Source organism: Maniola hyperantus, chromosome 13 (assembly GCF_902806685.2).
Source record: "Maniola hyperantus chromosome 13, iAphHyp1.2, whole genome shotgun sequence".
NCBI lineage: Eukaryota > Metazoa > Arthropoda > Insecta > Lepidoptera > Nymphalidae > Maniola > Maniola hyperantus.
This window is the reverse complement of record NC_048548.1, coordinates 13,506,394-13,642,940: the sequence shown is the minus strand read 5'-3', so window position 1 is coordinate 13,642,940 and position 136,547 is coordinate 13,506,394. Positions and strand designations below refer to the sequence as shown.

Sequence of the window (136,547 nt, the reverse complement as noted above, 5' to 3'; positions counted from 1 at the left end):
TCAAAGACCCAGGAGCATAAGAGTTTGAAGAAGGTAAATTATAAATGTAATAAGCCTTTTACCTGTTCATTTCACAATTTTGTTTAGCGCAACCTATAAATCAGTGATATTAACAAAAGCCGTCGCGACAGGACAAAAGCTCGCGACTGCGACACGACAGCGCGACGGGGACAGATGGTGTGACGTCACGGAGTGCGCCCGACGACCGATCAATCACTCTCCGAATTAGGGCCAGACGTCGGCTGAAATTGGACGGTTTATTAGATTATTCCTCCGTAAAGATCGGCATTGTCGGACATTTGATCCGAAGCAACATATTATAGGAACTGTTGAATCGGAAGAATTGGTACAAATCTAGTTTACTTTCACGTGAGTTTTGTTTCGAATGTTTTATTACAACTAAGTATTAGAAAGTAAAATAATTATAAATTACATTAAGTTTAGATCCCTTTTTTAATTATTGAAAGCTTTATACGTCATTTATTTACAGAAGAGCCTTTTAACAGTCGTCACAATAATTACATTTAGTTTTTAGGGTTCCGTACCTCAAAAGGAAAAACGGAACCCTTATAGGATCACTTTGTTGTCTGTCTGTCTGTCGGTCTGGTCAAGAAACCCATAGGGTACTTCCCGTTGCCCTAGAATCATGAAATTTGGCAGGTAGGTAGGTCTTATAGCAGAGAATTGGGACAAAATCTGGAAACCGTGATTTTGTGGTTACATCACACAAAAAAACAATTAGTATTTTCAATTTTCGGAGTAAGATAACTATATCAAGTGGGGCATCATATGAAAGGTCTTCACCTGTGCATTCTAAAACAGATTTTTATTTATTTTTATGCATATTCTATAGTTTTACAATTTTCGTGCAAAATGACGAAAAAATACGACTGTAGTACGGAACCCTCGTTGACTCTGACTCGCACTTGGCCGGTTTTTTCTTTACGGAGCTGCCTTTTTGCCTTTGCTTTACTGATTTTCTTTTAAATATATAAAAGGAAAAAGGTGACTGACCGACATTGATCTATCAACGTATAGCTTAAACTACTGGAATAATCGGGCTGAAATTTGGCATGCACGACGTACCTTCCTAAACAGCCACTAAGAAAGGATTTTTGAAAAGTCAGGGGGTAAAATAAGGGTTTGAGATTTCTGTAGTCTACGCAAATAGTATCGTGGGCACAAGCTAGTGAATAATAAGTTATTTTATAAAATAAATGTTTGTCAGTGCACGTAACACAGAAAATGAAAGTTAAAATTGGATATTTTGGTTATAAGAAACTTTTGGTTATTAAACTAAAATTTATTTCATGATGAAAAATCTTCGTCATTTATTAACAAAGAACCCTTTTTTATTCTTTATTAAACTTTTAGTGTTGAATAATAAGCTGTTTGGTGGCTTGACTTTCGTCGGTGTTCTCAGCAAATGATAAAAGATAGACCTTGTAGCTCGTTCATTATCTAGACAGAACTAAATGTTTCATGTCTTGGTCTGGACTGAAAAATAACGACTTAATGGCTTTGCACTGAAATGTACAAGAAACAGCGATAAAAATGATCCGCTAGATGTGGCTCTTCATAGTAACAACATGTTCTAATGAATACCTATCAGTGTCAGCACACCTGTCAATAGTAACCCAATTCAGACATGGATTACGTCTGAACGATATTATGTAAACATAGATAAGTAAGAACAGACTATAGGCATTAAGCTGTGATAGCCTAGTGGTTGTGACATCCGCCTCCTGATTGGAGCTCGGGGATTCAATCTCGGGCACGCACCTCTAACTTTTCAGAGTTATGTATCAGTGGCGAAGGGTGAAAATCTGATAAAGGGAAGCCGGAAACGTACTTACCTAAAAGAATATCAGCTGTTCGATTTTTGTTTTCAAAACTTAATTTAGAAAAATTACTATCGTTACGTAACAAGAAATCTGTTAAACAACAATCTATGTGAATTAAGGCCATTTCTGATTTTGGCTTACCAAACTGAATCAAAATTACCGTGAACTTACCACTTATAAGTTATTAATCACATCCCCAATTTATTATATCAAAATAAAACACCACTAACAACTTAAACAAACAAGCATGGCCGCTTTACAAAAACAAATGTATCAATATCAAATCACCCTTCAAAATACAAAATACTCAAAATAGTAGCATGTACCTGTTAAAACAATAGTATTAATATAATTTTTAATTTGGAGGTATTATAGGGTAACTCGGATCCAACCGAGTTATTTACGTCAAATTTGTCTGACCTGTCAGAGTTCCAAATTCGTATTCGCTACTGGGCCAGACTAAATTGGTGTGCTCTTTATTAGTCGACCGTAGAGCGAGACAGACCTAGTTCGTTCCTTTCGCTTTCGCTAGGGAAATGAAAGAGATAAATACTAAGCAAAAATCTAACTAGGGAATCCGATATTTTACGGCTTGTACGGTGTAGGACTGTAGGTGTATGTTACTTACATTAGCTGTTATGTTTTTAACTTAAATTAGTACTTAATAAAAAAAAAAAATTAGCATTTGTGACGATCGAACCTTTGTATTTACGAATGTATTACGGAATTTATGTGAATAGTACCTACTTACGCTATATTATGCCAATTCTTAAAGGGAAGCCGATAGGAATCGTGTTATATTGACTCTTCGCCGCTGTTATGTATGTATTTATGTATGTATATACTTTATTGCACCACAGAAACACAAATGACAGGTTACAAATGAAATCTTAATAAGTAGGTACAAAAAGGCGGTCTTATCGCTAAATAGCGATCTCTTCCAGACAACCTTAACGCTAGGGAAAAAACGAACAAATGGACAATGGGAGGTGGTGTAAAATAAACCTAAATACCAATAGCTAAATAAACTAAACCATATAATAAGAATATAAAATACATATTATTAAGTTATATTTGTTTTAAGTAATTAAATATCACTTGTTTTGTCGATGAAGGAAAATATCGACTAAGACCAAAACCCTTCTCATTCTAAGAGGAGACCCGTGCACTGTAGTGAGCCGACGATGGTTTGATCATGATGATGATAGGCACTAAAGTTACGCTTATACGCAAATATGAAATTAATTTAATTTTTACAAACGGACTGCGTTTACAGTGGATTTCGATTGACAGTACACCGATGATCGTTGGAACGTGTTGTTTGATGAAGTGCCGCATCTAGTGGAACATTTGTATCACTGACAAGAAATAATGTAGCAAGAAGAATGCTGAGTAAAGTTTTGAGAAAACGAAGCTGTATTACGCGACAGAATTTGTAATTTGTTTTGCTTGTTTTAAGAGCATGTTTTGTTTTAATCTGAATGTCTGAATGCCGTAGCGGTAGGTGAGCTACGTAGAATTGCATAGCGAGAATGAATAAAAGGTTCTAGATTCAGTAGCTCAACGGGTAAAGGAGTGGACTGAAAACTGAAAGGTCGACGGTTCAAACCCAGCCCGCTGCACTATTGTTGTACCTACTCCTAGCACAAGCTTGACGCTTAGTTGGAGAGGAAAGGGGAATTATATTAGTCATTTAACATGGCTAATAAATACTCTTTAAAAAAAATTGGTAAGATTAGTCCAATGTATAAGGCTGCCACTATGTCGTAACGGCTTATTTATCGTTGAACGACTATCGTATCTAGCTGTGCCCATTTGATTTGCTATTACAATCAGCCCGTTAATCGTGCCGTCTTTGTGAACACCTCCATTCAAATAATATTATATGAGCCATGACGCTTTACACTGCAGTACCCACTATCTGTCGTCACGTCAGAGTGGGGACGCGGACTGTCCGTCTATCTACCTATTTAGATTAGTTGTAATTTAGACAAAATTTGATACAAAGATGGCTTGGCTTGCATTCTCGGGCCGGACATAGGCATATTTTTTATCCCGAAAAACTGGAGAGTTCCCCAGGGATTTTAAAAAACCTACATCTATGTGGATGAAATTACGGTCATCATCTAGTATTGAATAAGAATAATCCTTTCATAATAAATAGTATCTAGGTTTTTCACATTGGTCTTTTATGTTTTTTTTAATAAATATAATTTAACCATTCATTAACCAGCTCGTTGAAATACTGGCTCCAGGCGCTTGGAAGTGAATCCCACAGAAACATTGCGTCGCTGGAACACCAACTCATTGAACTGTTGATAACAAATAAACGTTCCGCGAAATGAACACCACGTCTGTAGTCTTAGTACCACTTTACATATCTCGACATCGTTTAACGAATTATAACAATACGAGTAAAACAATATCATTATCCTTTCATAATAACTAGTATCTAGGTTTTTTAACTTGGTCTTTTGTGTTTTAAATAAAATAATAGTAGATTGTACAACAACGGCATCACCCACACCAAATACAGCGACCGTGACCTGTGGGTGAGCTCACTTACGTACTTCACCTCTTCAGATTACCGATCCGCTAACTCAGTGTCTAACACTGAACGATAGACACAGAGCTCAATTGATCCATTGAAGGTTTTCTATGAAAAATAAATTTATTATCACTCAGTGAAGCATGAATGTAGAACCAACCGACGTTAAATGACCTCAGTGACTATCATTCAGTGTTAGACACTGAGTTAGCGAATCACCCTGTAGTACATATGAGTCATTAGTACATATGATCTGGCCGTACATCGATAAATCACCCACTGCGCAGAATTTATAACTAAAGTTCTTTACTTTGAGGCAATCAATGTAAAGAGAAAAATAAAGATTTTTCATCGTTTGGTCTATTTAGCTTTGAAATTACCGTGTTTTGATACTCGAAATACATCAACGTTTGCGAGACATGAAAACTTGTACCAAGCCTCCTGTACAGTCGAGTGGTCAATTCCGTTAAACAGGTTGCCCGGGAAGCGGGTGTTTTGCACAAATAATCGCAATAAGCATTTTATACAGTTTCATTGGTACTGAATGCACTCGACTGTACATTGCAGTACCTATCGTGATATTAGATACTTAAAAGTATCTGCGATAAAAGTAACGAGTTTTTTTATAAATTTATATTAGACTAGCTGAACCCCGCGACTTTGCCCGCGTGGATTTAGGTTTTTAAATATCCCGTAAGAATTCTTTCATTTTCCGAGATAAAAAGCCTTTGTCCTTTCCCGGGCTGCAAGCAATCTCTGTACTAAATTTGATGAAAATCAGTTGAAAGGTTGGGCCGTGAGAAGACAGACAGACACACTTTCGCATTTATAATATTATAATTATAGTAATAGTATATCGTAAATATATAGTATGGATTTATCAAACCACTATAATTACTATTACTTTATTATCTCTACCTTTCAAAACAAACTACCGATTTATATTATTTTGAACCAAAAAGGCTTTCAAAGTTCATAAAACACAAATTTCAATTCACCGAACATTTTCGTTTTCACTTTAACGAAGAGCCAGTTAAAAAAGGCAAAAAAAGCTATTTTGTAAATAAATGACGCGGAAAAAGCGTATTAGGAAAAGGGATTTAAATTTTTATGCGAGGACTGATAGTAGGTACTTTTGTATGAACGGAATGTGCATGGTTCGGAACTTCGGAGTACAAAGTAAGCGCTTTTTTTCTTCTCTCTTTTTCGTATACTTATGCTTATGTAATGAAATGACATTTCATAAAATAGGCTACTTGACTCATATCTAATTTCGTCCAATAAATGATTATTTATTATAGTATTTTGCTTAAGACAACGAAATATATCAATAACAATTATTAAAAACGCAGGATGGATATATAAATCCAATTTAAAAAAATACAATTTTTATTTTTATTTGAAACGCAGAAAACGCTGTCAGCCATGATGTGACGTCATTAAATATGTAAACAAAGAAATGTCATCCCTATGTCACGCGTGGACTAACGTAGTATCCATATATATAAAATTTAAAGTCCGTAAAAGTTTGTCAGGACTTTAAATTATCTACTTATTATATCAACGCACAGCCTAAACATCTAAACAGCTGGTCCTAGATACATGAAATTTGGTGGGTGTGTTCTTTGTAGGTAAAGAAAAGGTATCCACTAGGAAAGGATTTTTTGAAATTCCACCCCTGAGTGGGTTAAATGGGGGTTTGAAATTTATGAAGTCCACGCGGGCGAAGTCACGTGCATAAGCTAGTTTTTATATATTTCTAAAAACTCATAGTAAACGTAAAAAATTATCGTTTTCTCTTTATAAATTGAATAAGTTATTAAGTAAGACTTACAACAAAGTGATCTTTGCAAAAATAAATTTGGGTTGCAGTCGTTAGTCATATAGGATCCCTTTAAGCAAGTCTTCGCGTGTTACGTATATTTATTTCACTGGGCACTCTAATCCACAACTTTCCTGTGGTCTTTATCGATGCGTTTTTACATTCTCGGATGATACAATAACGATAATTACTATATTTTTCATGTAAACTAGTATAGAAGTCATGTTTATTAAACTTTGGGAGGTTATGCTGTTGTTTACAAATGCATGACGTCAGAGCACAGATAATCTATCGGCCAAACATGGCCGACAGTGTTTTCACCTGTCTAAGAAAAATATATATTTAAATTAAAGTTTTACGGTTTTTAGGGCGCAAAAAAATATAGTGTTAATTTTTTTGATCTAATCGGACAAATATTAACCATTTAAGACCTACTTAAAAAAAGTGTCAACTAGCCTATTGAGTTTGCCGCGCTTCGCGCGTGTATCAACTTGTCTGTGGTGGAGTGAGTGACGCATTGTGTGCAATGGCGTAATTACGTTGTTTTGATTTGCAAAAAGATAATTTAACGGATAGAGTTGAGGAGGCGATATTAGTGAACTTTAATGTCGTTTCTTTGTTTTTCAGATGAGAACTCATAGTTTGTTGTATGTACCTAATATTGTAAAAGTAAACGGGTGTTAAAATAAAACTTTGTTTTTCAGAGAAACCATTTATGTTTAATTGCAAAAATCCTCAACAATATAATCTTATACTTATTTAAAAACTCATAGAAAATTCAAATTTTTTATTTTAAAGTAAGTAATAAGCTAGCCTAAGCCTAGTGGTTAGGACGTCCGCCTTCTAATCGGAGGTCGGGGGTTCGATCCCGGGCACGCACCTCTAACTTTTCGGAGTTATGTCCGTTTTAAGTAATTAAAAATCACTTGCTGTAACGGTGAAGGAAAACATCGTGAGGAAACCTGCATGCCTAAGAGTTCTCCATAATGTACTCAAAGGTGTGTGAAGTCTACCAATCCGCACATGGCCAGCGTGGTAGACTATGGCCATAACCCTTCTCAGTCTGAGAGGAGACCCGTGCTCTGTAGTGAGCCGGCGATGGGTTGATCATGATGATGATTATAGACTCTAGAGTCTAGTCTCGTAGGCCCAAAGTAGAAATTAGTAGGGCACTAAACAATCTAGGTTTAAATGCAATTCGGGGGTCATTGGAGCCTGACAGTCCCATTGCAGCCGTATTCAGAGATAGCGGTGCACCGAGGGCCGTATTATACGGTCATCGCACTTTATATATCTAATCCTAGTAAGTATATGTATCTAAATATATAAAAGGAAAAGGTGACTGACTGACTGACTGACTGATCTATCAACGCACAGCTTGGGCAGCAACGGACGGATCGGGCTGAAATTCGGCATGCAGATAGCTATTATGACGTAGGCATCCGCTAAGAAAGGATTTTTGAAAATTCAACCCCCAAGGGGGTAAAATAGGGCTTTGAAATTTGTGTAGTCCACGCGGACGAAGTCGCGAGCATAAGCTAGTTATTATAATATACTAGCTGCCCCGGCGAACTTCGTACGAACTAACAGTCGATTCTTTTTCAGGATTTTTTTTAAATTTTTCTCTCAAAATCGGTTCAGCTGTTCTTGAGATTTGCGATCAGCAACACATTTAGTGATGTAATTTATTTCTAGGTAGAAAATTATAAGTACATTTATATCTAACAAAATATTTCTTATTTTAATGTAGATTAATTTGGCGTTTTTATTTGTCGATTTTTCAACCCAATTCGGGTCGTGGTCACGACGGGACTGCGGCGCTGCGAGAGATGAACTTCGAGCTGTCAAGGGCAGTAGCGAACTACCCTCTTTCTTGTTCTTTTCGCTGGAACTTCACGAGCTGTCCGGCAAAATACACTCACAATGTCAATTATTTATGATGTCATACGATGCCATAACTATAGCACAGAGTTTTTAATGTCAATGTCAACCACATGTCAACTGTCAATAATTTTATTTTTTTAATATTACAATAAAACTTAAAGCTAGCCTTATCTAATTACTATATAAATCATGACCGCGTGGAATGGTGCCAAGAATACTGGCTGCATTTCCGCGCTGGACAGCCAGGCTGAACCGTTGCGCAAAAAATGAGCCAGCCCTTCTGTCACCAGATGAGGCTATTAATCGCGGTGAAATGTCTCGTAAAAAAATTTTAGCACTAAGACTCCATGGCCCCAGGGTAAAAAACAGAGTAAAAATATGATATCATAATATACAGAAGTTCGACGTGGGTTCGACGAAGCAATCGTGCGGTAAGTTTGGGACAAGGGAGCGATCAAAAGACCAGACCTATATTGAAAGGTCGTCGTTGTCGTCATTTATCACAAAATCAAAGGTGTCGGACTACTGTATCTCTCTTTATACTGTACTAGGTGAAGCCTGCGACTTCGTCCGTGTGGAATCAGGTTTTTAAAAAATCCCGATGTCACTCTCCAGGTCTTTATCAATACCCAAGCAAAAAATCACGTCAATCCGTTGCACCGTTGCGACGTGATTAAAGGACAAACCAACAAACCAATAAACCAACAAACAAACACATTTTCGCATTAATAATAAGGGTACTGAAAGGTACTGATTTATTTATTTTACTTTATGCCATATTTATTTAATATGCTATATTAATATGTATTTGCTCGTCATATTGGCCGGGTAAGTCAGCAAACACAGTGTTTGTGTATCGAGGAGCAGAGTCTTCATTTCCGTCTGTCTGTCCCGCGCGCTGACAGCCCGATATTAATATTATCTTATGAGATTTTATTTCCTCTATTTGCCTTCTGATCTACGACAGGTTAGCGGAGATGCTTCTTAGATGGGATCTTAAACTTTATATAGTGCATAAGTTTTGAGAAAATACCCATATTTGCTACTAGATGATGCCCGCGACTTCGTCCGCGTGGATTTCGGTTTTTAAAAATCCTGTGGGAACTCTTTAATTTTCCGGGATAAAAAGTTTTCTATGTCCTTCCCCGGGATGTAAGCTATCTCTGTACCAAATTTCGTCCAAATCGGTTGAACAGTTGAGCCGCGAAAAGCTAGCAGACAGACAGATAGACACACTTTCGCATTTATAATATTAGTATGGATAAACTTCATCAACTAACTGTCATGTCAAAAGGTATGTAATGTAAGGTAAAGATATGCCTCTCTTATCGAGAGTTACATTTTTGTCCCGTTTGCCGTGGAGACCCTGGGGCCATAGAGTCTTTCACCGCGATTAAGAGCCTCATCTGGTGACAGAAGGGCTGGCTCATTTTTTGCGCAACGGATCAGCCTGGCTGTCCAGCTCGGAAATGAAACCAATATTCTTGGCACCATTCTACGCGGGCATGATTTGTATAGTAAAATATGGCTAGCTTTAAGTTTTATTGTAATTATTAAAAAATATAACAACTTAAACTAAACTTTATTACTTTTTTTTTTATTCGTTATAGGCGCACGCTTGAACACGATCACACCAGTACCCGTAGTACAAGATTTTACGTCTCACCAAACCAAACCAAATTCGAGAGTAGAAATACTTCCGCGTTACAGTAAACTGGATCTTAAATGCCTTGTTTTAAAGCTCAAGTTTGTCTACACTTCTACAGCCAGCGCTCCAAGCGGAAACATTGCGAAATTAAAATCAGTGGCATTGAATATTTGACTTCAATTCAAGGCTGTTTAGGTCCATTTGACTGTAACGCGGAAGTATTTCGACTCTCGAATTTGGTTTCGTTTGGTGAGACGTAAAATCTTGTACTACGGGTACTGATGATGTGGCCTAAGATGTAACGCGTTTGCCTAGAAGGTGCCTATTCACTCTTGTTTTAAAGATACCCGGATTATAATTGACAGGAAACACTGATCTCGGAAGAGTATTCCAGACCCTAGCCATGTGTATAAGGAATGATGACGCAAAGCGTTTCGTACGCGAAGATGGAATGTTGACGACATAGGGGTGAAAACTCGCCCGGTGTCTTGCGGTACGGTGGTAGAAAGGTGAGGGAGGGACAAGATCGAACAGCTCCTGAGCACACTCTCCGAAATATATCCTGTAGAACACCGATAGGCACTTTTACATAATGCCGGTGATGCGGTGCCTGCCTAGGCGTTGTCATTAAAATACTTACCTCTATTTCTATATGTATGTATTATATATTCTATGTATATGTAGCTCAACAGGTAAAGGAGTGGACTGAAAACCGAAAGGTCGACGGTTCAAACCCCGCCCGTTGCACTATTGTCGTACCTACTCCTAGCACAAGCTTTACGCTTAGTTGGAGGGGAAAGGGGATAATTAGTCATTTAACATGGCTAATATTCTTTTGTATAAAAAAAATAAAAAAAAAAAAAATGTATGCATTGGCCCTTACTCAGGGCTCAGGTGAGTTTGCAGTCAAGCGTAAACTTGACATAAAAAAAGGTTCGCGATCTACAAAACATTTCCCCCATTTCCCCATTTCTCGCATAGTATTTTCATTAATCAGATCCATGAAATAATTTATCATGTAACTAAATCACAGAACACAGGCTTAACAAGGAGATGTCAGTTTTCATAAATATATAATCCAATTTATTGCCCCCTGAAGTGGTTTTTTATGATAATACCCATCGCTGCGCGAGATAATTTCTCATTCATGGTCCAAATCGAGATTTAGCCGAGAAACTACATTGATATAAAACATCAAAGATATCCCTAAAAGAAAAGGTAGGCAACTCAAAAGAACGATAGACGGTTCTAAGTTAGTTAGTTCTAATTTTTTTACTCGATGTGTTTATAGCCCTTGACTGCGAGCCGGCTAGCGCTGAAGGAATACGGCAGATTAATTAATAGTACATTACTGCACGAGACCGGGAAGTAAGCGTTTTCTGGTCGAGTGTGAGTTAGACGGCCGAGCCTTGGCGAGGACGTCTATAACACGAGGCCAGAAAGGCACTCCTGGTCGAGGCATGCATGTATAGTGCTTTTCTAAAAAATTAAGCTAGTAATTTATTTAAAAAAATATATATACTTACTATGTATTTTGCTAATTCACCCTCCTCTCTCAAATTAGGTGTGCAATTAAATTCCATACTATCCTCACTTGAACTCATTTTATCTAGTTGGTAACTCGTTTTTAATAAATAATTTAAAACGAACAGTCGATTTGCGCCTTTTAATATGAAACCAAAAAATTCTAACTTTTGAAACTTTTCCTCCGAATGACGCTTGCAGCGCTCGCAGCGCTATAAAAAATCCGATACGGATAACCGTGCCGTGTTCTGAGCGCTGAAAACGCAATTCGGTAGAGTTCCGAATTCAAACTATTTAAGCTAAAAAAAATAAATATTAAAAATATACAAGATATTCAGGAAGAAAGATTATTCCAAATTCAAACTTATCATACTTAGTAACTTTTCTGAATAGTTGTGAGGAACAAACACTATTCCAAATTGAAACTTACTTTCCTGGACAGTTGTAGTAATACATACTGTCCAGAAATGGGGGGGGGGGGGGGGACAGTAGGAATACTGTCCGCGAAGTAGGTAAAACTTTCAAACCAATCTACAGGGTATGAATTGGTTTCTACGCTGCATTGTAGTAGAAAAAAAAATTGGCGGCACTTCGGTAGTTGTGTGGTGGTAGCCAGGGCCTAAGCCCCCTCCTAGCAGACCAGCCTCAAGACATTTTAGAAATAGTAAAAAAGAATACCCCTTATGCTAGAAACCAAATCCGGACCTCATACTTATAAGTGCAAAAAATTAGTCAAATAGCCTATTACGACAAATAAACGAAAATTTATTTGACTTTTCAGCGAGACAGAATACATTTTTTCACATTTTTGCATTCAGGCGCTTATTTTTGGATGTCTTTTATTAAATGTATATCAATGGGATAATCTAATAAATCTGTACATTATATTATCTCTTTACTTTATTTTGTTGTTCTTTCGGCCCTTACAACTTTTTGGATTCTGTGCCAAAAATATAATTATTTTTATCCTTTTTCATAAGGTCGTTACAAACTCCTAACCTTCCAGTGTTACTAAATTAGAGATTATTTTTATATTTATATAAAACATTATATTGATATTATCTTCTTATATATTTATATAAAACACAAAAATGTTTCTGCCTGTGTCCGTTATAGACTTTGAAACCATCCAACATGTGCCCCAAACTAGTTTTGTTAGAATGGCAATAATGCGAAGATGATTTAAGAATTTTTGTGGCGTGGCACGCGCCGGGTATCCGCTAGTATAAAATAGAACAAGTAATCAAAAATGTATAATTTTGAAATTACTAAAATCAACGCGCAATTGCACCAAAAATATCAATTTTACACAACAATCTCTTTTGATTTACAACCCACTGTATTATTTGGAGGCAAAATATAACCTAGTTTCGTTCATTGTCCCATAAAATGGAGAATTGTGTCGAAATTCTGACTAAAATAGCCATAATTCGAGGCATGGAATTCATAATCGAATTCTATCCCAATATCGGAGAGAACTGTGCATGATCATAAATATGACGCTTCTAAAAATAAAGTACTTATCGTCCTTTTGCAAGTTATGGTATCCTGGTATAAAAGGACCACTAAGCTTCCAATTAACCCAATCCAATCCATCAGCCTGTATGCGTTCACTGCTGGATATAATATCGAACTTTTCTAGAACGCACCGCCACATACGGTCCTCCGCCTTGCCTCCTTGCTTTTTCATCCACTTGCTTCCCGCCAACTTCTTCAATTCATCGTTCCAAAGGGCTGGTCATCATCATCATCATCAACAGATAGACGTCCACAGCTAGACATAGGTCTCTTGTAGGGTCTTCCACACGCCATGGTCTTGCGCTGCATGAATCCAGCGGCTCCCTGAGACTCGTTTGATTTTTTTAATTTTATATCTTAGTAGAACGGCAGTGCCACTTACACTAACTAGATAATTAATAATAAATTTAAATACAAATAAAGGTACAAGAAAAAAGACATAAAATACAAAACGATAAAAAATCAGAGGATTTGTCGTCTCTACTAGTTCTCTTACGGATCTCCTCATAGCTGATTTGATCACGTAGGGAAACTCCGAGCATAGACCTCTCCATCGGCCGCAGAGTGACTCTGAGCTTTCTTATGAGGCCCATAGTTAGCGATCATGTCTCGAATCCATATGTCATCACTGGCAACACGCACTGTTCGAATACTTTTAAGACAAAATTCCTCAGTGCTTGCAGATCAAGCACTGATTCGGCGGCTGACCTCTTTCTCGAAATTGGACCTACCTAACTAGATTGTGTGTCCTAGGTATACTCGTCTACAATTTTGAGTGCAGAGCTCTCTACGATTAGTGGGTGGGGCGGGACCATCAAATTCTCTGTGGGAGGGACATAAGCATTAGACAAGATTTTCGTCTTACTCATGTTCATTTTTAGACCCACCTCCTAAGAAGCTCTGCTAAAGTCGTTGAGTAATAATAGTTAAGGTTAATTTTCCTTAGCCAAATATACCTATCGCATCGCATGGTGCCATTAAATATAGTGGTAGGCGACCGTCGCATGACAGAAGTTCCCGCTTCGTAGCGACTTTGGTCGCGCAAGCTTGGATGACGCTGTAACACTAAGCCTCATAGCATATGCTAGGCATGCACTGTTCTCCACACAATGGCTCCTCTAACAATTGCCTTTGATTACGCATTGACTGATCCAATCGAGCACGGGCCATGCATTTGAAACTATTTGAATGAAGACGTGTCAAATATTTAAAACAGTCAACTTTATGTTTTATCGCTGGCTCATTACTGAGCACGGGTTTTCTCTCAGAGTGTGAAGGGTTTGGTACTAGTCTACCATCCCGATGGAATAACATTTAAAGAAAACTAAAGCTGCGTTCACACAAGTAAGTACAGTACGTGGCCGAAAGTAATGTACATTGACCTTTAGAAGGAGATAGCAGATTTGTAGAGCGTTGTCCTTGTCGTTGAGACCGACAAAACGTCATATACGAGTGACAGAGACGCTCTCCAAATCCGAAATTTTATTCTAAAGCCCGATGTACATTACTTTCGGCTGCGTACTGTAAAAATTTACGTTGAGGTATCAGAACCACTTCAAAAGAGTTATTTCACACAGGCGATTTTATCAAAAATCTTCGCAATACAAAGTAAGAAACAAAGTAACACGTGGAACATCGGGCGCACTTTAATTGCGGCGTATCGAGCCCCCTGTATAATGAATGGCGGCAGATAGCAGGAGTTGGCGTGAAATATGAAATATGGGTATTTCACGTGCATGTGCGAAAGCCCAGTAACAATGTGGCATCTAGTTATAGTATCTATCTACTTCGTCCGCGTGAGTTTTGGTTTTAAAAATCCCGTGGGAACTCTTTAATTTTCCGGAATAAAAAGTAGTCTATGTCCTTCCCCGGCATGTCTAGCTCTGTACCAAATTTCGTCAAAATCGGTTAAACGGATGGACAAGGGTTTTGGCTAGGCGTTGATGAGTTACAGTACGCGGCAGAAAATAATGTACATCGGCCTTTAGAATGACACTCAGGCTTTGTAGAGCGTTGTCTTTGTCACTCATACGTATGCATAGATCATATAGATATAGATATTATTTTTCATCTTTAGTGGTGGTAGTATTTAGCGCCATCTATGAAATTTTCTCGAACGTTGCCTGGAAACCTCTTCATTGGAGGGGAAAGGGGAACATTACTCAGAAATTAACTTGGTTAATATTCTTTAAAAAAATAAGTTTGTTTGGAGCCCGCTACGAATAAGTTCGTTCCCCTTTAAAGGAACCACATCCAAATTTTTCTCTTCCATCAGAACAGATTGGTATGAACACAATGAAGTGGGCATTGTATCCAGTTATCACTTTTGGCATCCTATTTGAGTTGAGCTTTTTTTAGACTGAAAAAAACAAATGGCTTATACAGTTACTGTTGTGCTGTTTTAAAATATTATTTACTCAGCTTTCAGGTATATCACTACCCATATTATATATGTCATTCGTGTGTGTTTGTTTATTGGTTTGTCCTTCACGTGATTTTTTGCATGGATATAGTAAAAGACTACTTGTAGACTTACAAGTGCTGTTTTTTGCCCCAGAAAAACGAAGGATTTCCATGGGATTTTTAAAAACCTAAATCCAAGCGGACAAAGTCGCGACATTCAGCTAGTACTTACGTCTTTAAAAAAGAAAGAAAGTTAACTACATCCAATTTTTTTCTTTTCTATCAAAACAGATTTGTATGAATACAACTAGCATATACTCGCGACTTCGTCCGCCTGGATTACACAAATTAACCTTTTTTTACCACCTTAGGAGTTGAATTTTCAAAAATCCTTTCTTACCGGATATCTCTGGCACACCTAATTGCTATTTGGCAACCCTATGTGATTTGAGGTTTTTTAGACTGAAAACAAAACAAAATATGGCTTATACAGTTATGCTGTTTTAAAATATTATCGACTCTGCTTTCAGGTAAAATACCCAAATTTATTGCTACAATTTATACAATTTCAACAAATCAGTTGGCCGGCTAAAGCTGTTTTTATTGCGAAAGCGAATAATTTAAAATTGTGTTTAGTCAGATAACGGAATTTAAAATACGAGTGGATACAATGTTTTGAAATAAACGAGTTACACGGTGCACTTTGCAAAGGATATCTTCAATAAAAACCGGCCAAGTGCGGGTCAGACTCGTGCACCGAAGGTTCCGCAATACAGTAGTATTTTTTGAAATTTTGCACGATAAATCAAAAACTATTTCTTATGCAAAAAAAAATTAAAATCTGTTTAGAATGTACAGGTAAAGTTCTTCATATGATACCACTCTTGGTATAGTAATCTTACTTTGAAATGAACCATGAACAAATTTTAATTTTTTTTGGGATGTAACCACAAATTCACGGTTTTCGGATTTTCCCCTTGACGTGTGCTCTAAGATCTACCTATATGCCAAATTTCATGATTCTGGGTCTACGGGAAGTACCATATAGGTTTCTTGACAGACGCGATAGGCAGACGGACAGACAGACTTTTCTTTTTTTCTTTTGTGGTAAGAAAACTAAAAAGCTTGGAAAGGAACAGGTCAAGTGCGAGTCGGACACGAAGAGTTCCGTACCATCGTACAAAAAATAATAATTTTAATTTTTTTCGTTATGTTACCACAAATTCATGGTCTTCGGATTTTTCCTTTTACTTGTGCTATAAGACATTGCTACCTGCTAAATTTCATGATTCTAGCTCAACGGGAAGGTTATAGGTAGAAAGCCTATAGGTTTTGATTCCTTTGACAGACAGACAGACAACGAAGTAATTCTATAAGGGTTCCTTTTTTTCTATTGAGTTACGGAACCCTAAAAATTAATTTGTAAGGACATTTTCTTAGAAGGCGCGATTCGAAACCTTGTTGAAAGGTTTAGTAAGTATAATTAAAATTTCTTTCCAAAATAATGTTTGCCTCTACGGCGTAGCATTGGCGTAGCTCATAAAACCAATCTTCAAATCCCACCACATTTCTTCGTAATTCGTATTTCTTGAGTATTTACTCTAGGGGTGCACTTGGGATATTTCTCAGAATTATCCCTTAGGATAATTCTGAGAAATATCCCAAAATCCTATTAGATCGGAATTTTAAAAATTAGGTTTTTTTATTCAAGATAGGCTAAATGCTCTTTACTATAGCTAATTATATGCCTGATGAAGTATGAATTAGGTCTAGATAGCAATGTGCTTGCTTAGAAGATGCCTCTTCTTGAGTCCTCGAGCAATACGTGGCAGAAAACACGGATGCTGGAATGGTTTGATGGAAAAAAGAGTAGAATCCTAAATACAACTTCACCTGAACAAAACTTGGTTGAAAAGCTGTTAAAATAAAACAATTAAGTACAAAACAAAAACAACCCTATTAAAAATGGCGGAAAACACAGCATCCTGAAAACAAGAGATAATCTCGTAAACCTCCCAGTTCCACCGATATTTTTCTTTCCGGGCACCTAACACGCACTCGGGGGTCGATTATACCCCGCACGGGGTAAATAAACAGTCACAAATGACTCCTCTACGGTCTATTACGACGAACGAAAACTCCGTGGAAAAGCAAAAAAACACAGACAACAGCAATGACATTTATCTAATTACGGGATCGTGATAAGGGGTGGAAAGGGGATAGAGGAAAGGGAGGGGGTAAGGATGCTGTCCCGCAGTCGGGTAGCAGCATCTGCGCGAGACAGACGTGTGTGTCCCTCGTGCTGAAAACGATTTTTTTCGAAACTTCGTACAGGATTTCCGTTGATGTAGATGGCTTAGTGTATGAATGGAGTTTTTTGGTGAATCAAACAAGTGATAGATGGCGATCTATGAATTAATGATGTGAAATGATAAGTGAACGTTGTCTAGTGTTTGAGATAATTTAGTTCCTTCCAAGATGACTGTTCTTCTGGTTTTCGGACTCTTTATCGGTGAGTTTTTTTTGGTGTACTAATGACGCAAAAAAACTATAGGCTGGGTTGTTTTACTTCAGTTTTGTTTAATCTTTGTTTCTCGTAATATTATGAACTACTAGCTGATGCTTGCGGCTTCGTCCTGGTGGAATTAGGTTTTGAAAAATTCCCTTGGGAACTCTTTGATTTTCCGGGATAAAAAGTAGCCTATGTCACTCTCCAGGTCTTTGTCTATACCAATACAAAATATCACATCAATCCGTTGCACCGTTGTGACGTGATAGAAGGACAAACCAACAAACAAACACACTTTCGCATTTATAATACGGGTACTGATTTCTTAATATTTTTTGTGTATCTACCTACATTTTTATGATACAAAAATTGACATACCTGTTTATCTTTTATGTTATCCTGGTACTAATAATATCGACACTGTCGTAGAACATTGTCAGATATGACAATATGACGAAATCGTGATTTTGACACGAATCGCTTTTATAAACAATTTCCTTTCACACAGGAAAAAATTAGAAAAAAATATTCAGTAGTTTTGGAAATATTCAATAGAACAAAGCAGTATTTGAATATCATTCCGAAGAAAAAGATTACTTGTAAAGAAGCGCCGTTATCGCTTGCTTGTCAAATCACGCTCGCGCCGGCGGATCGTCAGTTGCGATGTTGTTAGATGGAAAACAATCGCGTTACAAAGGTTTTTTAGAAATAGCTAATTCTTGTATTGTTAAGCTAATTTTGATATAATAATGATTTAACATCGAAATAATAAAAAACTACGTCGTATAATGTGAACCGACATTGTTCTACAGAATTCAAAAAAATCAAATTTACGCATTTTAAAACTTTATTATGACGATTACTACATACTATGCTTTATACCTGGAAGTTTTGAAGCTTTTTATTTTTGTATATTTTTTGTGTCGTATGTTATCGTAGCGTTGTTTTTGTTCGAAATTTAATTCATTTATTTAGATCGGTTGAGCATATATGACATTGTACTTCGGAACGGTGACAATTTTTTTTTGTCGTGTATTTTGAACTGACTGTATTCTTGGACATATTTCCACATACGCTTTTGTTCGGAATTTTGAAATGTTAATAACACCCTTTTTAATTGATATTTTTTTTAAATTTGTTGTTTTTATATTTTTATGACTCAGCTTTATAATCTACCACTAAATTTGTTATGATATTGTAGATTCTAAAGTAGATGGATCTAAATCATTTCTACTACCAGATGCGAAAAACCTCGCATTTAACTGAAGGATTATAATACAAACACATAGGAACACATAGGAAGGAGGATTTAAAACAAGAGTGAATAGGCACCTTCTAGACAAACGCGTCCCATCTTAGGCCACATCATCACTTCCCATCAGGTGTGCTCGTGGTCAAGCGTGCGCCTATAATAAATAAATAAAAAGGGATGTGTGGCAAGAAGTTTTGGAAGATAACACTGTAGATTTGAACCCCATTCATGTCAACCCCGTGGAATATAGCTGATGCTAACACCAGTTTTGAAAATTCTCTACCCGTCGATCGTTGTCAAAGATTTTGGAAACACTGTTGTGGCCACACCTGAATCTCTATTAACTATTCCAACCCTTATGCCTTCACTAACTAATAGTCACAGCAGCTGTAATCACTTGTTTTGTGCAGATCACGATCACTAGCTTGATGCAATATCATCTTCTCCTAATACTGTAAGCAATACTTGTAGATCTTTGTCTGGATTATATACTACCTGTGCTCCGTCTCCAGGGCGAAAAGAACGTAAGAAATCTAAGGAATCCTAGTCGGAGGTTAAGGAAAAGTTTTACAAATTTCAAAAAGGGGCAAGGTTGTCGCTGAAAAAGTCATGGGTGCACCTTGCAAATGTTACAAATGTGTGGATAGAATTACTTATGAAAAAAGATTAGACTGTTTTACAAGATTTTGGAGTCTAGTCGAGAAAAACATTGGGGGGTTTGTTGTATTTACCCGTAAGCTTGTAAAGAATTAATGATGTCTCAATAAAGACCAATCAAATTTGCGTAAATTCACCTACACATACTATTTACTACACCTCCTCGACCTCCTACGTCTGATTCTAGTATGTTGCTGTATGTCAAACAATGTTCTTGAACTAATTGATTGTCAAGACAGCTCAGTTGAATAACTTTTATAGTCTCGTATTGTTTTTTATAGTAATAATAGATACATTTTTAAATATTAAGTAAATTTGATTACTGACCGTATAATATTTTTTATAAGACTGTTCACTTAACCGATTCCTAACATATAGATAGTGGTTCCTAACTTAGATGGGCAGGTAACAAAATATGGTTAAGGTTTTTAAAATTTTAATCATAATTAGTATTCTTGGCCTATCCCATTTATGATTGATGAATCATTATTAACATTTTATCATTATTTCCATTCCATTTTTATTACCATGATATTTAATTAGTAATAACGTTTTAAATAATCTCATTTTTTGTGATTCTGATTTGTTTTATGAACCCATAGCGGTATCTATTATAGATTTATATATATATTTTAAACCTTTAATTATAATAATATATAAAACAGGTTATAAAAGTTGGTTTTGGTTTTTTATTCCAGTATTAAATGCTAAAGAAATTTACATTATTTATTTTTAATTTGAGCTAACCATGTGTTAAAATAATGAAATAAAACCTATCCTCCATTCATAAAAACACTATTCTAGCCAGAGATAAATAAAACAATTGCTAATATTAAAATAATAGTACAGCTTTTTTGAAAAGGTGCCAGTTTTTTTTATCAAAGGGGTGTATCAAAATTTAACATACATCATCATCTTCTTATGTTATTCCGTAGAAAACTGTGGCATGTTTACATAAGTGAACGCATTTTCCGTAGAAAAACATCGTATTGTAACACAAAGCGTCCTATCTATCGCAGAACAACGTCGGATATCAACATAAATGAACTATTTCTTTAAAAAATAGATATAATTTACTGGTAATTGTCTATAAACAAGCCCTAATATGATGACAAAGGCTATTTGTAAGTTATTATTCATTAATGTAATTAGGAAATGAAATATGCAGAAAAATCCGAGTTCAAAACTTTAAACTGCTCTCCTGTAAAACTAACATTTCGTAGAAGTGACTTTGTTCTATGACAGTGTCGATATTACTGGTAAGGTAAGAAACTGAAAAATGCTTCAACTTTGCGCAAGTTAAGCAACTTTAACTTTAGTCAGTAAATGGATGGGTGATGACGATTTGCTGATCTTTGTCATACAAAAGAGGACTTGATGAGCACCACGCTTTCAGTGGGTGGGTTGCAATTTACAGTTTACCAGAAATAGTTTCAGGAGATTAAGACATCTTAAGGCCCCCAAGACACGGGTCTGCCCGCGAAATTCAAATTTAATTTGGTTTCTCACAATTTGTAAACTAATGCGACAAAGTAGACTTATGGCATTCAAATTTCGCCCCTAGCAATATCATCTTCGCAGATTTATATAAAAATCTTTACTTGAAAGTGTCCCTGTTTAAGAAATTAGTCAAAATAATGACTAATTTGTGAGTAGCTCACGTCAAACTCATTATTTTGACTAATTTCTTAAACTGGACACTTTCAAGTAAAGATTTTTATCTAAGCCTGTGAAGATGATACTGCTAGTAGGGGCTCAATTTGAATGTCATAAGCTTACTTTGTCGTATTAGTTTACAAATTGCGAAAAACCAAATTAAATTTGAATTTCGCAGTCAAACTGTGTCTTCCACCTTCAAGGCTCATGGGACCAACATACTTACTCAAATAGTTCTATAAAATGTATATTTTCAAAAACTTAATGGCTAGACTTGCATTTCGTATTAATTGCAAATTCTTTGTTCATAGTAGGTACAAAGGAACTGCAATATTACAATTCTAACAAGAGCAAAAGTTTTTAGAATTGTCTGTTAAATACCGGTCAAGTGCGAGTCAGACTTACACAAGAAGGGTTCCGTAACATCGTAGAAGCAATAACACTTTCTAATTTTATTTTAAAAATTCACAGCTTCCGATTTTGTTTATTTATTTGTCATCATCATCATCGTCCCATAGCCGGCTCACTACAGAGCACAGTCTCCACTCAGTATAAGAAGGATTTTTCTATAGTCCACCACGCTGGTCAAGTGCGGATTGGCAGACTTCACACACCTTTGAAAACATTATGCAGAACTCTCAGGTATGCAGGTTTCGTTCACAATTAAAGCGAGTGATATTTAATTTCTTAAAACGCACATAACTCCGAAAAGTTAGAGGTGCGAGCCTGGGACTGAACCCCCGACCTCACGAATAGGAGGAGGACTTCGTAACCACTAGGCTATCATAGCGGCTCATTTTACATGTGCTACCTGCCAAATTTCATGATTCTAGATCAACGGGAAGAACCATATAGGTTTTGATCCCCGTGACGTGTCTTTACAGACACGATAGACAGACAGACTATGAAGTGATTCTTTCCTGTTTTTGTGTTTGTCTTGTTTTTTGAAGATACGGAACCCGAAAATTGCTTGAATCTTTTGCTGTACAGATCCTCGAAAGTTCAAGAGTAGAAGAGGGTGACTGAATTGGTCGAAGATTCGAACTTCGTCCATTAGACTACCTATTCGAACTCAACTTGCACAAGTTTACCGGTTAGTTTGAGAGGAAGCGCGTGTAGTTATTAGTTAAACATTCTTTTAGCTTTTCATAATAGGAATAATAAATAAATAATAAATAAATAAAAAGCCTTTATTGTCTAATACGTTAATTCCAATTATATCTCCTATTACAATAATTTATTTATTTTAACATGATTTTTGATCATAGATTCATCGTATTCGAAACAATATCAATTCATAAAAATATATCAGTTCATTCATCGTCATAATAAAATTAGTTTTTAATGTTAAAATTTATGTTTATATGTTATATTTAAGTTTATAATAGGAATACCTACGTACAAAGAAGTGGTTATATTATACCTACTTATATTTTATTTATTTATTTTATTGAAACCACAACAGAATTATACAAAAAAACATTATTCAAATCCAGCATAAATCATCTCTAACGATCGCTGGTACGTCACAGATCACGGGTTTCCTTTCAGAGACAAAATGGTTTAGGCCATAATCCTTAGCCAAGTGCAAATTCACCGATTTCACACACCTTTGAGAACATTATGGAGAACTTACAGGTATGTAGGTTTCCTAGCGTTGTTTCTTTCAACATTAAAGCAAGTTATATATTTTAATTGATACCTACCTAATTCCGAAAAATCGATCAAAACCCAGACAAAAGAAGTATAAAGTGACAGCCTTAACCATAAGGCTAAGGCTATGAAAAAATGAAAAATGAAAATGAAAATGAAAATCTTTTTTATTCGTATAAACTTCTATCACTTCATACTAATTAATTCTTATGCTTATACCTACTTAACAGAAAAAAACTGACTGACATTTACATCTTAAACGCGACAAGTGTAGCTAGTAGTCTACTGTAGAATATTTTCAATGTCTATCTGTTCGTCTCTTACTTACAGATCTTGTCAAAATTTGACATAGCTTACATCCTAAATGCAGATATACTTAGGATACTTCGTATACCGAGAAAACAATTTCCCAATAGATTTGTAAAAACCCAAACCTAGGCAGATGAAGTCGCGGGTCTCAGCTATCAGGCCCAAGGATAACATAATATTATTCCTGACTAGCTGATGCCCGCGACTTCATCCGCGTGGAATTAGGTGTTTTAAAAATCCCGTGGGAACTCTTTGATTTTCCGGGATAAAAAGTAGCCTTTGTCACTCTCCAGTGGCCCTACCGCGGTTGTTTGACAGCTACAATGTCACGATCGCAATCATCTCCGATTGGTTAATGCTCGCTCACTATTGGCCACAATGCATTGTTGCAACAAGATTCGCACAAATTCAGCCAATCAGAACAATTGAGATTGTAATAATGATTGATGCAGGTTTTAGACAATCGCCCTACAGGTCTTTATCTATACCCATGCAAAAAATCACGTCAATCCGTTGTACTGTTGCGACGTGATTGAAGGACAAACCAACAAACAAACACACTTTCGCATTAATAATATGGGTACTGATTAAAAAAAACGTCGTGGGCTAGTATTGATATAAATCAGTAAAGAATTTCTTATTTAACGAGACGCCACGCGATATATTCGTTCAGCAAACGCCTGATGAACTGTAAACATTAATTAACTCTGTAACTGATGAATACGTAAAATGTCTTTTTCAATATTTATTTAAGGAAAATCTGACTGATATCATTGATATCATCATCATCATGATCAACCCATCGCCGCGCCGGCTCACTACAGAGTAGGTACGGGTCTTCTATCAGAGTGAGAAAGGTTTTGGTCATAATATACCATGCTAGCTGGCCATGTACGGATTGGCAGACTTCACCCACCTTTGAGAACGTTATGGAGAACTCTCAGGCATGTAGGTTTCCTTACGATGTTTTCCTTCACCGTTAAAGCAAGTGATATTTAATTACATAAAACGCACATAAATCCGAAAAGTTAAAGGTGCGTGCCCGGGATCGAACCCCCGAGCTCCGATTAGAAGGCGGATGTCCTAACCACTAGGCTATCACAGACTGACTGATTGATATATGAACGTAAAACCAACCGTTGCGTTGGGCCAAAAATTTAATTTTTAGGGTCCTAATTAAAGGCTCTATATTTTTGCAAACAACTAACGAACAAAGTCGAAAATTCAAGCGGAGTTTTCCGAAAATTTTCAGTGTTCCCACAAAAAGGCCTTCGCTTATCGGTAAACGAGCCAACCATTGCTCGGTATTTTATGCTTTTTGCAAACCAGGCATTCTTATCTAAAGTATGGAGGCGAAAAATTCTAGAGGGTTCAGACAGAATTTTTGAAAGATTTGAAATAAATAAAATAAAATAAAAATCTTTTTTATTCGTATAAACTTTTACAAGTACTTACGAATAGTCGGATGCATCTACCACTGGTTCGGAATGCCTTTCCTACCGAGAAGAACCAGCAAGAAACTCGGCGGTTGCTCGTTTCAAATATTTGATATAGGTACAAGATTATGCCATGTATAAAATAGTATTTGCAGTCTTGTGCGTTGCTGGAACGAGCTGCAGGTCAAATCCACGCTCTTTTATCATTTAGATAATCTTCAATTGTGTAATATGCTTTTTTCAGGAGCATATTTTTAATAGATTTTTTAAACTTGTGCAAAGGTAAGTCCAAAATAGTTTGCGGGATTTTATTATAAAAGGTAATACCCATACCCACAAATGACTTTTGGACTTTCCTGAGGCGGAAGGTAGGAGCTGCAAAGCTGAAAGAGATATATATTGAGGTAACTAACCAATGAGTATATTAATATTAGGTACTAGCGGATGCCCGCGATTTCATTCGCATGGATTTAGTTTTTTGAAAATCCCAATAGTTATAACATGTAATGTGTGGCACAAGTTTAGAAATTAAAGTTTTTTTTACTTTCTTTCTTTCAATGTGAGCTGTTTTTAGGGTTCCGTACCTCAAAAGGAAAACGGAACCCTTATAGGACCACTTTGTTGTCTGTCTGTCTGTCGGTCTGTCAAGAAACCTATAGAGTACCTACTTAACGTAAAATTAATTAAAAAATTAAATTGTGGTCATGAACTAAAAATTTGTATTTTCAATTTTCGAAGTAAGATAACTATATCAAGTGGGGTATCATATGAAAGGGCTTCAGCTATGCATTCTAAAACAGATTTTTGTTTATTTTTATGCCTCATAGTTTTTGAATTATCATGCAAAATGTCGAAAAAATACTACTGTAGTACGGAATCCTCGTTGCGCGAGCCTGACTCGCAATTGGCCGGTTTTTATTTGTTATTTCAGTGCATTGTATGTGGTTTGGTTTAAGTGTTTTATGTGGTTTATGTATTTGCGAATTTCTAGTCTACAAACACCCTACGAACTAAAAAAAAAATTAAGAATCGCTGCGAATCCAAGCGAGATTTGGTAGACAATTGGAGCGCTCAGTCGGAAATCAATCGTCAATGTCAAAGCGGAGCCTTTGTTCCAGGAAACTGTTGGAACTTTCGTCTTTGTAGAAGTTTTTGCGTCTAGGAGTTTTGCTGACGGTATTGTCTAAACGTCGAAAGGGATAATTGCTTTTTTTGTTGTCCGTGAAATTTGCGGGCGCTTTGATAGGCTTAATAAATAACTTCTCAAGAACGATTTATTGTATTTTGATTGAATTAGAACCCCTGAAATCAATGACCGAAGTCTTCAACCACTAAGCTATTACTGCAGTTCCAAATAAGTCTAATGCACTAGATGATGCCCGCGACTACGTCGGCGTGGAGGTTTACTAGGTTTTTTGAAAATCCCATGGGAACTCTTTAACTTTTCGGGATTAAAAGTAGGCTAAGTCACCTTCCAGGTCTTTGACATTACCCAAGCAAAAAATCACTTTGATCCGTTGTTCTGTTGCGACGTTATTGAAGGACAAACTATTAAGTAGAACTCTCAGACATGCAGGTTTCCTCAGGATATTTTCCTTCATCGTTAAAATAAGTAATATTTAATTGCCTAAAACGCACATGACGCCGAACAGTTAGAGATGCATGCCTAAGATTTCACTCCGGACCTCCAGAGTGGGAGACTGATATCTTAACCACAAAGCTATCACGGCTCTACAGTTCCATATATAAAGCACTAGCTGATACCCGCGACATCGTACGCGTGGAATTAGGTTTTTTAAAATCCCGTGGGAACTCCTTGATTTTCCGGGATAAAAATTGAGTGTATGTGTTTATATATACCTATATGTATTTATATATATATTATATTTATAGCTACATTGCGACTCCCCGTCTTCCAGTTCTATAAGTTCTTAAGTATGGGTTGCCTGGAAGAGATTTTTGAGATGAGATGTTTTTTAAGTATATCCTGTATTCTTACTCTCTGTAAATCAATTAACAATAAAGTTATTTTAAAATTAAATTAAAATTAAAAATTATCCTATGTCACTCTCCAGCTGCTAGACTATACCCATCCAAAAAATAATGTCAAACCGTTGCTCCGTTACGACGTGATTGAAAGACAAACCAACAAACCAATAAACTAACAAACAAACACACTTTCGCATTAAAGCCAATTTCCTTAAGAACATTTGCCAATACATGAACACTGTAATAGCCAGTTTCCCTCACCCAATATTATTTATTTCGGTGTCAATTTCCCGGTAAAATTAGAAACGGCAACCTGTGCACGTCCGTGCCACGAATACCGGTAAATTATGGCGTGTGTGCCACCATTACATGTACGTGAGATAATATATCCCTGGCTTTGGTTGAGCCACTCCCAGTCTCGTACTACAGAGACACATTAACTCGCCGCAATGTATCTTCATTGCTTGGTGGAATTTCCTCGAATTACTTATTCAGATAGCATTCAAAACAGCTTCCGTAATGATATGATCCATACTTATGTCACGAATGTGAAAGGGTCTGTCTATCTATCTGTTACCTTTCACGAATCAGCTGTTTAACTGATTTGGACAAAATTAGGTACAGAGATATAGCTTGCGTGTCGCGCAAGGACAGGTTCCTTTTTATTCCGAAAAATAAGGAGACAGATCTAATCTGTATGTTTAATCTATACCAATACTATTTGCGAAAGTGTGTTTATCTATGTCTGATACCTATACAAGGCCATCCGCTTAATCTATTGTTTTTTTTTAAATTTTTAACTCGAAAAATCAAAAAGTTACAATTTTGTGGCAACTTTTTGATTCCATAAATTCAAAGGAACAACCCAACTAGTATTTTTAAATATATAAAACGAAAAACTGACTGAGTGACTGACTGATCTGTCAACGTAGTCCATGTGGACGAAGGCGCGAGCATAAGCTAGTAAATCTAGTTACATATTAAAGAGGAGCCACCGGCGCAACGTCCGTACCATGAATACCGGTAAATTATGGCGTGTGTGCCACCATTACACGTACCTACGTGAGATAATATATCCCTGGCTTTGGTTGAGTCACTCCCAGTCTCTTACTACAGGTACATATACACATAACATACAGCTACAGGTACATTAACTCGCCGCTATGTATCTTCATTGCTTGCTGGAATTTCCTTGAACAGATAAGGTTTAAAACATCTTCCATTATAGATCTAATTCATACTAATATTTAAAAAAAAACACGACCTATCCGTTTAACCAATTTGGACAAAATTTGGTACGGAGGTAGCTTGCGTCTTGCGCAAAGACATAGGTTACTTTTCATTCCAAAGCCGAGCCGCTAAGCTATTTAGCGTTCTGGTACGATGCCGTGTAGAACCCAAAGTCAAAGTCAAAGTCAAAGTCAAATGATTTATTCAAAATAGGTAATAAATTACTCTTATTGATTGTCTGGTATAGTGTTAGATTTGTAAGATAATATAGTGGTGATAATTATAACGCAAACTTAAAACTAAAGCTACGAGGGTTCCAAACGCGCCCAGGTCTGAGAAGAGCCCACAACAAACTCAGCCGGGTATTCTTTTTATTATCACCACTTTACAAATTTATTGAAACTTATTAGAACTATCACAAAGTCGTTAAGCAACTCATTCCCAAGCTTGCTTATCATTTAAATAATCCTTTACATTGTAATAGGATTTTTCAATTAGTTTACGTTTTATGAAAACTTTGAACTTGTTGAGAGACATCTCCAATATGTCTTCTGGAAGCTTATTATAGAAACGTATGGAATTACGAGCAAATGAATTGCTAACTTTACTGAGCCTAGAGGCGGGAATTACAAGTTTATTTTTATTTCTAGTATTTATATTATGACAGTCACTTTTTTTTTTAAATTTATTTATGTTTTTATGTACGTACAGTAAATTTTCAAAAATATATTGATTATGCACTGTCATAATTTTAACTTCCCTAAATTTAGTTCTCAGCGACTCTCGTGGCCCCATACTGTATATGGCTCGAACAGCCCTTTTCTGCAGCACAAAAATAGAATTAATATCAGCAGCATTACCCCATAATAATATACCATATGACATAATGCTGTGAAAGTAACTAAAATATACTAGTCTCGCAGTTTCTATGTCTGTCAACTGGCGAATCTTTTTTACCGCATATGCGGCAGAACTAAGTCTGTTCGATAAGTTATTTATATGAGAGCCCCATTGAAGTTTTGCATCTAACGTTATTCCAAGAAAAATAGCGGTATCCACTAAATCTAATTCAAAAGCAAAGGGGCATGGGTTTAATAAAAACTGCCATACCCCTTCCAGGTTAGCCTGCTTCCATCTTAGACTGCTTTATCACTTACCAACAGGTGAAATCGCCGTCGAGGGCTAACTTGTATCTGAATAAAAAATAAAATTAAAGAGTTGTCTAGTATTACATATAAAAGAGAGACTGACGTACGTCCGTGCCACAGTTACCGGTAAGTTATGGCGTCTGTGCCACCATTACACGTAGGTACGTGAGATAATTTATCCCTGGCTTTCGTACTACAGGGGTACATTATATCGCCGCAATGTATCTTCATTGCTTGGTGGAATTTCCTTGAATTACTTACTCAGATAGCATTCAAAACAGCTTCCGTAAAGATATGATCCATACTAATATCATAGATGTGAAAGTCTGTCTGTCAATCTGCTACCTTTCACGAATCAGCCGTTATAACCACAAATTCATGGTTTTCGGATTCTTCCCTTCACGTAGTACCCTTACGGGAAGTACCTTTTAGGTTTCTTGACAGACAGACAAGTGTTACTATAAGGGTCCCTTTTTTCCTTTTGAGATACGGAACCCTAAAAATCTCAAACAAATAAATTATATTTGCCTAATCCCGAATCTCATTAATATAGATTCAATAGTAGTAATCAAATAGATACGTGTTCAACCCAGTTTCTGGCAAGCCCATCGAAGCCATACCAATTTCCAAGATGGCTCCATCTCTCAGTACGCTTAGTACGAGATTTTATGTCTCACCAACGTTGATAGTATTCGAGTGTCCAAAACCTTCCACATTATAGTAAACTGGATCTTAACAACCGTGTTTTAAAGCTCAAGTTTGTCTACACATCTACAGCCAGCGCTCCAAGCGGAAACGTCGCAAAATTACAATCAGTGGCATTTAATTTTTTACTTCAATTGAAGGCTCTCAAGGTCCGTTTTACTTTGACGGTATTGTGTTTCGACTCTCGAATTCTAGCAACGTTTGGTGAGACGTAAAATCTTATACCAAGCGTACTGGCTCAGATTCAAGGAAAATTTTCTTACATAATTTATTTAACAAGAAAATGATTAAATGGCGTATTCCGATCGAGATATCAAATATCAGCACTACTACAGTATTATTAAACTTTTCTCCTCGTAATGCTTGGAATATTTTGACTTATTAAACGCAAAGCTAGAGCCTCAATAGCTCAACGGGTAAAGGAGTGGACTGAAAACCACTATCTACTCGTGTCGAAGTGGTCGACGGTTCAAACCCCGCCCGATGCACTATTGTCGTACCTACTCCTAGCACAAGCTTGACGCTTAGTTGGAGAGGAAAGGGGAATATTTGTCATTTAACATGGCTCTATATAAAGGGGTTTGTGACTTATCTATGACTAGTTTTTACCCTCAATTTCGCTTAGTAACTTCATACGCGTGGATTTAGGTTTTTAAAAATCACGTGGGAACTATTGATTAGTTAATGGCAATTACAGTCTATTTTAAAAATGGCTGTCACAGACAGACTTAAAGGCTGGACGAAATTATAAGGGCTCCTGGTTTTTCTTCGAACTCAAAAAACTCAACTTCATATTATAAAGTTGATAAGTAATACTTGCAATTCTACAAGAAAACCATTGAACAGTTTACATGCAGTTTACCTACGATTTATATTATGAATCCACTAGAGCTATACCTATTTATGAATTGGTAAGGCAAAAGTACCCAATTTACTCTGTATAGAGGAACGAAATTTCACAATACAAAGTGAGATTGCTTCTTAACCGTGCAGCCGGAATGCATTCCTAATACTTTGCGGTTGAATTCGGCAAGACGTTGGAAGCCGGCCAGGTGCTTTTCTCATCGACTCCTGAACAACTTATTGTGTCAACGCTTGTCATTTCTTCGTAAATGGGAGCGATAATAATTGCTATCTTCTTCTTGGTAATACTCTGGCAGAGCGATCGTGGTCATCACGTAATGACGTCTTTGAGGCAGATGTTATGTGCCTCAGTGACATTTGCCATTTCCATCTGCCGGTTGACAGGGCAGTACAGCAGCTGCTGACGCCCTGGTATACTCGTGCAAAGGACCGTATACTTCTGTGGTCAGTTCATCGCATTTGCAACCTCCTTGCTTTTTGGCCTTCCTCGACAAGGCACTCGATAGATATATTCTCACGCCCAACTTTGCCGTGTTCAACTTCAAACAAATTTATAATGCGTAAAAATTTACTTCTCAAGCGCCATTTTAACTTTATGTGTCAAATGTCATATCGAAAGTACGATTTTAGTCTCATAATAACAAATACCTGACTTTTTTATTATTCATGTACCAAAACTTTAGTCCTTATTCTAAAGGTGAACCGTACTTTAGATCTGACAGTTGACCCATAGAGTTAGAAGTCGAAGTCGCGTGAGAAGTCATTTTGTACGGACTATAGTAGGTACACGACTCTGTATTCACACCTAAAGACGTAGGCCTATGGTCTGGGTATCATATGGATTCGAGATATTTAGTCGCTATGGGCCTCATAAGAAAGCTCAGAGTCATTCAGCGGGTGATGGAGAGAGCTATGCTTGGAGTTTCTTTACGTGATCAAATCAGAAATGAGGAGATCCGTAGGAGAACTAGAGTAACCGACATAGCTCAACGGGTTGCGAAGCTGAAGTGGCGATAGATGTTGGGGTTCCAGGGTGACCTGACATCAAACGAGTCGCAGAGCCACTGGATTCAGGCGGCGCAACACCGTGGCGTGGGGAAGTCCCTACAAGAGACCTATGTCCAGCAGTGGACGTCTACGTCGTTGATGATCAACTTTCGTGACGTATTCCCATCATTTAATTAGTTCGAGTGTACCAGGGCAGCATAACTAATGAGGTACATTAACCACAACACTCCACTATCGTTACAAACAAACCGCTGTTATACTTGACTTGCTCGGCGTTAATCAAACGGTCGCCGCTAATCCGGGCTTATTCCAGATGTATTCTAAGAGCACGCCCCCGCCTTAAGCGGGCTTTGCATAACAAATATACCTGCAAGTTTAAGTAATAAGACACGCTTGATACTGTTTTAAGATGTTTGGAATTAAGTTTTGCTGCAAGACGTTTAAATGAAAAGTGCTCAGCGCTTTAGGCAAGTAGATCTCTACATATAATATAAAAATGAATCGCTGAATGTGTTGCTGATCGCAAATCTCGAGAACAGCTGAACCAATTCCGCTAATTCTTTTTTCCTTGAAGTACGGGGATGGTTCTTACGGAGAGAAAAATTTAAAAAATTTCCTGAAAAAGAATCGACTGTTAGGCGGTACGAAGTTCACCGGGTCAGCTAGTTGTATATAAAAAATGCTTTTGCTCTAAATGTTGCGAAGAAATAAAGATCTGCGAATTCTCGAGAGACATTACACGTACTAGCTCTTAGTTATGGGTGTAAATTAAAACATCGTGAGGAAACCTGCATGCCTGAGAGTTCTCCATAATGTTCTCAAATGGGTGTGAAATCCGCCGATCCGCACTTGGCTTGAACATTCTTTTATTACCGATTTTTAATTAGTAAAGTGTGCTTATAATATAAAAAATCGGTCAAGTGCTAGTCGAAATCACACACAAAGGGTTCCGTACCATATTTTATGTAGACTGCGCCGTATGTGATTTAGTAGGTAAATTAACTTTTTCGTGAACACATTTCAAGTTTTTGTTATGATGTAACCACAAATTCGCGGTTTTCGGATTTTTTCCTTTATTTGTAGATACTATAAGACCTACCTACCTGCCGAATTTCATGATTCTAGGGCAACGGAAAGTACCCTATAAGTTTTCTTGACATACTCGACAGACAGACAGACAGTTCCTTTTTTTTGAGGTACCGAACCCTAATACCAAGGACTTGACGTACACTAGACATTGAATCTAGTTTTTGAAAAAAAAACTCATACAATCAGCTAGGAGTTCAGTTTAATTATGTTTATGATTAGCGAAAAAAAAAAAACTCATACAATTAGCTAGGAGTTCAGTTTAATTATGTTTATGATTAGCGAAAAAAAAAAACTCATACAATTAGCTAGGAGTTCAGTTTAATTATGTTTATGATTAGCGAAAAAAAAAAACTCATACAATTAGCTAGGAGTTCAGTTTAATTATGTTTATGATTAGCGAAAAAAAAACTCATACAATTAGCTAGGAGTTCAGTTTAATTATGTTTATGATTAGCGAAAAAAAAAACTCATACAATTAGCTAGGAGTTCAGTTTAATTATGTTTATGATTAGCGAAAAAAAAAACTCATACAATTAGCTAGGAGTTCAGTTTAATTATGTTTACGATTAGCGTAAATCCAAAGAAAATCGTTTAGGAAATTCGCTTTGAAGATGGCGAATTAATTTGGAGTTTTGTGTTCTCGTGGGCTAAAATAATGTTTTCCTTTTATTTTTCTCGGACTTCTAAACTTTAGCTTTCATCTTGAGAATACGAAGCGTTTTGCAGAAATATGATTTATATTTCGCGGGGAATTATTTACCCTTATAATTAAAACTTTACATTACTCCGACAAAAACGCGAGTTCTGTCTTATACAGGGTGTGACCAGAACGCTCGCAAAAATGAAGACAGGTGAGTAGTACTGATGATTACTGATAAGATACCACAAAGAAAAACGTGAAAAAAACTATAAAAGTTTACGATAAATTGCAAATAAACCAACTGACTAACGCTAGAGGTCAACGAACTAACTAACGGTAAAATAAATTAATTAATCAGAGCGCGATTGCTATCGCAACATCCAATTATCAAGTTCAACAAAAATATTCAATAATCGCCCCGAATCTCGGAAGGAGACTAAAATAAAAAACCTTCAAAACACCCGTATTCATGCGAATTCCGTCCAGAAACTCTCTCAGCAACAGATCTCAAGAATTTAAAATAATTTTTAAAAGCTGTAAGGTTATTACAGCTGTTATCAGTCCAAATTTCAGCTCAATCGGTTGAGAGGACTAGTTTGAATTACTAGGTGGTACTGATGTCTGAAACACGACTCTGTATAGCCGTCGATAAACGAAAAAACTGGGAAATCGCTTTAATATAAGGCCATAGCAAAATACTCAGGTTCGGTTCAGGAATCCGATACGAGTGACCTTTCACAGAAATTGGCTTTTAGCTCCGCTCGTGAGAGGAATATTAAGGTATCTGCTTTTAATGATACTTGTTCGTACTTCTTAGCGAACATTGCTATTTTGACCTTGTTTTATTTCTTCTAATGCTTTTGTTTGATTTAGTATCTGTCTGCATCGTACCTATTTCTCGTTGAGTGTCATGACCTCTTCCAATAATGGTAGGAATTTTCTTGGGATAGTAAATCTCCATTTTATACTTGTTCGTACTTTTTGCGAACATTGCTATTTTTTCCTTGTTTAATTTCTTGTAACGCTCTTATTGATTTAGTATCTGCATATATTATGTCTGCATCGTACCTATTTCTCGTTGAGTGTCATGATCTCTTTCAATAATGGTAGATAATAAATCTCCATTTAATGATACTTGTTTTTACTTCTTAGCGTAGTAAGAATCAATTAAAAGCTTGTCCTGACCAACTGACTGATCTATTAATGCGCAGCTTAAGCATTTGAGGTTTTGACAAAACTTTATATTTTGACAGTATGTGCCTTTTATAATGTAGGCACTACATAAACTAATCGACATCAGTGGTAGCACGGTAATACTATACATATAATATTACCGTGGTGGTAGGCACCATATAAGAGGAATCTACGTAACATACAGGGTGTAATCAGAACCCTGGCAAAAGCGAAGACAGGTGATAGTACTGATGAATTCTGATATTATGATACCACAAAAAAACGCAAAAAATATATATTAAAAATCCGAAATTTTTGTAAAAGTTAACGATATATTGCAAATAAAACATCTGACCCAAGCTGGAGGTCAACGAACGTTGCGTAAGTAGGCCACTCGCCCGCCTACGACGCGGCATTGACCCCAGTTTTGTACGCTATATATTGCGGGTTTGAAAAATACTAAATTACTAAAACTACTAAATGAGGCAAATGGTTATTGGTATTGGATTGTGTTTAGGTAGTATAATAATAACGCTAAGTTTTTGCGAGCGTTCTGGTTACATCCTGTATAATAGGATTCTACGTAGGCACTTTTACCCCTTTTTTGGAAGTTCTACCCCTGTGTTAAATAGGCGATGGAAGTCTATGTGACAGACCTTTTTAAAATTAATTTCCATTTCTCCATTTTTGATTTTTAGAATTGATGAAGATGATTTTTCTCGTATTGAGAGATTGTGATGGGAATTTCCAAAACTGCAATACGACGCCAAAACGACTCGCAAAAACAACTCAAACGTTTTAAACAAAAAAATATTTTAAACTAGCTTATGCTCGCGACTTCGTCCGCGTGGACTACACAAATTTCAAACACCTATTTCACCCCCTTAGGGGTTGAATTTTCAAAAATCCTTTCTTAGCGGAGGCCTACGTCATAATAGCTATCTGCATGCCAAATTTCAGCCCGATCCGTCCAGTAGTTTGAGCTGTGCGTTGATAGATCAGTCAGTCAGTCAGTCAGTCAGTCAGTCAGTCAGTCACCCTTTCCTTTTATATATTTAGATTAAAAGAATGTTATAGAGTTTCTATAGTTTTCAGTTTTTCCACCTACCCTCGTTACCGCGGCGGGCGCGAACCGAACGAACCGTAACAAATTCGCTGTCAGACAAAAAGAGCTAAAAAACTACGTTAAAACAAATCCACTGCAGTAGGTTTCAAATGGGTTTAAGAATGAGCCTCAATAGTTCAACGGGTACAGGAGTGGACTGAAAACCGAAAGGTCGACGGTTCGAACCCCGCCCGTTGCACTATTGTCGTACCTACTCCTAGCACAAGCTTGACGCTTAGTTGGAGAGGAAAGGGGAATATTAGTCATTTAACATGGCTAATATTCTTTAAAATAAATAATAATAATAATATTTTATTCTACTGAAAATGCAGACTTAGGGTCAGTGCATACAGACGGAGTATATTATAGTCAAGTCTTTTTAATGATAACTTAAACTCAGTTTTGACCATTGACTTATATATTACTTTGTATGGACAGGGTTATTGAACAAACAAAATGGCAGCGACTCATTAGTGCTTATGCACCAATGCAACCTCAGTGACGTCTGGATTTCAAACGGGTCGTTCATCAATATCTAAGAGGTGGCGCTGATTTATTTGGTTTCTAAACCGTGAAAAATTTTGTTCGCTCTATCTATCTATTCCTTTGAAGACTCAACTACCTAACTATAGAAAGTTAGGCAGTTAAGTCTACAGAGAAATATAATTATTAAAAATCACGTAACATAGTAGGTATGGTGCATTCAATATTAACTGGCGTGCTTCCACTTGAGACCGTCATTAGCAATAATAATAGGATTATATTCGATATGCCACGTAAACAATAGGGGTAATAAACCAAACACTCATTCATTTTTAAAGGAGCCGCTTCAACCTTATATATTTTGTTGCAAACCAACCAGTCTTGATAGTTTTGAATTCACCCGCCATGATTTAATCCTATTGTTATTGCTAATGACGGTCTCAAGTGGAAACACGCCAGTTAATATTGAATGCACTATAACATAATTAAGTAACTTGTATAACTTATTCATAATCATATTATTTCGAATCTAACTTGACCGGATTTTATTATTAAAATGAGTTCCTAATTATTCCCCATTTAATTAATAATTTTCTCTTTAATTACCATGCCGATGAATAGGCCTGATTTATGTCAAAGTTACAACAATGAGGCCATTTTGTCGGGAAAAGTTGAGACATCTCGAGCAAAAACTGCGCGACGGTCGATCTGAGGATAAAGTTATTTGGATCATCTATATTCTTGTTAAGATTTTCGCACATTCTAGTCAAAACAGCTAAAAGTCATATTATATTACTAGCTGATGCCCACGACTTCGTCCGCGTGGAATTAGGTTTTTGAAAAATCCCGTAGGAACTCTTTGATTTTCCGGGATAAAAAGTAGCCTATGTCACTCTCCAGGTCTTTATCTATACCCATGCGAAAAATCACGTCAATCCGTTGCACCGCTGCGACGTGATTGAAGGACAAACCAACAAACTAACAAACAAACACACTTTCGCATTTATAATAAGGGTACTGATGTAGGTAAGTATGTAAGACACGATGTTCCCTGCGTCAGAATCGAATCTATAGGATATCCCATTTATAAGTGGCATATCCCAAGTTCGATTCCCGGCAAACGCAATTTGATCACAATCACAAATTACCTACTTAACATTTTTTACAGCCCCACTCAGAGTCCCTAATTGTTACTTAAGATTAAGTTAAAACGAGACAGATTTATATGAGAGATATAGCTCTGTCTCGTTTTAACTCAATCTTAAGTAACGATTAGCGACTCTGAGTGCGGCTGTAAGTGTCACTCATCACCTTCCCCCTAACCTTTTACCAAACAAATGAATAAAATTAAATTTCATTTTGATTGACAAGTTAGTTGTTAAATTTCCCGCTTAAAAAATCTATTTTCCTTAATAGTTAAAAATCAGAATTAAGTATTTTTTTATTTTTTATGATAGTGTTTTTACCTACACTTACACAGGAAATTACTAAATAATTTTAAATACATATCAAAAAATGCGTAACCGACAGGAATCGAACCTGCATCTTCTGGGTTCGCGCCCGATGCCTTGACCACTCGGCCACGGTTTCGCTTACTGCCAGTGACGAAACTTGTGATATGTATGTTCAAACAGTACTGAAGCGACTGTTTAATGCCATCTAGTAGCGACACTTTGCAGTTATCGAAACTACTACTATAATAATAATTATTATTATTACTAGTTAAGTTTTTAGTAATTTCCCAGAATTAAGTATTTGTCTAGGATGTGCGCAGAGATTTAAGTCAGCGATAAAAATAAATTGAAGAATCAAAACCTCTGTAAGGGTCGAAAGAAATATATTGTAACCAACGACCCTGCGAATGGAGTCCTTGACTTTATATCAATATTATTATATTCTGAGGACTACATTTTCAGTAAAAATATGTTAGAATACTTACTAGATCTTCTTCTTCCTTACCTTATTCCACGCTACGTGGGGTCGGCACAACATGTCCTTTTCTTCCACTCACTTCTGTCATCCGTCAACATATTATCCACCCCTTTTATTACACGCATATACAATTCACGCAATCTTTTCTTTGGTCGACCTCTCCTCTTTTTTCCGTCCACATGCATATTTATCATTATTCTAGATGACATGGCTTTCTTCCCTCCGCATTATTTGCCCATACCATGCCAGCCTATTACCCCCTACTTTCAAACTTCCCCTTATATATTCATTCCTTATCTTAGTATCAAGTGGGGTATCACATGAAAGGGTATAACCTGTACATTCTGAAACAGTTCCTCCCTATGTTGAGGGCAATACGCAGAGAATCTTCCAGCTTTTATAAATTAACGAAGGTCTGGCACGCGCTGGCTCTTAGTCCATTAAAGCCTTTTAAGCGTCCATTAGACAGATCTCTGCAGAATATGGGTTTTTGATAGGTCAGTATTGAAAAATCTTTCATATCAAATCGCAATTTGGGAAGCCTCGCAAATTGTTGACCTTCCATTGCAAAAAAGTTGAGGCGGGAATTTTAGACCCAAGCCGAAGGTAGGCGTGTAACATATTTTATTATTAATTACTTTAATTATTCCCCGGGATGTAAGCTAGCTGTACATAATTTCATCAAAATTGGTTAAACTGTTGGGCCTTGAAAGTAAGCAGACAGACAGACCGACAGACAAACACACTTTCGCATTTATAATATTAGTATGGATATTTGTTATACGTAAGATAATTTAATGGGTCAATAAAAGCTAAGTGAAAGATAAAGATGGCAAATATTTTATTCACGTTAAATATACGAAAAATACTGAAAAAGAAAGCATAATACATGAATTCTTTATTAAGAATGCAGGATACGTAGGAGTGAAACATCAAATAGTACGGGAAAAGCAAGGCGGAATAACGGCCCGGACAAAATGCGATATGAGAAAGCAAAATCATTTTGCATTTTCCTCACGAATTTGAATGGTACGAGTAAATATTTTACAGAGATAGTCTATTGTTATTTGTTAATAAAATAATAAAATAAAAAAGCCTTTATTCTAATACGTTACAAATAATAAAAAACTTGTTAAATGTTTAAACGAGCAGGCGGGTCTGAATGTTAAGTGATTACCGCCGCCCATGAACATTTGCAGCACAATGACTGCGTGAAGTCTGTCAATTCGCATTGGGTTAACATGGCAGACTATGGCCTAAAACTTCCCATTTTGAGAGGAGGGTTGATCATGATGATGGTGATGAAAATTAAGATACTCTTTGATGATAATATTTTTGTATTGCGATATTTCTTGTTTTTTAAACATAAATAATATTTTCTCAAGAAATTTTCTTGATGTACACGCTTTATTTTAGGTAAAATGGAATATTTAGGCGGTTTTACTTGCGCAGGCTTTTAACGTATTTTGTGCGTAAAGAATTCATAAAGCATCATAGGCACTCATTTCTCTTGAAATTGGGATATTATGGACGAGTTATGAAATTTGTTCGCTAGCTGAAATGCTGAAAGTGAATTTTGTAAAAATAAAGTAGGAATACGTCTTGATTTAGGAGTTTTTCCACTTTTTTTCATATAATAAATAGGGCTTAGTAGCAATCAATCCTGCTATCAAGTGACGAATTACTACTATATTTGTCGTTTATGCACTGTGACGTCATTATTCGCTTTCCGTACAGAGCGTGACGTTAATAATTAATTATGTTAAAAATAAATAAAAATCATAATTTTTAAATTATTCTCAGTATACAGTCTATACAGTTCAAGATCTTATTGTAATGTGTAAATTTTCTTTTGTAATTTTGAATAAAAAAAATCAAAAAAACCCTGCACGACCACTACTGACACCTGCACGTAAAAAATTCGCATCGTGGGTGCTCCCGCATTCCGCGTTCATGACGCGCAGGTGTGGCCGTAGCTTTACATTGTATAATCCTCACCTCCTCGCCATCTGTCCGTACGTTTAACCGTCATTCACTGCTGCGCGACCAAAGCGACAACGAAGAGGGAACATCAGCCACTCGGCGGCGGTCACCTCACGTGGTTTAAGCTGGAGCCAACAATGTGTTCTTTTGTAATCTTCTATATCTATATCTATATCTATATATATATATATATATATATATATATATATATATATAAAAGGAAAAGGTGACTGACTGACTGACTGACTGATCTATCAACGCACAGCTCAAACTACTGGACGGATCGGGCTGAAATTTGGCATGCAGATAGCTATTATGACGTAGGCATCCGCTAAGAAAGGATTTTTGAAAATTCAACTCCTAAGGGGGTGAAATAGGGTTTTGAAATTTTGTAGTCCACGCGGACGAAGTCGCGAGCATAAGCTAGTCTAAATATATAAAAGGAAATGGTGACTGACTAACTGACTGATCTATCAACGCACAGCTCAGACTACTGGACGGATTGGGTTGAAATTTGGCATGCGGATAGTTATTATGACGTAGGCATCCGCTAACAAAAGATTTTTGCAATATCAACCCCTAAGGGGGGAAATAGGGGTTTGAAATTTTAGTAGTCCACGCGGACGAAGTCGCGAGCATAAGCTAGTTTTGAATAAAAAAAATACCCTGCACGACCGATACTGACACTTGCACGTATAAATTCGCATCCGCATTCCGCGTTCATGACGCGCAGGTGTGTCCGTAGCTTTACATCGTATAATTCTCGTCTCCACGTCATCTGTCTGTACAGTTAGTATAAGATTTCATAGTTTTAAAAATACCAAAGTCGAAATCGACTGTTTCCATACATCTACAGGCAGCGACACAGCGGAAATATTGCGAACTAAAGATGATCGAGTGTTTGCGAGTATAGCTTTCAACTTTACGATACCAATTACCACATAACTACGTCACCATCGAGAATGGTTTGCGTTTACCTACACCAATACCAATATCGAGTAATTTGGCAGTACGAGTCCTAAGTTTGACGTCCTAAAACTAGTAAATGACGTCATTTTCGCTTATGGATACGAGTCGATAGTCGAATTGTAACTCACCAAAAAATACTCGGTGAGAGAAGCGTGAAAGCTTATTGATAATTAAACAAAATGATGAAATTTAATAAGTGAAGTGCCTTAATTTGCCCACGGAGGCAAGGAGAATGTTTGGGAAGGTAGTCAAAGCTAACCGTCGTGATTGTGTAACTTAAATTTGGTTCAGCGGCGTAATTTGTGATGTGCGCAGTGTATCGGTCAAAGAAACAGGTTCTCACATAGCCCAAACCCTCCAGCAAGTTGAAGTGACAGTGAACAATCCATGCATGTCGTACTGGGTTGAGCATCCGTCAAAGAAACAGGTTCTCACATAGCCCAAACCCTCCCGTAAGTTGAAGTGGCAGTGAACAATCCTTGCCTGTCGTACTGGGTTGAGCATCCGTCAAAGAAACAGGTTCTCACATAGTCGAAACCCCCCAGCAAGTTGAAGTGGCAGTGAACAATCCATGCCTGTCGTACTGGGTTGAGCATCCGTCAAAGAAACAGGTTCTCACATAGTCGAAACCCCCCAACAAGTTGAAGTGGCAGTGAACAATCCATGCCTGTCGTACTGGGTTGAGCATCCGTCAAAGAAACAGGTTCTCACATAGTCGAAACCCCCCAACAAGTTGAAGTGGCAGTGAACAATCCATGCCTGTCGTACTGGGTTGAGCATCCGTCAAAGAAACAGGTTCTCAAATAGTCGAAACCCCCCAACAAGTTGAAGTGGCAGTGAACAATCCATGCCTGTCGTACTGGGTTGAGCATCCGTCAAAGAAACAGGTTCTCACATAGTCGAAACCCCCCAGCAAGTTGAAGTGGCAGTGAACAATCCATGCCTGTCGTACTTGGTTGAGCATCCGTCAAAGAAACAGGTTCTCACATAGTCGAAACCACCCAGCAAGTTGAAGTGGCAGTGAACAATCCATGCCTGCGTTCCTACTGAGTTGAGATTTGGTACCACAGCATACCTACAAGTACCTAGTGGGGTACCGACCGATGGACCGTTCATATTATAGAGTAGGTACCTAACGTGAAGTGGCTGAATGAGGATGCCTCAAGACTGGATGTAGAAGACAGACATCCACAGGCTAAAATGATAGATAATGATAATAGTGCATCTCGGATGAATCATTTTGTGCAGCGATGACTGGATGTAGAAGACAGACATCCACAGGCTAAAATGATAGATAATGATAATAGTGCATCTCGGATGAATCATTTTGTGCAGCGATGACTGGATGTAGAAGACAGACATCCACAGGCTAAAATGATAGATAATGATAATAGTGCATCTCGGATGAATCATTTTGTGCAGCGATGACTGGATGTAGAAGACAGACATCCACAGGCTAAAATGATAGATAATGATAATAGTGCATCTCGGATGAATCATTTTGTGCAGCGATGACTGGATGTAGAAGACAGACATCCACAGGCTAAAATGATAGATAATGATAATAGTGCATCTCGGATGAATCATTTTGTGCAGCGATGACTGGATGTAGAAGACAGACATCCACAGGCTAAAATGATAGATAATGATAATAGTGCATCTCGGATGAATCATTTTGTGCAGCGATGACTGGATGTAGAAGACAGACATCCACAGGCTAAAATGATAGATAATGATAATAGTGCATCTCGGATGAATCATTTTGTGCAGCGATGACTGGATGTAGAAGACAGACATCCACAGGCTAAAATGATAGATAATGATAATAGTGCATCTCGGATGAATCATTTTGTGCAGCGATGACTGGATGTAGAAGACAGACATCCACAGGCTAAAATGATAGATAATGATAATAGTGCATCTCGGATGAATCATTTTGTGCAGCGATGATTGGATGTAGAAGACAGACATCCACAGGCTAAAATGATAGATAATGATAATAGTGCATCTCGGATGAATCATTTTGTGCAGCGATGACTGGATGTAGAAGACAGACATCCACAGGCTAAAATGATAGATAATGATAATAGTGCATCTCGGATGAATCATTTTGTGCAGCGATAGCCATCCATACATATAGCTCGCAGAATGCATTTACTTGTAGCGTTGTAAGATCGATCACAAAGAGTATGTCACACCTTGATCATTGAGGCAAAGGTAAGATATGCACAATTTATTACCTACCTATACCTAGGTACCTAATACCTACATAATATTATTCTAAGCCTTATGGGTAGGTACATCAAACGTGTGGCTCAAATTTCCTACTAAGTAGGTGCCTACTTACATTAATTTATGATTCAATTATACATATAAGTTGGTACCTACATCTGATAAAATCAACCCATTTTTTCACCAGAATAGAAACCTAGGTAGGTACCTACCTACCAGGTATATTAAGAAACATACATACAATAACAGAAAATACCTACCTACTACCTACCATTACTTGCATCCATTCACAAACAAGAAAGTAGGTACTTAATTTATCTATATATAAAAAAGGAAAAGCTGACTGACTGATCTATCTAATTGAAATTTGTGTAGTCCTCGCGGACAAAATCGCGGGCACAATCTAGTATAGAAGGGTATAAGTTAGTAAAATTTTGTATGAAATGGACCTACCTACCAAATTTAGCTAGCTTATTATATTAAGTATTTTTCTAAAATAAATTATTATTTTCAGGTTGCAGATCATCTATGGTACCTAACCTATACTTACCAGATTATGTTGCCTATCTTCCAGCTACCTAAGCTAGGGCCACTAGAACCTAACTTAATTCAAGAGTCAAGACTGCAACTAACCTGGGGGTCATCAGACTTGTAGAATACCTATATAATTTGAACTGTTTATGATGTACCTACTTAAATACACCTTATGAATTTTACAGCTGATGTAAAATACTTATACGCATACCTACCTACTTATAGTATCTAATTTAAATTTAAACAAAAGAATTTAATTTGTTTTATTTCATCCTAAAAAAAGTAAGTTTTCAGATGATACTAATAATAGTTAAAAAGTATTCTGGAATTTGCCTGCCTGGATATTTCCGGGAATCTATGATCAAAACTAAATTAAAATGACAGGTTTATGTGTATTGCTGTTCCTTTCATAAGCTCCCTGCACTGCAGAAAAGGATAGCAATACATTTAGACCTCGTCTAACAGAATTAGCCACACTGTCCCCAACTGTTTGTGCACCAAGTCTCATCAAAATCGGTTCAACACTTCAAAGATTAGCTCACAATTTTTTTAATTATGAGCTTATTGAGAACGTAACAGGCAATTTTCAATTTTGTTTATTTGTATGAACATTTTGAAACGTGCAGCCTTGATGGGGGTAGCTGAGGTAAAAGGGAGGGGAGGGAAATCATTCCCTTGGAAGGAGTGATTTTCCGCCGGGGATGTATACTTTTTTAAATGATTTTTGATTTTGATAAAATTGTCATTGACTTAAAACAGCCTCGGTAGGGGGCGGCGGGGTAAGTCAACCCCTTCACTCCTTCAGCCAGAGACTCACTCACGTTTTGTATGGATGAATCCAGAGACTCCGGAACGTCCCTATCTCCTCTTCTTTTCTCCATCAAGGCGGCAAGTCTCAAAAGCTAGCCCGTTGTATGTAGGTATGAATTAAAATGCCTATAAAAGAATCTTATGGCATGACTAGCTATAAAAACACTATGTTCATAATAGAAAAGCAGAGACAAAAAACATTTTATTTACTATTAAATTTTTATATTGTTATAAAACTGTAGTTTGTTGCGCAGTGTTACTGCACTTAGATGACTTATGAGGATTCTGTAGAGTGTAGTCTTGATGCAGCAAAATCAACTTGCATTCTTCTAACAAAGTGGATTAGGCAGGTGGTGTGGTCATTCACAGGCTGTTAACATAACGTAACTAACTGGTCCACAGTTATCACTGAAAAAATAGAAATTATTGATCTTTAATTTTTTAAATTGCTAATTAGACAAGAACTATTCTTCTTATTTTACTATCTATCTTAATGAGGTCTAAGTTTTATTTATAATATTAATTAATAAGTAGATGATGCCCGTGACTTTATCCGCGCTGATTTAAAGGGTAAAAGTAGCCTATCTCCTTCTCCAGCATGTAACAAAGCTCCACACTAAATAATTTATACTCGCAACTTCATTTATCTTGTGGGAACTGTTCGATTTTCAGAGCCTAGTTTATTTAAAAATAGGCTATATCCATCCCCAGGATGAAAGATCTATGTACCTTTTGTCAAAATTGGTTGAACGGATGAGCTGTAAAAAGCCAGCAGATAGATAGACAGATAACCTTTATACATACACTAAAATACAGCTCAAACTCAAGGTCCCGAACTTAATTACATGTCTTAAACAAAGAAAACTGAATTGATTATTAAAGAGTTGCCTTTCTGTAATAGATTACCTAGATGTTTTATTGCAACTTTAACTTCAGTGTACCACAAGATTATGTCTAAAATGTGTTGTCATTTATCAAGCGGTCAGTAGTCAAAACTGTTCTAACAAATATAATTATTAATGATGGCTCAGCCCTTTTTGAACTCATTTAATGCTAGGTACCTAGTAGACAGTAATTATTTAAGTAGGTAGGTACATATGAAGTTATGTTATGATTTAACTATACTCTTCAAACCTGGCCACTTGTCTATGTGTCCAAATTCAGATCAAGAGATTTGTATTACCTAGTAATTAGTACATTATGTGAGCGTGATCCGAAGAGAGAGAGTAAACTTACTTAAGGTCGTCAGTCCAGCGGGTTGGAGGTCGTCCCACACTGCGCTTGCTGATACGCGGTCTCCACTTCAGAACACGTCTGCCCCATCGGTTCTGCGGCAGACGTGGCCTGCCCACTGCCAGTACAGATTTCTAATTCGTTGGGCTATGTCAGTCACTCTGGTCATCCAACGGATTTCGTTGTTACGGATTTTGTCCCTCAGAGTTACCCAACATAGCCCGCTAAGCGACTTTGAACTTGTGGACAAGGCCAACTGTCAGTGTCCACGTTTCAGCACCATACGTCATCACAGGTAGGACACATTCATTAAAGACTTTCGTCTTTAGGCTTTGGGGTATCGACGAATTGAAGACTTGACGCAATTTTCCAAATGCTGCCCAGCCCAGCTTATTTTTCTGTCAGCTTCCTTGTCGAAGTTGTTTCTACAAAGTTGTATTACGTACAATAATATATACCTAATAATCAGTAAAACTTCAGTTTTCTAGTTAAAACTAAAGCGATTGTTCCGTTTGTTTCAGTCTCAACTCTCAGTTTCAGTTATGATAAAAGGTTATGTTGGTTTCGTTGGTTTGTTTTGATTTATTTTTTTACTGACAATGACAGAGTAACAGACTAGAAAGCGGTAACTTTTTTTTTAATCTGATGAAAATTTGGCTCTGGACACAAGTTTCTTGAGGTTTTTAGTGATCTTAGACAAATTACCATAGACACACACACCATAGACTAAGTGGTGGACTGTCACTTGTTTGTCATTGTCACGCTGTCAATCTGTCATTGTCAATCTGTCAAAAACGTCAATAAACGAAATAATAAATGCCAAACTCAACAAAATGGCAGCGTATATCTGTCCCCCTTTTTTGCGAACGTGTAAGAGAGACAAATTGTGGCGAGAGTTGGACCATCACGTTTACTATTTCTTTTACTCGATGAGTCCAATACTGACTGTTATGGCCAACTCATACTGCCGGACAATACGTAAACATTGACCGTGAGGAGTAAACGAAACGATAAACGATAAATGCATTGTTCAATCTTGTACTAACTGTACAGTACATTTAACCGTCACTGCTCGTGTTAAACGATATAATCCATGCGGTATACCGACTGCTCACCAGACCTGTTAGGTAATTAGTAGGCAAGGCTTTAGTGTGATCGCTACAATGACGTCACTTGCCCGTATCACAGATTCATCATCATCATCATCATCATCATCATCAACAACATCATCATCATCATCATCATCATCATCATCATCATCATCATCATCATCATCATCATCATCATCATCATCATCATCATCATCATCATCATCATCATCATCATCATTATGATGAACCCATATCCGGCTCATTACTAAGCACGGGTCTCCTCTCAGAATGAGAAGGGTTTGGACGTAGTCCACCACACTGGCCAAGTGCAGACTAGCAGACTTCACACACCTTTCACAACATTATGGAGAACTCTCAGGCATGCAGGTTTCCTCACGTTGTTTCCCTTCACCGTTTAAGCAAGTGATATTTTTAATTACTTAAAACGCACATAACTCTTTAAAGTTAGAGGTGCCCGGGATCGAACTACCGACCTTGGCTTAGGAGGCGAACGTCCTAACCACTAGGCTATCACAGATTTTTAGGGTTCCGTACCCAAAGGGTAAAACGGAACCCTATTACTAAGACTCTGCTGTCCGGCCGTCCGTCTGTCTGTCCATCTGTCACTAGGCTGTATCTCATTAACCGTGATAGTTAGACAGATGAAATTTTCACAGATGATGTATTTCTGTTGCCGCTATATCAACAAATACTAAAAAAACAGAATAAAATAAATATTTAGAATAGAATAGAATAGAAGTACATTTATTGGTTGATCCGACACATGATAAACACAAACACAAATATTTACAAAAAAAACATTCCTTAAAATCTAATAGGTAGGTTAAAGGTAATAGGTAGGTATAGGTATTTAAGGGGCTCCCATACAACAAACGTGATTTTTTTTGCTCGTTTTTATAGATAATGGTACGGAACTCTTCGTGCGCGAATCCGACTCGCACTTGGCCGGTTTTTTTAACTTGTTTAAAGCGATGTGACCTCGGTATACCCGGTCCGTTATCTATATACTATAGTATAGTATCTATAGTATACTATAGTATACTATAGTATAGTATCTATATACTTGCTGGGTGAGGTTTTAATTTAGAGTGAATTATTATAATTCAGTTTCCAATTTACTTGGCACATTATATTATTTTATAGGTCAGTGATTTAGATTTGTGATTAATTATAATTTAATTATAATTTCAAATAGTCTAATTTTAATAACGAAGTTAAATTATAAATAACTAGATGATGCCCGCGACTTCGTCCGCGTGGATTTAGGTTTTTTAAAAATCCTGTGGGAATCCTTCATTTTTCCGGGATCAAAAGTAGCCTACGGCTAAGCCGTGAAAAGCTAGCAGACAGACAGACACACTTTCGCATTTATAATATTAGTATGGATGCCTTGCTTGAACATTATTTTTTTCCTCTATTTTCATTTTTCAACAGTCTGAATTTCGCTAATTACAATTTCGCTTTGAACATTTGGATAAAAGCTTTTTAGGTTATTAAATTGAAAATACTATAGTTGATATTCATATTAAGTATTATTTTTCGAGCATTCTTAGGGTTCCGTACCTCAAAAGAAAAAGGAACCCTTATAGTATCACTTCGTAGACTAACTGTCTGTCTGTCTGTCGTGTCTGGCCTAGGGCCACCATGATACAAACAAACATCTAAACAACGTTCTTCCCAATGTAGGGGACAATACGCAGATAAACTTTCAGCTTTTATAAAATAACGAAGGTCTGGCACGCGCTGGCTCTCTCTCTCTTGTATGCTAATGAATATTTTATATAGACTTAGTTTTAAGGCTCTAATCGTAATCGTAAGGTAAATAAGGCTAAAATTTAAGGCTCAATAGCTCAACCGGTACCTTTTATCCCGGAAAATTTAAGAGTTCCCACAGGATTTTTAAAAACCTTAATCCACGTGTACGAAGTTGCGGGCATCAGCTAGTTATATAATATGTTAACAAAATTGCTTTACACAAAAGTAATGCACGTCCGTTATACACGAGCTGAAAATTGTGAGAGTAAACATCAACTTACTTGGTAGAAAAAAAAGCAAGACGAAAATACTTATTGACATACGAACCCAAAGATATACTCAATGATATTCAATAGGGCCTTGGACTGTAATAAAATGATGTGATTTTATGTATAGCGGTAGTTTATGGGCCTAGAATTAATTATGAAAGAGAATAATTTAAAAAAATCCCGGCCAAGTGCGACTCAGGCTCGCGCAACGAAGGTTCTGTCTGTTTTAGAATGCACAGTAATTTAAAAAAATCCCGGCCAAGTGCGAGTCAGGCTCGCGCAACGAAGGTTCTGTCTGTTTTAGAATGCACAGGTGAAGACCTTTCATTTATACCCCACTTGATGTAGTTATCTTACTTGTACATTGAAAATATTAATTATTAATTTGACGACCTCCCTGGCGCAGTGGTGAGCGCTGTGGTCTTAATAGTGGGAGGTCTCGGGTTCGATTCCTGGCAGGGGTTTGGAATTTTATAATCTCTAAATGTCTGGTCTGGTCTAGTGGGAGGCTTTGGCCGTGGCTAGTTACCACCCTACCGGCAAAGCCGTGCCGCCAAGCGATTTAGCGTTCCGGTACGATGCCGTGTAGAAACCAAAGGGGCAGTGGCGTGCAGGTCATAGAGGCATAAATGCACTGCTTACCCCAGTTGTAAAGCTCAACGCATATATTTCAGTATTACCAGTCAGTAAACAGGCTTCTTCTTAACTAGTGCCTACCCTGGCTTCAAACCCTGTGCACGCTACTGCAAAGGGGTATGGGTTTAATAACTGCCATACCCCTTCCAGGTTAGCCCGCTATCATCTTAGACTGCATCGTCACTTACCACCAGGTGAGATTGCAGTCAAGGACTAACTTGTATCTGAATAAAAAATAAAAAAAATTCATGACCACAATTTTTTTTGTGTGATGTAACCACTAATTCACGGTTTTCAGATTTTTCCCCGAATGTCTGCTATAAGACCTACCTACCTGCCAAATTTCATGATTCTAGAATCATGAAGTAGAAGTAGACAGACATACAGACAGACAGACAACAAAGTGATCCTATAAGGGTTCCGTTATCCTTTTGAGGTACGGAATCATAAAAATCATGATTTAAAGTAGTTTATAGGTTTTCTTAAATCCCGTGAGAACTCTTTGATTTTCTATGATAAAAATAGCCAATGTGTTAATCCAAGGTATAATCTATCTTCTTTCCAAATTTCAGTGAAATCCGTCCAGTAGTTATAATAATAATAATAATAAAAAAAAATTTATTTAAAAAAAAATATTTACAGGTTACACAAATTCAGGTATAATCATAAACTCGAAGCTTGAGTTTTTCCGTATACCGAAGCCGTTAACATTAGGTATCTACACGTCACACATATCTAATTAACTAACAACATTCAACCAAATGTACGATCGTCGTACTTTCGCCTTCATAATAATATTAGTGTGATGTTTTTGAGATTTGCATGGCCAAAAAACTGTGTATCCTTGGGTGATGTATATCAATGACTTACACCGACAAAATCCGATATGAGAAAACGAAACCATTCAGAGTTTCCCCCGTTTCCAGTTTTTTCGAACTTTTCTCAGGGATGTAAAGTAGGTAGGGGGGACATTTCAAGGGTTTTGTTATGCTAATTCATGAATAGGTATTCAATTTTATATGCAGATTAAAGTTTATTTTTTGTTTTTCTTTATACTTTTGTTTTTTTGTTGGATCCTACCTTTACCTACCATATTACCTAAGCTATTTACTTAAGGTTTTCTTAAGGCTTTAGATTTTCTTGACAGACACGACAGATAGACAGACAACGAAGTGATCATATAAGGGTTCCGTTTTTTCGGGACCCTAAAAATCACGCCAATCCGATGTTCCGTTGCGACGTGACTGAAGGACAAACCAACAGACAAACATTCGTTTTTATAATATTATGGGTAGTGTTATACATACAATGTACATATGCATTATACATAAACTTTGCATGCCATGAAGCAAATGCAGGCAATGGGTAGGGCACATAGTTCGTAAAACCGATAGACGTTGGGGTCCCAAGGTGCTGGAATGGCGACCTCGCACCGGAAGACGCAGCGTTGGAAGACCCCTCACTAGGTGGACGGACGACATCAGACGAGTCGCAGGGAGCCGCTGGATTCAGACGACGCAAGACCGTGGCGTGTCGAAGTCCCTACAAGAGACCTATGTCCAGCAGTGGACGTCTATCAGTTGATGATGATGATGAAACAAAAAAAATTTAAATTGCAATACCCGTGAATTTTTTTTTAAATTCAGATTCAAGTTAGCCCTTGACTGCAAGGGGAAGGGGTAGGGCAGTTTTTAATAAACTCATGTCCCTTTGGTTTCTACACGGCATCGTACCGGAACGCTAAATCGCTTGGCGGCACGGCTTTTCCGTCAGGGTGGTAACTAGCCACGGCCGAAGCCTCCCACCAGACCGGACCGGAAATTTAAAAATTATAAAATTCCAAGGAATCGAACCCGGAACCTCCCACTAATAAGACCACAGCACTTACCACTGCGCCAGGGAGGTCGTCAAATAAACAATATTATTATGTGCTCGTTTTATAAGTTGTAACACAATAATGGCATGAAAACGGCAAGCGGCGCAAGTATGCCTCTCTTATAGAGAGTTACATTTTTGTGCCGTTTGCCGTGGAGACCCTGGGGCCATGGAGTCTTAGTGCTAAAAATTTTTTACGAGACATTTCACCGCGATTAATAGCCTCATCTGGTGACATAAGGGCTGGCTCATTTTTTGCGCAACGGATCAGCTTGGCTGTCCAGCGCGGAAATGCAGCCAGTATTCTTGGCACCATTCCACGCGGTCATGATTTATATAGTAATTAGATAAGGCTAGCTTTAAGTTTTATTGTAATATTTAAAAAAAAAAACACAATACATATAGTTATGTATGTGTGTTTGTAACACGTCATGTGTTATGTATGTAAATAATTTTTATTGCATGACTGTAGGTACATGGTGTACAACCATGTAATCAGGTTAATTCTTTGTTGCCATAGTGAAAACATATTTTACGGTTATCGATATTGAATCGAGAAAATCAGTTTGTTAGATTCCCGCGTGAAATGTTTCTTCACGGTCATGCTAGTGAAACAATTTTATGCTTACATAACCTAAAAAAATTATGGTGTCAAATAATCGTGGATATAAGTCCCGTAAATTGCTAATGGGTGTGGCCGCCATTTTAGTGACGCGTCAGCACTAGAGTGAAGTTTCGAGCTGATGGTATATTTTTATTTCGATGTTAATGAGACATGGGTCCAGCGTAATAGCAATTTGCGGGACTTATAACTTGATGGATTTGGGCATATACCTAGATTTGGGGTTTAAAAAAACTTGTAGGAACTCTTATTTTTTAAATTAAAAGTTTTAAAAGCATCCATTGTATAAATAAACGAGAAAACACAAAATAAGTACCTACGTATCTTCCAAAATTTTGGATATTCAAATCAGAATAACTAATAAAATGTATATAAAAACATTGTTACAAATATATACATTGAAATCCTTTGTTAAAATCTTTCTAGAGAAAGTATTTTTTGTGGTTTACAATGTACGACATCGTTCTTTCATTTTATCTTTTAGACGTTTCCTTTGTTTCATTTGATAGGATGTCATATAAATAATTTTAATTTTAATTATTTTTTTAATGTTAAGCGAGACCGTGGCCGAGTGGTCAAGGCATCGGGCGCAAACTCAGAAGATGCAGGTTCGATTCCTGCCGGTTACGCAATTTTTGATAAGTATGTATTTAAAATTATTTAGTAATTTCCTTGAAGTGTAGGTAAAAGACTAAAAAATTATGGAAAAATATAGGATGTTATATTTTCTGAAACAAATTTAACTCAAATTCGAGTAACTTCTACTACTTAATTATAGCGTATCCTTTGGTGTGGTGATACACTAATGGTTAAGACGTTCGGGAGATCAGGGGTTTGATCCCAGACCCGCACCTCTAACTTTTTGGAGTTATGAGCATTTTATGCAATTAAAATATCACTTGATTTATCAGAACATCCTGAGGATAACTGCATTCCTGAAGGTTCAACAAGAACACAGTAGAAACCAAAGGGGCATGCATGGGCTTAGTAAAAACTGCCATACCCCTTCCAAGTTAGCCCCCTTCCATCTTAGACTGCATCATCACTTACCATCAGGTGAGCTAGCAATCAAGGGCTAACTTGTATCTGAATTTAAAAGAAATCTAGTAGGTAAATGGATAAATTGCAGATTTCACTCGCAAAGTAAAACTAAAGCACGAGTCAGAAACAGCAATTTCACACGGCATGCCTTTGACAGAAAACTTTATTTGATTACAAAAGTTTCTATTTTATTTTATTTTTTAACGGATTTAAAACAGGCGGTTCTCAATTTGATGCGTATTTTTTTTAGCTTTCATTTAACTTGTTAGTTTCGTGTTTCGGTTGAAATGGATAAATAATTTTTAAGCCATTTCATAGTTTCTGATTAACCTGAAGTTTTGCAGATACACGTGGATTGAATGACAAGCTATAATAAACTAGCTGACCCGCCCCGGCTTCGCTCGGGTGGAATTTCGAGGTGACAATAGAGGTGGGGGTTGAATTTCCACAAATCCTGGAACACGTATTTCTTCATTTGTGACCGAAAACCCAAATACCAATTTTCGTGCAAGTAACTTGAAAAATGACGTACTTTCATAAAAACTTTTATCCCCTATTTAACCCACTTAGGGGTGGAATTTCGAAAAATCCTTTCTTAGTGGATACCTACTCTTTACAAAGAACACTCCCTCACAATTTCATGTCTCTAGAAGCAGCGGTTTAGGCTGTGCGTTGATATTGTGGCGGCACGAATCCAACCTTGGTTTTGGGATCCCTTGACGTCACATCTGTGTTCGGAATCCTAGTTTGGAAATCGGTAATTCCGTCGTTATAAGACCTAAAGGTTCGCTCGTTCTTGCAATTTGGCTAGAACACAACAACGGTTACTTACGTATTAGTTATCAGGTATGGAGGATAAAGCTTGTATGGCGTATTTCCAGGTGGCTTGCTGGCAAGGCGTTGACGTCGACCAGTTGCTGAGTAATTCGGCCGTTGCACTTGATAACACTGCACTGAGCACTTCAACTCTTGGTCACCGCGGTGCCGACTAGTATTAACTAAAGAGATAGAATTAGTTGTCCGTTTGATTTTAACGAAATTGTAGCCCGGTTTTAATGGCGTCGATGGTCGATTGCTAACACTTCTCCTGTCGCTTCTTCCGATGATGCCCGATAATAATCGTATGCTCACGAACGAAAATGAGCTGCCGCTATTGGTTCAAACCAAAGACGAACGAGTAGATCGGGATCGAATGAACAAAGGAACACAGATATCGCGACAAGCATACATACCACCCACCAAAATACAGCTGGTATTTTCCAGATAGGTATGAACGAAACTAGTGAACTAAAGTTATTAACTAAACTAAAATTAAATATAAACTAACTAGGAGACGCTAAATTAGTTAGCTACTTCAATAGGAAGAGGGCATAACTTTACAAGAGGTCGTTTGATAAGACTATTCTTAGTTTTGACAGTTGCCACGCGGATTATTCCGTCGGGGCCGGGATGCAAATCAACTACCCTCCCCATTGACCATTGCAATGGAATGTGATTATCATCTTTGATGATTACGATAGAATTTAACGCCAATGGCTTAGACACCTTTGTCCATTTTGCACGTTGCGTTAGAGAACTTAAATATTCGTTTTTCCAACGAATCCAAAATTGTTGAATAAATGATTGGATTAATTGCCAGCGATTCAACCGGTATAATTTGACATTGGATAAATCGTCGTCTGGGACAGCTACTAGTGGTTCCAGAGTCAAAAAATGTCCTGGGGTCAAAACATTTAAATCATTTGGATCAGTACTTAAGGGACACAGAGGTCTTGAGTTTAAAACTGCCTCAATCTGTACAAATAGGGTAGTAAGTTCTTCGAACGTTAATACTTGACTGCCAACAACTCTGTAGAGATGAGATTTCGCTGCCTTGATTTGAATTTCCCACACACCGCCGAAGTGCGGGGACGAAGGGGGGTTAAAGACGAACTTTATGTGTTCAGTATGTGAAGCCTGCTGTAATAAAGATAAATAGTTGCTCGCACCCGTAAAATTGGTCCCTTGATCCGCATGAATAGTGCTACACCGCCCACGGCGTCCAACGAAGCGGCGTAACGCTGCCACAAAGCCATCACTTGAAAGAGTTGACACCACTTCAAGATGTATGGCTTTGGTAGCTAGGCATACAAACAAACAGAGGTAAGCCTTGTCCAGTTTGGCACCGCGATGTCTACCTAGTTTGATTCGAAAAGGTCCACCAAAATCAACTCCCACAACAGAAAACGGTTTGACTTGGTTGACACGACATACTGGAAGATCACTCATGTAAGGTTCCAATGATCTTGGTTGCGTTTTGAAACATCGAATGCATCTTGAGAGACAGCGGCGTATAGCCCGTTTGGCAGACAAAATCCAGAAGCGTTGCAAAATTAAATAGTGAGTGGTGTTGTGACCTGTGTGACAATGTTGGCGATGAACGGATTCGATAAGCTTCGACGTGAAAGGGTGATCGCTAGGAATAAGAGCAGGATGACGTTGTTCATATTCGATTCCAGCGCGAGATAGGCGACCGCCCACCCTGAGGACGCCCTCCTCGTCCAAGAAAGGACTAAGTCTTTGAAGGGGTTTTGTCAGTACTTGTTTCGATTGCAAACGTTCAATTTCGTTATGAAACGTTGTATTTTGAACAGTTTTTACAATAAATAATAGAGAATCATTACGTTCATCTTCCGTAACATGGGACCCGAATATACGTTTGTGTGGATTTCTTAGATTAGAAATAAATCGTCGCACGTAGGCAACAATGCGCGTTATTTTTTCCAAGGAGGAAAACCGTTTTAAAAGAATATCGATAGGTGAGTCTTGGGTATTGTTAACATGAGTGATCAATGCAACTGGTCGACGTTCCTCTAGAAGAATAAGGCTGGTGTCATCATGGTTCGGAAGCTGGAGATTCGAAGAATTAGGCCACTGATTAGATGGTAGCGATAACCAGGACGGGCCGAACCACCATAATGAATTATGGAATAGATCATGTGGAAGCTGTCCACGTGAGCACACATCCGCTGGATTTTCATGTGAGCTAACATGATGCCACAGGTCTGCAGAAAACATGTCTTGAATGTGACTCACTCGGTTAGCCACAAATGTGGTCCAGCGCGAAGAGTGAGAACGAAGCCACGATAATACAACAGATGAATCAGACCATAAATAAATGGTATGAAAGGATATCCTGTTAAGGTATGAGTCTAACACGTATTTTGCTAGATCTGCCAGCAGAACAGCTGCGCATAGCTCCAAGCGAGGCAATGAAATCTTCTTGATGGGAGTCACACGAGCTTTGGCACATAATAGTCGAACTTGAACAGATCCATCATCACATGTAGCTCTTAAGTATATAACAGCCCCGTACGCGAGTTCAGAACTGTCGCAGTATCCATGCAATTCGTATGTGCCTGCACCATCGACAGTGAGACGACGAGGTAAATGCAATTGCTGAAGGATTGAGAGTTGTTCGCAAAAGGTCTTCCACGCTGAAATGACCTCTTCGGGAGGCATTTCATCCCAAGAAGTCCCGAGGATCCACAGTCTTTGTAAGAAACATTTAGCCTTAATAGTAAGAGGTGATAGAAATCCTAGTGGGTCAAAAATTCTCGCAAGCTCACTGAGTATGTTACGCTTGGTACACAGCTGATTAGACGATTTCACCTCGAATAAAAACGCATCGGTAGCTGGATCCCATTTGAGACCTAGTACCTTTAAGGTAGGGGTTTCGCCATCAGAGAATGCCTTAGGATCGAAAAGACAATCCTCGGGAGGAAGATCTGAAAGTAAGCCAGGTTCGTTACTAGCCCATTTTCTTAGTTGAAACTGACCCAACGAAAACAGTTGTATGATTTGTGACTTGACTTCTAAAGCATTGTCTAGGGTGTCGCAACCGGTGACAACATCGTCAACGTATATATCGGAAGCTAAGATACGTTTAGCTCGAGGAAATTTAGAGCCTTCATCTTCGGTTAATTGTTTGATAGTCCTACAAGCGAGGAATGGCGCAGATGAGACACCGTAAGTGACGGTGTTTAGTCTATATTCTTGTAAAACTTGATCAGGTCCTGATCTCCACACGATTCTCTGATAGTCTCGATGGGTATCAGAGACCAAGATTTGTCTATACATCTGACGTATATCAGCCATAAAGACAACCGCATGTAACCGAAAGCGAAGGAGCACCTCCGCAATGTTGGATTGAAGTTTAGGACCCGTAAGTAGGGTGTTGTTTAATGATTTATGGTTGATATCTTCAGCGGCTGCGTCAAACACCACACGTAATTTGGTGGTGGCGCTGTCTGGTTTCACAACACAATGATGCGGGATATAGTACTTGCCATTGTTTAATTCCTTAGCTGATACCAAGGACATATGGCCAGAGTGGAGGTAATCTTCCATAAATTCTGAATATTGCTTGTGCAGGACAGGATCACGTGAAAGACGTCGTTCAATAGCTTTGAATCTTCTTATAGCAACATCTCGAGATCCCGCAAAGGTGGGTTCTATCTGATCCTTGAATGGAAGCTGGACTACATATCTGCCCGAAGAATCGCGATAATGTTGGGCAACGTAAGCGTTTTCACAAGCAATTTCTTCTGGTGTGAGAGACGATGCTTTGGGAATCACGTCTAGCTCCCAAAACCTTTGGACTATGGGCACCAGATCATCTGCCATTGACGAGACTTGAAGCAATGTTGAAGTGGTGAGTGACGTTCTGCCCAACAAGAGCCAACCGAATAAGGAGTGGATGGCAAGTGGTTGACGTGCATCTCCCTTTATGTGCTCGTTAAGGACTGAGTCAGCGAATACATCAGCACCAAGTAGTACATCGATAGGTCCCGGAATGTCAAAGCCTGGATCCGCTAACGGTAACGTTTCAATGTGTGACCAGCCTTGAGTTTGGAGTTTTGCGATCGGCTGATCACCACAAATGGTTGACATAACGTACATATCAACGTTGAATAACGGGCAACCTCCTGCTGCTACAGGGCATTTAATTTGGCCGATAATTTCTGCAGATACGCCCCCTAAGCCATTGATATTAGCGTCGCATGGGGCTGGCTGTAGGTTTAAACATTGAGCTGCCTTACGCGTTATGAAGTTATTTTGACTTCCCGTGTCAAAAAGGGCACGGAAGGAATGATATTTGCCATACACGTCTCGGAGTTGAATAATAGCTGTAGCCAGGAGGACAGTTGTGGTTTTAAGTGACCTACTCATTGAAGTGGGGTTAGACTCTTTGGCCACAAGAGACACGGATTTAGATTCGATAGTGATGGGGTCAGGATCAGTTTTCTTATCAGCGCCCATGTCACAGATTAATGAATGATGTTTAGATCTGCACTTGACGCACCGAAAAATACTGACGCAGTTTCTTAGTTGATGAGAACCCCTGAGGCAATTGTAACACCACCCCTTTTCCTTCGCGATCGCCCTACGTTCGTCTACCGTTTTAGAAAGAAATGAGTTACATTGTGTGATTGGGTGAGTGTCAGCACAAAATGAACACTTCAGAGTGGAAACCTTGTTATGTTGATCGTTTGATTCTGTTAATTGAGGCGGCTTTGAATTATCATTAGTGAATAGGGTATGAGTCACGTTAGGTCGTTTAACGTTAGAAGCCAAAGGTCTTAAGGTATCTTTTATAGAATTAGAAGGTTTAGAGGGCTCATTAAAGTGACTGTCTCGCATAAGCGCTTCACACTTTGAATGTAGGAACTCCTTTAGTTGTATGTACGTAGGAAATTCTGATTTTGTGCACTTTTCTTCAAATTCGCGACGCAGTTTCGTATCTAGTTTAGATAACACATGATAAACAATAATAAAATCCCAATGGTCCACTGGCAGTTTCAATTTCTTTAGAATGCATAGGTTTTCATCAACGCTGTCTAAGGTGCGACGAAAATCAGTCGGGTTCTGAATTTTAAAATTAATATTTAAAATATCCTTCCAGCAGGTGAAGGCTAACTCACGCTTATCTTGATAACGTGAAGTCAAGGCCGCGTACGCATCTGAGTAGTAATCGCCGGTGATTGGGAATACACGAATAAGAGCCAAAGGATCGCCACTTAAAGATGAATTCAGGTAGTGAAATTTTTCAACATCTGTGAGCGAATGACAGTCATGTATAAGCGCGTTGAACGTGTCAAAGAACTCAGGCCATTTTTTAATGTCACCAGAAAAGGTCGGTAATTGAAGTTTAGGTAGTTTGATGTTTGACAGCGCTGATGATTTTTGATTAAAGTCAGAATTGGATGAGTTTAGTTCCGCCTTCGCAAATGTACGGCGCATACTTGTGACTTGGAAATAAACATCATCGAAACTTGCGCGCACACGATCATAATCATCATCATCATGCGCATCACCGCACGTATCCAAAACTTCAAGAATTGCAAGATGCGCCTGCTCAAAATCATTAGCAATTCTCTTGGCTTGATCGCAATATGACAAGAATAAGTCGCACTGACTATCATCATTTTTCGCTGCAAGGCCGACTTCCAATGCTTTAGACATACGGTTCATTGCCATAGTCCGTTTACGGCGTAGAGAGGGCAAATCCCGAACAGTAAGGCCATCAGCTGTACCCGTTGGCTTAAGTTTAGTTTTCGTAGCACTAAGCTTACGGGTGACACGCTTAGGATTGAACGACATTATTATTAGGTAGGTACCGATTCGTAACAAATTATGCAATAGGTATCGGTTCTAATGTACGCCAGCTGCTACCGAAATAGGAAGAAAATAATAAGAAGTCACTTGTAACTACCTACTATTTCACGTAAGAGACGATTAACGAACAAATGTTTAATTGTTACCTCAGAAAAAGAGAAAAAGTAGGTACGAGGTTTTAATTTTTATTTTACTTATGGTAGCTATGAACACCGATCAGGACATAGGTACTTAGTTTGTTCATTAAACGTTTACAAAATCTGGAATGAAATATTTAATTCTTATATTAGGTATATAAGACCGTAGAATACGTTATTACAGCCGATATGTATACGAAACACCGACAAAGATTGATTGTTTCATATACGATCTGAAATAAACGTTACGATTAATTATTAGGTAGGTATACTATAGCCGTTGTACTATATATACATATGTATAAGCGCCGACAACTATTAGATTGCCTATACATAGATATTATGATCTATAGCAAGATAGTAACACGCATTTGAGTTGACAGGACGAGAGATTATCACAGCCGAATAGAATCGGTACACGTAAACACCGGTTAATAGGTACAATAGTTTGTTTACGCTTCGATCTGTACAATCTGTAGGTACCTATCTTCCTTTACTCCGAACATGCATTAAAACCTTAGCTGCAATACGTCTTTAAATGTATACTACGAAAGTCAAAACGTTTGTTGTCGAATGTCGTATCTTAGAATAACAAAGGATGAACCCGGAACGTCAACAACAATGACGTTCGTGCAAGTCTAGCATACTACCTGTCACTAAGACCTCCCGTACTAAAGTATGGTAGACCTTAATGCATAGACAGAAGGTTTGTAATTCTATAACTTATGCGATCGCAGCAAGTCTGTCGCCGAATGAAGTTAGTTGCACCTGAATGTGTAATTGAAAATGATGAATAGCGAATTAGCCAATAACAACGCGTTGATAACTAGAATATTGCAACATGGCCGAAATATTTATAATGGTTGCATATTTAACACAAAAGCATTAAATTTGAATTATTTTAAGCCCAAATCTAACTGAAAACACTTGTTATAAGTATATTTTGATCTGATTTACAGGATTTAAGCACTGTTTCGCGTCCCTATTAGAGTGTAATCGCTAAACTACCATTTCTTTGATGAAAATACCAGCTATATCATTAATTTGGAAATACGACGAGTAAGTAGGTAAAGTGGTCAGACGTTAATTCCCTGGTTTCGGCACCATAAAGATGTGGCGGCACGAATCCAACCTTGGTTTTGGGATCCCTTGACGTCACATCTGTGTTCGGAATCCTAGTTTGGAAATCGGTAATTCCGTCGTTATAAGACCTAAAGGTTCGCTCGTTCTTGCAATTTGGCTAGAACACAACAACGGTTACTTACGTATTAGTTATCAGGTATGGAGGATAAAGCTTGTATGGCGTATTTCCAGGTGGCTTGCTGGCAAGGCGTTGACGTCGACCAGTTGCTGAGTAATTCGGCCGTTGCACTTGATAACACTGCACTGAGCACTTCAACTCTTGGTCACCGCGGTGCCGACTAGTATTAACTAAAGAGATAGAATTAGTTGTCCGTTTGATTTTAACGAAATTGTAGCCCGGTTTTAATGGCGTCGATGGTCGATTGCTAACACTTCTCCTGTCGCTTCTTCCGATGATGCCCGATAATAATCGTATGCTCACGAACGAAAATGAGCTGCCGCTATTGGTTCAAACCAAAGACGAACGAGTAGATCGGGATCGAATGAACAAAGGAACACAGATATCGCGACAAGCATACAGATATATATGTTAGTCAGTCAGTCAGTCAGTCAGTCAGTCAGTCAGTCAGTCAGTCAGTCAGTCAGTCAGTCTATCATTTAGCTGTTCAGCGGGGTGATTCGCTAACTTAGTGTATAGGCACCGAGCTCATTTGACATTGGTTAGTACTTGGTTCTACATTGCTGCTTCCCTGAGTGATATGAAAATATTTTTTCGTAGAAAACCTTCAATGGATTAAAAATAAATGAAAACCTTCAATGGATTAAAAGTAAATAAAAATAAATGTCAATCACCCGTTGATTACCTATTTATGATGATACCTTAGGTACCCATGTATATGACAAGGCAGGCAAATTTGACTCATTCTTAACTCCGATGGAAAAATAGGGGTGCTGTAAGTTTGATTACGTTGTATGTCTACCTATGACAGTATACTTAGTACTGAAAAGTAGGACCAGCCCCCCAATCGTGTAAGAATAACCATTTCATGGTTATCGCAATCGTCAAGAAATTCTGCCCTTTGATTGGCTATTAAAAAATGTAAACAGCAAATCAACCAATCAAAGGGCAGAATTTATTGACGATTGCGATAGCGATGAAATGGTTATTCTTACACAATCGGGGGGCAGATATGAATGCGTATTGCATTCAAATCGTTCGTTAAATCATACTATTTTATACATGGCATAATCTTGTACCTATATCAAATATTTGAAAAGAGCAACCGCCGAGTTTCTTGCTGGTTCTTCTCGGCAGGAAAGGCATTCCGAACCAGTGGTAGATGCATCCGACTATTCGTAAGTGCTTGTAAAAGTTTATACGAATAAAAAAGATTTTTATTTTATTTTATTTAATTATTTATTATGTTAGTAACTTAATCATAGGGATATTTTATTCGAGATGGTTTAAGATGGGTATATCGTAGCAAACGTAGACCTCTACATTTCACTATATGTTGAATGTATAGATGAATTAATATTCTATAATAAGTGTTATTTCTTGTACCATGGTACGAAACCCTTAGTGTGCGAGTCCGACTTGCACTAGACCGGGGGTTTTTTTTTTTTACTCAGATACAAGTTAGCCCTTGACTGCAATCTCACCTGGTGGTAAGTGATGATGCAGTCTAAGATGATAGCGGGCTAACCTGGAAGGGGTATGGCAGTTTTTATTAAACCCATACCCCTTTGGTTTCTACACGGCATCGTACCGGAACGCTAAATCGCTTGGCGGCACGGCTTTGCCGGTAGGGTGGTAACTAGCCACGGCCGAAGCCTCCCACCAGACCAGACCAGAAATTTAGAAATTATAAAATTCCAGACCCCTGCCAGGAATCGAACCCGGGACCTCCCACTATTAAGACCACAGCGCTCACCACCGCGCCAGGGAGAGGTCGTCAGGGGTTTTTGTAATGTTAATGAGATTTCCAAAGAGCGTATCTCGGGTTCGTATATCAACGGAGGTGCTTTATGAATTCTTTATGTACAAATGAGCGTTAAAAGCCTCGGCCCAAAGAAATAGCCCGCGGCCTCCTGAATATTACATCAAGTAAAACATAAGGTCTTTTCTAAGGAAATTTCGCAAGAAACAGGTTAACTTCAGGTGAAATTTTATGCAGAATTTAAAATTTTACGTGCCAAATAGGTAACAACAAAAAAATTTAATGGTGTAGGTATACGCGTCAATATTACTTTATTCATCTAACTACTACCCTTATTAAATGCGAAAGTTTGTTTGTTTGTTGGTTTCTTTGTTGGTTTGTCCTTCAATCACGTTGCAACGGAGCAACGGATTGACGTGATTTTAGCATGGGTATAGGTAAATACCTGGAGAGTGATATAGGCTACTTTTTATCCCGGAAAATGAAAGAGTTCCCACGGAATTTTTTGAAACCTAAATCCACGCTTGTATATATAAAAGGAAAGCTGACTGACTGACTGATATATCGAAGCACAGCTCAAACTACTGGACAGATCTGGACTACACCAATTTCAAACCCCTATTTTACTTTCTTAGGGGTTGAATTATGAAAAATTCTTTATTAGTAGATGTCTACATCATAATAGCTATCTACATGCCAAATTTCAGCCCGATCCGTCCAGTGGTTTGAGCTGTGCGTTGATAGATCAGTCAGTCAGTCAGTCAGCTTTTCCTTTTATATAAGTATTTAATTTCTATGTTCCATCAACTTGCAACCCCATAAACATGAACTTCGGCCGACATTATATCGCTTCGTCTTGGCTTTCAACAAATTTCTTATCTGGGTTAAGCCCGCGCTTACACTGGTAATTACTTTCGCATGCACCGAAGCGAAACTTAAACTCCTTCTGTACGCGGCTTAATTTCTCGACTTTTGAACCTGTGTACAGTCAGTCAAGTTGATAATATTTATGTTATCACAATTATGTTTCAATGTATTGTTATAAATTGGTTGTTAACTGAAGCTTTAAGTGTTAGGTATATAAACTGATAGTCCTACACTTATTGCCATGATATGGATGGATGCGTATCCACTAAGAAAGGATTTTTCGAAATTCCACCCCTAAGTGGGTTAAATGTGGGACGAAAGTTTGTATGAAAGTCTGTCATTTTTGAAGTTACATCGATGAAAATTGGTATTTGGGTTTTCGGTCACAAATTAAGAAATACGTGTTCCAGGATTTTTGGAAATTCAACCCCCACCTCGATTTTCTAAAATCCACCCGAGCGAAGCCGGGGCGGGTCGGCTAGTATCCTATAAAGTTCATCAAGAATAGTTACATAGCAATTAGCAAGTACATTTTTCGGCCTCAAAAGAGCGATCTCTACCAAACAACTACAGAACTAAAATTATAAACACACACACACAAACACATATACATAATTATTGACGTGGTCAAAAAGAAATTTGTGAAAGGCAAAAATAATATTTTTATGTACTGAAACATCATGGAATAAGAGCCAGCGAGTGCCAGACATTGAAAGAAAGAAAAAGCTGAAAGTTTCTCTGCGTATTGCCCCAACACAGGGAGGGACGATCAGCGACTATGAAGGATCATGGTGGCTTTAAGAGATAACAGGTAACAAAGGTGCTAAAACCTTACGTCAAAGTTAAACTTTAACACTCTTATTAATAAACATAGACTAGAGCGGTATTAACTTTATTCCAAGTTGTAAGTCTGCAGTAGCTACATTTCGTATTAATAAACATAGAGTAAGGAGGAAGTAAAATAATGCGACTCTACTCTCGGTGTAAAATTTACTCCTCGGTGCCACATGGTTTAACGACTGACTAAGCATAATCTACGCACTAAGTATGCATATTTTGACCATCAGCCATAGCGTTTTGTTTGTTGTGTATGATAATAATCAATAAAATGATTTTTGATTAATGATATTTGTGTTTTCATATCATAAGTTTGTAACGCAAATTAGAAATGTACTTACCTACAAGATCAATTCAGATTATTTCATTGATAATATAAAGTGAAACTGATGCGTTTTCTGAGTAATTAATTGCCATCAATACTTCCAAATTCCCAAACAAAAATGGCGGTGCAAGTTATCAGCTGTGAAGTCAATGTCAACAAAAAATACTGTCACAGTTATAGGTCCGCTGGTCTATATCGTCTGTCACTGTCACACACAGCATTCAGTTCGTTCGCTGACTCTCTCTTTTACTTTTTAATAAAGGGGCTGCCACACGTGCACGCTGTCATTCTGAAGTAAGGCTGGCATTGTTAAATCGGGCTTATTCCATGTTTATTAATAAGATTGTTAAAACGAAGCTAATACTACGTTGGTCCTGGAAGTAACTAGTCCAAGTGTAGCTTAGGATAATGCTTGAAGTAAGCATTTTTTATTAATAAGGGTGTCTGGGTGTCTGGCAATGCATGACGTGATTTCTACTACTATTCCGAAGAAAATATAAAAACGGGCTCTGCGGACAGCGGCACGCGCGGCGCGCAGTCTTAACCGCCTGTTATACCTGTCACCATGATCCAAACATCATAGTCATTTCTCGGCAGTTCCTCCTTAGCAGAAAAAATTTCAGCATTTATAAAATAACGAAGGTCTGGCGCGCGCTGGCTCTTAGTCCATAACTAAAACATTATGAAAAGCTTTCAGCAAAATTCGTTACACGTGCGACAGTATATTAATGTGTCAACTTTAACCTCCATGTTTTTAGGGTTCCATACCTCAAAAGGAAAAACGGAACCCTTACAGGATCACTTTGTTGTCTGTCTGTCTGTCAGTCTGTCGGTCTGTCAAGAAACCTACAGGGTAGTTCCCGTTCACCTAGAATCATAAAATTCAGCAGGTAGGTAGGTCTTATAGCAGACAGTCGGGGAAAAAATCTGAAAACCGTGAATTTAGGGTTACATCACACAAAAAAAAATCTGGTCATGAACTAATATTTAGTATATTCAATTTTCGAACTAAGATAACTATATCAAGTGGGGTATAATATTATGAAAGGGCTTTACCTGTGCATTCTAAAACAGATTTTTATTTATTTTTATGCGTCATTGTTTTTGAATTATACCTAGTGCAAACTACGAAAAAATACGACTGTAGTACGGAGCCCTCGTTGCGCGAGCGTGGCTCGCACTTGGCGGGTTTTTGCTTGTTAGGTCCGCATGTTGCTCAAACAAGTAGTAGGTAACTTGTTTGAAACATATTTCATTAATGATTCAGTTCCCAACAAAAATGTTTGCTACAATTTTGATAGTTTTAATATAAAGCTTGCAAAATGAGTTTTCACGCGCCATTTTGACTTTATGTGTCAACTGTCATACCAAAAGTACGATTTTGGTGCTTATTTTAAAGGTGAACCGTACTTTTGACATGACAGTTATCACAGAAAGTTAAAATGGCCCGTGAGAACTTCATTTTGTACAGCCTTATTACTCGTCGGTTGTTTAAAAAATTGTAAGTAAAGTGGAGACTGCCGAACTTAAACTATGATTAACAGTAGATTTTTTTTGGATTTCCAAATTAATATTGTAGTATCAAAAATTAAAATATCGTACCTACGTATAATTTGTAAATTAAAACCATTATGATTAGTTTAGTTTTCTCATTAGTCGGCACTCCAAGCTCTATTTTCATGGCACCTGGCACGAGTTAGTTCGTGAACTGTGGTATCGTATAAAGAATCGGCCAAATGCGTGGCGGGCCACGCGCAGTGTAGGGTTCCGTAGAACTCCTTAATTTGTAAACCCTACTTAGCCATGATAGTTTTCCTTTAAAATTGATTATATACAATACTACTGCTGTGGATTTTTCACGTTCCTATATACTACCATTTGGCTGATAGAGGGGGGGAAAGACACTTGACTCTAATAAAAATTAGAACTTTAAACATCATATTTTACAAACGGATCTAGAAATCGAAAAATGATGTTCCGACACCCACAGTATTTTTTATAAAAGACCTATTCAACGATACCACACACTATGGGGTACACGAGAAAAAAAAATCATCCCCACTTTACATCTAGGGGAGCAACCCTAAAAAAAATATTTATCACAATTTAGTTTTGTCGGCGTGATTCATATTTATACCCATGCCAAATTACAGATTTCTAGCACTAATAGTCTCTGAGATTAACCAAAGACGGACTGACGGACAGACAGACGGACGGACATGGCGAAACTATAAGTGTTCCTTGTTTACTACGAAACCCTAAAAATATTCGTACGTAACTGGTTTCGTAGGAAGAAAAAATATTCTTTGAACGAAACTGGTTACGTAGCACTGGTTTCGTCGGCGGCCGAAGCGGGTTAGTCTAAATATATAAAAGGAAAAGGTGACTGACTGACTGACTGACTGATCTATCAACGCACAGCTCAAACTACTGGACGGATCGGGTTGAAATTTGGCATGCAGATAGCTATTATGACATAGGCATCCGCTAAGAAAGGACTTTTCAAAAGTCAACCCCTAAAGGGGTAAAATAGGGGTTTGAAATTTGTGTAGTCCACGCGGACGAAGTCGCGGGCATAAGCTAGTTAAATTAAAAAACGTTTTTTCTTTGTCCAGTGATAGTGACAGCACACAACATCACCTACCTAGAGGTGCCGCAATATGGCGACCCGCGACGCGACGGCGACCTCGTCTGCCTCTACGTCAGCGAGAAGGGCGACCCAGCACTGCACTCTGTCAAGTGGTACCGCGACAACAATGAGATATTCCGGTTCACGCCTGGAGAACAGGTAATTTCTACCCAGGACATAGACGTGGCGCTGTTAATAACTAATGTCACACTTGGTCTATGTCATAGCAAGGTTTATGTCTAGGTCGAAGAGACTGCGACCAAATTGGTACAATTTGCAAGATTCTTAGGGGTGTGATCGACTGCTCTGAACTACACAACAAGCTCTGCTGCGTTTATGCACCCTCTAATTACAGCTATTTCCGCCACCGCTCCAAATTTTTCGTAAGTCCGTTTAGTCGCACGTTAGCGCGCTCCAGATCACCCATACCGCGCACTTTGGCTGCGCTCAACGCACTGCTGAAGGAGTCCCCTCGCTGTGACATATTTGCTGACAAATGGGCTGACCTCATGGGTCAGATCTTGCACTTTTGTGAAAATTTATAATTTTGCTTTTTAAAATTTATAATTTTAACAATTTTTGTAAGTATGTTTATGTTAGTTTGTACTCGTAGTTTAATTAGTGTAATTGGCTTTATGGCCGTTCTAATTAAATAATAAATAAATAATAATAATAATAGCGAGACGTCCACGCCCCGTCTCCAACTAACTAGCCACAGCGATGGATAGTGGGAAAGTATAAGATGTAGGTACTAGGATAACATCACCTACTTAGAGGTGACACTATCGCATTTATGCCATATGCATATATGCCAGCGACTTCGAACGCATATATTTCGGTTTTTTTTAAATCCCGTGGGAACTCTTTGGTTTTTTGGTATAAAAACTAACCTATGTCCTTCTTCGGTATGCATGCTATCTCTGTACCCGTCAAAATTGGTTGAACGGATGATGATGGGCAGTAAAAGGTTAGAAGACAGACAGACATTCGCATTTATAATATTAGTATGGACTAGTATTTACATAAGAACTAATTTTTGTCATACATACCGTGCATAAAATATCATATTGTGTGTGTGTGTATTTTTTATGAAAAATAAATGAATGTAACAATCTATTTCCCTGAAATCATTAATTAAACCACATATGCTTCACCTCAAAATTCATATCCAAACAAACATTTTATAGCTCTCCCTATCGATATAATTTATTATATTATTTGTGGTGCACACACAAATAAATCAAAATGTCGAATAAATTAATTGTTATTCATATATTCTTAACAAATCGCCCACCTGTTGTACTAGGGCGCATGAAATGGCGTGAAGCGTTATGTTTAACGTGTATCTTAACTTTTAACGACCCATTGGGGAAAATATTTTTGTTTTATGCCTTTTACTTGTTTAAGCTATATTGTGAGTAAGCGAGATAGTACACGATTTTAGAATACAAAAAATAAATAAATATATATAAATTTTTTTATTTTTTTCCATGACAAACTTTTTTTTTTAATATTACAATAAAACTTAAAGCTAGCCTTATCTAATTACTATATAAATCATGACCGCGTGGAATGGTGCCAAGAATACTGGCTGCATTTCCGCGCTGGACAGCCAGGCTGATCCGTTGCGCAAAAAATGAGCCAGCCCTTCTGTCACCAGATGAGGCTATTAATCGCGGTGAAATGTCTCGTAAAAATTTTCTAGCACTAAGACTCCATGGCCCCAGGGTCTCCACGGCAAACGGCACAAAAATGTAACTCTCTATAAGAGAGGCATACTTGCGCCGCTTGCCGTTTTCAGCTGTTTTTGCTGCGGCTTAAAATATTAAATTAATATTTTATATATCTAATAATTAATTAATTATATATAAAAATAAATAACAAATAAAATAAGATCTTCTATCGGGTATTGCATGCACCTCACGGCATTATTTTTTAGCTAATTAGTAATTACTTATTATACGTTTTATCGGCATAGTCCTCCACTAAATAATAAAACCGGCCAAGTGCGTGGCGGGCCACGCGCGGTGTACACTGTAATATGTAAAAATTAGCACTTTAAAATATCATATTTTACAAACGCATCTAGAAATCGAAAAATGATGTTCCCACACCCACAGTATTTTTAAAAGACCTATTCAACAACACTATGGGGTAAACGAGAAAAAAAATCATCCCCACTTTACACATCCCCTACCTAAAATTATATTTATTACAATTTTATTTCACCACTTTGTCGGCGTGATTTATACCCATGCCAAATTACAGATTTTTAGCACTAATAGTTTCTGAGATTAACCGTAGACCGTAAGACGTATGCATCCGCTAAGAAAGGACTTTTGAAAAATCAACCCCAAAGGGGGTAAAATAAGGGTTTGAAATTTGTGTAGTCCACGCGGACGAAGTTGCAAACATAAGCTAGTTAAGTATATAAAAGTACTGAAATTCCTGTACTTAGAATATTCCTTTGAATAAGGAGGTCCGAGTAACTACTACAAATATCTCCATAATGTAAAGTAAACATTGCCTAAGGGTAGGAATCATAAAAACTAGGAATAAGTAAGTACAGAAAACAAAAAAAAAATGTACGTAGGAGAGAAAATAAGTGAAAATATTCTACAGAAACATATTCTCGAGTGAGTGTTGGTTTTTCTACAAGCGGGGAAAAGCCTTTGGTAATTTTTAATTTTAAAATTGCTTCCCTCTCAATTTATAATAGCTGGAGAGACAGCGGAAGATTTTAAGAGGTGCTTGATTAAACTCTAAAGTTTGTGGTACATTTTTTCTATTGTTGTAGTTACCAAGTCATGGAGTATCTATGACTGTACATACTGGACAATTGTAACAAGATTATACCTGCTGTAAATTGAATCATTTCAATAATAAATAATTACTTAATTCCATCATTAAATATTTAAGACCATCGTGGTTTAACGACATATTAATTTAATGTAGATAACGCCAAAATAATAACGCCAAATTAATCGTGATATCTACATAAAAATATATTTAAGACCATCATTCTTCAAGGACAAGTATATCTTGTAATATAACTCAAAAATTCACAAATCTGCTAAGAAGTCGCTGGCGAGTCTAGTTTTCCAAAGTCAGGATAGTATAACAAATCTTTTAACAAGCACCTAAATAAAAGTTTCCACCATCTCTTGTTCATTAGCTATTTACACTCGCCGCGGTATTTCCCGATGTTTTCAGAAAACTGTGTTCACTCACTGGCCGATTGAAAGCGATAATTAATTGGAAGACTCTACTTGATTTATTGTATGGATGTGAAACGAAGGAAATGTTTGATTTACTAAAATATTGCCAGCTTTTACTAGTTTATTTTTTGGTTTAAACAAAAGTGTATCCGACGTAACCACAAGTCCACTCGCCTTCGTGAATTGCAAGAACTGTACCTCATTGGTTAAACGGGCGGACTGAAATCTAAAAGGTTGGCGGTTCAAACCCCACCCGTTGCACTATTATCGTACCTACTCGAAACCACCTAGAACAAGCTTAGTCACTTAGTAAACTGGCTAATATTCTTCAAAAAAGCTAAATTGATTCATAGCGTACATTCAAAATTCTTGAATGTTTTATCGTTTTAGAATAAATAGCTCCATGAAACCTAAAATTCTTGTATACAAAGTAAGCCAGAAATAACATCGTAATTCATAGTAAAAACAACAAAGGTCAAACTTTATAAAAATTAAGTTAATTACTTTGCATAAGTAACAAAGTTATTCGGGGCCCTGTCCCTTCATAAATTATTACTTGAACAATTTGGGTAATGCCGCGACGGGTATTTCATAAACTAAGGAGAATATTTTGAGGATGATAAATTATTAAAGCACCACTCGTATCTTATCCGATCCGGCCAGCCTATGAGGTAAGAGCGGGGGCACACGCGTTGTGGCGGCGGCGCGGCGGTGCGGCGCCAGAGTGGTGTCGCTGCGTCGTCATATTATATAGAAATATCTGTGGCATGTGACACGATGCGCTCCGGCGCCGCACCGGACTTGCAACCACCGAGACGAGGCGGGGAGAGGGGAATGCGTTGCGACGTCGGAGCGGCACCGCTCAGTTGTTTTTATTAACGTACTGTCAAACGCTGCTACGGCGCCGCTGCGACATAACAACGTTGCGGCGCCGCACCGCTCGTGTGCCCGCTGATATAGTGAAATCTTTGCGGTGCGGCGCCGCAACGCATCGTGTGCCCCCAGTCTAAAGCGTAAAACTACGGCCACACCTGTGCGTTATGAACGCGCAATTCGGAACGTGATGCGGGAACGTCCATGACGCGAATCTATACGTGCACCTACGAGACTGTTGTACAGTCATCATCATCATGATCAACCTATAGCCGGCTCACTACAGAGCACGGGTCTCCTCTCAGTATGAGTAGGGTTTGGCCATAGTCCACCACGCTGGCCATGTGCGGATTGACAGACTTCTCACTTCACACACCTTTGAGAACATTATGGAGAAATCTCAGGCATGCAGGTTTTCTCACGATGTTTTCCTTCACCGCTAAAGCGAAGTTTAATTTCTTCAAACGTACATAACTCCGAAAAGTTAGAGGTGCGTGCCCGGGATCGAACCCCCGACCTCCCGAACAGGAGGCGGACGTCGTAACCACTAGGCTATCACGGTTGTACAGTACACGGCAGAAAATAATGTACATCGAATTTTAGAAGGAGACAGCGGATTTGTAGAGCATTGTCTCTGTTGTTCAGACAGACAAAACTTCATTGATGACCGCTTGCGCTGGCGCAATAGAAATAGAAATAAAAAGATTTTAGAATGTCAAGTGAATCTACTACTAATTGGTTTCCAAATTGGTGTGCCCGCTTGTTTTATTCAAATATTAGCTGATGCCCGCGACTTCGTCCGCCTGCAATTAGGTTTTTAAAAAACCCCTGGGAACTCTTTGATTTTCCGGGATAATCCGTAGCCTATGTCACTCTCCAGGTCTTTATCTATACCCATGCAAAAAATCACGTCAATCCGTTGCACCGTTGCGACGTGATTGAAGGACAAACCAACAAACCAACAAACAAACACACTTTCGCATTTATAATAAGGGTACCTACTGATTCGATTTACAATATTTAGGGTCGATTTCGCCAACGTAAAATAAGTCTTATCCGAGAGTAAATTTGATATTTTGGCAGATGTTCAATACAAAAACTGTCAGTAAAACTTGTCTTGACTTGGTCTTGTCAGCTTGTTTAAATTATCAAACGTATAAATTTATAATTAATATCTATTTCAGTAATGTGTAAAAAATTGTAATCCTATTTGACCTTATTTTCAGTCTGTTATTATGTAAAATTATATTGTATGTATCGCTGTCGATTGCAAATAAACGAATAAAATAAAATAAAATTACGCCCAATTTATTCCTCGGTTAAACGTCACTAAGATGTTCGTGAAATCTGCACTTAGACGGATTTAGGCTACTTTTTATACCAGAACATATAATTTCCACGGGATTTTCAAAAAAACCGAAACATACTCGAAAGAAGTTGCAGGCATCACCTTGTTTAGAGTAAAATAAAAACTCTAACTTTTTTGTGCAGCCCCCAACGAGGACTTTCAACACCACAGCCGGCGGGGTCTCCCGGGGCGCCTGCAACATGCACAGCTGTTCCATCAGCGTAGTTCTGCCCAAGAAGTACAACACCAGGATCTCGTTCACGTGTGAGGTGTCCACTGAAGGCCCGAGGTTCGCTGTCGTCAACCAGACCAAGTATTTGACCGTTGCTGGTAAGTACATATTATTATAATATTGAAAAATTAAAAAGAGCAACCGCCGAGTTTCTTGCTGGTTCTTCTCGGTAGGAACGGCATTCCGAACCAGTGGTAAATTAAAACTACCTGACTATTCATAAGCACTTGTAAAAGTTTACATGAATAAAAAAACATTATATTCTATACATTCTATTCTATTCTATTCTATTCTATTCTATTCTATTCTATTCTATTCTATTCTATTCTATTCTATTCTATTCTATTCTATTCTATTCTATTCTATTCTATTCTATTCTATTCTATTCTATTCTATTCTATTCTATTCTATCTTATTCTATTCTATTCTATTCTATTCTATTCTATTCTATTCTATTCTATTCTATTCTATTCTATTCTATTCTATTCTATTCTATTCTATTCTATTCTATTCTATTCTATTCTATTCTATCTTATTCTTATGTAATTTATTTAAATAATTTTATAGTCTACTAGCTGATGCTCGCGACTACGTCCGCGTCGATTGAGGTTTTTGAAGATCCCATGGCAGATGTACAATACGCGGCAGAAAGTAATGTACATAGGCCTTTACAATGACATTTCGGCTTTGTAGAGCGTTGTCTCTGTCACTCATACGTGACGTTTTGTCGGTCTCAAACGACAGAGACAATGCTCTACAAATCCGTTATCTCTTTCTACAATTACTTTCTGCCGCTGTACAGTGATAGCCAAGTCGTTAAGACCTTGGTCTCCTATTCGGGAGTCTATGCTTCATTTCAATCCCGCATCTCTAGCTTTTCGGAGATCGCATACTTTAAAGGAGAATAGGAACACATAGTGAGGAAATCTGCAAACCTTAGAGTTTTCCGTAATGTTCTCTAAGGTGCGTGAACTCTGCCAATCCGCATGTGACAAGCATGGTAAACAATATTTATTATTTTATTATTGTAAGTAGTTGATAGTTTATGATTTCGTGGCGTCACTCGGTTCAGGGTCCAGGCTGAAAATCAGCGCTGTATGTTCTTGTACATCAAGGCATACAGCATAATGCCGAGCTGGGATCCTTTTTCGGGTTGTGCCACACATGACAGTTTGTTCCGGCGCTTCTCTTGTTGAAGCACGTTGAGCTCATGCTCAGGTGGAAGAAGCGCCGGAATAAACAGCTCTTAGTTATAAGATGGTGATCTATGGCATTGTTTCCAAAATAAACGTCTTTTCTTTTTTTCTTTCTTTCTATAGCCTAAACTCGTCATTGTAAGAGGAGACCCGAGAAGTTGAGATTATGATGACGAATCATGAAATAACAGTTTATTTCTCTTAAACAATACTAGCTTATGCTTGCGACTTCATCCGCGTGGACTACATAAATTTCTAAACCCCTTATTTACCTCCTTAGGGGTTGAATTTTCAAAAATCCTTCCTTAGCGGATGCCTACGTCATAATAGCTATCTGCATGCCAAATTTAAGCCCGATACGTCCAGTTGTTTGAGCTGTGCGTTGATAGATCAGTCAGTCAGTCATTCAGTTACCTTTTCCTTTTATATATTTAGATATCTCACGCCCGGCATTACTCACGTGTTTAGTCAACGTTAGCCCGACTAGTTTCGAACACATTCGGGGTCCTTTTTCAAAGGGACTCAGTTGCACGCGCCGTGGTTGAGACTGCGTGCCGCTGCTGCCCGCACAGCCTGCTGGGAGGATGGTGGTGGCGTTTAGTCGGGCTAATGTCGACTAAATACGTGAGTAAAGCCGGGTGTGAGATATGTATGGTGGAAATCACTCACAATAGTTTAAACGCTAAAAAAGTTTATTTCTCTTCAAACAGTGACGCTGAAAGAAGACCCAGTGATCACAGGGGCCTCTGGCACCGTGCAACTTGGAGAGGACGTGCTCCTCAACTGCTCGACTAAGCCTGCCATGCCGCCAGCCAACATCGTGTGGTACGTCGATGGGAAACCAGAGAGGGTAATTATCTTTTCATCTCACTCGCTCAGAACGGATTCCTTTGCTTTTTGAAATCAGCTTCTGAAATCACTTGCCACCTAGGTCTGATTGCAGCCAAGTGGTAGTCTATAAAAAAAAAACCGGCCAAGTGCGAGTCAGGCTCGCGCACCGAGGGCTCCGTACTACAGTCATATTTTTTCGACATATTGCACGATAATTTAAAAACATAATGCATGAAAATAAATAAAAAGTCGAACGGACGAACGGACGGACGGACAGACAGACAGACAACAAAGTGATCCTATAAGGGTTCCGTTTTTCTTTTTGAGGTACGAAACCCTAAAAAATGTCGCTTTAGCATTGATAGAAGTCATAGGCCGTTTTTTTATTATTTTGCGTAAAATTAAGACTTTCAAATACCTATTTTCTAGCTTTGAAGGCAGGAAATTAATGTCTGGAGCGGTTAAAGAGTGGAAACTATTTAAACACAGAGAGTTTTTTATGACTCGAGAGTAACAGTTTATCTCACCTTGGAAAAGTGCGTAACCTTTTTATCTTCGCACTAAAACCGTTACGACTCTAAAACTTTTCTGTTCCCCTTTCTGTGAAAGTGAATTTCTTTTGCTAATATAATCATTTCAAACCTGAGGGATAAGATTCGAAATGAGGAGATCCGCAGGAGAACCAAGGTCACTGACATAGCCCAAACTATTAGCAAGCTGAAGTGGCAGTGGGCAGGTCATGCCTGTCGTAGAGGCGATGGCCGTTGGAGCCGCAAAGTCCTTGAGTGGAGACCACGTTTAAGCAAGGGTAGTGTGGGACGCCCTCCAGCACGATGGACCGACGATATAAAGAGGCTGGTGGGAAGTGGCTGCATGAGGAAGGCTGAGGACCGGGGTGTGGTGGCGCTCTTTAGGGAAGGCCTTTGCCCAACAGTGGACATCCACAGGCTGATGATGATTATGATGATGATGATGAATATAATTATTGACAAAAATTTAAAAGGAACCTTTGCCTTCCACCGGACCAAACTAGAGAAAATTCAGAAATAATAAAATTCCAAATTTCCCCTGCCGGGAATCGAACCCGGGATCTCTCACTAATAAGACTACAATTCTCACTACTGCTCCAGGGAGGCCGTCGTGTCTTCTATATTGCAGTGCTCATATTTTAATCTCCTTCTTTCTTATAGACGGAACCCTGGATGAACGACAACACAGAAGTATCACAAGCAGACGAATACGGACTCCGTTCCAGTTGGCGCCCACTCCGAGTCAGGGTAGCTACCGGCAGAGGGTACATGGCCATCCGGTGTGAGGCCACGCAGCCCAGCAGGCCACCTTACACCAGGTCTACTAACGCCAGCCTCGTCGTCGCCCGGTCACCTCACTTGTCTATGTACACTGCATCTGGTAAGTCAGTGTGTGTGAATGGTGCCCAGAATACTGGCTGCATTTCCGCGCTGGACAGCCAGGCTGATCCGTTGCTCATAGAATAAGCCAGCCCTTCTGTCACCAGATGAGGCTATTAATCGCGGTGAAATGTCTCGTATTTTTTTTAGCACTAAGTCTCCATGGCCCCAGGGTCTCCACGGCAAACGGAACAAAAATGTAACTCTCGATAAGAGGCGCACTTGCGCTGCTTGCCGTTTTCAAGTGTAATTTATTTCCTACTAGCTGATGCCCGCGACTTCGTCCACGTGGATTTACGTTTTTCAAAATCCCGCGGGAACTCTTTGATTTTCTGGGATAAAAAGTAGCCTATGACATTCCCTAGGATGCAAGCTATACCTGTACTAAATTTCGTCAGAATCGGTTGAACGGATGGGCCGTGAAAGGCTAGCAGACAGACAGACAGACAGACAGACAGACAGACAGACGGACAGACAGAGAGACACACTTTCGCATTTATAATATTAGTATGGATTTTGAATAAATTATCTGACTTTGACTTTGATTCCTTGTCCACAGGTTCGAGTTCCACCAAAACGGCGGTGGTGTTGGCGGCGTGTTTCGCAGTACATATTATGTTTTCTAAATACAGTGCCTTGAGTGAACTCTAAGCGTCAACAGATATAGAGTTTAATTATTGTATAAACGATAGTACATAGGTAGTTAAAATGTTCCACCCACTCTTTTCAAATTGTAAAATCAAAATTCAGAAAAGCAGGATTAATTTAACTAATTTTTGGGTAATTTATTAAAATGCGCTCTCATATAAAGCTTGCGCGGGGACATAAATTACAACTCGTAGAGGCTTATCGAGAGTTTTAATATGTTAAATAACCTAACTGCATTATTTATTTGACTAGGACGCAATTGCTACTGCAACCGTATAATATAATAATTATAATGTCCCAAATTTTGAGAGCATGTTTCCGAGAAGGAGCAATCCTCAGGGGACATGATATGAAGCTACAATATCAATTGCCATCGTCAAATCCATTAAAACAATTTCTGATCTACAGAGTTGTTCACATATGGAATAAATTGCCTAAGAATGTGGTTATGTCGAGTTCTGTTAATCAGTTCAAGAATAGATTGGACAAGCATTTGGAAAACTCAAAGCATTTCTGATATAGACGCATCAACGAAAACTGCTTAGTCTATTAAAAATAATAATAATAATAACCACTCAATCAAAATCGCGACCTAAACACGAAAAGTATTTAATAGTCGTGAGTCTCGAGTCGAAACGAGACTGGCCAAAATACCTTCAAACATCCGTATTCATACAAATCGATTCAAGATGGCTGCCCCACCAAAGGTCGCGTGACATCGGATGAGTCAAATATTGTACAATTCATCAAACTAACTTCAATAAGCTGGCAATTGTAGTACTAAGCATTTATTTAATGTGAAGCGGTAATAGCAGAGTGGTAATAGCCTATTCGGAGGCCTGGGTTCCATCCCGGGCAAATCTAACTCTTCGGAGGTATATGCGTTACTATCATGTTATCTTTTGCTTTACCGGTGGAAGAAAACAGCGTGAGAGTTATGAAAACTGCCAATTTGCAATTGGTCAGCGTGGTGAACTATGGCTAAACCCTTTCTATTCTATGTGAAGTTTATATAAGTAAATAATTGCGCTAATTTGGTTGTACACAATCTCTAAACTGAATTGATAGGTCAAAAGCAATGCCATCTTCTTCCATACAGTATAATGTGAAAGGGATGCCATATGTTTTAAAACCTGTCAATTAAGTTGGGCAGAAACCGAATTAGCAACTATAGGTACTATAAATTCATAAAATGAACAAATCTTTCAAATAATAAACTGTAAAAAATATTAAGACCCATAAAACAATCACAAAAATTTTCATTCTATCTAGTGCTTTACTTAAAAGCATTCTTCGGAAAAAACTAGGCACTTTTAACAGAAGCATCTGCTTATTCAAAACGTAATTAAATGGCAGTCTTGGAACCCCTCTTTCTTATTATTTTGCAACTTTTATTAACTTGAAAGGCTTTCCCGGAAGCCTACCGCTGTTTAAGACAAAGAAATACGGTATTAACTCGTTTCGAATTATATACTTTTCGGCAGCCATCTTTAGATGCTTCTGAAATAACAAGGGCTGTTTTTGCCAAATTACAGAGATTATTATAATGACTATGAGACCCGCCCCGGCTTCGCTCGAGTCGAATTTCTGGAAGTGACCTCTCTTAGTGAGGATTTTCCTACGTTATATAGAAATGTCTACACACTACACTCATCATGATCAACCAATAGACATCCATAGGTCTTTTGAAGGAACTTTCACGGGCCACGGTCTTGCGACGCCTGAATCCAGCGGCTCTCTGTTTACACTACAGGATACTTAATACACTACAGAACTACACTACACTACCATACCCCCTCCAAGTTAGTTCGTTTCCACCTTAGACTGCATCATCACTTACCACCAGGTGAGATCGCAATCAAGGGCTAACGTGTAACGGAATGATAAAAAGAAACTATACAGCATTTTATGTTTTTAAACCCAGTGGCTTGAGCTGTTTGATATGTCAATCAGTCAGATTATAATAGTCAGTCCGACAAAAGTTGACCGAACATGTCAATTTAGTTGACAGATAGTGTACAACAAACAATTTAGCGAACAAAAAGTCAACGTAAAATCTAACTGCTTTTCAGTCGAAAATCGGTTGTTGTCGGATAAAAATCGGTCTTATTATTGTAGCTAAGCTATTGTTGTAAAATTTTCTTGACTTTTATAATGGCTTTTCGTTTGTTTTGTAAATAATATGCATTAGATATTTTACAGTATTCATTTAATAAAGATTTCGTAAGTATAATTATTTCTGGTAAAAAAGTGATAAGCGTGGGTGGAAATATAAAAGTCGTATAAAATATTAATATATTATATAATTGAGGAAATAAATTCTATAAATATAGCCAGCACTGAATTTCGATGTTTTCTTACACGTAAAATTTGTAATTATATTTACATGTGTTGTGAAGGGAGCCAGAGTTGACAAAATTAAATAATACTTATCTGTAAAATAAATTAATTACTCATAAATATGAATGTTGTTTAATACAAATTATGTTTACGTGTATTGTCACTCACACTTTAGTATATAATTAATTAAAAAATCGGATATACCCTCACATGTCCGACCTTTGTCGGTGTAGGCCCGACTAGTTTCGGAGACGTCCGGGGTCTTTAACTTTTCACAGTGCACTCATCGGTCCGTTGCTGCAGTTTACCACGTGCCGTACGGTTCCGAAACATGTCGGATGTACACCGACCAAAACCAGATGTGAGTATAGATAGCCGATTTCTTATTCAAAATCACTTATAAATGTAAAACAAATCTAAGAATTACTTGTGACAATTCACATTGATTCTTTAATTAAATTTTTGTTTACAACGAAACGTACCACCTACAATCGATTTTCATGGCCTCTATTTTCTTACTTGTAAGTACTTCGTAGCTTATATAATAATTCTTTTTCTGTCTTGAATATGAGTTTGAATGAAATGTTGAATTTGGAATTAAGCTATTAATAAATAAATAATTGGGTATTTCACTCCAATTTTTTTATTACTTTATTATAAACAAGGATAAAAATAATGAAGTAAACTGAAGAAACTAATTAAATCGATCAAATAACAAAAAAGTTATAAGCATTTAAATATTTCTGATTAGACAGAGATAGCGATACAGCAGTTTGACGTCACACCTACTAATGCCATAGTAGCTTCGTGCGGTTTCATACAAACTTTCGTTTTGCGAGAAAGGGATAGAAGACCCTCCCACTCCAAACTTAAAATGCCTGTAACTTTGTAAATCTTTGTTGGATTTTAATATTTTTTTCAGCGTACGTCATTATTTTTATTGTAGTTTATAATGAAGTAATAATATTTATCAAATTCAAAAGTCGGAAAATACCCAATTTGTATGAATGTTGTAGTCAATAAACGAAGCTTCGGCGTTCCTTGGTTTAACCAATTAAACAACAGTTTCCTTGTAAAAAAGTAACGGAGTAACGTATCGACCAAAATTGTATAATAACGTTTTCATTCCATATTTAAAGCTGCCTGGTGCGGAGAAGTGCGGAGCGGAGCGTTGCAAATACTAACAAACCAGATAATGCCCGCGACTTCGTCCGCATGGATTTAGGTTTTTAAAAATCCCGTGGGAACTCTTTAATTTACCGGGATAAAAAGTAGCCAATATCCTCTCCCGGGATGTAAGCTAACTGTGTACCAAATTTTGCAAAATTAGACACGCATTTGCGGACTAGTTTGAAAAATCATACATTTTTAAAGCGGAGCGGGGAAGTGGAGCTGAGAAGCGCAGCGGAGCGCAGTGGAGCGGGGCTAGCTCGGCGTATAGAAAACACAAAACACCGTCCGCAATTCCGCTCCGCATCACTTTCTCGCTTCGCTCTTCTAACTAGCTCCGCACCAGTGGTCAGGCAGCCATTGGCGGATTTACGAACGGGGTGAAAATAACTTAAAATCAAAGACCGAGGTCTGGGGAACCGCAAGAGGTGTTTGTCAAAGCCCAAACCTTCGACCTGAGATCGAATAGTCAAAGGGTGAAAGTCGATACTCAATACGAGCTCTAAAACCTATTAGGTTGGGCACAAATTGGCTACACTCGCCTGAGCAACTTTCTTTAAAGCACTTTTTTTTTTTTTTTTTTTAAAGAATATTAGCCATATTAAATGACTAATGTTCCCCTTTCCTCTCCAATTAAGCGTCAGGCTTGTGCTAGGAGTAGGTACGACAATAGTGCAACGGGCGGGATTTGAACCGTCGACCTTTCGGTTTTCAGTTCACTCCTATACCGGTTGAGCTATTGAGGCTCTATCACTGTGTGTAAGCTGTGATAGCCTAGTGGTTAGGACGTCCACCTTCTAATCGGAAGTCGGGGGTTCGATCCCGGGCACGCACCTCTAACTTTTTTGGAGTTATGTGCGTTTTAATTAATATCACTTGCTTTAACGGTGAAGGAAAACATCGTGAGGAAACCTGCATACCTGAGAGTTCTCCATAATGTTCTCAAAGGTGTGTGAAGTCTACCAATCCGCACATGGCCAGCGTGGTAGACTATGGCCAAACCCTTCTCACTCTGAGAGGAGACCCGTGCTCTGCAGTGAGCCGGCGATGGGTTGATCATGATGATGACTGTGTGTACTAAACTGAGTGCTCTCCATGGTCGCTTCAAGTCGAACGTGAGAGCACGCTGTTGCAATCAACCTTTACATGAGAAGGTAGTGTCGGATGGAAGATGGTAACCAATGTGCGTCTAGCTTTAGAAAAAATCAAAATTGAATTAAAAAAATAAATAAATGGATGGTTATGTTATGTTTTCCAAGTTTATGATTAGCCAAATCTCTTGCTGAGTCTTGAGTCTAGTCTAGTTAAACCAAGGATCAGTAGAATGTTTTTGACTATAAGAGCCTCTTCACACTTATACAGCGTAGGAGTATACCCAAATCTGATACCGCTACAACGCGATGTACGCGCTGCGTTAATAAAACCTGAACGGTACGGTATAGCGTCATACCTATAGGTACAAACGCAAACTATTTGAAATTATATTTTACAAGTTGATGTCCGCACCTTCGTTCGAGTGGATTTATGTTTTTTAAAAATACAGTCTTTTTCTTTAACTATATCCATGCAAAAAATCACGTCGTTGCGTTGAAGCCGTTGCGGCGTGAATGACAGACCAACAAACAAAGATAATTTTGCATTTATATTATGGGTAGTGATTGTAGACAAAAATTATCGTAATAAAATAAGAAAACCGTTTCCACCAAATTTAAGATATGTGGAGTAATGAAAATGATTGGCATCACACACATCCATAACACTGAAGCATATAGCTCATTTGATGTCCCACCAACGTTGATAGTATTCGAGTGTCGAAACACTTCCGCGTTATAGTAAACTGTACCTTAACTGCCTTGTTTTAAAGCTCAAGTTTGTCTACACATCTATAGCCAGCGTCCAAGCGGAAACGTTGCGAAATTAAAATCAGTGGCATTGAATTTTTGACTTTAATTCAAGGCTCCTTAGGTCCATTTCACTTTGACGTTATTGTGTTTCGCCTCTCGAATTCTAGCAACGTTGGTGAGACGTAAAATCTTATAATAAGCGTACTGATGGAAAAACAGCCTTAACCAGGTGCATACATCGCGTTGTCGCGGCGAACGCTCTGCGCAAACGTTTTTCAAACGCCCCACGCAGCAGAAACGCTAGTGTGAAAGAGCTCTTACTTAGATATAACACAATTAATCTTATTCGGCCAACGAATACTTAAGCTTAATTAAATTGAAGCTAATTTTAGTCTTATAACAAAGGCACTTCTCTGGGTATCTGTTCGCATAAGTACTGCCAATTATTTTAAGTGTCGTACAGTTAATATCTTAACTATTTTATTATTCTAACCTATAAAATCTTCATCTTAGAGTAAAAATTGGTACGCTCGGTCCATGTTTTACGGCTCTTTATATTACTTTTTATATATGTTACGGGTAAGGTTGGAAGTTGGAATAAACTTAGGTTTACCCGGGTATTTTTTATTTTTATTTTGTTTATTTGAAAGTAATCAACAGCGTAAATACATAATTATTATTTAAATTTAAATCTAGGTATAACAGAAGGCCAAAAGAGATTACTTAAAATTATAATTAAAACTATTTTAACAGAATAGATTTAAAATAAATGAAGGTATATACTTAGTATTACCCAAGGTTCTTCGGTAATGTCCAAATAATAATGAAATGGGGTTATTCAAGGGGCGGACCAAAATTCCTAAAAGGCTCGCAACGCATCGGCGGTTCCTCTGGTGCTGCAAATATTCATGGGCGGCGGTAATCACTTAACATCAGGTGACCCACCTGCTCGTTAGCTCGCTATATCAATTTTAAAAAAAAGTTTTAATTCGGAGTTTACCCATACTCACCTAGGTCTACCCAATGCTTACTGGGTAATGTTAGTTTAATTATGACTTCATCTATACCCATGCAAAAAATCACGTCAATCCGTTGCACCTTTGCGACGTGTTTGAAGGACAAACCAATGAACCAACAAACAAACACACTTTCGCATTTATAATAAGGGTATTGACTAGTTGACCCGCCGCGGCTTCGCTCGGGTGGAATTTAGAAAATCGAGGTGGGGGTTGAATTTCCAGAAATCCTGGAATACATATTTCTTCATTTGTGACCGAAAATCCAAATACCAATTTTCATGTAAATAACTTGAAAAATGACGGACTTTCATACAAACTTTCGTCCCCTATTTAACCCACTTAGGGGTGGAATTTCGGAAAATCCTTTGTTATTGGATACCTACTCTTTACAAAGAACACACCCTCAAAATTTCATGTCTCTAGGACCAGCGGTTTAGGCTGTGCGTTGATATATAAGTCTGTCAGTCAGTCAGTCAGGACTTTGAATTTTATATATAAAAAATATATAAAGATTAATGTATGAATATAAAAAGTGTAAGTAACACTTTTTTATATTATTCATACATTAATCTCGATTTTTCCGTCCGCAACTTTTTTTGCACAGTGAATGGATTTTTTATGATAAAAGTTTGGGTTTGAAGTTTTTGAGTTTGAAACAGCAATCTTGTTTGATTAATGTGGTGTTTATGTAATTTTATGATCCCTAAAATGTAGATGATGGAATAATGCTTCTTGTTACTAAAAATATATTTTTTAAAGTTAGTCTTAAACGAAAAACCGGCCATGTGCGAGTCAGACTCGCGCACCAAGGTTAGTACAGTCGTATTTTTTTGACATTTTGCACGATAAATCAAAAACTGTTATGCTAGTATTATAACTCTATGCTGTTATGCCCAAAATGTAGATGATGGAATAATGCTTCTTGTTACTAAAAGTTTTTTAAAAATTAGTCTTAAACAAAAAACAGCCAAGTGCGAGTCAGACTCGCGTACAGAGGGTTCCGTAGTACAGTCGTATTTTTTGGACATTTTGCACGCTAAATCAAAAACGGTTGTGCATAAAAATGAATAAAAATCGGTTTTAGAATAGACAGGTAAAGCCCTTTCATATGATACCCCACTTGGTATAGTTATCTTACTTTAAAAGTTGAAAATATTAATTATTATTTGTTCATGAACATATTTTAATTTTTTTTGCGATGCAACGAGAAATTCACGGTTTTTGGATTTATTCATTTATTTGTGCTATACGACCTACCAAATTTCATGATTCTAGGTCAACGGAAAATACCCTCTAGGTTTTTTGACAGGCAGACAGACAGAAAGACAGATGACAACGAAGTGTTCCTTATCCATTTTGAGGTACGGAACCCTAAAAATCAAATAGCGACCATGACGTTACGATTACTACAAAAATAATTCAACTCAAAAGACAATATAAGACTGTCAGTTTACTTGATACATGCTTGATACAGTTACTATTGTCTTTACGGTTTATATTTATATCGATTTTAAACTAAGTCAATTCGGTTCGGTTCGTACGTTTGTAATTTCACAAGCGCTACGTGGAACCGAATTCTGTGTCACATTTCTGACAACAAAATAACTGGGGGCCATGTTCGTACACGGTTTCTTTTTCGGGACGTAACCACAAATTCACGGTTTTCGGATTTATTACTTTATTTGTGCTATAAGACCTTCCTACCTACCAAATTTCATGACTCTAGGTCAACTGAAAGTACCCTCTAGGTTTCTCGACAGACAAACAGAAATACAGATTTCTATCTGTATAAAGAAAAACCGACAACGAAATGTTCCTATAAGAGTTCCTTTTTCCTTCTGAGATACGGAACCCTAAAAATCAAATAGTTAGCTACCAAAACGTTACGATTACTACAAAAATAATTCAACTCAAAAGAACAACATACTTAGTATACGACTATCAGTTTACTTGATGCTTGATACAGTAACCATTACGGTATAACTATTTTAAACTAAGTCAATTCGGTTCGGTTCGTGAGTTCGTACGTTTGTTATTTCACAAGCGGTACGTGGAAGCGAATTCTGTGTGACATTTCTGACAACAAAATAACTGGGAGCCGTGTTCGTACACGGTTTATTCAAAGCGTCACTGTTTTTGAAGTCCACCCTGTATGTACACTACGGTGGCCATGTATTAACGAACCAAGGGACATAATTTTTTTTAAATAGTTTTTTTATATTATCTACACTTCACAAATTTCGTCACCGGCAGCAAGCGTGCCGTAGCTTAGTAGTCAGAGCGTTGGATGTGATCCCAGGAGACGTGGGTTCGATTCCTGCAGGTCCGCAATTTTTGATATTATGTATTTATTACTTAGAAAGTTAGAGACATAATTTTTATTTAGAAAAAACTGGCCAATTACGAGTAGGACTCGCTCACGTAGGGTTTCGAAAATTGCACAAGATATCGCCATTTATTTGTGATTTAGTACATTTTTTTTAATGAACACATTTTTTGTGGTGTAACCAGAAATTCGCGGGTTTCGGATTCTTTACTTTAGTTGTTCTATAGGACTTACCCACCTGCCAAATTTCATGATTTTAGGTTCTTTCTTTTTTTCTTTTGAGGTACGGAACCCTGAAAAAGAAAGACAAAATTATTTTTGAAAGTTGTGCCACTTATCACGGGTTTGGTAATCCCCCGGCCCCTCTAATACTTGTCAATCGCCATTATCATATGATATTTCCTAACCATAATATAATAAAAACCATATAGTAGTTCAGAAAAGTAGTCTCCAAATCAAAAGCTGTAACTCGCTAGGTTAAAGAAAGAAATCACTGGTAAAATAATAATATAATAGCTAGTTAATATTTTGTTAATGTGGTGGAGAAATTTGTAATCACTCCTATATGTCTATCTATTAAGACCGTCCGATAAACAAGGGATAGGTTGGTGTTATTATTCAAAACTGTACCAAGTAATTGCTTACTCAGAAGAAAACTTGCTGTAAACGCTGTATATTTTGAATTGTACAGCATGTTGCAGATATTGTCAGCGAACGAGGCTTGAAACTGAAAATATTAAAGCATCGTGCTTTTTAATCGACTTCGAAAAGAGGAGGTTTTCAATTCGGCCCGTTTTTTTTAAATGTATGTAGGTACAATTAATTTTTCGAGGTTTCTGGACCGATTTGCAATTTTTTTTTTTCAATATTTCCAGTTTAAAATAAGTTTGTGGTTATGGGATGATTGATATTAGACTCTGCTAAGCGCGAGCGACGTATGGTGAGAGCTTCGATCTTGCACTCATCCGATCCGAGTCAGTGAAAATACGCCCCGAAGTAGTCATAGAACTATTTGTATCCTAGCTTACCTACGCATTACGTCCGACTTCCGTCATCCGAGTTCTCGCCGTCATCCGTGAGAATGTCTCGGATGTGCCTCGGATTTTATTTATTTTGATTTATCGTACAAAATGTCGCACACATACGACTGTAGTACGGCACCCTCGGTGCGCGAGTCTGACTCGCACTTGGCCAGTTTTTGGTTCAGTAGTTAGCAGGATCCTGAATATAATCTGGTCATGTACCTACTCACGTAATATATTTTAATAAACAGAGGTCTGACAGCGCTGCAGCGTTATCTTAAATATATAAAAGGAAACGGTGACTGACTGACTGACTGACTGATTGATCTATAAACGCACAGCTCAAACTATTGGACGGATCTGGTTGAAATTTGGCATGCAGATAGCTATTATGACGTAGGCATCCGCTAAGAAAGGGTTTTCGAAAATTCAACCCCTAAGGGGGTGAAATAGGGGTGTGAAATTTGTGTAGTCCATGCGGACGAAGTCGCGAGCATAAGCTAGTCTACATTTTAATATGTCGTTATACAACAAAACAAGCTTAAAATCAAACAACGTTCGTATGGAGAGCGCTGGGAGCGGGCGCTAGGACTACCTACTTCTCTTAAATATTTTTTAAACCATGGACCGAGCTACTCAATGCACTGTGCCAAAATCTATAAATAAAAAATGTTACGCTAATATAATTTATAAAGTACCGTGTAAATATAATATGTAAACTTAATAAAAATATAGTTAATAAAATGTCTAAACTAATTATAAGGATGAAATCTATTGTCTGTTTGTTTAATTTAGTTTTAGGCTAAATGGAGATAAATTACTAAAATCTTAGCATATAATATAATCTAGACTTTTATATTTTCACGTTGGTTTTTGTATGCTGTTGAAACATAATATCAAATTTTACGTTTGAACGCTTACAATTAAATTAAATTTTGTTATTTTTTTTTTACATAAAAAGATTAAGTACCTATTATGTACAATGCCGTGTAGAAACCGATTAGGGTCATGGGTTTCATAAAACTGCCATACCCCTTCCAAGTTAGCTCGCATAGACTCCATCATCATTTTTTTTTAGCGGGTTAGCGAGAAGGAGGAGGTTCCCTCCCCGATTGCCATCTCGACCTATCGCCACACGAGTAGATTACTCTGTGCTATCGAGGACTATACAATTATCGAGGCACTAGTATATATAGTACGTGACAGGTTGATATAGCAATCGGGGTATGAGGTAGGGGGACGCCCCGCACACCCGCACGTTACCCGCGCTATCCCGCGCCGGGTTAGCGCAGGAGCTGTGCGGGTATGCGAGCCGATTGCCATCTCGACCTGTAGGCTGATTTCGTAAAACCTGCATCAATCATTATTACAATCTCAATTGTTCTGATTGGCTGAATTTGTGCGATTCTTGTTGCAACAATGCATTGTAGCCGATAGTGAGCGAGCATCAACCAATCACAGGTGATTACGATCGTGACATTGTAGATGAATGATGCAGGTTTTAAGAAATCGCCCTACTGGTTTGACTGACAAGGATTCAGTTTATAGTACTCGACCCTATAGTGCGTACATTTTGAGATCTCACTCGCCATTTTAGTAAGTTCTGTGTCAACTATCATATCAAAAGTACGGTTCACCTTTAAAATAAAGACTAAAATTGTACATTAGACATGACAGTTGACACAAAGCTAAAATGGCGAGTGAGATCTCAAAATGTATGCTCCATACATATTATTGTCCAACAGCACCGTTTTCCTAGGAAGCCCTGGCTTTATACAGCTAGAACTGGATTTGAAATTCCAAGAATAATTTCTATTTTCGATATTCCTAAGGCAATATTTCTGTAGACGTACAATATTTAGCAATATTAAATATTGGCAAGACTATAATTCGGAATATGTCGTGATAATATTGACAGTTTGCTCTGAGGTTGTTTTAGGACTTGACCCGCCAGGGTAAATATTTGCCGAGTACACAAATATTTGTTTTGGCCTCGTATAGGTACGCTCTGGGCGACATTGCATTCTTATCCTAGATAGCAAATCTTTTAATGGAATGATATTTTAATGGTCCGGTCACTTTAAGATTTTCACCTCGGCCTCGTAAGAAGTTTAATGAACCTTTGTTATGGCATTCTAAATGAATCTCAAAAACCGGCCAAGTGCTTGGCGGGCCACGTGCAGTGTAGGGTTCCGTAGTCATACACCTTAACCTGTTAACCCTACTTAGCCATAATAGTTTTCCTTTAAAATTGATTATTACACTTGATTTTAATAAAAATTAGCTCTTTAAAACAGCTTTTTAGCAACATTTTACAAACGGATCTAGAAATCGAAAACACACCCACAGTATTTTTAAAAGACCTGTTCAAGGATACCCCACACTATGGAGTAAACGAGAAAAAAAATCATCCCCAATTTACATGTAGGGGAGCTACCCTAAAAAAAATATTTATCACAAATTTATTTCACCACTTTATCGGCGTGATTAATTTAGTTTAATTTAATTTATTTTTAGTAATTTATCTTCAGAATAAATGTGTTGATGTTCAATATGTTTTTGTGTACTGTCTCATTTCTTTTTCAAAATATTGTGATCGTCCACCTTTTGAAGAGTATGGTCAATTTCTAGCACTATCAAATTGTTCTGTGATACATGTGTTTATTAGTTTGTATATTATATTTATGTGCGTTGTACAGACGATCCAACTTAGTTGGCACCAAACATGTCCACACACACATTCGAGTTGGATATTTAATATAGTCGGCACCAACCATCCTATTTCCAACACTTTAACTAGGGTTATTTGGTGCATATGTCGCAGGTATATTGTCAAATCAGTAATATTACAATTTCACTAGTGATATTCTAATTAAACGGTAGATTGTCAATCAACTTCATTTCTCACAATTTAACGATCTGGTTTTAGTGTCATTGTAATGTCATGGGGACACAGGCACCGATTCTAAGCACAACCTAATTTTAGAGTTTTTTTTTTTTTTTTAAAGAATATTAGCCATGTTAAATGACTAATATTCCCCTTTCCTCTCCAACTAAGCGTCAGGCTTGTGCTAGGAGTAGGGTACGACAAAAGTGCAACGGGCGGGGTTTGAACCGTCGACCTTTTGGTTTTCAGTCCACTCCTTTACCGGTTGAGCTATTGAGGCTCTAAGGTATTCGCACCCTCTTTTTACTATTGTAATATGAAAAGGACAGAAGCAGTTTGACATTTCTAAATTTAATTTTTAGATGGTAAAACCCGTGATTTTAGCACGCACTCGCGAACCTACTGTTTAAATTTGTATTGTGCACTAAAATTTAGAGTCTTTAAATGTGAAAGTCATGTTCCGTTTCTTTTTTAGCATTCGTACAAAGAAAAGGATGCAGATACTCTAAATTTAGTTTAGAGAGAGACTAGAGAATCGGGGCCAACTATCTACCTTTAGATGGAGATAGCAGATTTGTAGAGCATTGTCTCTATTTTGGCTTTGTAGAGACAACGCTCTATAAAGCCGAAATGTCATTCTAATGGCCGTTGTACATTACTTTCTGTACGTATTTTACGATCACTGCATGAAGTACGTAACTACATAGTTCATTTCTAGACACCCTATAAACCGGCATGCTCAATAGTATTCGACTTTACCGATTGTACTTAGCGTGTACGTGTAACGTGTAGCGTGTAACGTGAAGCGTGTAACGTGATTCATGCGTATGCACCAAGCAACCCAAATCTTTAGGCAGTGGTCCGACCGCCGACACTGAACGAGAAACGAGTAGAACTAGAAACTTAAACGAGTTGGCGATCAGCGGGAAGTGAGTGTTTCGATAGTTTTGTCGCCGGGCTATAAGCGAGTGTACAAGTACAACGAGCGATTACTCGCGCCATTCGCCCCGGTCGCTCAGTCCTTTGCAAACCTGCGCGCGCATTACACGTGTTCAAGCGAGCGAGCATCGCTGAACGAATATCGCTGAGCGAATTTATTTTTGAAAGCTCGTCGCTCAGCGACACAAATAGTAAAGCGAGTCGTCGCCGGCAGTGTGAACAGTCAGAGAGCAACTTTTGATATAACTCTTTCTTTTACACGGAATGAACGTTTATTGTGCGTTTCTTGAGAGAAAATCGCCGATAGTTAGTCGTTTTCTCGCCGACGCGGTCGGACCACTGCCATAGACAGGTGATTGGCACCAACTAAGTTGGCCAGTCTGTTGATAGTGTTAACGATTATGTATTATATTATAACATTGTCATTTGGGTGTCACGTTCTTAATGGCGGCAAATAAACGTAAATACAAAAAATGATTTTTTATTTCATACCAAAATCTTCTGGACTAAGAGCCAGTCACTGCCAGGCCTTCGTTATGTTATAAAAGCTAAAAGTTTCTCTGCGTATTGTCCCCAACACTGGGAGGAACGTTTGTTTGGATCATGGTGGCTTTGGGAGATAACAGCCATAAAGGCATCGATATAAATGACAAGATATGCCCAAGCGAACAAAATTTTTTACGGTTTTGGAACCAAATAAATCAGCGCCACCTCTTAGATACTAATGAACGACCCGTTTGAAATCCAGACGTCACTAAGGTTGCATTGGTGCTAAAGCACCAATGAGTCGGTGCCATTTTGTTTGTTCAATGGCCCTGTCCATACGAAGTAATATATAAGTCAATGCATAAAGGTCTAAAAAATCTTACGTCAAAGTATAAAGTCTATTTTTTTATATTTTCATCAAAATAGTATTAGAAATCACGTCAAGCATTTCTAGAAATTTAGTATCATGGCGTTTGCTAGCTTATTCGATAGTCTAGACTCTAGTGCTTGGCTGCAATCGGACCTGTGGCCCTACCGCGGTTGTTTGACAGCTACAATGTCACGATCGCAATCATCTCTGATTGGTTAATGCTCGCTCACTATTGGCCACAATGTATTGTTGCAACAAGAATCGCACAAATTCAGCCAATCAGAACAATTGAGATTGTAATAATGATTGATGCAGGTTTTAGACAATCGCTCCGCTGTTGGCAACTGATGATGCAGCCTAAGATTAAACGCGCTTACCTAGAAGATGCCTATTGACTTGAAGGTACTAATGTATAGTAGACGGAAAAGCTGGTCTTGGAAGGTCGTTCCATATCCTAGCGGTTCGAATTAGAAAATTGTAAAAATATAAAGAAATTATCGTACTTACTAATCAATCTCTATGAAATTGGATATTATAAAAAATGGGAGCATGTGATTAAATTTTCTACATGAAATCAGTAGAACTATATAAAATAACCTTTTCCTACTGCACTTCAGTGTCGACTTCAACCCATAACAGTGTGAGGTTCCAAACACAGTCCCATCTACTCATCAATCTACTCAACTACAATGTTGGCAGTACTGTTGGTAGTATCCCTATTAGGAGTACTTGAGCAGGAAGTAACAGGGGTGCCAGCCCTACATCTTTCTATCCGGGTGGAAAATGGAGATGGTTCCCATGCCGAAACAATCCCCAATATGGTATGTACATACTTATAATAAAATGCAATTGGGTATTTTCCTACTTTTGAGTTTGATAAATATTATTACTTTATTATAAACTAGAATAAAAACAATGACGTACGCTGAAAAAAATATTAAAATCCGACAGATTTACAAAGTTACAGGAATTTTAATTTTGGAGAGGGAGGGTCTTCTACCCCTTTCTCGCAAAACGAAAATTTATATGAAACCGCACGAGGCTACTGTGGCGTTAGTCAAAATGACGTCATAATTCTATATCGCTATAGATCTCTGTCTAATCAGAAATATTTAAATGCGTAGGTAGGTATAACTTTTTTATTATTCGATCGATTTAATTACTTTTTTCAGTTTACGTCATTATTTTTATCCTAGTTTATAATCAGTACCCTTATTATAAATGCGAAAGTGTGTTTGTTTGTTGGTTTGTCCTTCAATCACGTCGCAACGGTGCAACGGATTGACGTGATTTTTTGCACGGGTATAGATAAAGACCTAGAGAGTGCCATGGGCTACTTTTTATCCCGGAAAATCAAAGAGTTCCCATAGGATTTTAAAACCTAATTACATGCGGAGTCACGGGCATCAGCTAGTAAAGTAATAAAAAAATTGGAGTCAAATACCAAATTATCAAATACAATACGTAGGTAATTCATAACTTTTTCCATTACTCTGTACCTAGATGTACCTGATGATACCATAAATAAACGTCTTTTCTTTCTTTTCTTTCTTCTTTCTAGATGCACACTCGTCACTTGTAGCTAGTTATACTCGTATGAATTGCTCGTAGCTTTTGCTGTGGCTTTAGTTTTAAGTTCGCGTGATAATAATTATTACAACCACTAGGTAGGTATATCTTTAAAAAAAAAAAAACCCACCAACCGACCATTAAAAGTGTAATTTATTACCTATCCAAACTAACATTATAAATGTGAAAGTGTGTCTGTCTATCTGTCTGTCTGTCTGTCTGCTAGCTTTTCACGGTCCATCCGTTCAACCGATTTTGATGAAATTTGGTACAGATATAGCTTGCATCCCGGGGAAGTACATATGCTACTTTTTATCCCGGAAAATCAAAGAGTTCCCACGGGATTTTTAAAAACCTAAATCCACGCGGACGAAGTCGCGGGCATCATCTAGTTTTTAGTAAATTATTTGAATTTTGGATTTTGAATTTTGAATAAATTGTGTTTTGAATATTAAATTCAGGTGAATCCGTGGTCTCGTAGACAAATGGAATGCCCGCCCGGACAACGATGGAACGAGGAGGCCCAAGCCTGTTTGCCTTGGTAGTACTAGCAAATAGGAGTCTCTGTCTATCGCCCTAATACAAAACTACCACTTTGATGAGTTACACTGATGTATGGATAGACGAAAAACTGAAATAAATTTTTGTTGAAGTAAATTGTATTTTTGTCCCTTTATACTCTCCTTACCTACTCTACTACTACTCTTCTGGGCGCTTGGGCGGGCGGGCGGTGCATATCGCATGCTGCATGTTGCACCACACAGATTTGACCGGTTTCAGCGGATTATAACAAACTAGATGATGCCTGTGCTAGATTAGCCTCAGAAGTATAGAGACAATAAAGTCAGGAATCAACCTACTGAGAGCCTAAACCTTAGTTCGTTATCAAAAAGCTAGGGCGTGGTTGAAGGTAGAAAACAAAATAAAAGATTGTATAAGGAAATAAACTGTTTTATTCAGGGAAAAGTCCCTCCAAATCAAAGTTTATCTTTACCATTAATTATTGCTTTATCATTACATAATTTATTATTTCCTTTAAGAAAAATCTACCGCCAGTTCAAAAAAGCATATCTACCGAGAGAAAGAACTGGCAAGAAAAAACTCGGCGGTGTCTATTCACAATTATTGAAAAATAGATACAACTATGGTAGGTATTACCATAACATATCCAACCCACATAGGGTATAAGCATAAACTATTACAAAGGAATACCAGATGTATAACAAATTACACATTAACCAACACATAAAACAACATACATAGTATAACAATAGAAATATAAAATCAACAATATTCGTACCTGTAGGTATGTCACAGCTTCTTATTAAAAATAGGAAAATTAATGATGTCTACCGTCAAAGCAGAGCCATTTATAGCCCTTTGGCTACCCTTTCCATAAGTATAATGATACCATATAAAACTCAAATTCAATAGAGTCGACAATAGAGATTAAACTTTAGTTTTTAAATTTATACACTTCAAAATTCCACATTATACTCTATTTAAATCTACAATTACTTTACTTCTAAAATATAATAAAATCAATTTCACCATGTAAGACCTTTGGATTAGCTGCTATATATTATCTGTTACGTCTGTAGTATTTTGTCTATCATTTTGACGTGCCTCTGTTTACAAATAAAATGTCAATGGTTTAGAATTAATTCTTAAGCAAAATCTAAAGAGTTTAGTAGCAATTTCAAGAAATAAATAGCAACTCTAACCATTTATCTTATACGGCCAAACTGACAATTGCTTCGTTCTCGAAGCAACAAAATAAAAAACAAACAATTCGTAAAGTAAATTTTTAACAACATCAAAACATTTTTTTTTTTTTTTTCAAACAACATGTCTGTGGCTTCCAACAAAATTTAAAAAACATTTTAAACATGTGTGTGACATACAAAATTACCACACAGTTTACTCTCAAAAATACAAGAAATATTTTTCTCGCCACAGCACATAAATGTTTCCAAACAAGATATCCTTTAACCCCATTGGTTTTAAACCAATATCAAAAAATATTTTTAACACCACTGGTATTAAAGCGATATTATAAAAATACTTTCAACACCGTTGGTTCCAACGTTTTAAAGTATCATCTACTTTAAAATATCCTTCAACACCATTGGTTTTAAGGCAACATCGTAAACCATCATAAAATTGTCCCTTAACACCATTGGTTTTGATCCATATATCACTATACAATTTTCCCATTGATCGAACATTTGATCAAAGTTTTAAATAAATTCCAATAAAATATAGAGATGAATATTAAACAAAGAAAAATTGCAACTGAACAAATTGTAAATTATCAGAATTTAAAATAATATGTTTCATAAAAAAGAACCATCAAAATGAAAAAGTTACAAAAATATTAATATTTCAAAATAAGTTAAATCATAAGAACTTTTTTTCAATTTCAAGTTAATAATTTTGCAAAAATAATAAAATACCATCGACTCTTACTCCTAAAGTACCAAAGTCAAAAACAAAGGGTAGGTATATAAAAAGTAATTATATGTAAGATATATCAAAACAAAACTAACTACTATGTTAGTAGAAGTAAAAATAATCAAAGAGTAAACTTATCTAATTATCGTTATTTACTTTCAAAAATATTTTCTATTCAATCTCTTTTTGTCTATCTGCAATCAGTCCTTGGACTATACAAAAACATTTGTTGCTTCCCACATCCAATGATGTGCCAACAACCTTCCTTTTTAAATAAATACCAAAACATTTTTCCACAATAAAATATAAAAATCCAAAAAGATCGTAAATAAAAACATAAAGGTAGGTATCAAAAACTAAAATGTCAAAAAATACCACAAAAATAATTTACATTAAAAAGATCGTCAAAGAAGTAATCAATATCAAAAATAGTTAAACACTTCAAACATCAAAAACGTCAAAAAATCAAAAGTATTATTCAAACAAAACAACAAAATACGGCATTAAAAAATATTAAACACAAGTGGGTAGTCAATAATCTCTAAATTCCAATATTCTAAATTTAAGTTTCAGGTTTAACCATAGTCCACCACGCTGGCCAAGTGTGGATTGGCAGCTCCATTACATCACATTACATAACGGTGGGTATATATAAAAAAACAATGACATCAAACAATCAGTAGCTACTAGACTTAGCGGCATAGCAACAGGATAAGACATCAGCAGCCTAACCTATCCTTATATAAAAACTACAAAAATAAACTCCAACAAAATTTCTTAATTATTGTAGGTAGGTATCACAAATCTTTCATCTCTACGTTTCGCGAGTGAGAACTCCGATGCAAAGTCAATAGCAAATTTACAAAAAATGGCCACGCTAATCGCGTTTCTGATCAATGAATCATCAATATTTAACGAATGATGCAATATGTATTTCTGTATTGTTCTTAATTTGAAACAAAATTACAACAAAAAAAATTTTTTTTTTTCTTTTTTTTTTTGGTTCTTTTTTTCCTTCTTTTCTCTCTGTCATTATGTAACACATAAATAAATTATATACATCTATTCGGCCAACCTGAAAAGTACTTCGTTCTCGAAGTACTTACATAGGAAATGCCTCAAGAACATAACTAAAAAAAAAGTAAGATGACTCATCACTCGTAAAACAATATTCAATGATTCAATGTCAACATCACTATCATATAAATTACGAATATACGGCTAGACGTCAGACGTAAATTAAAATAGAACACAAATTAATCATCAGTAAATATTTACTGACAAACTTGCTTTAGTTTTTCACCGCTCGGTCAGTCTGACATTTAACCACATTTTATCGTATGATCATTTAATAAAAATTTCATACCAACTAACTACCTGCAAATTTTTAACATTAATTTACGTAATATCGATTTGTGTTACTAGCTGGGACATCATGCGATTAAACACTTTCAAACATTAATCTGAGTCATTGAAACAGAACATCTATACTGAACACAAAATTACCCGCAAAAATTTTATTTATTTAGTACCCACATCTTTATTTCTATAATACAATTAGTTTTAAAACAAATAAAATGACGACAGGTACTATGAAACTGTGTTACTACATTACACAGAGTATTAATAGGTCCATGATTACGCAATAAAACTTTCTAAGGCCTACCTGCCTGAAAAATTGTCTTGCAAAAAAGTTTTAATTCGCTTTCACTTTTTTTTTTCATACCATATTTTCATATTAAGATTTCCAGATTTAGGGTATCCAATGTCCATTGTGGTACCTCTCGTGGACGTCAGTCATCACAACGCCTGTTGGAACATCTTTGATGGCTTTTCACAAAGCCATCCGAATTCGCCGGTATTTCTGAAACTTGTACAATTGCATTAGAAAAGGCACAATTCAGCCATATCGTATCCCACTTCTGATGCTAGATTAACCTCAGAAGTATAGAGACAATAAAGTCAGGAATCAACCTACTGAGAGCCTAAACCTTAGTTCGTTATCAAAAAGCTAGGGCGTGGTTGAAGGTAGAAAACAAAATAAAAGATTGTATAAGGAAATAAACTGTTTTATTCAGGGAAAAGTCCCTCCAAATCAAAGTTTATCTTTACCATTAATTATTGCTTTATCATTACATAATTTATTATTTCCTTTAAGAAAAATCTACCGCCAGTTCAAAAAAGCATATCTACCGAGAGAAAGAACTGGCAAGAAAAAACTCGGCGGTGTCTATTCACAATTATTGAAAAATAGATACAACTATGGTAGGTATTACCATAACATATCCAACCCACATAGGGTATAAGCATAAACTATTACAAAGGAATACCAGATGTATAACAAATTACACATTAACCAACACATAAAACAACATACATAGTATAACAATAGAAATATAAAATCAACAATATTCGTACCTGTAGGTATGTCACAGCTTCTTATTAAAAATAGGAAAATTAATGATGTCTACCGTCAAAGCAGAGCCATTTATAGCCCTTTGGCTACCCTTTCCATAAGTATAATGATACCATATAAAACTCAAATTCAATAGAGTCGACAATAGAGATTAAACTTTAGTTTTAAATTTATACACTTCAAAATTCCACATTATACTCTATTTAAATCTACAATTACTTTACTTCTAAAATATAATAAAATCAATTTCACCATGTAAGACCTTTGGATTAGCTGCTATATATTATCTGTTACGTCTGTAGTATTTTGTCTATCATTTTGACGTGCCTCTGTTTACAAATAAAATGTCAATGGTTTAGAATTAATTCTTAAGCAAAATCTAAAGAGTTTAGTAGCAATTTCAAGAAATAAATAGCAACTCTAACCATTTATCTTATACCTGCAACTTCGTCCGCGTGGATTTAGGTTTTTGAAAATCTCGTGGGAACTCATTGATTTTCTGGGATAAAAAGTAGCGTATGTCCTTCCCCGGGATGTAAGCTATCGCTGTACCAAATTTCGTCAAAATCGGTTGAACGGATGGGCCGTGAAAGGCTAGCAGACAGACAGACAGACAGACACACTTTCACATTTATAATATTAAACTTAATTTTAATTTGAATTTAAAACAACTTTATGGTTAATAGATTTACAGAGAGCATTAAAGTATGGATTAAGCTTTTGGTTCATTGTATAGATGTAATGGTGATAAATTAATCGCTTTAGTAAGTAGGTACCTACTAAAGCTACCTAAAAAAAAACGCTACGAGTAATAACCGTATAATCATTCATTCATTTCAGGTAAATTCAATGTATCGCAGACAATTAGACTGTCCCCCTGGGTTATCCTGGAATGTAGAGCTTCATGATTGTGTATGAAGTTTTGATACCCTTCTGTCTTGGCCCTGAATACTGAAACATTTCCTAAAATTTGAGATAACTCTATATTATTTTAATGTATATAACGGGTACATACCACGATTAATTTTTGTTTTTATTTGTCGATATTTCAACCTTTTAAAGAATATTAGCCATATTAAATGACTAATATTCCCCTTTCTTCTCCAATTAAGCGTCAGGCTTGTGCTAGGAGTAGGTACGACAATAGTGCAATAGTGCAACGGGCGGGGTTTGAACCGTCGACCTTTCGGTTTTCAGTCCATTCCTATACCGGTTGAGCTATTGAGGCTCTAAAAATTGCACGGGTCATGGTCACGACGGAACTGCGGCGCTGCGAGAGATGAACTTCGAGCTGTCAAGGGCAGTAGCGAACTACCCTCTTTCTTGTTATTTTCGCTGGAACTTCACGAGCTGTCCGGCAAAATACACTCACAACGTCACTATTAACTTTCGAGGTCGTTCGATGTCTTGTTAGGTAAATACATTAAAATATGTCGTCAAAATTTTGATGGACATGTTATTCTCATGTTGTATACTTTTGAATATCAATAATGACTTAAATTTTAAAAGCGTTCCAGTATTCGGCGATAAGATAGATGGGTACAAGAAATTTATAAATAAAGAAATACTTAATTGGGAAAAATTAAAAATGTGTATTGTTTAATCCAAATCCGTAATAATTTTAAGTTCCATACAATTATAACAAATAGGTTTTCTTTAAATTCAGATAAACGTTTGTGCTTTCGAATCGCTACTGTACCTACCATTGATTCGGAATGCCTTTCCTAGCGAGAAGAACCAGCAAGAAACTCGGCGGTTGCTCACGGGACCCTATTACTAAGCCTCCACTGTGCGTCCGTTATTGATTTTCCGGGATAAATAGCACTAATATCCGTCTGCAGGATGCAAACTAAGTATATCTGTGACAACCTTGTTCAAGATCACTTCAACGGTTGAGTCGTGAAAATGAAAAGGACAGACAGATTGACGGACATATAAATAACTAGCTCATGCCCACCGCTCATGGAGTTTGCCAGCTTATTCGTGTGCTATTTTTTAAATTTACAGTCTAGTGCTTGGCTGCAATCGGACCTGGTGGCAAGTGATGATGCAGGCTAAGATGGAGCGCGCTTGCCTAGAAGATGCCTATTCACTCTTGACTTGAACTTACGTATAATATGAATACTGGTACCCACTTGGAAGGAAAAGGAAACGAGGCAGACCATTTACTAGATGGGACGATGCCATTGTAAAGGTAGCAGGGAGAGTCTGGACAAGGTTGGCTAGAGATCGGGTCAGATGGAAAGTCTTGGAGGAGACTTTTACCGCATAAGGCGGTCCTTACAAGAAAGTCACAATATTATAATCACCTACTAATTACCTACTAAAAACTACATGTAAACTATTAAATGTATATACATGTAAAATATTTAAGAGATTTAGTGAGTGGGTCCAAGCCAGGTAGCACCTGCAATTGTAAATAACTAGATACTTAAATAAATAAATAATTTATAATAATAAGAAAAAAATTAAAACTAATTGTAATAATATAATGTTAATAATAAGATAAAATTAAAAACTAAGTATTCAAAATATATGTGCATGGTAAGGAATAATAAAAGCTTTTTTATTTTTTTATTTTATTTATTATAATATGAATAGTAGAAGGAAAAACTGGTACCGGAAGGTCGTTCTATATCCTAGCGGTTCGAATTAGTAAAATTGTAAAACTATAAAGAAATTAACTATAAATAATTAATTATTAATAATAACCTCTATGAAATTGGATATTATACAGAAGTCGGTTAAAAATAGGCGCATGCATTGACTTATATATTACTTCGTAAGGACAGGGCCATTGAACAAGCAAAATGGCACCGATTCATTGGTCCAAAAAATGTTTATTTAGCACCAATGCAACCTCAGTGACGTCTGGATTTCAAACGGGTCGTTCATTAGTATCTAAGAGGTGGCGCTGATTTATTTGGTTCCAAAATCGTGAAAAACTTTGCTGGCTTGGGCATATCTTGTCATTTATATCGATGGGAGCATGTAATTAAATTTTCCACATTAAATCAATGTACAACCATATAAATAACCTTTTCCTACTGCACTTCAGTGTCGACTCCATTCCATAACAGTGTGAGGTTCCAAACACAGTCCCATCTACTCATCAATCTACTCAACTACAATGTTGGCAGTACTGTTGGTAGTATCCCTATTAGGAGTACTTGCGCAGGAAGTAACAGGGGTGCCAGCCCTACATCTGTCTATCCGGGTGGAGAGAGGAGATTGTTCCCATGCCCTAACTATCCCCGATTTGGTATGTACATATTGTACATATTTATTGAATTTAGGGTTAAATCACACAAAAAAAAAATTAAATTGTCGTCATGAACTAACAATTAGTATTTTTAACTTTCGAAGTGAGTGACTATATCAAGTGGGGTATCATATGAAAGGTCTTCACCTGTACATTCTAAAACAGATTTATTTTTATTTTTATGCATCATAGTTTTTGAATTATCGTGCAAAATGTCGAAAACATACGACTGTAGTACGGAACCCTCATTGCGCGAGTCTGACTCGTACCTGGCCGGTTTTTTTTGTGATGTAACCACAAATTTACGGATTTTGGATTTTTCCCTTTCCGTGTGCTATAAGATTTACCTACTCACCAAATTTCAGAATTCTAGGCCAATGGGAAGTACCTACCCTATATAGGTTTTGTACACGATAGACAGACACAGACAAAAAAGTGATCCTATAAGGGCTCCCTTTTTAACCGACTTCCAAAAAGGAGGTGTTTCTCAATTCAGCCCGTTTTTAGGGTTCCGTACCTCAAAAGGAAAAACGAAACCCTTATAGGATCACTTTGTTGTCTGTCTGTCTGTCTGTCAAGAAAAAATCTGAAAATCGTGAATTTAGGGTTAGATCACACAAAAAAAAAATTGTGGTCATGAACTAATAATTAGTATTTGAATTTTTTTTCATGGTTTTTGAATTATCCTGCAAAATGTCGAAAAAATACGACTGTAGTACGGAACCCTCATTGAGTGAGCCTGACTCGCACTTGGCCGGTTATTTTTTTATGTATGTACACCGAATGTTTCGAGGTTTCTGGTCCCATTTGAGGTACGGAACCCTAATAAGTAATAACAACTCTTCAAACTTTTGCCATTTATCGTGCACACTCGTCGCCTATGTACCTACCTATATGATTTTTTTAATTTATTTATTTATTATCAAATCAAAATACAATTCAAAAAGTCTAAAACACCGAAAAAACCGGCCAAGTGCGAGTCAGACTCGCGCACTGAGGGTTCCGTATTACAATCGTATTTTATCGACATTTTGCATGATAAATAAAAAACTATTATACCTAAAAATAAATAAAAATCTGTTTTAGAATCTACAAATGAAGCCCTTTCATATGATACCCCACTGGATATAGTTATCTTACTTCGAAAATTGAAAATACTAATTATTAGTTTATGACCACAATTTAATTTTTTTTGTGTGATGTGACCACAAATTCACGGTTTTCAGATTTTTCCCCTAAATCCAGCTATTAGACCCACCTACCTGCCAAATTTCATGATTCTAGGTCAACGGGAAGTACCCTGTAGGTTTCTTGACAGACAGACAGACAACAAATAAGATCCTATTAGGGTTCCGTTTTTCCTTTTGAGGTACGGAACCCTAAAAACCACAGAGGTTTGTCCTCAGTGCCTAGCTGGAACGATTTAAGAAATAATCCAGTTGTGAGGAAACCATAGGTAAATATAAGGACTGCTACAATTATAGGTATAGAACGCGAAGAATCAAGTATTTTTTTTGAGTGTTTATGTAACATAATAAATTATTGTTTATTAAATTTATAGGTTTACTAACTTATGCTCGCGACTTCGTCCGCGTGGACTACATAAATTTCAAACCCCTATTTCACCCCCTTAGAGGTTGAATTTTCAAAAAATCCTTTCTTAGCGAATGCCTACATCATAATAGCTATCTTCATGCCAAATTTAAGCCCAATCCGTCCAGAAGTTTGAGCTGTGCGTTGATAGATCAGTCAGTCAGTCAGTCAGTCAGTCGCCCTTTCCTTTTATATATTTAGATTAGGTGAATAGGATATTGTTAAACTGTGTTTTGAATATTAATTCTAATTTCAGGTAAATCCATGGGCGCTTGAACAAGACCGAATGGAATGCCCGCCTGGACAGCGATGGAACGAAGCCGCCCAGGCCTGTTTCCCTTGGTAGTACTAGCAGCCGACTCTATCACTGTAAAGGTATGATTTCGAACCACGTTGCACGCAGCAGTGCTGCCGCAACAGTGCTGTCACCAGCTGTCATAGTGCCGTCGCGGCACTACTGGTCCCCATACAATCTCTATATGCTTATATGAGATTACATTCCGAGCTAGGCAGCAATGTCGCGGCAGCAATGGCTTATAGAGATTGTATGGGGACCAGTAGTGCCGCGACAGCACCGTGACAGCTGGTGACAGCACTGTTGCGGCAGCACTGCTGCGTGCAGCGTGGTTCGGAATCATACCTTAGTACAAAACTATCACTTTTATAAGTTACACTGATGTATGGATAGACGAAAACTGTAATAATTTTTTATCGAAGTACATTGTATTTTTTCCCTCTACGTCTCTATAATATTATCATCAATACTAATCCACACTCCATACTACAATACTAGCTGACCCGCCCCGGCTTCGCTCGGGTGGAATTTAGAAAATCGGAGTGGGAGTAGAATTTTCAAAAATCCTGAAATAGGTAACTACGTATTTTTATTTTATTTTTTTATTCAGGTACAAGTTAGCCCTTGACTGCAATCTCACCTGGTGGTAAGTGAAGATGCAGTCTAAGATGATAGCGGGCTAACCTGGAAGGGGTATGGCAGTTTTTATTAAGCCCATACCCCTTTGGTTTCTACACGGCATCGTACCGGAACGCTAAATCGCTTGGCGGCACGGCTTTGCCGGTAGGCTTTTGTAACCGAAACCTAAATATCAACTTTCATGGAAATAATTTGAAAAATGGCAGACTTTCATACAAACTCTGATCCCCTATTTAACCCCCTTAGCAGTAGAATTTTCAAAAATCGTGAAAAACGTGTTTTTTATTATTAACCGGAAGCCTGAACATTAATTTTCATCGATGTAACTTTAAAAATGATAGACTTTCATACAAACTTCCATCCCCTATTTATTAGGGGTGGAATTTCGAAAAATAGTTTCTCAATGGGGCCGATTCTCTTGTGCACAATCTCTAAACTAAACTAAATTAAGACGTCTAAATCTAGTGCTATCCTTTTCGGCAAGCAACATTATGACAGGGATAGCAATAGATTTAGACGCGTCATTTTAGTTTAGTTTAGAGATTGTGTACAAGAGAATCGGCCCCATTAGTCACCTAAAAATTAAAAATTTTAAAAAAATCACAAAAAATTAACTGTCATTGCCTAATGATTAAAATTAAAAAGTTAAGGTAAGTATTTGAAGCAGTTTTTGAAATTATTGGTATCGAGGAAATTGTATCCAGTCGTGTTGATATTTTAATGATTTAGGCTTACCCAAAAAACGCATACTTATCCATATCCATACTATAAATATTATAAATGGGACAGTGTGTCTGTCTGTCTGTATGTCTGCCTGCTAGCTTTTCACGGCTCAGCCGTTCAACCGATTTTGACGAAATTTGGTACAGAGATAGCTTGCATCCCGGGGAAGGACATAGGCTACTTTTTATCCCGGAAAATGAAAGAGTTCCCACGGAATTTTCAAAAACCTAAATCCACGCGGATGAAGTCACGGGCATCATCTAGTTAAAATATAAAAGCTTAGTAAGCTTGTATTTTTTCAAATAACGCAATATCTTTCATTAGATTCATAATTAAAATATTTACTTGATATAAACTTACCACTAAAAATACGAAATTCACGAATGATAATAGTCGGCTAAATGTACGATGCATGCATGCAGTGGCATGCAGCTCATAGAGGCATAAACGCACTGCTTACCCTCATTGTAATAAGTCAATGCTAATTTTTCATTTTAACCTGCCGTAAAATAAGTTCATACCTAAATGCATACCCTGGCTTGAACTCCTGTGCACGCCACTGCATGCATGCATGGCTGCATGAAAATTCACGTACAAAATAATATCCTAATCAATTTCCATGCAATTGTGCCCCTAATATAAAAAAAAATTGCAGCATGAAAACACATTTTATGCCTATTATTTCAAGCAAGTAAATAATATAAGTATGAGCACTTCTACAATTTATTTTATTCCTAACGCAAATCTATAACTTGGCGGTTGACAGAAAGTATTTTTGGATAATAATAATTATGTTGATTGTCATGGTGTTGTTAGTTTCCCTATTAGGGGCCTGTGGGGGCTACCCACAAGATACTCGTAGTAACAATTTGGCGTTGAAAGAACCGATAGGATACTCCGGACAATATGCAGACATTCCTAATCACACTATTGATCCGGTAAGTACTTAGTATAATTTTTTAAGTACCTTTTTTAAGTTTTCGTAGTAAACAAGGAACCCTTATAGTTTCGCCATGTCCGTCCGTCTGTCCGTCCGTCCGTCCGTCTTTGGTTAATCTCAGAGACTATTAGTGCTAGAAATCTGTAATTTGGCATGGGTATAAATATTAATCACGCCGACAAAGTGGTGAAATAAAATTTAAATAATATTTTTTTTAGGGCAGCTCCCCTACATGTATAAAGTGGGGATGATTTTTTTTCTCGTCTACCCCATAGTGTGGGGTATCGTTAAATAGGTCTTTTAAAAATACTGTGGGTGTGGGAATATCATTTTTCGATTTCTAGATCCGTTTGTAAAATATGATGTTTTAAATTTATTAAAGTCAAGTGTCCCCCCCTCTATCAGCCAAATGGTAGTATAATATAGGAACGTGAAAAAACTCACAGCAGTAGTATATATAATCAATTTTAAAGGAAAACTATCACGGCTAAGTAGGGTTCACAGGTTAAGGAGTTATATCTGTTTTTCGAGGATTGTGCCTACGGAACCCTACACTGCGCGTGGCCCGCCACGCACTTGGCGGGTTCTAACGTTGGGAAATGCGATTACTTATCCCTCTGCGATGGGTATTTCGTACGTCGCTAATTCTTTTTAGGGTTACGTAGCCGAATGGCAAAAAACGGAACCCTTATAGAGTCATGTCTGTCTGTCTGTCTGTCCGTCTGTCTGTCCGTCCGTATGTCACAGCCACTTTTTTCCGAAACTATAAGAGCTATACTGTTGAAACTTGGTAAGTAGATGTATTCTGTGAACCGCATTAAATTTTTTACACAAAAATAGAAAAAAAAACAAGAAATTTTGGGGTTCCCCATACTTAGAACAGAAACTCAATTTTTTTTTTCATCACACCCATACGTGTGGATAGGTCTTCAAAAATGATATTATTGAGGTTTCTAATAATTTCTAAAACTATCTGGCCTCCGTCGCACATAGCCACTATGTGCGACGGAGGCCGGTCTTATCTTCTTTTAATAGAGTTGATTGAGTAGGGGTCCTGATAAATTTAAAATTTGGCAAGTCTGATAGTACTTAAACCACTGTCAACATCGACCAATAAGAAAGCAGTGTGTTACTTGCCGTATTTTAAAGAAGCGAAAAATTAAAAGCTCTTCTGTAATTGGTCGATCCGTTTAGAACCTCACGAATGGATAAATATCCGTTAGTTTATAAATTTACCACGAGACGTCGCAAATTGATAAATTTGCGAAAATGTGAGCGTAAAATAATACAATTTATCTCTCGTTTATAATCCTTCGAAGGTTTATAAATTTCCTAGGAAATTTATAAACGGTTGTTGTTATCTTCCGGTGACATATATAATGGAAATCACTCACGATAATTTAAATATAACTTGTATAATAATTTTTTTACAGTGTTTTGATTGCCAATTTGGCAACGACTGTCGCGGATGTCGTGGTTAAAGAACTGATACACCTGATATTGGTTGAAGACCAGGTAGAGATGGAAATAAAGTGATGCCCAGAATAAAGCTTGTTTTATTTTTATACCTCTCCTGTGTGCGAATCACCAAGGCGTATCTATCAATTCCCATAATACCTATAATAAATGCGAAAGTATGTTTGTTTATTGGTTTGTTGGTTTGCAATTGGCCTATGGATATGTTGGTTTGTCATTTAATCCCTTTAGGCTCAAAAAGTTGAATTCGTAAAATATTGAATTCTTATAATGTTGAATTCCAAAATGTTGAAACATTGCATATTCTTCGTTGTCAAATGTGATGTCATAATTATAACAGTGCAATATTAGTATGAATATAACGTAAGTATGAATTTGCGTTATTTAATAAATAAAAAACCCTTTATTTTGTGTATTATTTTATTTCAAACATTGTACCTACTATTCTTTGTGCAAACAACTCATATGACGTCATATCAGTATCATTTTGATTAAGTAAGGTGGGTCGACACATTTCCCTGTTATCCCTGTGATCCAAGATCTGACCACCAAATGCACAATCAAAGTCTACTGTGTGTCCGCTGGAACTATTATTTATATATTATTTATATATTTTTCATTATTGGTACGTAGCATATCGTGCACACATTATTCTTATTATTTTGACGACCTCCCTGGTCTTATTAGTGGGAGGTCCCGGGTTCGATTCGAACCGAATTCGATCCAGGGATTTGGAATTTTATAATTTCCAAATTTCTGGTCTGGTTCTAGTGGGAGTCTTCGACCGTGGCTAGTTACCACGCTACCGGCAAAGCCGCCAAGCGATTTAGCGTTCCGGTTTACTAAGCTATTACACTGATCGCGAGAAATGTACTCTTATCTGTTGAGGAGTTCCATTCTATCTTCGAAGATCTTCATCAGATCTTCACCAAATTTATATGGGACCACATCGAAATTATACCCTTTCAAACAAAAAGAATTTTCAAAATCAGTCCAGGCGTCTTCGAGTAATCGGTTAACATACATAAAAATAAAAAATAAAAGATTCCGACGAATTGAGAACCTCCTCCTTTTTATGAAGTCGGTTAAAAAAACAAACTTTTTATTCTTATCTGGGCATCACTTTATTTCAATCTCTACGTTTATATATCAGGTAAGTATTTCCATTAATACCTATTGGAAGCCGGTTGGATGAAACCATAGACGACATTGGTCACAGATGCCGCCGAATTCGCAATCCATACACTGTAAAATTAAATAAGTAAGTGTACATGTTTTAAGGACAAACAATAGGAATTATACAATACTAGCTGATGCCCGCGACTTCGTACGCGTGGATTTCGGTTTTTGAAAATCCCGTGGGAACTCTTTGATTTTCCTGGATAAAAAGTAGCTATACGTCACTCTCCAGGTCTTTATTGCCAGGTATTTATGAGCTATTGTATTAATAAATAATTGTTGTGTTGCAGTAACAGTAAGGATTCCTATTAATAATTCTATTTGTGTACTTACCTATTCAAATTTGCACACCATAGTATGGTAGATTGTAGCTCGAAACAAAAATTGTAATTGACAACTTATAAATGTAACCTACAATCAGCAAATAAATAATTTGTATTTGTATTTGTATATTTATCTATACCCATGCAAAAAATCACGTCAATCCGTTGCACGCACCGTTGCGACGTGATTGAAGAACATACCAACAAACAAACACACTTTCGCATTTATATAAGGGTACGGATACAGTTTGTACGGTTTGTTGTGGGCTCTTCTCAGACCTGGGCGCGTTTGGAACCCTCGTAGTTTTAGTTTTAAATACGTATTTATTACCACCACTATAATCATCTTACAAATTAAAATTTTGACAATCAGGAAGCGTTAAATTTTACTTATCTTCTTTCTATATAATATAACAATGAATCACTAAATGTGTTGCTGATCGCAAATCTCGAAACCAGGCTGAACCGATTTCGCTAATTCTTTTTTTATAATATTCCTCGAAGTACGAGAATGGTTCTTACGGAGAGAATTTGTTGAATCGACTGTTAGGCGGTACGAAGTTCGCCAGGGCAGCTAGTTCTGAATAAATAATTTGAGGTTTATTTGGAGTTTGAGTATGAGACCTCCGCGTTCACCAATGTGCCAAAGGACTCATTTGGCACATTGGTGAACGCGGAGGTCTCAAACTCAAACTCCAATTAAACTCAAATTAGCAGGTACGGAAATAAATATTTTGTTTACCGGATCAGTTTTACCAGGAACATATTGTCTGGAGTGTGCTACCAATAGCCCATTATCTTGGGGATAGCCCCCACAGGCCCCTAATAGGGAAACTAACAACACCATGACAATCAACATAATTGTTATATTACTACGAGTATTTATAGATCTATGATTACTCCCAAAATACTTTCTGTCAACCACCAAGTTATAGATTTGCGTTAGGAATAAAATAAATTGTAGAAGTGCCTGTACTTATATTATTTACTTACTTAATTGAAATAACGGGCATAAAATGTGATTTCATGCTGCAATTGTTTTAAAATTAGGGACACAATTGCATGGAAATTGATTGAGGAATTTTATACACCCATTTGAGGTACTTTTTTTGCTGACCTCCCTGGCGCAGTGGTAAGCGCTGTGGTCTTATTAGTGGGAGGTCCCGGGTTCGATTCCTGGCAGGGATTTGGAATTTTTAAATTCTAAATTTCTGGTCTGGTCTGGTGGGAGGCTTCGGCCGTGGCTAGTTACCACCCTAGCGGCAAAGGCGTGCCGCCAAGCGATTTAGCGTTCCGGTACGACGCCGTGTAGAAATCCAAGGGGCATGGGCTTATTAAAAACTGCCATACCCCTTCCAGGTTAGCCCGCTTCCATCTTAGACTGCATCGTCACTTACCACCAGGTGGGATTGCAGTCAAGGGCTAACTTGTATCTGAATAAAATAAAATAAAATAAAAACTCACAACTCAGCAGTGGCGTGTACAGGTTCGAAGCCAGGGTAGGCATTAGTTAGGGAGGTACCTATTTACTGGCATTGTGAAAAATAAGCATTAATTTCAGTAATTCTACTTTAACTATGGTAAGCAGTACTTATATGCCTCTATGACCTGTACGCCACTTGCTCGCTAGCTGGTTTCGCGCTTGTCATAAACATCCGTGAATTCCGTCCCCTAAGTAAACTTAGTAACTTAGATTTGATAGTTAGGTAGTATTCTTAGGACATTAGTGTGCTTATAAACTTTTCGACCAGATTCCTCCCTCACCTTTCAAGGCGTCGTCAAGGTCTGCATCTGTATGTACTAAGGCAAAATTTCGAAGACATGTACCTACTAAGCCAAAGTCAAAGTCAAAGTCAAATGATTTATTCAAAATAGGTAATTAATAACGCTTTTTGATGGTCAGATGTTGGATTTCTAAGATATAGTGGTGATAATTACGCAAACTTAAAACTAAAGCTACGAGGGTTCCAAACGCGCCCAGGTCTGAGAAGAGCCCACAACAAACTAAGCGATTTGCTTCCTCGTTTCTAATTCGTACCGTTATAGGATATGTAACGACGTTTCGTCATGGAAAAAAAGCTATAGTGGTTAGGACACGCACCTCTAACTTTTCGGAGTTATGTGCGTTTTAAGTAATCACACGCTTTAACGGTGAAGGAAAACATCGCGAGGAAACCTGTATGCCTGAGAGTTCTCCATAATGTTCTCAAAGGTGTGTGAAGTCTACCAATCCGCACATGGCCAGTGGTAGACTATGACCAAAACCCTTCTCACTCGAGAGGAGACCCGTTGCTCTGTAGCGAGCCGGCGATGGGTTGATCATGATGATAAGTCATGATATTAGATCAACGGAAACTACCCTACAATTTTGGATTTCCTTGACAGGCACGACATGCAGACAGACGGACAATGAAGTGATCCTTTAAGGAATCCTTTTTTTCTGCCTGAAAAAAAACTGTGCTTCAACGTTGTTCAATGTAATACAGCTTTAAAAGCTCGAGCAACGCTGCGTTATACAGTTAAAGGATTTATTTATTAACAATTCAGCGATTTTAAATAGAATCGAAAACGTGCCAAGTCGGCCATAGCCGCCGCGACTTGCGAGATGCATTGACTTGTATATTACTTCGTATGGACAGGCCCATTGAACATAGAAAATGGCACCGACTCATTGGTGCTTTATCACCAATGCAACCTCAGTGACGTCTGGATTTCAAACGGGTCGTTCATCTTCTTAAATATACAAAAGGAAAAGGTGACTGACTGACTGTCTGATCTATCAACGCACAACTCAAACTACTGGACCGATCGGGCTGAAATTTGGCATGCAGATAGCTATTATGACGTAGGCATCCGCTAAGAATGGATATTTGAAAATTCAACCCCTAAGGGGGTGAAATAGGGGATTGAAATTTCTGTAATCCACGCGGACGGAGTCGCGAGCATAAGCTAGTTAGTATCTAAGAGGTGGCGCTGATTTATAAACCGTGACAAATTTTGTTCGCTTGGGCATATCTTGTCATTTATATCGATGGCGAGGTGTCATATTATATTAATGCGGCGGGGTTACTCTGAGACCGATCTGCGATAGAGCAGGTTCGCGGTGTTTCAAGAACCTGAGCAGTTTTGTTTTGTTGTTTCCTCTATTATTATGATGCGAGTTCCGTAATCGGCAGCCAGAAGAATCATCATCATCATCATCATCAATCGATAGACGTCCACTGCTGGGCATAGGTCCCTTGTAGGGACTTCCACACGCCACGGTCTTGCGCCGCCTGAATCTAGCGGCTCCCTGCAACTCGTCTACGTCGTTGTTTAGTACCTACAACATTAATTCACTATGAACACTTTCTGAATCTTGATAACTTAGGCGGGCAGTAACCCTGCAGCATCAGGATTGTGGAGTTGGATTCAGAAATATTTATGGGACCACCACGGAAACTTTCTCTGTTGATTAAAAAAATTGCTAATTGGTCCAGAACGAGCCATATTAAGAACCACCTCCTTTTTGGAAGTCGGTTAGAAATGAAAAAAAATATGAAATATGCCCAAGCGAACAAAATTTTTCACGGTTTTGGAACCAAATAAATCAATTCCACCTCTCAGATACTAATGAACGACCCGTTTGAAATTCAGACGTCACTGAGGTTGCATTGGTGCTAAAGCACCACTGGATCGGTGCCATTTTGTTTGTTCAATAGCCCTGTCCATAAGAAGTAATATATAAGTCAATGCTATTAACAGAGTATTCCCCTAACTTCCTTCATATTATGAAGGTTCAAGACGTGCCTGCCAGTTAGACGTAAATTTAAAAATGCATGCAGCAACGTGCTAGATAGCAGAACAGTTTTATTGCAGACAATCTTGCTGGCTCGTTTGTTAACGTTTTATATTCCCATACTTACCTCTATAAGGTAACAAGTTGTAAAATTCAAATCAGTTATCTGGGGCCATTTTTAGGGTTTAATTTAATTTAATTTAAAACAACTTTATTGTTACTAAAATTACAGAGAGTAAGAGAGGGTTACCTCAAAATGCAAAATCGGAACACTTACAGGATCACTTTGTTGTCTGTCTGTCTGTCAAGAAACCTATAGGGTACTTTCCGTTGATCTAGAATCATGAAATTTGGCAGGAAAGTAGGTCTTATAGCAGACATGTCTGTATGTCAAAAATCTGAAAACCGTAAATTAGTGGTTACATCACGCAAAAAAAATTAAACTGTGGTCATGAACTAATAATTAGTATTTTCAATTTTCGAAGTAAGATAATTATATCAAGTGGGGTATCATAATATGAAAGGGCTTCACTTGTATATTCTAAAACAGATTTTTATTTATTTTTAAGTATAATAGTTTTTGATTTATCATGCAAAATGTCGATAAAATACGATTGTATTACGGAATCCTCAGTGCGCGAGTCTGACTCGCACTTGGCCGCTTTTTATATATAGAGAAGATTATTACGTATGTTTCAAAGAGGTTCCAATTTATCAATACAAGCTCAACACATAGACTTAGTGTGATGGCACCATCACACTAAGGGTATAAGACCATAGAGCGTTCCATGATCAAAGCGCGGGCGGAATGAAAGGGGCTGGTTATTCCGGGAAATGGCCAATCTATTGAAATCAAAATCCAATTTAACGTACTTCAATGGACGTTAATTACAGACTTATGTAGTGTTACTACACTAAGGCTTATGAGCGTACTACGTGTTAGCAGTGGCGTGCACAGGAGTTCAAGCCAGGGTATGCATTTAGGTATGAACTTGTTTTACGGCAGGTTATAATGAAAAAGTAAGCATTGATTTCTTACAATGAGGGTAAGCAGTGCGTTTATGCTTCTATGAGCTGCACGCCACTGCGTGTTAGGTACTCGCCACTATATTTTGTATCTGTATCTACCCTTATTATAAATGCGAAAGTGTGTTTGTTTGTTGGTTTGTCCTTCAATCACGTCGTAACGGTGCAACGGATTTTTTGCACGGTTATAGATAAAGACCTGCAGTAGTGCCATAGGCTACTTTTTATCCCGGAAAATTAAAGTTTCCACGGGATTTTTAAATACCTAATTCCACGCGGACGAAGTCGCGGGTATCAGCTAGTCTTCTATACTTCTATACTTACTAATATTATAAACTGGATAATGCTGGACTGGATTAGGTTTTTAAAAACCCCGTGGAAACTCTTTAACTACCACGCTGGCCAAGTGCAGCCCGAACTTTATAGATAACTCTCAGGCATATAGGTTTCCTCACGATGTTTTCTTGCACCGCCAAAACAAGTGATATTTAGTATTTAAAACGCACATAACTCCGAAAAGTTAGAGGTGCGTGCCCGGGATCGAACCCCTGACCTCCAATTAGAAGGCGCACGTCATAACCACAAGCTATCACAGCTTGATGTAGGTATAATATTTACTTGAAATAAAATGAAAAGTATTTTAGAAATAGCTGGCTAGCTTAATTGGGGCATATCTAAGAGCTGGGGCAATTTCTAGTCCATCAGTACCCTTATTATAAATGCGAAAGTGTGTTTGTTTGTTGGTTTGTCCTTCAATCACGTCGCAATGGTACAACGGATTGACGTGATTTTTTCTTGGGTAGGTATAGATAAAGACCTGGAGAGTGACATAGGCCGGAACATCAAAGAGTTTAAAAGTACTCAATTGGGGCACATCTAAGAGCTGGGGCCATTTCTAGTCCATCAGTACCCATATCAGTACCCTTATTATAAATGCGAAAGTGTTTTTGTTTGTTGGTTTGTCCTTCAATCACGTCGCAATGGTGCAACGGATTGACGTGATTTTTTCTTGGGTAGGTATAAATAAAGACCTGGAGAGTGACATAGGCCGGAACATCAAAGAGTTTAAAAGTACTCAATTGGGGCACATCTAAGAGCTGGGGCCATTTCTAGTCCATCAGTACCCATATCAGTACCCTTATTATAAATGCGAAAGTGTTTTTGTTTGTTGGTTTGTCCTTCAATCACGTCGCAATGGTACAACGGATTGACGTGATTTTTTCGTGGGTAGGTATAGATAAAGACCTGGAGAGTGACATAGGCCGGAACTTCAAAGAGTTCAAAAGTACTCAATTGGGGCACATCTAAGAGCTGGGACCATTTCTAGTCCATCTATAATAACACCGCTAGAGACGATCAGCATCGGTAATCTCTCGTTAATCCCCTTGCTAATTGAATCTACTGACATAACAGGCCACAGTGTAAATGTATCAGATAAGTCGGTTTTAATTCAATATAGTCTTATAATGATTGCTCACGATACATAATAATAATAATAAAAATAATATTGACGATGAGACGTTTAGATGTGAAAATTAGAGGTTTTATTGTACTGATTCTGATTGAAATTAAGTTTAAGAGTAGGTATTTACATCATTTTTAGAAAAGGACAGACTAACTTAGTTTAATTTAAAACTGTTAACCCTCTTGACTTTAGGTGCCAGTCTTGAGCATACTGTTGAAATTTGTAGAGTAGGTATCTCTATTTATAGACTTTAATGTAAAATTAATTTTCCGTCCTTTTTTAGCAATATTGAAAAGAAAAAGATGCAGATACTCTAAATTTAGTTCAGAAAAAACATCAGAATTGACTCCATTGCCTAACTTACCAGTCTTTTGTAGACTATGGCTTTAGCAACGCCGGTCCGCTAGATGTTTGTAAATGACAGTTCAATCAGAAATGATATGCCACTGGTTATCAGATTTCTGACCCATTACGAAATAAGAAATATCGTGACATACTCCTTATTATTTAGACTAAAATAGCTCTTACGATGTAGATTTCCTTTCTCTCATACAATATCAAAGCTCTATTGATTGTTTGACATACATTTATTGCAATGATATTTGACTAGACGATACCCGTGACTTTATAAGCATGGATATAATATTATACATGTGTTGAAAATCTTGGGGGAACTCTTTAATTTTCCGGGTTAAAAAGTATGTTTGTATGTTCTTCCCCGGGATGTAAGCTAACTCTGTACCAAATATCATTAAAATTGGTTGAACTGTTGGGCCGTGAAAAGCTAGCAGACAGACAGACAGACAGACACACTTTCGCATTTATAATATTAGTATGGATTCAATATTTTATTTAAATCTGAACATATTTTTATTTTAAATATAATTTTAAATTGCTAATTAGGTATTTATCTACCTACTGATTATATCTACACTGTGTCGCTGTAAGCATAAGTTTGTTTTGATGCTGCGAATGCCAGCTCAATCAGTGTCGATGGGTTCTCCATCAGCTATCTAAAAGTCTTCACCAACCAATTGCAATAGGTATGATGACTACAAGTTAAATCAGCGACTTTTTATCAAACGTTTGCTTAGTAAGGGAGCTTGTATGAAATACATAGATGTGACGTCATGAACGTTTGACGTAATTTGACGTACTTTATTAGTTAAATCGATAATTTAAAACGGTTAGCAAACTTTAAATTAACAGTGGACGTGGATTTTACAAGTTTTGGAAGACCCTCTATTTAATAGTTCCTAACAAATAATTTATTTTTGACATAGTCATCACCCCATTTATCTTTGACTAGCTTATGCTCGCGACTTCATCCGCGTGGACTATTCAAATTTCAAACCCCTACTTTACACCCTTAGGGGTTGAGTTTTCAAATATCCTTTCTTAGCGGATGCCTACGTCTAATAGCTATCTACATGCCACAGCCCGATCCGTCCAATGGTTTGAGCTGTGCGTTGATAGATCAGTCAGTCACTCAGTCAGACACCTTTTTCTTTTATGACTGATTGTTCTAGCTATTTGGAAGTCGGTTAAAAATATATGTTAGCTCTTGTTATATTACTGTCAGAAATTTTACCTAAAAGATAAAATTCCCAGATTAAGAAAACAAAAAAACTTTCGAACTGCGGCTGTTTCGTATTTTAATAAATCATATTTTTTTTATTCATGTATACAGCAAAAATAAAACTTCTCTTTTGTATATTCGCGTATGTCGCAAAATGTTATTTTAACTCAACCCTGTTTTCTATTGTGAACAACTTCGAATAAAGTTTTGCTATTCTAGGTTTTTACAAAAGCTCCAATTAAAAGCACGAAAATAGCCAACGGCTTAAGAACTAAGAACTCTTACTGCTAAATATAAAGCGAACCAAGAGATTAAAAACCGACCAAGTGCGTGTCAGGCTCGCGCAACGAGGGTTCCGTACTACAGTCGTATTTTTCGTCATTTTGCACGATAATTCAAAAATTGTGATGCTTAAAAATAAATAAAAATCTGTTTAGAATGCACAGGTGAAGACCTTTCATATGATACCACCACCGCCACTTGATATAGTTATCTGACTTCGAAAATTGAAAATACTAATTATTAGTTCATGATCACAATTTTTTTTGTGCGATGTAACCACAAATTCACGGTTTTCAGATTTTTCCCCGAATGTCTGCTAGAAGACCTACCTACCTGCCAAATTTCATGATTCTAGGTCAACGGGAAGTACCCTGTAGGTTTCTTGACAGACCGACAGACAGACAGACAGACAACCAAGTGATCCTATAAGGGTTCCGTTTTTTCTTTTGAGGTACGGAACCCTAAGAAAGGTTGAGCTCTGTTTCAACAATGGAAACCATTACAATGGTGGTTTTGCTAAATTCGTTTTGCACAAAACCAAAATTAAACTAATTTTGCACGGCTTAAATACTCCTTTTCAGCAGCTTTTTCTAAAAAGGATATGTATATCATAAGATTAAATATTACTATTGTGTCTTCCATAGATCAAAACTGTTTTAACTTTAAAAAAATATATTTTTTAGAATATAAGGAAAACTGGTTATGCCCTTTCCTGGACCAGAATGCAAGCTTTCTCTGTGCCTTTCGCCAAAAGCTAGTTAGTAGACAGACACACTTTCGCATTTACTATATATAGTATAGATATGAATATTTATATTATGATAAAGATAATAATAATTACTTTGGTAACTTCTCGCTCTATCAAGGACGGAAATATTTTTTCATATTTTACAACTTTTCCTAAAGCACCAATTAAAAACTATGAAAACGGTTAGTCGTCGATTTAATACCACTAATGAACTCTGGTAAAGCGCAAACTTTCTGCCTCTATATTTTGCTGAGTGCTCATTTAAAGTCTGTCAGTTTTTATCATGTTAACCTAGGTATTACTATAACATGGGGTGCCAGCTAGGTAACCTCCCAGTGTGCCTGGGTGCTGCTGGTCCCTTTTGGATGCGTCCGAGGGGAGGGTCAGTATTCGGGCCAGTGCACCCTGGTAACATGGCTAATAATCTCTCTTCGTGGATATTGTTGGCTATGGCTAATAAACGGCCACATGATCCCGATTTCGAAGAAATTTGGTACAGAGATAGCTTGCATCCCGGGGAAGGACATAGCCTTCTTTTGATCCCGGCAAATCAATTAGTTCCCACGGGATTTTAAAAACCTAAATCCACCCGGATGAAGTCGCGAGCATCATCTGGTAATAAAATAATCAAAATGTAAAACTTAAGTAAAATCTCTCGAAAAAACTTAACTCGATTTACAATCACTTAGGATGAATTTATAAATCGGATCTGTTCTATAGAAAAACGTACGGAAAACTTGTACAATGTTTGTTGTCGCGTTCGTTTATACGAAACGAGTAAATAAGAGAAAAAAAAATGTTCCAAAAGACATTTTGAATCCTCGCCATTGTGCCCGCCGGCTGAAGCTGCCCAAGAATGGCTTATTTGAAACAGACAAAATAAATTCCCCATTTTATCTACAACACTAGTGCTGTGAACGCTATTGTAAAATGAGTTTGAAAGAGGCGGTTCTTTTTTGTGAGGCAAATTTTACCAGCTCGACATTGGCTGAAGTTGGTTCGAAAATAACTTATTTGAAACAGAAAAAATGAATCCTTATCCTATCATTTTATTAACAATACCTACTACTGTTAAAAAGACTATTACGAGTTTGAAAGAGGTGTTCTTTTTTTTTGAGCCAGTAAATATCCTAACCGAAAAAGCTGAAGGAGACACTTGAACTATCTCTTGCGCATCCTGCTCTACTCCTATGACAAAATGTAATAAAATTTGTTGTTGTTTCTTGCTTAGTGGCTTTTGGTAGTGCCACCACGGCACAATTTACTTCGCCAATATCGCGTAGATTGAAGAAAACACGAAGTAATAAAATTTATTAAAATTTGAGGTAATGATTCAAAGGAGACACTATAATTATTATACAAGAGTCCAATCGGAATGTTTAGCGTAAATAGGTCAACAGAACAGTTGCAGTACATTTATTTAATAACAGAGGTAATTCCGAAGGAGACACTTGAATTTTCTCTGTTGGATGCTAGTCCTGCCCAACACTACAGGAGTCCAATCGGAATGTTTAGCGTAAATAGGTCAACAGAACAGTTGCAGTACATTTATTTAATAACAGAGGTAATTCCGAAGGAGACACTTGAATTTTTTCTGTTGGATGCTAGTCCTGCCCAACACTACAGGAGTCCAATCGGAATGTTTAGCGTAAATAGGTCAACAGAACAGTTGCAGTACATTTATTTTAATAACAGAGGTAATTCCGAAGGAGACACTTGAATTTTCTCTGTTGGATGCTAGTCCTGCCCAACACTACAGGAGTCCAATCGGAATGTTTAGCGTAAATAGGTCAACAGAACAGTTGCAGTACATTTATTTAATAACAGAGGTAATTCCGAAGGAGACACTTGAATTTTCTCTGTTGGATGCTAGTCCTGCCCAACACTACAGGAGTCCAATCGGAATGTTTAGCGTAAATAGGTCAACAGAACAGCTGCAGTACATTTATTTAATAACAGAGGTAATTCCGAAGGAGACACTTGAATTTTCTCTGTTGGATGCTAGTCCTGCCCAACACTACAGGAGTCCAATCGGAATGTTTATCGTAAATAGGTCAACAGAACAGTTGCAGTACATTTATTTAATAACAGAGGTAATTCCGAAGGAGACACTTGAATTTTCTCTGTTGGATGCTAGTCCTGCCCAACACTACAGGAGTCCAATCGGAATGTTTATCGTAAATAGGTCAACAGAACAGTTGCAGTACATTTATTTAATAACAGAGGTAATTCCGAAGGAGACACTTGAATTTTCTCTGTTGGATGCTAGTCCTGCCCAACACTACAGGAGTCCAATCGGAATGTTTAGCGTAAATAGGTCAACAAGTTTAGCCCGGCTGTTCAAGCCCGGACAGAACAGGACAATTGCAGTATTATTTAAGTTTAAAACGTTGGGCAATGTACGCTGAGCAAGTTTACACACAACGCAGCTGGCTTGGATCTGTTAGCTAAATGAAGGCTTAAGTTTTTAACGTTCTGTATTCTCTCATACATGGTGTAACCAGAGGGCCTAACATGCGCTCCGCGAGAAAATTTGGTCTACGCATTATCTCGGGTTTCTTCATAATATAAATAAGACGAGTAAATGCGTAGACAAAATTTTCTCGTGGTGCGCATATTAGCCTAACAGAACGCTGACAAAAACGAAGACAGGGGATAGTACTGATGACTACCACTACGAGACAATAAAAAAACGCGAAAAAATTTAAAAAATCCTATGTTTTGTAAAAGTTCACGATATATTGCAAATAAAAGTATGTCACTTGAAGCCAATGCCGCGTCGTAGGTGGGACATTGACCTGATTTTTGCATTGCGGGTTTGAAAAATACTAAATCACTCAAACTAAAAAATGAGGCAAATGGTTATTGGTATTGGATTGTGTTGAGGTAGTATAACAATAACGCTTAGTTTTTGCTAGCGTTCTGCTTATACCCGGCGTATGTGTTGTAGTATAAAGCCGGTGTTTTCAAAATTTCCACGGGTACGGATACGGAGTACCTAATTTATATTTTCACCGAGCGAAGCCGTGGACAATCGCTAGTAGTCTAAATATAAAGGAAACGCTGACTGACTGGCTGACGCCCTAATTTATCAACACACAGCTCAAACGAATCGGGTTTTAATCTAGCACGCAGAACAGCTATTATAACGTACCTAAGAAAAGATTTTTGAAAATTCCCCTCAAGGGGTAAAATAAAATAGTTTTAATTTAATATTGTTTTCTTTTTTTTTTAGATTTAAGTTTATTAATAGTTTATTTGTTATGTAAATAATTCGAATAAAAAAAAAAAAAAAAAAAAAAAAAAAAAAAAATTAAAATACTGTTAGAGTTAGAAAGTTATTAAATAAAATAGTGGTTTAAGATTTGTGTAATCCACTCGGATGAAGTCGCGGGCATAATTTAGTATAATATAAATACAATAATTTCATAGCTTACCAAAACCATTCGACAAAAGCTTTTTCGCCTAAGGGGGCAATTTCATGTTACAACATTAAAAAAATACAAAGGTTATGTTTTAGGGTTCCTTAGTAATACAAAAATTCTTATAGTTTAATTCACTCCGTCTCTCTGTTCGTCTGTCTATCCGTGTGTCACAGTCATTTTAGAAAGAAACTATTGAAGTATTATAGTTGATATTTGGCTCAGTTATAGAAACTTATCTCCCCTACATAGACGTTCCTAATATTCAAATTTCGAAAAAAAAAATGTCTTTGGTAAGTATCTCTTGAACATAAAAAAAATTTGCCATCTCCCTATAAGTGAGACCTCACTGATTAGATATTTTAAAATCATTTTGAGATTATTTTAACAGTTTTTTGAAAAAATCTACCATTTTGGAAATAATGAGGCCTAAAGCGTCAGCTTTACGAATTGAATCGCCCAAACCCTAACTCCTAAACTACTGAATTGGAAAATCTAATGAAAAAAATTAGCACGTAGGATGAAGTTATAAACTTTCTCAAAACCATTGTGAGACTAATAAATAACCAGGTACAGTTGACCAACATAATACATAATACGGTCCGTGCGGTGAAAGTTTTGAGAAAACAGTATAATGCATAAACAAATTCACAACAAAAATAACTTTGTTTTAGTAACTTAGTTTTAGTTGTAAGGCGGTATTTAAGCAATACTACGGGACCCTGCGTTATGAGTATTCTGATACACAATTGACGAGTTTTTAATAAAAATAAATATTTTGCAAAAAATTCTTTATTATCATACGCCCAAATGGGCCCAAATTACGTACATGGGGTTGACAGCATTGAAAAATTAGCTAGCTCCGTGCAGCAGACATTACACTACTTTTGCGCAACCGTCGGTTAATAATTTGCTTAGACCAAAGACTTTTTGTCTTACAATTTTTCGCCTTGTCGCATACTTGCAAATACCTGTGAAGACCTTAAAGTTGTCACAGCGAAACGGCATAGAGATTAATCATAACAAAAAATGGATGACTGACACAGTACCTATGGGTCTCATAAGAAAGCTCAGCGGGCGATGTAGAGAGCTATGCTTGGAGTTTCTTTACGTGTTCAAATTAAAAATGAGGAGATTCGTAGCTCAGCGGATTGCGAAGCTGAAGTGGCAATAAACAAGGTACATCGTTTGAGAAACCGATAGATATAAAGGTCCCAAGGTACTGGAATGGCGATCTAGCACCAGAAAGCGTAGAGTTAGAAGACTTTGGCGTGTGAAAGTGTCAACAAGAGACATATGTCTCGCAGTGAGTAGGTATTGATTGACAATGATGATGATGATGACTGACAACCAAATACATAAATCGGATAGATTGCCTTGTCATTAGAATAGAATAGAGTAGATTTTTATTCAAGTAAACTTTTACAAGTGCTTTTGAATCGTCAACTAGTTTAATTTACCACTGGTTCGGAATGCCGTTCCTACCGAGAAGAACCAGCAAGAAACTCGGCGGTTGCTCTTTTCAAGAGATCAATTTACAATATCAATACTGCCTTCAACTTTGTCTTCTTTCTTCTTTTGGAAAGTAAATTGTCAGATTACGATAAATAAAGCTCGTCCTTACTCCATTTTTCAATAAAGTCCAGTTAAATCACAGCTGGTTAATGATACGGTTACCGTTAAACTTTGGCCGTATATAAAAGCACAAAGGTTGCACAAGTATGGGTTTGTCAACATGCATCAAAATTTTACCTAAAGTAACTTTTGCCGTCTGTCATACAACAGCGGGGTAATTCGCTAACTCAGTGATCTACAATGAATGATAGCAACTGAACACATTTGACATTTATTTTTAATCCATTGATGGTTTTATACGAAAAAATATTTTAATATCACTTCATGAAGCAGCAATGTAGAACCAACCAATGCCAAATCAGTTTGATGGCTATCATTTAGCGTTAATCAGTCAGTTAATTGAAAGTTGAAACAAAAAATAGCAACTTGACTTCATTCAAGCTATCTATCATTAGGGTAGCCATTGTTTATCGCACGACATGTCGCAAGTGTGCTCTTACCGTAAATAGGCCGCTCGCCAAGCTGGATGGGAATTTAAAAGTAAGTAATGTAGGAGAAAAGTTTCAAGTATGCGAGTTTAATGTAATGTTTCAAGTTCGTTTGAACTGAATGCGTTGTTTCTGACTTGGAATGTAACAAGTCGATTTATTTCTTAACTTTTACATCGGGTTTTATTTGAATATTTCTCTGGCGCTTTTTTTTTTAAAGAATATTAGCCATGTTAAATGACTAATATTCCCATTATTCCCCTTTCCTCTCCAACTAAGCGTCAAGCTTGTGCTAGGAGTAGTTACGACAATAGTGCAACGGGCGAGGTTTGAAACGTCGTCCTTTCGGTTTTCAGTCAACTCCTTTACCCGTTGAGCTATACAATTTGAATATTTTTAGTGAGTATATGCGTCTAGCAAAAGTCTCAGGTTCGATTTTCAATAAAAGATTTCAGTGAAAGATTCGTGAAGTCACGGATGAGTGCACAAAAGCTCTGATACGATATAAGACTATTTTTTCAATCAAATCGCAAAAAAGAGTCAAATTGTGGTAATCTCGTAAAACAGTGTTATGATCCAAACAGGATATAGATCAAACGATCCAATTTCCTAGATACCGGAAGCAGTTCCGTATTGCGTTTAATACCACAGTCCACAGTACCAGATAGTTTTATGTTGCCGGCTACAAATCAACGCAGCCTCCACCTTCGATGGAGAGTCGTCATACTACCAGTTTGCCAAAGTACCAGACCACAGGTTCCAACAAAATATTATGAGTAACTAAATGAAAATTCTTCATTAGGGCAAATTTCGGGCGGTCTGCAATTTTTGATATGTATTTAAAATTATTTAGAAATTTCCTTAAAGTGTAGGTAAAACACTATAAAAATTATAAAAAATTCTGCATTGCAATTAGTATTTTTCAACATGGTGCCATTTTCACGTGTATTTAAAGCGTTTTAAGTATATGCAAAAAAATCATATCGAAACTGACATGAGAGTTGCAATTAGTGTAACTGGTAATGCTGATTGCAATACTAACGCTGTGGTTGCATATTTGGATTTGCACAGGCTAACTGATACGCCGTAGGAACATAATTAAAGAATATGTCTAATTTTGTTGTACACAATCTCTAATCTAAATTAAACAGGTCTAAATTAGTGCTATTCTTTTCTGCAGGAAGAATTACGACATAGCAACACGTTTAGACCTATCATTTTAGTTTAGTTTAGAAGTTTTATACAAAATTATACACAGTGTGCATTTAATTGAATTATGCATGATACAATGCTATACGTTTTGTATCGTACGAGCTCTGACCACTCTTACACGTGTTGCTCTTTAGTTCCAAGCCACAAATCTTGTTATATCGCGAAAGCTATTTATGTCGATGTATTTGGATTGGAGCCAGTGGACTGAGGCTTTATCTGAAAATGAATGTAATGAAACGATGAAGAAATTGCTAATCAAGTTGAGTTTAATTTTGCTACTTATTTGTAGGAATACCACCACCACGCTGGCCACTGGCCACAGTCCATTTGCTTTGTATTTCTTTTTCAAAAAATACTTGGACGATTTAACCTAAGGACGCGCCTCGCATGATTATTCCCCTCTGTCAATAGTAATGGATTTTTAATCCACTGCGTTTATAAACACTGTTTGCGGAATCGATTTTGTCATTGTCAGAATCGTTTTCGATGTGTGACGACGTCTTACACGCTGGGTGAAAAATGCCTGTTTGTGCCGTTAGTGAGTGCAAGAACAAATCAAACACATCAAATTTACAAAAAGATGGAATTTCATTTCATAAGTAAGTATTTTTGGTGTAATAAACGCTTTCTATAAATTAAATTACATAAATTATTATAATAAAATAACAATCGAGAACTTTACCGATTCAGTAATTGAGTACGTAATAATTCGGTAGAAACGAGTCACACTCCTCACGAGCTATATTTTGTTTTTTCTAAACAATTGCAACCCTCGTTACATACAAATTAGGTTAAAATTTGAATACGCGTGAACAGCATGAAATTACGTAGTAGTACGATAGTGATTGCGGTTCGATTATCGATATCGATGAAAACATTTTCTTTATTATTAACGACTAAATTACCGTCTTCAAGTCAAGTAAAGAATAGTTATTATTAATTACCACAATTTTTTCGCTACCTATACTTGTAATAAAACTGGTCGATTTCTGTGATTTCACGTACTTAATACATTTAAAAAAAAATTAAAGCAACGCATTTTTAGTGATAGGCGCGAAATGTATAAAATTTATGTATTAAATCGCCAAGAATGTACATAACATTAACCTAATGGTAAATAATGACGTGTTAAAAATAGAAGAGGCCACCGTGTGTGTTTACTAATTTATTTTCATAGTATCATATCTGTCTTATGGAATTTTGCTGTGGGGTAAAAGCGGCAGGTATTGAGAAAATTTTTGCATTGCTAATTTGTAAGGGCAATACGTGTTATATTTAATAACTTACATTTAATTTTTTTGGACAAAGAGTACACCATATTGGAATTACCATGTAAACCCAATGTGCAATAAATAAATGATTGATTGGAAAGAAAAAAACATTTTATTGATTGATATACCTACTAATTATGTTTGGTAGGCTTTTGCGCGGTCAGGTTTATTTTGTATTATATAATAATATAAGTCATTAATAAGCACATTTTCACTATCGAAATTTTAAATGAAAATTTCGTTATATAAAAAAATACAAAGATTAAAAATGATATAAAATAAGTAAAAAAGTATGTGCATATTTTTTAAATAAATATTTTTCTTATTTTTACGTTGCATTATTAGTTTTTGGGATAATTACCTATTAAGTGAGGTGAATGTATGCAAGAATACGCTACGCTGACCAAACACTGGTTTTAAGTAATTAAATACGAGTAATAAATTCTTACTTCTACTTTTGTTTCTGAAAAACTATCGATATATTTTAAAATATCGATATGGTAGCATCGCAAATCAATTTGACAGTCTTACACTCGTAATGTCTTTGTATGTTGATGTATATAACTTATTAGTGTGCGTAAAATGTAGTAGTGTTGAAGATTTAGATATGTTTGTGTTAATAATGACACAAAACTTTGTTGAGTGAGTGTGTCAAGTTGTCTATGTAGTGTTTCCTCGTCCCGCACCAAAAGTGACAGAAATTTTTATTCGTAATATTAGGCGCGTTACAAGTCCATAGGTTAAATCGTCCAAGAAAAAATACAATTTCGGTTATTTTCAGTAGGTGCACTAAAAATAGGCTTTTAAAAAAAAGCTTTATTACTTTTAACATTTTTAGTGTCGACTGGGCCTTCATTTATTTATTAGCTTATTGAACCCTAAAAAAGAGGAAGGTATCTCGGATTAAAGGGCCAAGCCGTCCAATATGAGATTAGCGATTAAGGCAATTTGGCTTAGGTACTGAGAGTAATTTCAGTTGGAAATTTGGCCGTACTGTTTCTATGTTTTATCTTTTAATATTTTGCTCTGTTCACTTTTTAGCGGGATTTATTACATAAAAAAATACCTGGCATTTTAGCAGTTTTTTTTGTACGTTATTTCAGCTATGGATTCGAATCTCCTAAAATAACTAACTACCTAATTTTTCAATATTTAGCGCGGCAGGTTTGCGAGGTTTGCGAGGTACAAACAAGTAGTGTATTGATGGCTGCTATTGATTAAAACAGGATTAATACATGGCCGCTATTTTGGAGAAAATTAAAATGGCGGACTACTATTATACATACACATTAATATTACATATTATTTTGTCAGTTTTTTTCGACTCGGTTCTAAAACATTTTATACCTTCCATACTGATATGTTTAGGCTGTGGGACCAAATCTATCAGCAATTCAATGCGCTAGCAGATTAACGGGATTATCGGAAGCAATCGTGTATTGAGATATTGACTTTACATACTGATCCCTTTACGCTATGACCTTTCTCATCAAGTTTTATTAATTGGATTATAAAATTAAAGCAGAATTGTCATTAATTAGCGTGTTTTATTACATTTTATAGGATTTCTAGTTATAGAAAAACTGGTCAAAACTTTATTTAAAAGTAGGAAGCGAGATGTTTCGATTTCAGACGGACTTTTAGTTACTGAGATACCAGGGCATCATAAAACAGCAAGAGGTCTTTCGGTAACATACGCGTTCCCGCAACACGCCACATTTGGTTTGAATGCGTTTTCCTGAATGGACGCTCCTTTTCATCCGCCCTTTGATCAAAGGACGGCCGTTAGAGCTAGTGCCTTTCCTTTGACATTAATGTGTTAACGTCGTATTTCGTCGAAATTGAATTGGGCTACGTACAAACAATATTATTCTAACCATACTAATATTGTAAATGTTCACCTGTCTGTCTGTTTACTAGCTTTCACGGCCCATCTATTTAATCAATACTTTCACTAAATTTGTCATGTTTTTCATTTTGTCTTGGAAAATCAAACAGTTCCTACGGGATTTTACAAAACCCTAAATATACGCCAACGAAATTGCGGGCACCATCAAGTTGGCACAGGATAGCTTGCAGCCGACACGGATATAGACTGTATTTTATCCCGGAAAATTTAAGTTTTCAAGGGACTTATAAAAACCATGGCAAAGTAAGCAAAAAGGAGTTGCAATCCACAAACATTTTGGTTTCTGCACGATATACTTAGAGGTTTATTTATTTATTCAGATACAAGTTACCCCTTGATTGCAATCTCACCTGGTGGTAAGTGATAATGCAGTCTAAAATGGAAGCGGGCTAACCTGGAAGGAGTCTGGTTGGTTGGAAAAATTTGGTTTCTACATGGCATCGTACCGGAACGCTAAATCACGGCACGGCTTTGCCGGTAGGGTGGTAACTAGCCACGGCCGAAGCCTCCATCCAAACCAGACCAAAAATTTAAAAATTATAAAATACCAAACCCCTGCCGGAAATTGAACCCGGGAACTCCCACTAATAACACCACAGCGCTTACCACTGCGCCAGTGAGGTCAAAATTCGAAAAAAGAATCTAGGTTGTCGAATCAAAGTAAAAAATTAAAATATTAATAGTTACAGATATTTTTTTACTATACTTAATACTTATTAATCTTCGAAAAACAAACAATTAAAATAGCTAGTTTCAAGCGTGAATGCAACAAGACAATAGGTCGTATAATAAATTAAGCTCAAAATGGCTGAAACTGTGCGTGGCTCAAGTTTTAAGCACAGCGCGGTTGCAACTTGCAGCTGGCTCGCGTTGCAACTTTGTCAAGATGCAACTTAGTTAACATGCAACTGTGTTGTGCAACTAGCTTGTTTTTAATTAAATATTGTTATCCATATTTCATGATTGTTTATTTCTCTTGTAACTTTTATCATTTTGAATATAATATCCTGTCCTTCGGTTCTCAAAAGGTGAAGTCGACGAATGTATGGAATTACATCGGCCTATGAAATATCTACATCAATCTATCACGTTTTATTTCAAACTAACTAGCTGATCCACCCCGCTTCGCCCGGGTAAAATTTGATGTAAGTACTATATTCATAATAAGTAGCCTATGTTACTTCTGGACAAATAAACTGTAATCTATACTTCTATACTTCTATATCTATACTATTATATAAAGAGGTAATGTCGTTAAGTTTGTTTGTAGGGGGTAATCTTTGGAACTACTTGGATTTTAAAAATTCTTTCACCAGTAGAAAGCTACTTTATGTCTGAGTGACATAGGCTATACGGGATCTTTAAAAACCTAAATCTACGCGGACGAAGCCGCGGGGATCAGCTAGTGTATTATAAAATGTTAAGTAGTACTATGTAACTGTAATGTATTATAAATGTGAGCTACATAAACAAACAAATCTTTCCTCTTTATAAATTAGTATCTAAATTTTTACAATATTATATAACTTGGCATACGGCCAATTTATCCCAATGTTGCTCTCAAAACAGAGTAAAGCTTTTTCATGCCGCTAATTTCTCAAGGCTGTCAAACCCGTGTACATAATACAGGCCATGTACGAAAAAAATGGTCAAGCCCAAGCTAAGTTCACGTTGAGGGTTCTGTATATATTTTTGAATTGAATTCCGAAAAGTTAGAAGTGCATGCCCAGGATCGAGCCCCCGACCTCCCGAATAGGAGGCCAACCCATGAGACTAATACCGCTAACATAATATCTACATGAGTAATGAGTATTGACAAAACAATATAGGGTTCTGTTTGGTTCTCTCGCATACGGAACCCTAAATTAAATATTCCAACACACCCGCTGCAAGCTTTTATTCCTTTTTGTTGGCAAATTTTAATCATATAAAGCTTAAAGTAAAAATTGTTTAATTACAACCTTTGTCGGCTTTTTAGGCTAAATGATGCCAAATAATATAATTTTTACGTTAAACTTGTTGACCTACAAATATTTTTGAGAAATATTGCAATTCGATATTTAAATTGGTTATGTATTTAGTTACATGTTTAGGTTCTAATAATCAATTTTTTTTACTATCTTTTCTACCTGACTTTGTCCGCGTGGATAAACATAGGTAGGCTTTTAAAATCTCGTGGGAATTTTCTTGGTTAAAAAGTAGCATAATATGCTACTCAACTGGTCTTTAAATTTTTTCTTTATATCTCGTGAATACCAAAGACAAAGATAATACAATCAATGTCAAAAGTTATAAAAGAAATAAATAATTATGAAATATGGATAGTAAGATTTAATTGAAAACAAGCTAGTTGCACAACACAGTTGCATGTTAACTAAGTTGCATCTTGACAAAGTTGCAACGCGAGCCAGCTGCAACCGCGCTGTGTTTAAAACTTGAGCCGCGCACAGTTCCAGCCAGTTTCAGCTTAAATTATACGACCTATTGTCTTGTTGCATTCACGCTTGAAATCGGCTAGTTTAAACTTGTTGACCTACGACTACCTACCTATTCGTGATGAACATTGCAATTTGATAGTTGAACAATGAATTAGCTTTTCAAAACTGTAAAGCTGTGATAGCCTAGGAGTTAGGACGTCCGCCTACTAATCGGAGGTCGGGGGTTCGATCCCGGGCACGCACCTCTAACTTTTCGGAGTTATGTGCGTTTTTTAATTAATTATATATCATTTGCTTTAACAGTGAAGGAAAACATCGTGAGGAAACCTGCATACCTGAGAGTTCTCCATAATGTTCTCAAAGGTGTGTGAAGTCTACCAATCCGCACATGGCCAAAACCCTTCGCACTCTGAGAGGAGACCCGTGCTCTGTAGTGAGCCGGTTATGGGTTGATCATGATGATGATGAAGTACATCCATTTTTTTGTTCCCTTATAATATGTAGGTAAGTCTACTTGCATCTTATCTTTTTTTTTTTTTTTTTTTTTTTTTTTTTTTTTTTTTTTTTTTTTTTTTTTTTTTTTTTTTTTTTTACGTCTTCTACTAGATTTACATCTAGAAGGCATAGCAAACCCACAGCTAACCATAAAATGATATTAAGTGTAACAGGGGAGCGATGCTATGTTCCTATTTGTAATCGTGGAGAAGTTTGAAATGTAATGTAAGTTCAGTTAATGCCGTCTCGGGCTGAGCCACTTAGCTCACCCGCTTAGTGGGATTCCGTGATAAACGAGTCGAGCATTAACTTCAAGTTACTGTGGTGTATAACCGTAGTTACGACTTCTTGATTCATTGAGAGCTACTCTCAAAAAACGTGGTAACAATGTCAGCCCCAAAGGAACCAATATTTGTAGTCCTACAAGCGAAATTACGATAAAAAATAAATTAAGGAATTTTTACTTAAATGACCAGATAGAGGCAGCTAAATTTATTTACAGTAAATAATTAGTACCATTAAAACTAGGAAAATTATTACAAATTATATATTGTTTTTTCTTTTAAAGATAATTATATGTTCACTAGATGATGTTGCTGTATATTACTGATAGGTATTTTTAAACGATTAAGAGCTTTATTCTTTAGGCTAAGCTGGGAAGGGACATTTTTTATATTTTATATACTTATATTTTACTTTTATATTTACATTTATTTTTACTGCTAATTTTTAGATTTTGTTCTTTTTTATGTTACTGTTTTGGTTTTAGTTTGTTCTTTTTTATGTCACTGTTTTGGTTTAGTTTATACAAAGTTTTATTGATCAATGCAGAGATAACGCAACGGGCGCGGTGCGTTTTTATTAATCAATATAAATTTATGGCGCAAACTGAAAACCAGCGCCGAGCATTGTGAGCAGTGCTCGGCTATGCTGAGTTTGCGACCTTTTGTCTATTGTTAGTTTTTAGTTTAGATAGTATATTAGATATTACATTGTACATACTAGTTACTAGCAATAATGTAAACAATAAAGCATATTTATTTATTTATTTATTTATTTATTTATATATTTAAGTGGTAATAAACTAGTTGAAGATTCAAAAGCACTTGTAAAAGTTTACTTGAATAAAAATATATTCTATTCCATTCCATTCTACTCTATTCTATTCTATTGCTGGCTTTTCAGAACAGGCTTCCTGTTCGGGGGTCGAAGCCCGGACTCGATCTCGGACACACAAGACAAACTTTTCCGAGCTATGTGCGTTTTAAGCAATCTTAGACTGTATCATCACTTACCATCAGGTAATATCGCAGTCGAGGACTAACTTGTATCAGTATAATAATAATAAAAATAAATTAAACACTTGCTTTAACGGTGATGAAAAACATCGTGAACTGCATAGCAGAGAATTCTCCACAATGTTCTCAAGGATGTGTGAAGTCCGTTAGTTGCTGGCCAGTGTGGAAAATTGTGGCCTAATGAAGCCATATGAGGTAACACTTCAGTCTCCTGAGGCTCCGTTGTCCCGGAATGCCACTAAGCGACCAACTCCAGCGGTAACTAATCCCGGTTTTCACGTTAGTTTCCAAAGTTCAGTACAGCAATCCTTTGCCTGTTGGCTATCAGTATGTCTCTCTAGCTACAACTTTACTAGAGTCTATGAATACCTACCGATGCAATGCTAGGCTATAAGGCAGTAATAATATCTGCGTTAAAATATTATTAATAGAATAGATATTTTTTGTTGCTCTCTGACTGAGCTCACAAGGATAGCAATGTGGATTATTAGTTATTCATAAGATTAAGTTAAGCCGTTAAGTAGTAGATTAATAATTTTTTTATCGTTGTAAATAATTAATTTTTTAATTTTAAGTATAATTGTTAATAGGTATAAGATAGATTAGAGTGCACTGCCGCATTAGGACTACCCTGTAAGGACAGTGCACATTATGGTATAATAATAAATAATAATAATAATAAATTATCAAGCCATCACCGGCCCACTACTCAGAGCACGGGTCACCTCTTAGAATGAGAATGTTTTTTTTAAAATAAAGATTTCAAAATGGCCGCCATGAAAATTAAAAAATTAAAAAGTGTTGTTTTGTAATCATTTACCTACCTATATTATAAATGCGAAAGTGAGTTTGTTTGTTGGTTTATTGGTTTTTTGGTTTGTTGGTGTGTATGTCCTTAAATCACGTCGCAACGGAGCAACGGATCGATATAATTTTTAAAAACCAAAAGCGTACGAAGTCGCGGGCATCAGCTAGTAAAGAAATTAAGAAAAAAACGTTTATTTCTTAAATTGTGCTACAAATTACATCTTATAATTACTAAGAGTTGGTTATTTTACGATAGTAAGAAACCCTTCATATGCGAGTCCGACTAGCATTTGACCGATTTTTAGGGTTCCGTACCTCAAAAGGAAAAACGGAACCCTTATAGGATCACTTTGTTGTCTGTCCGTCGGTCTGTCAAGAAACCTACAGGGTACTTCCCGTTGACCTAGAATCATGAAATTTGGCAGATAGGTAGGGTTTATTAAAACCGTGAATTTGTGGTCACATCACAAGAAAAAAATTAAAATGTGTTGCGAATAAATATTGCTATTTTCGACATTCAAAGTAAGATTGCTATACCAAGTGGGGTATCATACGAAAGGGCTTTACCTGTATATTCTAAAACAGATTTTTATTTATTTTTATACATTTTTTATACATGATTTATCGTACAAAATGTCGATAAAATACGATTGTAGTACGGAACCCTCAGTGCGCGAGCCTGACTCGCACTTGGTCGGTTTTTAATTTTTTGCTACGCGACTTGGCTGGCGGTCTATTCGTGCCTGGTTGCGCGACAGTCACCGCAAAAGACGGTTAAAGCTTTTTGCCTGTAACAGGGTATCATTTTTCAGGGCTGTCAACCCCACGTTTATAATTTGGGCCATATGAAAAAATGTTTTTCAGACACACCCATTGTGTAAAAGATTCCTTTTGTTTGCAAATTTTATGTCATGACATGTCTCTGTGGCGAAAAAATTGCCTCTTTGGGACATTTGCCAGCCTTTGTGGGGAGTTGTTTAAATATCGCTTTACATATTACACTTTTAAAATGTACAAAACAGAAGATAATAAAAACCTACCTTAGTATAATATACTTAGCACACGATGGAGCTAGGCTGTAGGGATGTTGCGTGTCTCTCTCAGTCAGTCGCCAGTGTGCGCGTAGCTTTACACCTACTTATTTACACTATGACCTCCCTTGGAGGTGCAATGGTGAACGTGGTGGTCTTTTTAGGGTTCCGTACCTCAAAAGGAAAAACGGAACCCTTATTGGATCACTTTGTCTGTCTGTCTGTCTGTCCGTCTGTCTGTCAAGAAACCTACAGGGTACTTCCCGTTGACCTAGAATCATGGCAGGTAGGTAGATCAACTGACATTTGGAGAAAAATCTGAAAACCGTGAATTTGTGGTTACATCACACACAAAAAATTATATTGTGGTCATGAACTAATAATTAGTATTTTCAATTTTCTAAGTAAGATAACTATATCAAGATTTTTATTTATTTTTATGTATCATAGTTTATGAATTTTTGTGTGTTTGTATGAACTTACCCCCAACTTTTTTAGTCCTATCCTATACCTAGTCAAGTATCAAAACTTGATGTGAATCATGTTGCGATAAAATATGCTTCGTATTAACAAACAGGAATCCTTTGAGTTTCTAGGAGTTTTCAGTTTCAAAGCTTGGAAAGTTTGACCAATTAAAGCTAGTCCGTTGTTTAACGCCGCGAGTTAAGCTAATTAGCGAGTTTAAAATCTAGACAGAAATAATACGTCCAGGCAATGTAACTTGCGCTGCATGTTCGCTAACTTTGAGAATCTGTGGTTGAAGTAGCTTCATTTTGTGTTTTTTAATTCTATTTAGTTACTAGCTTATGCGCGTGACTTCGTCTGCGTTGACTACACAAATTTCAAACCCCTATTTCGTTTGACGTTGAATGACGTTTGTTCGTTTTTAGGGTTCCGTACCTCAAAAGGAAAAACGGAACCCTTATAGGATCACTTTGTTGTCTGTCGGTCAAGAAACCTACAGGGTACGACCCGTTGACCTAGAATCATGAAATTTGGCAGGTAGGTAGATCTTATAGCTGACATTTGGGGAAAAATCTGAAACTGTGAATTTAGGGTTAGATCACACAAAAAAAATTAAATTGTGATCATGAACTAATAATTCGTATTTTCAATTTTCTAAGTAATGTGGCGGTTGCCACAGTAGAAACTAGATGGCGCTGTTCAATCGACGACGTAGTCCCGAACAAATGTACCGCCGACAGAACTCGCACTAACGGAGTTTACTCAATCTGGACCATATATAGAAGTTTCAAGATACAACCGTCGGCCCAGCTGGCGCTACCGAGCACAACCAACCGCTCGGTGGGAGATCTCCCTTTGGTACGGTCGAGCCCGCACACCGCTCCCGTACAGTCAGATAACTTTACCAAGTGGGGTATCATATGAAAGGTCTTCACCTGTGCATTCTAAAACAGATTTTTATTTATTTTTATGCATCATAGTTTTTGAATTATCGTGCAAAATGTCGCAAAATACGACTGTACTACGGAACCCTCAGTGCGCGAGTCTGACTCGCACTTGGCCGGTTTTTTTTGTACATCAGGGGGCACGGCAGTGCTCTCACCAAGACGAGCCAAACTAAAGGACGTTATTATGTACAGACAAAACAAACAGACATAATTACATTATTTTCTTTCGCGTAGGTACTATTCATACCTATACTTTGAACACAACGTCGCGCGTCGTTACAAAGCTCTTAGCATACTCATGTTACATAAGTCCCGCAAATTGCTAGTGCGCGTGGCCGCCATTTTAGTGACGTCAGCACTATGCTGAAGTTTCGAGCTGATGCTATGTTTTTATTTCGGCTGACGTCAAAATGACGTCATTTCGATGTTAATGAGACATGGTTCCAGCGCAATAGCAATTTGCGGGACTTATACCTATAGTATAAATTGCACAACATACTATTATCCTGTTTCTAATATAATTAATACCCGTCTCAACATGTCCACGAAAATTTCATCACGTTTAATAATGCAGGCTCACCTAACTAACGTTCGTCAGCCATATTTTAATTACGATCCATACTCCAGTTGGCTCACTAAACAGGGAGATACACGTAAATATTAGAGCGGCTAATGAGAACGTACGTAATGAGTACGGGTCTACTCTATAGTCGAATTTTTAATTATACAACACGTATTGACATTAGCCAATTTAATGTTAAATCATAAAATAATGATATCATATTTAAGACTAGATGATGCCTGCGACTTCGTACGCGTGGATTTAGGTTTTTTGAAATCCCGTAGGAACTCTTTAATTTTCCGGGATAAAAATTAGCCTATGTCCTTCCCCGGGATATAAGCTAACTCTGTACCAAATTTCATCAAAATCGGTTGAATGGTTGGGCCGTGAAAAGCTAGCAGACAGACAGACGGACAGACAGACAGACACATTTGAATTTATAATATTAGTATGGATATGGATAATAGTGATGTATGTGGTTCATGAGTCAATGAACCACATTCTCTTCTCTATTTTACTTTGAGCTCACACAAGTAAAGTAAAAGAAGCATTTTAAACATAGTAAATAATTACTAAATAAAGTAAGTAGCTAGAGGTAGGTAACACTGCTTTGGAACACGTGATTGATTAATTAAAAAAATATATATGATTCCTATTGCTTCATTCATGGTACCAGTTGAAAAACTATACACGATCGGAAACAGCCAAAAACTTTCTTCTTTTTGTCCTTTCTATCACTAAAATTGTTTTTATATCCTAACCGCTAACATATTCAGTATCACAAAGATAGCATAAATAAGCGACATGAGCTAGATTTCCCAGATGGCTAAACGTGTGACCTGCGCGCGATAGATTAAACCTGCGATTGTTCTAGCCAGAATGCAGCAAAAACTAGAAATTCCTTACACGCGGGGGTCAATGCAATTGAAGCGGGAGGCAATTTTGTTTGAATTGTTAAGGTATGATTCCGAACCACGCTGCACGCAGCAGTGCTGCCGCAACCGTGCTGTCGCGGCACTACTGGTCCCCATACAATCTCTATAAGCTTATATGAGATTACATTCCGAGCTAGGCAGCAATGTCGCGGCAGCAATGTAGAGGAACATTGCTGCCTTTAGCGTAAGCTCACACTGCAAAATTTTGCCGC

At 37.2% G+C, this 136,547-nt stretch overlaps 1 protein-coding gene and 1 long non-coding RNA gene across 5 annotated transcripts; both read left to right on the top strand.

The window, feature by feature from the left end:
- Positions 1-17,464: 17,464 nt before the first annotated feature.
- LOC117987755 (uncharacterized) lies at positions 17,465-102,004 on the top strand. 4 transcript variants are annotated; one of them, XR_011237461.1, is made up of 7 exons: positions 17,465-17,703; positions 67,562-67,734; positions 73,158-73,344; positions 75,153-75,292; positions 76,464-76,683; positions 77,242-86,805; positions 101,915-102,004. XR_011237461.1 is itself a non-coding variant. In XM_034974805.2 (6 exons), exons 1-6 carry the CDS (start codon positions 17,670-17,672, stop codon positions 77,331-77,333), a joined length of 846 nt encoding a protein of 281 aa, XP_034830696.1. In that variant the 5' UTR covers positions 17,465-17,669; the 3' UTR covers positions 77,334-91,342. The 4 variants fall into 4 exon arrangements, 1 of the variants encoding a protein (XP_034830696.1); XR_011237459.1 differs by lacking the exon at positions 101,915-102,004 and having other exon boundaries at positions 77,242-84,513; positions 84,700-91,342; XR_011237460.1 differs by lacking the exon at positions 101,915-102,004 and adding an exon at positions 90,472-91,342 and having other exon boundaries at positions 77,242-89,992.
- A 3,424-nt stretch (positions 102,005-105,428) lies between these two features.
- Positions 105,429-107,173, top strand: LOC138403157 (uncharacterized). The gene is made up of 2 exons (XR_011237446.1): positions 105,429-105,622; positions 107,058-107,173. It is a non-coding gene; the product is annotated as an uncharacterized lncRNA (long non-coding RNA).
- Positions 107,174-136,547: the final 29,374 nt, after the last annotated feature.

Coding starts and splice junctions, on each gene's coding strand:
- LOC117987755 (XM_034974805.2), top strand. CDS start 17,670: ATGACTGTTCTTCTGGTTTTCGGACTCTTTATCG. Junction 75,293..76,463: donor TCGATGGGAAACCAGAGAGG/GTAATTATCTTT, acceptor TCTTTCTTATAG/ACGGAACCCTGGATGAACGA. Junction 76,684..77,241: donor GTCTATGTACACTGCATCTG/GTAAGTCAGTGT, acceptor CCTTGTCCACAG/GTTCGAGTTCCACCAAAACG.